The sequence below is a fragment of the Schistocerca nitens genome, chromosome 5 (genome assembly GCF_023898315.1).
Source record: "Schistocerca nitens isolate TAMUIC-IGC-003100 chromosome 5, iqSchNite1.1, whole genome shotgun sequence".
NCBI lineage: Eukaryota > Metazoa > Arthropoda > Insecta > Orthoptera > Acrididae > Schistocerca > Schistocerca nitens.
In genome coordinates, this window is record NC_064618.1 from 396029275 (window position 1) to 396159665 (window position 130391).

Sequence of the window (130391 nt, forward strand, 5' to 3'; positions counted from 1 at the left end):
AAAGATAGTCCTGATCATTCATCATAATAGTAATTACAGTTTTTTTTCACAAAGTCTCATTAGTAACAGAAATTGCACACAGAAGTAGTGGATTTCCATGCAGTCTTGAAGAAGTAGTGTTGTCCTTCCAACGGAAAGACAGTGCTGACTCTTGACATGCTGACAGGTAATGGGCCACAACAGAGCAAACCCACAGTGGAGTCAATCGAAGTTTTGAAGAATATCGTTTGGTAGGTCAGACTGCCACTGTAGCAGAAACTGCTGTCGTAAATATTTCGGTAAGAAAGCTAAGTGACCTTGATGTAATGCGTTGTGGTGCCCAGCTGGGCCAGCCGCCTGGAGAATAAGCCATTAGGTGGAGAAAAAAAAAGAGGCCATTAACCTCGCTTCTGACATTCCTTTGTAGAAAGCACCGCAAATACGACACGCTCATTACTTGGAAAGATACTTACATTTACACACCTGATTATTGACTACTGTCTTTCTAGATGAGATATTTTTTTTACAACTTATGAAATGTCACATGACTATTGAATGATATTTTTATGCTTTGCTTTTCATAGTTGCTTATTTCATTTGATATCTAGTTTCTAGCTGCACTGCAGCATTGTTTAAAATAAAATTTTGTAGATGTACTAATATAAATATTTTCTGTCTACAGATCGAGTAAATAATAATTTTTTTCAAAAAAAAATGAGGGAGCACAAAAAGACATTTCCCTTCACAGGAATTGCATAAATAATTTCTTTACGATTTGGTAACTTATCTGCTAGTGTAAGTTCTCGTGATGCATCACTCTAGTGTTAAGATGTGACATAGGTATTAGACATGGCCATTTTTAGTGTAATATTTTTTCTGCTTGAGCTATGTCATGTTTAGATATAAGCTGCTGTTTGCCAGGCATAGTGCTACTGAATTTTAATTTGTATTACTCTGCTAAGCCAGTTTACTACTGATTTATTTTTCTTGTTTGCTGCTCATTGCCTTATATTAGTTGTAATTTATGCTGCTTGCTTTGCCTTTTGTATTTTTTTGTCATTGATGTTTGTGTTAATTGTTTTGTGCTGCTGCATTGCCTCGTCCCTTAGTTTAGCATCTGAGTTCAGTAGGTTTAAGTTAGCTTAAGAGGGGGCAGACTACATAAGAAACTAACTATGATGAATTGGAAGAAATGCATTGAGAAGATATAAGAAAATGGTTTGGCCAAAAAAAAAAAAAAAAAAAGGTAGTGTACAGTGGAGAAAAACTATTTTGAAAGAGGATGTGAACAGAATACAGAAAGCCGGCTTAGATAGTACTTTTGGGAATAATGATGAACAAAGGGAGATCTCCATGCAAAATACTGCAGTAAAACAAACCCTGTCCTTTCCTTTTGTGTCATCCCTCTATATGTTTGTGTACCCTTGTGTATTTGTGTTTTTCCTATCTTTATGTGTTTAGCTGATGAGAGCTATGTTGTAGAATTTTCCTAATACTATGTTATTTACTTTGTAAAGATGTTGAGACATTATTTATTCTGTTTTGTTGCTCATATGTGAAGGTGATGTTTCAAAAGTTATTCTGATCTTTTATGTATTTACTTATGTCATAATTCCTGTAACACTGATGTATATGTTTATTTCTATTCTTTTGAAAAGCCCCTATTACTACAAATGTTATCTGTATTATTATGTTTTTAATGATGTGTTTTGTACCTTTGTAATTGTATTCTTATGTTATAAAATTGTAATTGACACCAGGTCATCAAATTAAGTAACTTGTAAGTTCCATTTCACTGCACACGTTTCTGTTGGTCATAGTATATGGACAATATGTGAGAATTAGGGACTGTTAGTGTTGCATGTGTGTTAATAATTCAGCAAGGGACTGGATAACAGCATTGCTGGTTCTAAGGACAATTAAAAAACTTTGTGAGTGCACAAGTGGTGGTTTATGGACTTGCTATATTGTCTGCAAGACTCTTCGATGGTGATTGTGCACCTGCACACTCGCAGCAGATGGCTGCTGGCCATCTCTACAAGGACTACAGTGGGTCTGCACCTTTGATGACCCACCAGTACCATTATTTCTACAAGGACTGCAGTGGGTCTGCACCTCTGGTGGCCCACCAATAACGTAATCTCTACCAGGACTGCAGTGGGTCTGCTCTGTGATGACCTACCAAACGATATTCTTCAAAACTTCGATTGACTCCGCTGTGGGTTTGCTCTGTTGTGGCCCATTACCTGTCAGCATGTCAAGAGTCAGCACTGTCTTTCCGTTGGAAGGACAACACTACTTCTTCAAGACTGCATGGAAATCCACTACTTCTGTGTGCAATTTCTGTTACTAATGAGACTTTGTGAAAAAAAACTGTAATTACTATTATGATGAATGATCAGGACTATCTTTATGGACTGTGAGAAAATTTTAGCTTTTGACCAACATTGTATCAATAAGTGTGTGCATTTGATTTCTTTGTTATTGTAATTACGATTATGAAAAATTTTAACAAATATGTATTGCCCAGTGCCCAAAACAATTTGTAAAATTGTGGGGAGCATGGGGGCTATGTAAGTAGGCTGTTTAGGTTTTTTTAATGGTAACGCCACGTCTGTATGAAAATCACTGGCTGTGCTGTGTGCAGTCTGTGGCTGCTTTGCATTGTTGTAATACTCGCCATTGTAGTGTTAGGCAACTGGCTGTGAACAGCGTGTAGCGTTGCGCAGTTGGAGGTGAGCCGCCAGCAGTGGTGGATGTGGGGAGAGAGATGGCGGAGTTTTGAAATTTGTCTTGAACTGCTATATATATTATGACTATTGAGGTAAATACATTGGTTGTTCTCTATCAAAATCTTTCATTTGCTAACTATGCCTATCAGTAGTTAGTGCCTTCAATAGTTTTAATCTTTTATTTAGCTGGCAGTAGTGGCACTCGCTGTATTGCAGTAGCTTGAGTAGCGAAGATTTTTGTGAGGTAAGTGATTTGTGAAAGGTATAGTTTAATGTTAGTCAGGGCCCATTCTTTTGTAGGGATTATTGAAAGTCAGATTGCATTGCGCTAACAAAATATTGTGTGTCAGTTTAAGGACAGTCCAGTATAATTGTTATAAGGGGACGTTTCAAAAGGGAAAGTAGCAGAGAAAACATTCAGTGATATAGAGAAGGATGTAATGTTTTACTGAATATTCGCGTGTTCGACATGCTTCCAAATAAAGAAACAGAAATGTGAACACAAAGAACAGCGCCCGATAAAGAAGAAAACACCACCACCTCAAACAAATTAAAATATGTGAAATTTAACAACCATTGCAATGAAAGCTGATGCAACGTTATTTGGCGTAAGACACCGAAGCTCATAAACGGAAAGGTACTGCCGGTAGTGAAATTTAACATTACTCGTAGGGAGGTAGCTGACGTTAAGGTATTCCACTCGCGTAGTGTTCAATTTACAGTTAGGTCCAGCGATAGTCTCGGCATTAAAAAATGAAAGAATATTCTAATCTATTTTTACGCTTCATAACATCAACAAATTTCAATTTCTCTACATTTACAGCTAGCTGTCCTTCACTGCATTTGACTGAAATCTCGTCAGTACTTGTCTTTGTCCTTGAGCAATATTATTCAGACAGGACTTGATAAAAGATCGTATCATATAGCGTAAGTCCGAAGATAGTTCACAACTGCTGTATCAGGCTTGCATGAAGCAAAAGCAACGTAACTTTTGTATCTGTTATTGATTGGCCATCCAGAACAGTATGTTACAGATTCCTTGTCTGTCTGTTGTCATGCTCGACGTGAAATTACTGTGTTTTAGCAGCCCTGGATGGGTTCATTATACCTTTTTTAGGAGTATGCGTGGACTGCTGTTTCAAAAGTAACGGTTTTTTTTCTCCAGTTCTTCAGCTGAGCTACAGCACCCAAGTAACTTCGACGTCGGCAAGAGTTCAACCTGATTGTTCCTACGTCCATTAATGGTATTCGACAGTCAAATATCATAAAAACTCTTAGTAAATTACTCTTCACAGGGATCTTTTAAAAATACGGACATCGTCTGTTGTGTAGTTCATATAAAACAATAGCACTATAATTCTGCGTGTTATGAACCCTGTTCGCGCTACTTGCATTTTGATTGATTTCGAAGGAAGGACGGGCCTCAAGGGATTGAATATCATTAGTAACGATTATAAACATTTATTAACACCGTCACAATTTTGTTACTTTACAGCTGGTTTAACTGAGAACATTATTAAGAAAATCTGTGTATGAATTTTAATCAGTTAGGGAAACTACTTTAAAACCCAAACAAATGTCTTGCTTTCTTTGCGCCCCTTCTTCTCATTTCTTCCAAAAGCACATACAGTGAGATGAAGTGATGATAAAAAAATCTGCAAACTCTTAAAATTTCGTAAGTTGAAAAAAAAATTTGTAAGCCTTAAAAAATTTGGCAAGTTAAAGAAAAATTTTGTAACGTTTTAAAATTTCAGAAATTAAACAGAAATTTTGCAACCTTTGAAATATCCGTCGACCTAATCAAATTAATTAATCATTTTCATTCTCAAAACACGTTGAGGCTGTGTCCCCCGAACAAAAAAATGAAAAATAAAATGAAATTTTAAAATTAATAGGTTAAGACCGTCCTGTATAGCCGTAGAAGATAAGACTGATTTTTATGAAATGGGTGGTGTGCTGGTGCACCGACAGATTGACACAGCACTGAATAGTTTGAGAGCACGTAAGTCAACAGGAATGGATACTGAAATTGGATAATCAAAAATTATGCGGTTTACAGAAACTACAGGGTTATTTGACTTAGCATCCAAACAGTTTGACGGGAGACTTACTGTAAGAATTCCCGAAAAATATGAGCATCAGATCAGAGGATCATGACGAGCGAATAAACATGAGACCTATTTGATCGACATAATTATCACACATCATGCACGTACATGTCATGAACGGATTTGTAGATCATTACAGCTGAAATTCTCTGTGACACGTAGAACGGCCACAGATAATGTAACGGTGTTCATGCTTAGTATAGTTAACTGCCCTGGTAGATTATATAAGAGGTATGAACTGGCTCAGATGTTGAGTGATCACTGGGAAATTTACACATAAACGCCACGTGCTCGTTTGAGAAAGTGTTATCAGCACTTGACGCTTTTTAAAGGGGCCTCATAGTGTGTGTCTTCTGGCCCGCTGATCGAATCGTGCAGTATGCAGATTTGTGGGGCATTCGGATTTTAAAAAAAATGGTTCAAATGGCTCTGAGCACTATGGGACTTAACATCTGTGGTCATTAGTCCCCTAGAACTTAGAACTACTTAAACCTAACTAACCTAAGGACATCACACACATCCATGCCCGAGGCAGGATTCGAACCTGCGACCGTAGCGATCACGCGGTTCCAGACTGAAGCGCCTAGAACCGCACGGCCACACCGGCTGGCATTCGGATTTCTCAGGGGTCCTATGTTTTACTGTACTGCCCAACAGAATGAAAGTCTCAATTATTCGAAACCTCCTAATTGTCTCCCATTGCGAAGCATAAGAATTTAGCTAAAAGGGGCGTACAACGTTCCTCTGTAATGGTGCGGAAGTGTGGCGCCGTGCAACATCACCCTCGTACTCGATAACGCTTCAGACAGCAACGTGTCGATATATGCGAAAGAAAGGTCAGAGCTCAAAAGTTCAAGTGACGAGTAAAGTTGATTAATAATGTCCCACTGGCATCAGGTTTCACAACAATTCTTCCCAACGCCGCCGCAGACGAGTCGCTTGGTGGGAAGACCCTCACACGCCATCTTACCATTTCAGCCGTTCTTTTGACGCCTCTGCGATGGACGTCATAACCGCGATGTCCTGCGTGGAAATCACGCGGTTTGCTTATCAATGGCTGAGTGAGTCATTCCAGCTACACCGCAGCTCAGAATCCAGAATCGACGCGAAAAGGCCTCAGGGTATGGCCTAAAGTGCGTCAGTGAAAGTACCCCTTTCCCTGGGACCTTGGTCCCCACACAGGCCGGCAACAACGGTTTGCAGTGCGATGAACAACAGGAAGAGGCTCTTGACAAACTTTGGTACTGCGGTCATCTCCCTGGCGCTTCAAGCCTTCCCTAAGGACATCGTGGGCTAGTAACTCCAATGAACGTGATCTCACGCTTCGGAGTGCAGTGTCACCAAAATTTTTGCTCTGGTGTAGAGGGCTGAACCACTACAGACCGTTCAAAATCATTGGACGAAATAGTGTTACATTGACACATGCGTGAATAAAACGCCGAAGGGTCCGCATAAAGCGCCTCAGCTCGACAATGACCTCGGTGACACCTCCTCCGACACAACTCACATTCATAGAGAATTTTTTAAAAACTGTGCTGCCTTTACAGAGGAAACCTTGAAAGTAGTGCCAGGCGCCTGCAGAAAGGCAACTGACACCAGAGGTGCATCAAGTGGCCGGCCAGTGTGGCCGAGCGGTTCTAGGCGCTTCAGTCTGGAACCGCGCGACCGCTACGGTAGCAGGTTCGAATCCTGCCTCGGGCATGGATGTGTGTGATGTCTTTAGGTTAGTTAGGTTTAAGTAGTTCTAAGTTATAGGGGACTGATGACCTCAGATTTTAAGTCCCATAGTGATTGGAGCCATTTGAACCATCTCATTCAGTCTCAATTCCGGATATTCCCCTTGATGTATAAAAATGTAGCATACTGCGCATCTACTAATTTATCTTTAAACATTTTGTGATGCTAGACGTCACGTTCCACATTAGGGAAACTTTCAGAGTCACTATCATAAGCACCACTTCATCTTCATTTTTGGGTTTACTTTGCCCCAATCTAAAGTAACCTCGTATTTTGCAAAAATGTGCACCATTTAACAAAAGTGTTAAATTTATTGTCTAAATTGTATTTCACACGATCGACAGTTTCTCACATTATTAGCTAATTCTTACAGAAGGCAAAATTACACTCACTGTAATTTTAGCTTAACTGATTTAAACTTCCGTGGCACAAGTTATTGGTGTAATAGCTGTTAAGAAATTTAAATGCTCAACACGAATTCCAGTGCTGCCACCACAGTATTACTTGATGGAGCTCATTACTTTCTAGAGCGTTCATCGCACTTTGTTAATGCGTACTGCCTTCTTTATTCCATGCCAAAGGTGATATTTCAACGGAAAAAATTTAAAATTTTCCGAATAGCGGACATAATTTATCCGCAAAAGGCCGAAGTAACCCCAACTTACGATATCGTATGTTTTCAGTACTGTTAATGCGTACTATTAATTGTGACTGAGCTATCTTGAAATTATCTCAAGATGAAACAATCTGTTCGGTGTTGGAAGGTACCAATACACACACACAGAAATAAAAACACGTACAATTTGGCACAATTTATGTCACCGAGTATCTCCAAAGGAAACGGCCATCTTACAAATTTGAGTAACAACAATAATGATCACTAGTAATTAACAACAATATTTCTTCAAAACATATATGATTTAAACATTAAATCAGATAACAATTCCTTTGTGAATGCAACATTTTCCGAAAGCTTCTGGAATTCCACACATGTTCCCATCTCAAACATATAATAGTTATTATATAGAGGGGATCACATTCTTCGATGGTCTTAAACACAGCCGCGCGGGATTAGCCGGGCGGTCTGAGGCGCTGCAATGATGGACTGTGCGGCTGGTCCGACGGAGGTTCGAGTCCTCCCTCGGGCATGGGTGTGTGTGTGTGTTTGTCCTTAGGATAATTTAGGTTAAGTAGTGTGTAAGCTTAGGGAATGATGACCTTAGCAGTTAAGTCCCATAAGATTTGACAAACATTTGAACATTTTATTTTCTTAAACACACATAAAGGACAGTCATAATAAATGTCTTAAAATAGAACAAGCATTTAAAATCTTTTACAGTCTAAAATACAGGAACACGTTACACAAAATTCCCATGGTAAGACAGTTGCACAATGTAATTTAATGTCCAAGTAACAGTGCTAGAACAGATCATAAATCAGAGTGTCCTTACCTGGATAAAAATTTAACTCCTAGGCTTTGTAGAGGGTGTAACGTCTCTTAGCAAAAGATATATTATGTAATAAAGAAAAAACATTGTGTGTCATGTTTTGTTCTTGTATAAAATTATGTACTGTTTTATTTTATTTATTTTAGATAATATCTGTGTCGGCGAGTACTGAAACCACCACAGACGATAAATATCAAACAAAGATGAGAATATGTGACTAGTATAAATAATACAGAACGAACATTAATTTCTCTGTCGTCTTCTTGGAGTTACGTGAGTAGGATAGCCTGTGACGGTATATTGTACGCTAGCGTAGCATTCTTTTGTCAAGACTGAGAGACGTACGCCATTACGTACTCATTGTAAAGGTGCGTAATAATTTAATCTATTTAAATGTTTTGAATAGAGTTACTTAGTGAAACCTTGAATTATGATTTGTAATAAGCTTTCCTGGTATATTATCCCATCCCTTTAAGACATTTTCAGTTATTTAAATATTATTCGTGGTGCAGAGCTGCGTTACGAACGAACGAGCCGCTGCCGCGGCGCATTCAAACTGCATTAAATGAAGTCTATCATACCGCAAATAAGCGGGAAGGTAACAGTGAAATAAAATTATTTCTTTCAGCTTTCGGACTTGCAGAGCAGAGCAGCAGATTTTATGATGCGTTTTGCAGGTTGACGCGGGCTGCTGATAATATATTACTAACAGTACAAAAAAGATAATTTACCTTCATAACATAAAAGAAATCTTGCTGTGCTTAGTTCTGGTCTGGCAAACCTTATATTAAAAACGTCTTTTTCTCCGATAATAGTCTCATGTTCTTGTGCTAGTCGTGGTACTTATTGGTGTTTTACTGTTAACAAAAATCCACTGCAAAATTTTGATGTTGAACAATCATTGCGAACTGTAACATCAGTATTCATAACTAAGTAATTTTCATTAACCTTTTCAATAACTATAAAGTAGGGAAGATATGTTGAACTTTATAGTGAGTTACAGTAACGAAAAAACGTTCCTTTAATAGAAAGCCAGATCCAGAAGAATAAGAACATAATATTTTTTTGTTGAAAATTAATGATCCCAAGAAAGTCACGGCACAGCATCACTAAAAGGTATTTCGGGGCTCTTTTCGTAGTAACATATTTCATTTAATATATGAGTTGTTACGCGAGTAATAGTAAAACAAAGCAAATAATATAAGAGCCAGCGAAAAGGGTCGAATAATTGGAGCGATTAAGTTAGTTAAAATGTGAAGCAATATTGGGAAGCAGAAGTGGTATGTGTGTTACATTCTGTTGCGCAGTTCAATGGTATGGTACCGTGACGCAAGAGGGTCGGCAGAGTGCCGAGTTAAGCAACACGAAGGAGAACGCTGTGTCACCGGCCAGCTCGCCACACGTCAGGGTGTCAACATCGAGGCCGGTAAGCGGGTCAGTTATGCCAGCCGAGCAATATCAGAATAGTCCACCGACCTACTGAGGAAAGTCGTATTTAAGGACATACAGCCAGCTCGTGATCATTGTCGGTCGCGAGGCGTTGGAGTGACGCAGAGCCTGTGTCACTTAGCTCCGCTCCCGGTTCGGAGTCGTATCTGTCAGCGCAGTCATTGGTTGCACTCGCCGTCGTAATGCAGGTCGTCTAGGAGGCACCAGAATTAGGCCGCAGCCGTAGCTACCGTCGGACTCCGTCAACAGGCAGCTGCCCATCATGGGAGTCATAGCTTGGGGTGCTTTGTGGAAATGCGCAGTCGCCATCGTCCTGGAACGCTGGCACCACAAATGCCATGACTGGGGCCAGAACCACGGACCCTGGCCCGCCGACCAGACAGCCGCGGCCGGGGATGGTCGCTGAGACAGGGTACTGACCTGCCTCGCAGCCACGCCCCCAAGCCGCCATCACAGCAGAGACCTGCGTCGCATGGCTCCAGCAGCCGCAGTACGATCTATGAAGGCAACGGTATATTAAAACCTCGTGATAGCGCAGTTGGTAGTACATCGATATATCGATATTTCTTCAAATAATACCGTTACATATTCACAATAATTCTCTATAGATATATCGATATCGAAATGGCAATATCAAGACCCGATATTTTTATTATATATTTTATATTTTTCGGAGTTTTAGGTAAATATTTGTTCTTTTGAAATTGTAGTAGAACATAATTTTACTTCCACTGTGTGAAGGAGTCTTGCTGCTTTTCGAGCTTTCATCATGCCCAGTCTCTCTCTTTGACCTGTGTGAAGCAAGTATAGATGGCACAAATAAAAAGTCCAATTGCACTGAGGGGGATGGCGGGGTGAATGGAATAACAAGATATCCGATGTGAAGAAATAGCACACCAGTTGCGTTAAAAAAAATTAACGCAATTAGTGCGCTGTTTCTTCACATCGACATTCTTCAAATACAGTTGCTGAAGCTGATGAACAAAGATCCAAATGATAAGACTGGTCTTTGCGGTGGACGGAACGTGTGAAGGAAATGCTGACTTAATCGGCGCCTGGTGCCACCAACTTAAACTGCAAAGTTTGAATTCACCACGCAATTTGAACTCTACGACTGCTAGTTCACTGGCATTTGCAGAAATGAAAAAAACCATGGAAGTCGACATGAAGAGTCCCAGACAAATGCTATACGTGTCAAAACCGAACGACGGACACGTAGTACATCTTTTATTGTACCACTTACAAGCAGTTACCATTGTTAACAAAGTGGTTATCGCCATACATAAACGTGCATCTTTTTCCTTCCAGTTCTTGCTCAAGCGGGATAACCAGGCTGCTAGTTTGTTGATGTACAGAATATCTAATAATAAAACAATGCTTAAACATACAGTTCTAAAAGTGGCAGTATATTTACAATATGCAGCCAATATTTTTTTGGCTGTTCCGTCGATATTTCTTCTGGCGTATATATCGATAACAATCTTCGATATATCGAGAGCCGATAATGATCCTCTTAAAGTATCGATACATTTGATTCCCGATAATTTTAAAAATATCAACAGTCCTACCTCGTGAGCACGACGGAAAACTAGCTTCGGGTGATACTGCGAACATATTCTACAAATTGTCAGTATCAATGAAATTCGCCAACAGCCGTGTAACTGCGATGTTATTTTATTTTGACTACCAGTTTCGGCATTCCGCTATGTCATCTTTAGGCCCCGTATGCATTTCTCAAAATAAACGATATTGTACAGTGTTATATATTCCTGAGTGCCTGAAGATGGCACAGTGGAATGCCGAAACTAATCTATATCTATATTCGAGTCCCGCTCCAGCTACTGCCGGGTCTGGGTGCTGACGAGTCCTCTCCATTTGGCTCGGTCCTCCCACCACTTTTCTTCCTCCACTTGCTGCCAGGTCACACCTCTCCTTTCAACAGACATTCTCACTCCCATTTTCCACCGTGTTCTTGGGCGCCCTCTAGGTCTTTTCCCATCCATCTTTAGTTCTTCCATAATTTTGGGGAGTCTGCCCATGCATCCTCTTAACATGCCCATACCATCTTAATCTCTTTCTTTCAATTTCTTCTCTCATACTTTTTTGTTTGAGGTCCTTTCTAATCTCTACATTCCTTACTCTGTCCATTCTTGTTTTCCCTTAACTGCTCTGAGAAATTTCATTTCCCCTGCTTGCAGTCTGCTCCAGTCCCTTTCTGTCATTGTCCATGTTTCTCCACCATAGGTGACAATAGGGATGTAATAATTCTTATACATAAGGAGTTTTGCTCTTTCTGAAACTTCATTATTCCAAATCAGATGTTTTATTGTTTGGTAGAAATTGCCTCCTTTCTGTAACCTCCTATTAATTTCGTTAGTTATTCTTCCATCCCTAGATATTTCACTCCCTAAATAAGTGAAACTTTCTACCACTTTGAGGGTTTCTCCATTCAAGGTAATATTTCCGTTGATTCCTTTCTCCCTTCCAAATACCATTACTTCACTCTTATCTTTATTTATTTTTAATCCATACCTTGTCATTATTTCCTTCCACACATCAAGCTGTAACTGTACATCTACCTCTTTATCACCCCATATTACCATATCATCTGCGAAAATCATCTTTTCGTCTTTTTCTTTTACTATATCTTTAACTGCCCTATTCAATCCCTCCATCACAACATTAAAAAGCGCATGAGATAGAATACTTCCTTGCTTAAGTCCTTGTCTTATTTCGAAGTATTCAGAGTTCCCCAATGGTGTTCTAATTCTAAAATTGTGGCCTCTGTACATTGTCTTTATAACATTAATGTATCCATCTTCTATATCTATCTTCTTCAGTTCGTCCCAGAGTCTTTCCCTGTCAACTGAGTCATATGCCTTTTCTATGTCTATAAAAACCATTATCACCCTTTTGTTATACTCCCATCTTTTTTCCATCAGTGACGGATAGAAAATATCACGTCGATCGTGCTCCTTCCTTTTCTAAACCCATGCTATTCTTCACTCAGCTCCTTTTCTATCTTTTCACTTATTCTATTTAGTAAAATTCTTTCAAAAATCTTGGCTGTATGACTCATGAGGGTTATTCCTCTGTAGTTTTTACAAAGTCTTTTATTGCCTTTCTTGAAGATGGGAACAATGTCTCCTGTTCTCCAGTCGTCAGGTATTTTACTATTTCTCCACACGCTCGATAGTACTCTATACAGCCACTGCATTCCCACTGGACCTGCTGCTCTTATCATGTCCACTGATACTTCATCAGGCCCTGGGGCTTTCCCCCCATTCATCTTCTTCACAGCTTTTTCCATTTCTTCCCGTGTAATTTGTCCTAATTCTGCTTCCCAACTTCTCTCAATTTCTTCATTATTTGTTGTTTCCTCATGTACCTGCTCCTCAGCGTTTAACAGCTTCTTAAAAAGTTCTTTCCAGAGATCTTTTATATTCCCTGGATCTTCAATAATGGTTCCGTCCTCTGTTTCCATCTTTACTGGTACTTCAGAAGCCTTTCTTTTATTTTTCATCATTTTATAGAACATTTTCTTATTGCTCTTCACATCTTCTTCAAGTTTTTTTGTAAACTCCTCCCATGCCTTTTTCTTTGCTGTTTCCACTATTTCTTTGCACTTCTTCTTTTCCTCTATATATCTTTTATGGTCTTCATCATTTTTAGTTTTCCTCCATTTTCTCCATGCTCCATTTTTTCTTCTAACTGCTTGGATTGTGGTATCATCCCACCAACTTGTCTGTCTTATTTTTTCCTTTCCAGATGTTCTGCCACATACTTTTTGTGCTGCTTCGACTAAAGTGTCTTTGAATAAACTCCATTCTTTTCCTACATCGCAGAAAACTTCTTTTGGAAATTTTTGTGTTATTAATTCTCTGTACTTCTCAGCACATTAACTCTCCTTCAATTTCCAATCCCGTATCCTCATCACTTTCTTCTGTTTTCTATTTTTCACACACTGATTCATTTTCCATTGTCCCACCAGTAATCTATGGTCTCCATCTGCACTCACACTTGGAATTACCTTCACATTTGTTACTTTCTCTCCCCATTCCCTATCTACTAGAATATAATCAATCACACTCTTCGTTCTTCCATCCCAACTGTATCTGGTGATAACATGACATTCTCTCTTCATAAACCAGCTGTTTGCTATTTTCATTCCATTCCTCTGGCACAAATCCAGGAGTTTTTCCCCTTCTTCATTTCTGCCTCCATATCCAAAACATCCCAATACTTGCTCAAATCCCTTTCTGTCTTTGCCTACCTGTGCATTAAAATCTCCCATCACTATATTAGCACTCTCTATATGGTTTTCTAACACATTTTCAAAGTCCATCTTCTCTTCTTCGCTACATCCCACTTGAGGTGCATAAATCTGGATTACTTTTAGTGTTTCTTTTTGGAATCTCAGGTTTAAGATTATGATCCTGTCTGGTATATATCTCACATTTTCAATACAGCTTTGTACATTCTTATTCGCCATCACTGCCACCCCATTTCTTCCATACCTGTTATTCCCACTCCAGTACAGTTTTCCTCCTCCTCTCAAATTCTTCTCACCTTTTCCCTTCCACTTTGTTTCGCTTAATCCCAATATATCCAACTTCCTCTCTGTTAGTACACCTGTCATTTCCTCCATTTTTCCATTGAGGGTTAATATATTAAGGGTGCCAATATTTAGGTTGTTTTTTAGTCCAGTTGGTTTCATCTTCTTGTACTGATGAATATCATCAGGTCTCCCCTCATTTGCACCAGTACTTGAAGAAGCAGTGGGGTCAAATCCTGAGTGGTTCGTTCCGAGGCTCGTCTGTGTTTTGAAAGCAATATATGAAGACTTTCCTACTGGCTTGCTAGGCCGAAACTAATAGTCAAAATAAAATAAAATAACATCTCAGTTAAAGGGCTGTTGGCGAATTTAATTGATATTGAAAATTACTTGGCCAGCTGATGTCAGCTGTCCATGATGGATCAACAGACATATACTACAAATGTTGTCACTGAGCTTCCGTCCAAGGTAACAATGTGCCGACCACGCAGGATCAACTTCACACGCGAATAGCTCCCCCTGTCCCACGAGATTCACTAACACTTTCATTCGCCGGACGTGACAAGATCATAAGCGGGTCAGTAGTTTCACACGTATCTTGACTCTGCTGCTGCAGAATGAGACGGCGACGTAAGAATTGTCGAGGGATATGGTCTAGGTATCCTTGGTTATCGATAGCGCAACGGCTCAATGCTATGCCCTATATAGAGCACATTTCCTGCCAAGTGAACTTTCTATCTGTACAGAATTTGTTGGTACAGTTTCATACATACTACGCAAACCACCATGCAGTTCGTGGCGAAGGGTTCCTTACTCCATTACTAACGATTCCCTTTCCTGTTCCACTCGAAAAGTGTGTGTATATGCTTAGGTGCGAGTCGTGATTTCTCTTATCTTCACTGTACTTACTCGATACGCACTTTCAGGGCAGTAGGATTACTCTGTCGCAAATAAAATTACTCTAAACTTTCCCAATAGTATTTCTCGCAAAGAACGTCTTCACGTCTCCAGGGATTTTAGTTTGAGTTCAAGGATCAGTTCCGTAACACTCGTTGTGTTGGTAGAAACTATTGGTAACAAATCTGGCAGTACGCATCTGAACTCCTTCGACGTCTTCTTTAGTTCGAACTAGCGGCTTTCAGAACACTCAAACAGTACTCAAACATGGCTCGCACTCGTGTTCTGTGCGCGGTCCGTTCATAGATGAGCTACACTTTCCTAGAATTCTCCCAATTTACCAAAGTCCACCATCGCCTTCCCTGCAACCGACGTTACATGCACGTAGCGTTCCATATCGCTTTGCAACGTGGCAGGTCCAGACGTTGCCAAAGTTGTTTCGAATACGCAGCAGAAGTTTCGCTGGGAGGTCCTTACAAATGCTCCATACAGTCCTGATCTCTCCTAAAGCTATTTCCATATTTTTGGATCCCTGAAGAAACACCTTCGTGGCCGTCGATTTGCTTCAGACGAACATGCGGATACCTGGGTACTACAGTCATGGCTTCGTAGGCGACTGCAAATATTTTTCCATGAATGCACTGAGTGTCACGTATCACAATGTAATAAATGTGTTAATAGTTATGACGATTACTTTTGAAATAATAAACAGTTTACTTACCATTTTCCCAACTGTCTCGTTTTCATTTTACTTCCATGTATATTCAGCGTATAACGGGTATCAGTACAGACATTTCTATGTTCAAATGGCTCTGAGCGCTATGGGACTTAACATCTGAGGTCATCAGTCCCCTAGAACTTAGAACTACTTAAATCTAACTAACCTAAGGACATCACACACATCCATGCCCGAGGCAGACTGAAGCGCCTAGAACCGCTCGGCCACACCGACCGGCACATTTCTATGTGTGGTACCTTAATCACATCAGTGTGCTGGTTGTTTTTCTCTGTGTTGAGCAGTCCTCCCACAGGCACGTCACAAACCTTTTTGGCCTGATGTTTTTTGCACGGTCGTACTGCACCGCTAAGTGGACTATGCCTGTCAGTGTACACTAACCGTTTTGCGACCACGTTTTCACACTCAAATACTCAACCTGCTGTCCCGGGAAAAGTAAGCATTAACGGCTTGCTCTTGCCTCATGCACTCGGAGGTACTAACCAATCTAAAAACATACGACTTCTAATGGCTAAAATTATTAGTTTACAAACGACGTAGACACCGATGTTATGTTGTTCACTACACCATCTTTAGTCACCAATAGAAATATCTCCACTTGTACATGTTACAGTCTACATATATTCGAGGGCGTGCTGAAAAGTAACACCTCAGAATATTTTATGTGAAAACTCTTAAAGCTTTTTAAATAAGACAAACGTTATTAACATTCTACATCTTTATTCTTCAAGTCTACATATTTGCAACCCTCTGTCATTAGAGGACTCCGAATTGTAGCGTCTAACATGGCGGTGTGTGTCGGTGCATGAGAAACAGCGTGCTGTAATCGAGTTTCGAAGAGTTCGTCCACACACGGAGGATACTCCCCTTCAGCAAGACACACATAACAGACAATTATAATAAAAGTCTTAAATTATAACAAGCAATTAAAACCTTTTACAGTCTAAAATACAGGAACACCTTACACAAAAGTTCCTTGGTAAGACAGCTGGGAAATGTCCAAGTAACGATGCTAGAACAGATCTTAAATCAGAGGACAAGACAATCCCAGACCACACACGAGTTGCGACATCTGCCACAATCCGACGCCTTTGGTTCACTGTCATCGATCATCCTCCATATAGCACAGACTTGGCCCCATCCAATTTTCATCTGTTTCCAAAACTTAAAGAACATCTTGGCAAATCTTCACTTTGATAGTGATGAAGGGTACAAGCTGAGATGCAGTTATGGCTCCGTCAACGAAGTCGAGCATTCTGTAGTGACTGTATCTATGTTGAGAAGTAAATATGTAGGCATGAAAGATAAAGATGTAGAATGTCAATGGCGTTTTTTTATTTAAAGCTGTAAATGTTTTGACATAAGAAAACTCGAAAAAGCTTCTTTTCACTACGCTCTTGTATGCTTTAGGGTGGTTCAGCTGCCTTTGGCGATGTCGTTTTGTGCAGCCCACAATGTATGCCTGACCTTCAAAAACCACGCATGAGAGTTTTATATTCTCTCACTCGCTACGCACTGTCTATTAGTCCTACAGAAAGAAACGAACAGGACTTTCTTGTAGCAAATTTGATGTAATATCTTTTCGCTGGATGCCACGGTTTTCGAGTTATTCAAGAAAAACATACAATGTGATCTTCAAACGTGCATCCACCCCAAACGTATCCCTCGTCAGTCAGGATTTCTAGTATGTTGTTCGTGGCACTCCCTCCTATCACGGTACAAAAATTTCTGACTGCACGAACTATTCCCATTATTCGACGCTTTCCGGTCTCTATTGATTGGGCTGTTACACCACCAGCACACTTCGTTAACATTCTTAATTTAAACGCGCCCGTGAGGGTCATGAAAGAAACGGGACATTTTTAAACGTTACGCTCAAAGTAATTAAGTTGACAAATCACCCCAACTAAACGGATACAAACAATTTGGAGTTAGAAGGCCTGACGAATACAACGATGCAATTGTTTGTTTCATGCTGTTAAAATTCACAAAATTGTTAGCCAAGATTTACAGAAACGTCAGTTTTACAATTTATTTCAATATTTAATCTCTGTTCACAGAAAATCTGCCAGTTACGTTGACGTACACAAAACTTTCGACGCTTTACTGAGGCTGTGACGGTAATACAAGAAAATATGACACGAGGATGAAGTCCATTCATTAGGTGGTGATTAATTATTAAAATAAATTTACAACAGTCTTCGAAAAAGCTACACAAATGAATGGTAACCTGCACATCGCTGTTGGCGCATAAACGTAAAATGCGGTGACAATAAGAATATAGAAATACCATGCTTTTTCGGTGGTAGGAATATAGCAGTGACGTCACCCTGTGTCCAGTTTTTGTCTCTCGGGGTATATGTGTTTTCTAATGGTGGAGTCTTAATAAATAGGAGTGCAACCACTTTCTTTTGATTGGATGAACTTTGTACGTGAACTATAGCAATAAACTTCCTGGCAGATTAATACTGTGTGCCGGACTGAGACTCGAACTCGCGACCTTTGCCTTTCCCGGGCATGTGCTCTACCAACTGAGCTACCCAAGCACGACTCACGATCCGTCCTCACAGCTACAGTTCTACCAGTAATTCGTCTCCTACTTTCCAAACTTCACAAAAGCTCTGCTGTGACCCTTGCAAAACTAGCACTCCTGGAAGAACGGATATTGCGAAGACATGGCTTAGCTACAGCCTAGGGAATGTTTCCAGAATGAAATTTTCACTCTGCAGGGGAGTGTGCGCTGATATGAAACTTCCTCGCAGATTAAAACCGTGTGCCGGACCGAGACTCGAACTCGGGACCTTTGCCTTTCGCGGGCAAGTGCTCTACCAACTGAGCTACCAAAGCATGACTCACGGTCCCTTCTCACAGCTTGAATTCTGGCAGTACCTCGTCTCCTAATTTCCAAACTTCACAGAAGTTCTCAGTTGCAGATTGAAAATTTCATTCTATAGCATCAAACATTTTAAACATAAGTCTTCCTCCTATGGAGCACAGTTGCAATTGTATACGACGCATTGTTGTCTTACATTCTCCACAATCTCAGTAAATATAGCTCATTAAAGACTATATGACCCTGACAGTTGTCGGCCGCTGTGGCCGAGCGGTTCTAGGCGCTTCAGTCCGGAACCGCGCTGCTGCTACGGTCGCAAGTTCGAATCCTGCCTCGGGCATGGTTGTGTGTGATGTTCTTAGGTTAGTTGGGTTTAAGTAGTTCTAAGTCTAGGGGATTGATGTTAAATCCCATAGTGCTTAGAGCCATTTGAACCCTGAAAGTTGGTCATTTAGCCTTGTCTATGCTATTTTACAACAGCCGGATCTAAGTCACGAGAAGCCTTACGCTCTTGCATGCTTCAGTAAGAGAAAAAAGAGTCGACGGCTAGGAAGCTACAGCTGTGGTAGCTTCGTCATACTCGTGGAACTCCAGCGGGAAGAAAGGAAGGTGGTAGACAGGGCTCGCGAGAAAAAACGGCCCTGTAACGAACTTGAGACGTCACACTGGTTGACTTATTCTCCACACTTCGCAAAAGTTCGGCTTCGTGCAGGGCACACAGGAGATCGATATGTAACTGAAAGAGTAACTATTAAGGAACTGGGAATACTAACAAGTACTTCCCAAAATATTTATTCCATAATGCTTCCCAGTATGTTCATTCATTAATGAAATTTATCATTAAAATAAGTTATCTCTTTCTTTTTCAAACCAACAACTCAGCTCATGAAATCAACGCCAGAAATAAGAATAACTTTCACAAAGATTTAAAGTCACTTGCTTTGGTTCAGAACGATGTCCACTATTCAGCAATACACATTTTCAATAACATGCCAGCAGCCATAAAATGTGTAACTAATAATAAAGTTCAACTGGAGAAGAGTCTAAAGGATTTATTGTTAGTCAACTCCTTCTACTCCACTACTGAATTTCTTAGGAGAAGAAATTGATGCGTGTACTCTATTAATAATATCACATAATGTGAATATTGTGTACGATCTGATTTCTGTAGAAATTTTGTGCAGTAAGGCGATCACTGTAAAGAAGTGCTGTAAAATGGTCTTTATTCGATGTATGGCTACAATAGCCTAAGAATTATCGTATCCACCTAAGTGTAATGAACATTATTTTTCTTTGTCTGATTCCTCATCCACAAGGGCAGTTTCATTTTGGATCTGTGGAAGGTACATTAGAGTATCTGTATTATTGTTCTCTGACATTTTCCACGTCCCAGAGGATCTGCTCAGTGTGGATCAATTGGAAAGAAAAGTACATCTAATCTAATCTAATGGTCGTGATTCTGTCGAAAGCTTGCTTGAATCTGAAAGCCCTTCTAAAATAGTTACTCGCTCCCAGCGGCAGACGGCTGCTGGTACTCGTAAGACAGTGTCACCTGCTGTGATGTACACACCATGTCGTGTATTTCTCGTGGGCCTCTGCCGGTAGAAAATGGTTCAAATGGCTCTGAGCACTGTGGGACTTAACTGCTGAGATCATCAGTCCCCTAGAACTTAGAACTACTTAAACCTAACTAACCTAAGGCCATCATACACATCCATGACCGAGGCAGGATTCGAACCTGCGACCGTAGCGGTCGCGCGGTTCCAGACTGTAGCGCCTACAACCGCTCAGCCATCCCGGCCAGCTCTGCCGGTAGAGCCTGTCTTAATATCGGCCCCCTGATTCGTAAAATATGCAACCAATAAATATAGACTCGTGCTCTTTCCGATGCTGGTCTCTAGGGGTACCACTGTCTCCGGTGAATACACGCCGTACCTCGCGACTATAAGATTTTCTTGTCCTTCAGTGTGTCACATTCTCATTGAACTTGTCGCGAAAATGCCACGGGGCAAATCGAGAGCAACCCCAGAGGCCGTTGACAGGTGATGCGCGGGGATAGTTCCAACACGAGGTCGACGGCCGTGCGTGGCGCGCGCGAAACCGGTCCGCAGCACGGCGCATGCGCGGCGGGAGGCCGTGTTGCGAGCGGCGCCGACGCCGAAGCCCCTCTGCGGATTGCCCGCCTACTGTTGCCGGCGTCGCTGCTTCGCCTCCTCCACTTCTTCCGCAGTGGAGCGTCAGAGTGCTCTGGAGATGGCGGCGCGACGAGCCCTAGCTCCCGGAATGTGGTCGCCACTGCTGGTGCTCCTCGTCGTGTTGGCCGCCGTGGCAGCCGCCGCCGCCGCCGCCGGCGAGAGGGTGCCCCGAGCCGCCTTCGGCACGGCTGTCGGGGCCACCAGGCTGCGCCAGAACCAGACACACACCACTCCCAGGCCAGGTACGCAAAACTAAACCGGCGTGCCGCAATGTCCGGGATTACAACTCAGCGGCCACGAGTCCAGCCACTCGCAATATTCACAGCTCTTCTACATGAGAAGGAGAGCGAAGTGTGTGTACTGTAACAGATACAAGGTGAACACCGTTAATAAGTGGCACGTACAGCCTAATACTATGTTTAATTGTGAAGGTACAGAATATTCGATAAAGAGCAGTATATTCCGATACGAACCTTGGAGATGCCTATTCAGTTCCAGTAGAAGAAGCTACAAGAGAGGCGTGCAGAACGGAGATCTCCGTCATTAAAATTCCGAGAGCTTACTTTCTGTGAAGGGTAATTGCTTCTCGCCTCACACTGTTTTTGTTTGTAAGGGTAAGCTTCCGTCGCCGTTGCCGTTGTCACAGTCAATATTCTTCAGGGTATGTGACCGCCACAGTTGGGTGCAAGACCGATAATCCATCAACGTTAATGAGTACATTTAACTTTCCGAGTAACGATAATATTATCTTGGAACTCTTCCATTTGGTCCGTGTTTGCACAGAAAAATAGTAATATCACAAACTGAGTCCGCCTTGATGCAAACACGGTGTAATTTGTTTATTTCTTTATTATCCCAAACTAGTTTCGGCGACAAATATCACCAATATCAGTGGTTTTTTTTATTCTTATGTATTGTATGCTACAGCATGTTTTAAGCTATTATTGGCGCTGTTTGTGACATATTTTCTGTGCTCCTTTTCTGTTGCCGTCTTTTATACTTAGCGAACATCATGTCATGTTCGTTGGATGGTGTGTGGCTGCTTTTTACACAGAAAAACAAAACTTTTGCACTTTGTTTCTCATCCATAACATCACATATGTCACAAACAGCGCCAATAATAGCTTAAAACATGCTGTAGCATACAATAAATAAGATTTAAAAAATCACTGATGATGGTGATATTTTTCGCCGAAACTAGTTTGGGATAATAAAGAAATAAACAAATAACACGGTGTTTGCATCAAGGCGGACTCAATTTGTGATATTACTATTCCGAGTAACGGATTAAGTTTTAAGTTAATTTAAAAAGAAAAAGGAAAAAAACTAACGGACTCTTTTAACTTCCGTTAACTCTCTCTGAGTTCGTTTAACGTCCGTTAGGTGTCTATTACTTACGACAAAAAATGATGCCACACCGCCCAGAAAAATTAAGTTCTACCCCTTTAAGATCACTTAGTTGTCTGCCTACGCCGGAGCCGGCCGTGGTGGCCGTGCGGTTCTAGGCGCTACAGTCCGGAACCGCGGGACTGCTACGGTCGCAGATTCGAATCCTGCCTCGGGCATGGATGTGTGTGGTGTCCTTAGGTTAGTTAGGTTTAAGTAGTTCTAAGTTCTAGGGGACTGATGACCCGGGACTGATGACCTAAGATGTTAAGTCCCATAGTGCTCAGAGCCATTTCAAACATTGAACCTACGCCGGAGTGCACACGACTGCTGTAAACAATCGAGTACGAGTGAGAATAACTAGGTGTTGGTTGTTAATTATTCTTTGTTTAGTGAGTTCGCGTTAAGTAGTACTCTTTGTTAGTGGATTGACTGTGGGAAACTAAATCACGGTATCTTATCCTAGAGCTCCACCTAATGAAAATCTGTGGCCGCATTTAGGTGATTACTTTAATTTTGTATCCAGATCGGGAGAACAAATACATTTATTTTTTAAACTGTGATTGCCTAAAAATCAACAATTAGGGCTCACACATCGGACCTTAACAGTTTGAAACAACACGTAACGAGAGCACGTGAAACGCGATATGTATTGTTTCAAGAAACAGTGATGGCAGGGTTCGGCTGAGGAAAGCCAAAAACAAAAATCAATCTTCGCATTCAGATACCGACAGCGGGGGGAGAGGAGCAGTAATTTGGTTAAAAGCACACGCCAGACAAGCGTTGGAGAGTCTTTTGACATTGCAGCAATTCGCAGCGGTGCGTCGCAAGCTAATGTTGACCTATGCATAGTATACTTTTTGTTACGAACATGATTCCTTTTCAAGTCGTCGAATCGAAGTCGTTTGAGAAGCTGATAAAAACTTTAAAACCTGTATACTCTCAAGTGCTGACGCCGAACGACTTCTTTCTATGGTGAAAAACATTTTGTCACCTAAGCGAGCCTCGCTCTCCGATGAAAACTTAAACATGTTGATGTTCATGAAGGAAAATATGCACCTTACGTCAGATACAATCCGATTCTCTTGTATTTTGATTCTCCTGTGATTTAACATTGATAGTTAAATAATTACAAAACTAAATGATTAACTTGGTTAATTTATCTTCGATATCCTACCTAAACATCCCCAACCAAAACATTTTATTTAAGGAACGGTAATATGTGTGATTCACTTGCTCATTTTACTTCACCGACAACATAAAGTTTACTATTACGAGTTAACGATTGACAAGTAACTTTAACTTCCGGTAAATCTCCTGCAAAGTACAGCTTCAACGTTTAACGAAATAAACTTTGTTAGTAACGAAGTGACGACTAGGGACATTAATTTTCTTATTAACGTTGCCAGCTATGGTGAACGTATTGTCAGTATCCGAAATTCTCCGACACTTTACCTACTGATGCAAATGGACTTCCTGAGGAAGACCATTTCAACAGTGGCCGGAACGTCGAAGAATTTTAAATAATAACAATGCGGTCTCATATCCTGAATAATTTTATTTATTTACTGGTACAAATGGACTTCCTGAGGAAGACCATTTCAACAATGGCTGGAACGTCGAAGAATTTTAAATAATAACAATGCGGTCTCATATCCTGAATAATTTTATTTACATTTTTGTTGTTGTCTTTAGTCCTAATATCGCTTTGATGCAGATCTCCACTCTATACTGCACTACCGTCTTCATTTCTGCTTTACTACTGCAAACTAAATGCCTTTGGACCACTTGAATTTACTCAAGCCGTGGTCTCCCTCTACAATTTATATCCCAGTATACTTCCGTCCACGACCAAATTGGTGATTTCTTGATGCTTTAGGACGTTTCTTACTACCCTATTCCTTCTTTTAGTCAAGCTGCGCCATGCCATAAATTTCTTTCCTCCGCAATTCGCTTCAGAATTTCCACAATTGTTATCCGATCGACTCAGCTAATCTTTAGCATTCTTCTGTGGTATCGCATTACAGAAGCTTCAATTGTCTTCTTGTGTGTACGATTTTATATTTGTTCACTTATGTCTAAGCCTACATTCCAGACAAATGGATTCAGAAAAACTTTCTAACATTTCAATCAATATTCTAGATTTCTTTTCTCAGAAAAATTTTTTGCTATTGCCACTCGGTATTTAATATCCTTTCGGTTTTGGCAATTATTTTTATGTCTGCCTCTTACTTTTAGTCTATTATTACCTAATCTAATTCTCTCAGGATCACCTGATTTAATTCGAGTACATTCCATTACCCTTGTTATTACTTTTGCTGATATTCATGTCGTAACCTCTTTTCAAGCCAGTATCAATTCCATTCAACAGCTGTTCCAAGTCCTTTGCTGGCTTTGAGAGGATTTCAGTGTCATCGGTAAACCTCAAGCTTGTTTATTCCCCTTGAACTTAAATTTCCTTTCCAAATTTTCCTCCCACACATATCTCGCGAAATTAACATTATCGTAAAATTATATGCCTTATCATAACATAATGAAATTTTATGCCGACAGGTAACTTTAGTCAAGGTGTCCTACCCAGCACTGATGTCCGTAATGCATCATAATCTTCTGAAGACATGGAAATATGTTTCTCTAAAAGTCAATGTATGTAGAAGGCCGAGATTTTTTGGTATGATTGTTATTGAAACAAATGTTTTTTTTTTTTTTTGGACCTGTGTATCTTTTTAACGGCACATGAAAATAGAAATACAGTATTGACATCCCAGCTCCACGAGCCGCCACGCAGGGTATATGGTATACCTGAAACCTTTCCCCCTTTCCGACTGTACGCAATAAGCAGTATTACAGGTACCCTCTGTATACTCCAGTTTCTCTCTGAGGCTAATCTCGGGGTCATTGGGGTGGATTTTAAGGTTTTTTTTTTTTTTAGAGTAAGTCTTTACGAGTTGCTCAGAACCTGCCGTGTAACGTATCTCAGTGCACTCTAGAATTTATACGACGTAATCGCGTTCTTAGAATAAAACCGTAACGTGCCGAGGAGCTCTCACTTTTATTTTCAGTCTCTCTTTCACTGATTAAAGTAGTTCAAGATCCTAGACCGACAAACAATACTCCAAAATTTTTCGAAGGAACTTTTTGTAAGTGGCGTCTATCGTGGGAGAACCACACTTGCTTTGCGTTTTCCCGATAAGTCTCATTCTGGCATGTCCCTGCACTTACCTTTCTACATTTTTGTGCTCCTTCAATCTTAAATATATCCGGACAGATACTCCAGGATACACGGTGATTATGACTCATTCTAGTTGCTGTACGGCGATTATTTAGCTCAACATTATCGTCTTTTAGTATATTTACTCGCCTTTCACTGTATTACCTCAAGTGGAAGTCAACTGCCTTTGCATGAAAATCTGGTCATCTGCAAACTCTTGCTGTATTTTCTACGCCAAAAGCTACATTCCTTTCTGCCGCTGTCTCGTCATTAAGAGCGAGTTCTATTTAGTAGTAAGCCTACATTCCAATCTCATACCTGTTTCCATAAGTATGTAGCTTGTCTTCCATGCTACACTGCGGAATTCTATCAAAGGATTTCAGAACAGGACAGTACCAACGTGAGCTCCGCTATCTGCAGCCTTCTTTTTCTCTTAAGGTTCAAATGGTTCAAATGGCTCTGAGCACTATGGGACTTAACATCCAGGATCATCAGTCCCCTAGACTTAGAACTACTTAAACGTAACTAACCTAAGGACATCACACACATCCATGCCCGAGGCAGGATTCGAACCTGCAACCGTATCAGCAGCGCGGTTCTGGACTAAAACGCCTACTACTGCTCGGGCACAGCGGCCGGCTTTCTCTTAAGGTGGTGATTGACCTACAAATTTGCGCGTAATGCAACCGCGGCGAAAATTACATTACGTCGCCGGGCGGCACGACGGCGTAAAACAATCGTTTCGAGCACTGTGGTCGCGGGTGCTCCGCATTTATGTGCAGTGAAGATGTCAGAAACGAAGTCGAATGTGGTTCTTTGATTCTACTGACTTACTCTTTAATTCACATGAAGACAAAAGTGAAACAATGTTCGGTCTTTAACATGTGCGAAAGGAGAGACGAAGCAGATGGTTTGCCGTTGATGAATATTCTGAAAAAACAAATGTTTACTGTACAGAAAAAAAAGTTATCACACGATCGATACTTGCCTAATCCATTTTACTTCGAATAGAGGTGTTGTTTGGCCTCCGAAAAAGGTCGTGGTACCCGAGCACGGAATATTTTGTTGCGATGTAACTCTCACAAACTGAGGTGGAATTTACTTTTTGCCATAAACTTGTTTACCACATTTTTGTTCTGAACAACCCTGTAACCAACAGCATTAAAACTTAATTCCTTTTCAAGACACCTACAACATTTTGATAAATAAGAGAACCTATGTACACTACCAATACAGAAAATTACTAATCGCATTGTTTACCACCTCCTATCGAAAAATCTTATTTAATAAGTGAAATACTGTGAATGTCCTTGTAATTTCTTTAGCATGTCATTTGTTTTTAATTGTATCTATTAATGTCTTCATGTACAATGCCGTCCGCACTGACCCTCCTCCCCTACTGCATCAGATGCTTCTTCGTTTATCAGTAACAGTGCGAAACCTATTCTGCACGTTCCATACTTATGTAAAATAGTCAAAATTCTGTCGATCTAGATTAGTCTAACCTGTATAATTTTTTACTCGAATCTCGACCTCTATCAACTCCCTTCCTCAGCGAGTAGTAAACTTTGCACACATCAAAAAAAGTTTCGCGTCACCTCGGTTCCCAGAACTCCTGAAGATAGAGGTTGTCTGTGGATATTGCATCACGGACACAGTCCCTTTGACTGTTCAGAGATGTCACTAAACCCGCCCAAAGATGTAAACAAACATGCATGAGCAGCGCCTATTAAACGAAGGGCGTCCGACAGCCCATCAGATCCAGTCATTGCACCAGGAGGGAGGTACACGGCTCGTGTTTTCTTTAGTTCAACCATGCCTAGACGGTCAATACCGCAGTTCGATCGCGTCCGCATTGTTACTTTGTGCCAGGAAGAGATCTCAACAAGGGAAGCGTCCAGTCTACTCGGAGTGAACCAAAGAGCTGTTGTTCGGACTTGAAGGAGATACAGCGAGACATGAACTGTTGATGACATGTCTCGCTGAAGCCGCCCAAGGGCTGCTACGGCAGTGGATGACCGCCACCTAAGGAATGGCTCGGAGGAACCCTGACAGCAACGCCACCATGTTGACTAATGCTTTTCGTGCAGCCACAGGACGTCGTGTTACGACTCAAACTCAATAGCCTGCATGATACACAACTTCACTCCCGACGTCCATGGTGAGGTCCATCTTAGCAACCACGACACCATGCAGCGCGGTACAGATGGGCCCAACAACATGCCGCATGGACAGCTCAGGATTGGCATCACGTTCTCTTCACCGATGAGTGTCGCATATGCCTTCAACCAGACAGCAAGCAACCCGGTCAGGCTGAACGCCTTAAACACATTGTCCAGAGATTGCAGCTAGGTGGAGGTTCCCTGATATTTTGGGGTGGCATTATGTGGGGCTGACGTACGCCGCTGGTGGTTACGGAAGGCGCCGTAACGGCTTTACGGTGCGTGAATCTCATCATCCGACCGATAGTACAAACATATCGGCAGCATATTGGCGAGGTATTCATCTTCATGGACGACAATTAACGTCCCTATCGTGCACATCTTGTGAATGACTTCCTTTAGGATAACGACATAGCTCGGCTAAAGTGGCCAGCATGTTCTCCAGATATGAACCGCTGAGGGATCTACGCCGAATCGTCGTTGAGGAGTGCGACAGTCTGGACCAACAGTGCCTTGATGAACTTGTGGATATTATGCAACGACAAACACAGGCATCCATCAATGCAAGACGACGTGCTACTGGGTATTAGAGATACCGGTGTGTGCAGCAGTCTGGACAACCACCTCTGAAGGTCTCACTGTATGGTGGTACAACATGCAATGTGTGGTTTTCATGAGCAATAAAAAGGGCGTAAATGATGTTTGTATTGATCTCTATTCCAATTTTCTGTACAAGTTCCGGAAGTCTCGGAACCGAGGTGTTGAAAAACTTTTTTTTTATATGTGTAGAATTCGTCTAGCGCAACTGCTCATACAATTAACAGTGTTGAACATTTACTCGTCTTAATATGGGAACAGAATACAGTTTCCCAATTAAGTTCGTTTACGTGCGAGGAGAAAGTACTAATTAATAACTAAACACGATTATACGTTTATCATTATATCGACAAGAAAGTCATTGGGTGCATGAAAAAAAATATTTCCTTGCTTTTTTACCCATGATTTCATATAGTATCATTCAGGGGATTCACACGATACCAGAGGCAGTACACTCGGACAGTGATCTGAACCCGAATCCTCTTCTCAGGGTACAATGAGAACCGAACTGATGTGATACGGCGAGAGAATTTTGTCTCCACGAACCTTATTTGTATCTGTAAAGCAGAGTAGCCACTTTATGTTTTGTGTCTCCGAAAACCCAAATACATACGTGAGAGATCTGAGATTACCGTTCGGTTATGTTAAGATTTTGTGGTATGTACATTTGAGACTCTTCTAATTTTGGTGTAAAACGCTCGTGAATGGGTCGAAGAAATACATCACCTTTAATAATATGATAATGTGAGTATGATAATGTGATTTTATTCTTTTTCAGTGCCGTAGAGAAACATTTGCACGAAGCTGTCTGCTAGTAACAAACTTAGTTACTAGTTTCCTTATTCAACAAGTGGACAGGACGCATCTTAGACAACATATCTATGTCGTTCTCATAAGTATCACATTTCATTAAGCGGTGCTGTCTCAAAAGTCACCTTCGCTGACCAGCAGCTGCGTGACTAACACAAAATTACAGTATTCTACGTGCCCATAAAGATAATGACCTTGAAGAAGTGAATACCGTATTGGACACAACGTTCGACGACGATAGTAAACTGTTAATATTTTTAGCCATTATAATCGTAAATAGAGTTCTTTTATAATAGCTGACAAACGACGACGCTCTTCCATCGTATGGCTCATATAAATGAATCTGTCAGTGATCAGTTATCCTTGTAGCATATTCACCTCTCGTTACATGTGTACGTGTGCGTGTGTGCGTGTGTGTGTGTGTGTGTGTGTGTGTGTGTGTGTGTGTGTGTGTGTTTTATTTAAATTTTGTTCTTGTTATAATGAGGAGGAAGAACGGCAAGGATAGTAAACATGCACAATACATTATCATGACACCGAAGAAAGGGTAGTTTAAGATATTAACGTTAGTTCAGTTAGCAAATGACAGGTGTAGCCGAGTGAGGTTTCCTTCCTGCTACATAAGACTTTCGAACGTAGACACTTATTACCAGTTTTTTGAGTAAAACAGTTGACAATAGATTAAAAAAGCCCGTCAGGTATCTATAATATTATTGGTGGATTACTGCAATACTTCTCAGATAAAAACCATCAAGAGATTAGTATTATACGTAAATATATGTTGGAGATGAAATACCTTCCGCTGCAGCAGAGACATACCATAAAAATCAAGATAACTGATCGACCACTTTGCGAAAACTATCAAAGAATAAAGTTTTGGAAACCTACTACAAGATACAGTTTACAATACTTGAAAGGGCAATCAGTAGAAGTGATGAAGTCATTTTGAAAGAAGAGCCATCAAGATTCATAAAGAGATTGGAGAAAATTACTGAAAAACGTAGTAAATAGATATTATTATCGATCCTCTAGCAAGAGATCGATTTTAGCAGCTCATTTCCGGTGGCTAACACCCAAACGTCCAGACGTCAGACACTCAGATCGGTACCAAACGTTGTATGTCGATAGAGCTTCAACCAAAACTTCGATTTAGTTCGAAATATGTGCTATCGTCCAGCAGAACCGTAAACGTTAATTAAAAGTAACACCAGAACTACGAAGCACAGAAAAATCATATCTGTGAGCAACTAATGAGTATGAATTCCGTGGATGAGTTGACAGAGCATTAGGTTGTCGTTCCAAGGATCCCGGGCTAATTCCTCTCTGATAACAATTTTTTTAACTGTTTACGAGTGAAACTATTACGTGGAAGAACATTTTTTTGACATGTAAAAAGACTTTTCGGGGTTTGTAGAAGAATTGTTCTTTTGGCAGTCTGCTTTCGTTTCGTTAATTGGCTGGTTCAAATGGCTCTGAGCACTATGGGACTCAACTGCTGTGGTTATCAGTCCCCTAGAACTTAGAACTACTTAAACCTAACTAACCTACGGACATCACACACATCCATGCCCGAGGCAGGATTCGAACCTGCGACCGCAGCAGTCCCACGGTTCCGGACTGCGCGCCTAGAACCGCGAGACCCGTTAATTGAAAGTAGCAAACCTAGAGAGTACATTTGTACAGAGAGGTGTGGTGTTCTGTCGAACTTGTGCGATAGAACAGACACCACTCGAGATGAAGCAGCTAGCGAATTTTTAGTTTCTCAGAATAAACATAAACAATGGGACAGTAGAATAAAAAAAATTCATCACGCTTGCGGAAGTATTAATAGTAACGGCAATAATAATAATAATAATAATAATAATAATAATAATAATTACTGACTGCAGATGGCAACGCCGCGTACATTAGATATGGGTGCTGCGGCTAGAGTCTCTTGTTTGTGCACATACAGAAAAATGGATCTGCAGTTGCTATCCAGTCTGCAAGATACAGGTACTGCTGTTGTGCGAGATGAGTCCGAAACGTTATTGACATTCTCGTCGAACTCTTGCATAGAGACTGTTGTGTACGTGCAACAACAGAAATAACTGAAGATGAGAGAAATCGTGCAGCATTCCTGCCGGACATCATTGATCAGTGGAATGCGTCGAACGTCACAGTAGAGGAAATATTAGATATCGACAAGCGCGCACAAGGTGGAGCGGAATCGTTAATTTATGACAAAGTGAATGGACTAGAGTGGACTTATACGTTATCATCACCAGAAGAGTCCTCAGGCGACGGAAATGATGAAATACCACAGAAGAGAAAACGGTAGTATTTTACTAAAGAAACGAGAAAATCAAACTGCTCAAATATTGGATTAATGTCAAAAAGCAGCCGAAGCCAACCCAAATATTTGCACATCGCACGATGTCTGCAATGAAAAATAGATTTCGCACTAGACGTCCTGCACGGTGTATGTTGTATGAAGTGGGAAAGTGAAGAGTTAATGTCTATGAAGGAGAAGTACAAGCATATTAAAATGTATATGATGGAGACCTACAAACACCGCCACCAGGAAGCGCTATGTGTTCACGAGGTAGACATCAAACTGTAGGCGAAAACAAAAGCGAGACCGTTAAATTTCCCCAAGATTTAACGCCATTGATAGTTGGGTCTTGCACTGCAAGCCTAAAAACGACACTGGTAGCCGTAAATTCAAATGTTTTGCTATAGTGAAAATGTACCACATCAGAAACGACATCCAGAAAATGATACAGGACTGGCAACATGCAGCTCGTGCACTCATGACAACCTACACAGACGCAGATATCTACAACGCCTACGAAACTGGTTTCTGCAAGGAGATGTCTGTGGGCCACACTCTTGAAACTAGAGGTTCTAAAGATATTGTAGGGGTTGTACAGTCCGTTCACGCGAATACCCCTACGTACACGGTTATTCAATTGCTTCCTCAGACGGGCAAACTTGCATCAAAGATGCTTGCTGTCCTTCAAGAGTCTCGTTCTTTGAGAACTCATGCACGTCATTCCGTGTTCACAACTTTAAACTTAACTGTCCACTCTCACTCCTCCAGAAAAATGACCAAAGAACTGTTCACCAATTTTGTGCAAGAAGCGATAGTGGAACAAATCAGTCGAGAGAAACTTTTGCTAATACTGGATTCTTACGGGCCCCACACAGACGCTAGAGTTCTTCGTGACCTGCACGTGCAAAATACCCTACCAGAAGACAAAGTCACAACTCACATAATTCAAGCAAACACAAGCTCCATTGGTCAACCCCTCGATCTTCATTTCTTCAGAATGTAAAAGCATATTATTCATAAAATATCCTATGCTGTTCGAGATTCGTTGAAAGAGATTAGTCTGCAACAACGGAGTAATCTTCTTAAGCTGCAGTCCCTCACGTACAAACAGTTGTGTTCTACACATTTCTATAATTCTCATCTTCACGGGTGGATAATGGCTAAACTCGTTGATGAGCCCCGACAATTCGGAACTTCGACAAAGTTCTGTTTCAGACACGAGCTTTCATTCTGCAATGCACAGGGTGGATGCGCAACTGTGGGATTCATCTAAAGTACTTCGTATACGAAAGTAATTTGCTTCACACACATCTACGTATGCAACCATTATTGTGAAGCCATTTGAGACATGGGACTTAGGAAGGACAGTATTTGGTGTGGACGGGGCCTTACTCAGTTACCGTTGGTTACTCATTTTTTTAAAAAAGAAATCACGTACACTTTATTTGGAACCAATTGCAAATGAGGTTGACAATAAGGAATAATTCTGAAATTTGACTGTTAAGACACAATGTCTAATAAAAATTTCTTAAAACAAATTGCATTCACAGCTGAAGGCCTTATTGACCAGATTTTCAAATTATTTGTTGGCTAAAGGCCTCAACAGTAATAACTCAAAAACAATTTAACAGCTGAAGGCCTGGATAGAAAATTCTTAAGAACAGTTAAACTTCTCCAAGAGATACTAAAATATTTTTAAAGAAAATTTTACTATTGAGAGACAATATCTAATTAAAAATTCTTGAGACAAATTGCATTCATGGCTGAAGGCCTTATGACCAGAAATTCAAACTCTTTGTCGGCTGAAGGAATCCAATAGTAATAACTGAAAATTAAAATATTTAAAAAAAAACAATTATCACAATCTAATCGAACCAAGAGAGAAGTGGGCCTCAGACAGTGCTCCAAGGATCGGCCTAGGAAAGTCACTCAACTTCGTAACCGATGAGACAGGCAGCCAAGAGTTGTATTCCTTAACCGGATGGCAACTCAAACTAGTGACTGTTTAAATGCAGACCAACACTCTTGCAAAATCTACATAACGTCTGGTAACCAACACAATGATGGAATAATCCAGACAAGGCAGAACCGGCGGACAGCACTGCGTCTTCAGAATCCAGTGTTTAGAACATCCAGAAGCAGAAGGAACCACTACGACCAATGTAGTCGAAAAGAACAAAATACCCGAACCACAACCAAGGAGGCTGTCGAGCTACACGCCTTACTTGACAGCAGCGACAAGGGGAGGAAAAGTACACTGCCGCGAAAATCTGTTAACCACCAGGGCAGGTAACTGGGGCGTTAGCGGCCACTAGGCAGAAAAATACCGCTGGTTGAACTTCATGAATAAACCCAAGGAATTCAATGATTAGTAATAAGAAGTGGAGGATGGCTAATTATTTTCTCCAACTCCAAACAGTCCACTTGTTGCTCTTTGTCTCAGCAATCCTGCGAGCAGCAATGCATGAACAAACGGCGTGATCTCAAAATAGTCGAGGTTTCACTACTGGGTTAATGTTCACTCAGCTCAACGTCCTGGGTCCGGTGGACATTGAGGTTGTGGCCCTCGTAACTACATCCCCTCGATCCGGCAATGCCTGCGTGCCGCCAGCGGTCCCGGCATGTCTACGCGCTGCGGGAACTCCCACCAGGTCCGTCCCAACCGAACTCCTGACACACCCGCCCCAGTAAACACTTGACGTCCTTCCAAAGATAGTACCACGGTACTAGATGTCGATAAACGCTGCTGCTGCCACTTACGGACAGACAATGCTAGCAAACGTAGTGGCGCCAGTGAACACAAGAAGAAAACGAGACGCCACTATCCCTATTACACGATGCCAACCTACCAACGGCACCAACACGAGCCGCAAATGGCTCACCATTGTCCGTGAATAACATTATTTTGTTTATTATTACTATTAGTAGTTTCATTATGTATATTTTTACTATTATTATTATTATTATGGTTACTATTAATACCTCCGCACGAGTGATGCAATCGTCTCTGTCTGTTACTCTAGGTTATTAGTCTTGACCTGACTGCAATTTAATTAAAAAGATTTACACCAGACACGTATCGGTTTTATTTACAAAGCTTCTTCCATGGTTACTCTGCAAATTTGATGTATACTTTTGTACTTTTTTGATTGTTTTATGTTAAAAACAGCGTTTTGTTTATGAAATTGGACTGGAAATTACTTATGGTGTTTATTTACATGTTCTGTTTCTTCCCTCCTTGCTAGCAGCAGTTGGTGTTGAAAGGCTTCGTTTCACATTTGCACTCGGCAGCTTTTACCCTTCTGCAGTATTTCCTGCGCTGCATTATTTACACTCCACTTTCTTAAATGTTTATTCCGCACTGCTACAGTGTTTGTGTGTGTTCGTTTGGTTTCGTTCACGTTGTGTTGCCGACCTGTGAAACTCCTGTGTGTATGTGTGTGTGTGTGTGTGTGTGTGTGTGTGTGTGTGTGTGTGTGTGATATTTTATGATTTAATGAAATTTTTTAAACTGTCTTGTATATAGGTAGAGACGTGAGAGGAGTGGGGGTGGGTTGATTTTTTTTTCTTTATTTTTTTTTTTTTTTTGGAGGGGGGGCTGGGGTGAAGTGCGGAGTTGGGCCTGGACGGTGATTATAGGCTATAACCTGGGATGAGATGGTAGTGGTTAATGGAGTCTGTGGTTATATACGTACATTTATTGTTATATTATTCGGTCAATCGGTTTAAAGAGTGTGTGGTTTGCCAAGTTGGTCTGATCATATGAGTTGTATCTTTTCTGTTATATATTTTTTTAATAAGATTGTTTTCTTGTAAGGTGAGGATATTATTTTGTTGTTGTTTATCCGTATGATTTCCATGCCTATGTCTCTGGCTGTAATATTATGTTGGTGTTGGTATAAGTGTTCTGCAAAAATTGAATGATTTGTCCAATACTTCCACGCTCTTACGCGTTCTTCGTATCTGGTGTTAAATGTACTCTTGGTTTGACCTATGTATCTTCCATCACATGTATTGCATTTCAGGTGGTACGAAGGTTGAATGAAAAGTAATGCCTCCACCTTCGTTAATTGGGTTTGGATGGGAATATTTTAATAAATCAAAAGCATAAATAACCCTTAACATGTGATCTTTAATTACCAATATTCACTTTTCACATAATCACCAGCGAGTTGGATACATTTTTGCCAACGATGAACAAGTTTTCTGAAGCCGTCACGGAAGAAGTCGACACTCTGTTTCCGCAACCACAGTCTCACAGGTCTCTCAGCGTCTTCAGCAGAAGCATAATGATGTCCTTGCAGATCGTCTTTCATTATCGGGAACAGATGGAAGTCATTCGGTGCTAAAGGTGGACTGTATGCAGGATGCCGTAAGGTGGTGAGATTCAGACTCTGAAGTTCTACTGTGCTGGCAAGTGAAGTGTGTGGTTTGCAAAGCAATAAAGTGACCCACACGTTCTTGTGAAATGCCGATTGTGCTTGCAATTTCTGTCTGAGTGATACCACGATCGTCCTGAATCAATCTGTCACCATTTTGCTTGTGAAATTCTGTGGTTGCTGTCACAGGACGTCCAAATGTTTGTCACGCAGGTGAGATGTTGCCGCCTCAACAGCTTTAAACTTACTCGCACAACGACACAGTACTCACTTCAACACAATTACCATAAACTGCTTTCATTCTCTGATGAATCTCCTTTGTAGTGACACCTTCTGCTGGCAAGAATTCAATGACTGCGCGTTGCTTAAATCGTAGTGACCGACCGTCTGAGCAGGGTTTCATACATTACACTGTAACACCACAACCGTTCAATGCTAAGGCTTTCCGCCAACTGGAGCTGTAGAGTAGAGCTACGGAACAAGCCAGTACCCGCTGCATATCAATGCTGCCAACTTTTGAAGAGTTACGAAGGTGGAGGCATTACTTATCAGTCGACACTCGTATATTCCTGATTTCTGATGCTGATCCTATTGGTTTTGGGAATCATTTCTGAATTGAGTTGTTGGTTTGGTGGGCTATTTTTATGCATAGATACAACCGCAAATACACACACAGAATACCTAATATTATCAAAAAAAAGACTGACCGATAGTGGCACAGGCTACCTAACAATCGTTCATACAATACATCCAAGCCTTATTAACTGAGAAATGTCCACCTGATGATCTTATGATGGAAGCATAATGCTCCGGACGGAAAGTATACCGTAAATTTTGTAACTGATTGCAGTAATTCGCATGTTGAATGATTTATTGCATTCACGAACGTTTCTCGTTGCTATCATTGAGCATACGCTTGTGAAATATTTTTTTCTCAACAGTTTCACGTTTTAAGGGTACTGATATTGAAAAAGACATACTTAAATGAGACTCTACATGATTCTTTGTAACTCGTGGAATTCGTGCCCTTTTCTACAGAGTTTCCAGCCAACAGGCACATAACTCACTTTGCATATATGCGAGGGCAAAAGTTTATACATTGACTGCATCTGTTAGACTTTCTTGAATCAATTCAGAACAAATTAACGGACATCGATGTTACCGACTACCCCTCTCCAAATTTCAGTAAATAACTTTGCTTATCTGGTTGCTATATTTTACAAAACCATCTCAGAGCTTACTACCTTATATTTGTGTCTACGCTGTGCTTTCTCCAGCTTCAGTACTGCTTCTAAAAAAAACGTTCGCAGGTAGTAAACTTTATAACACAGATTTACTCCTGATTTCGCAACGCACATTTTACCTTCACAGTTCTAATTACGCAAGTATAACGACAATCTACGAACCATCTGAAACTGTAAATCAGATGTTGCTGTCTTACCAGATCTTGACCATCCACTTTATTGCTCAACAGATAGCTACCGTCAGATAATACGAAAGGTCTCGCTCCTTTTTTTTTTTATTTTTGCACTGACTTAACACGCGACTTACCGCAAATTCGTGCAACGCATTCTTAATTTGCCGTCCCGTTATCGTCTACCGCTTCACTCAAGAGGAAATCAACCGAAAGTTTATTGCATCAACTAGGCAGTTTCCATACAGTCGTACATATCGATAGGACTTTCACTTCATTAGGAATTTCAATGAAGCAGTCGTTTTCTGACCGACATGACGTCGATATCTGACTGCGATAACGCTGACATTTGGTATATCTTTTACAATCTCATCTTGGTACCTCAGAATCTACGTTTCCCGAGCTGTACTGTGACGAAACTAAGTATCAGGCTGATACTGTTCATTATTTTTGAATACATTGTGGGAGTATGCAGTGAGCAGTGTTATCAAAAATATTTACTTTCAAAAACAGTATTGATCACAAATAACTGTTTTGATAGTAAATATTTGACACTATTCAGTTTATATTCCTAGTTTGGACTGTAGCAATGAATCACTCAGTAATTAGAGTCGACTTTGTACTTCTTTATTTTATCATTTTAATAACACAGATTTACTTATGCAGCATTACAGCTTGATAACGCAACTGCAGACTACTCTCTGCGTTCGCCATTCTCTAGATCACTTGTAGTGAGTCAAAGAGACACAGCTACAAGTATTATTTCAGTTTTGTAGGCATAATGTGCACCATATGACCTACGTTTAGCTACATTGGGTATTTAAACAGAGCCGCACAGTGCTCAGTTGAAAAGTCTGGACCATCGACAGGGAGGACGAAGAATTTTATTGCCGAATGCATTCAAGGTCCCACTTCGAAACACAGAACTACATTTCAGCCACTTTGTAATTTTATCTTTCTAGTGCACTGGCCTCTTATTGAAACAGTTTGAAAACTACATACCTCGTGTCATAACGAGGATATATATTGGAGTGTAATTAACTGATTTAATGCCTGGGAAAATTAAGTGCAAAATATTCCAAATTTTCCTACTTGGGAAAATGCGTAAGACTTTGAAGAGGCCTAAAAGTGAAATACTAGACAACGCTTTGTTGATGTGGTCTGAGCAGCAGAGAAGAAAAGGAGATCCGTTGTCTCGTCCAACCATAAGCGAAAAGACACTGTTTTTTCTATGCAAGTTAGATGGAGATAATAAAGATGAAAAGTTTACAACGAGTGCATGCTCGCTACATGGGTAGAAAAAACTATATGTGATTCGAAATGCAATTATTTTCAGCTTGAAACTGTCTGATGACGAAGCAGGTGCCAATGAATTTGTTCCGAAATTTGAAAACTCAGCTAAAGAACTTAAGCTGATCTGAACAAACGTATAACATTCACAAGCCTCTCTTGAATTACAAAATACTCTCTACAAGAATTCTTGCTTCTCAAAATGAGTCAGTAGTGTGTCTTTGCAGTAATGTAACAAGGTATGTACAGTTGTTAAACTTTCACTCACTGTAGCAAAATCCGACCGTACGATACAGGCGTATTTTATAGTACATTCACTACTGTACATTACATTTTAGTGTAAATTTTTTTAGTGTGTCGACGTTTTATTTTCGGTTTCACTTTTTTCCATGTGAAAATTAAAGTTTTACTGTACTGTATTTGCGATTTTACAGATCAATAAAACTGTTCCTCTGATAATCCTGCATTTATGCGTTCCTGTCATGACCGTGGTTCCAAAGGGAACGGATTAGGGAGGTTCTATTGGATCTTTAAAAACAGTGCATGGCTACTGCAATGAAGTAAGTATCTTAGGAATGCAGCTGGGCATATTTACTATTTAAGAATCGGCTAACCCAATGGAAGTTGTAAGACATTAGAGACCTCAAAATGTATGTTAGATCGAGAATACATAACTTTTATTGAACTTTATCAAGTGAATAATTGACAGTGAGTAATACAGAGCAAGGTTCTGAAAAATTGTAGCAAACTAAAATAAAATTAATCTAAAATCCGCGGGATTAGCATTTAATTGGAAGACGGCAGGAAGCAAAAATGAATAATTAGGGTAACTATCATGATCAAGATAAATGAGACAGATATTTCATATAGATAATAGAGCATTCATGATGTATAACCAAATGAGTTAAACGGGAGCTGCTCAGAAGATGGATTGCGTCACCGCCTGAGTGAAACGTATATTATTCAAGTACAGCGGGAGAATGCGCATCAGCATCAGACGAGAATCAGGAAGCGAAATTCTCACAACCTAAGTTCTCTCCTGAACACGTGTAACTTCCAAAGAGGTAATGCTGCTACGAATCTAACGAACGAATTTGTTGTTTTCTAGATAAAAACATGGGAAAGAGGTAGAAACTTCCCGTTCAAACCTTGCAAAAAGCATCCGGTTGTTAGTGTTTTCGAACATTCTCTCTCCATTGCTCAGCACCGTTCGCACTACCCCTCGTGGCGAAGGCGTTACTTTCGTTGGACAGTCTGTAATATTGCTGAGAAGCAGCGAACTCTCTCACACCACGGAAACGCCATAAGGAGGGTCTTCCTTGATGTGTGGATATGACGATGAAAAACGCCAGGTTTCACCCTGAAGCACCCTCAGGGCAAAACTGCGGGGACCGAAAGCATCGTGCCTGTGGCAAGCAGATTAGCGTCAGGGACTGTCCACAGTATACATTTCGGAAAACCGGACTGTTTCTTTGAAAACTGGCTCCCACCCAGGAGATTTCATTCTCTGCTTCTGAGATACCGTGTAAAGTCTTCTCCCGACAGTACTTGACTGCCAAGCCCTTAGAACCCAATCCCTTCTGGCGTGAAATCGAATGCTTCCCAGTCCCAGCAAAATGTACCAAGCTCACACTATATGTTATTACATAATCTTAACAGAGCTGCATCAAAATTACGAAGCGACGGGCGACAGTCATGAAACTTCCTGGCAGATTAAAACTGTGTGCAGGACCCAGATTCGAAGTCGGGACCTTTGCCTTTCGCGTGCAAGTGCTCTACCTCTCCTCACAGCTGCAATTCCGCCAGTACCTCGTCTCCTACCTTCCAAACTTCACAGAAGCTCTTCTACGAAACTTGCAGAACTAGCACTCCTGGAAAAAACGATATTGCGGGGACATGGCTTAGCCACAGCCTGGGTAATGTTTCGAGAATGAGATTTTAACTCTGCAGCGGAGTGTGCGCTGATATGAAACTTCCTGGCAGATTAAAACTTCTGTGAAGTTTGGAAGGTGGGAGACGATGTACTGGCGGAATTGATGATGTGAGGAGATGTCGTGAGTCGTGCTCAGGTAGCTCAGTTGGTAGAGCACTTGCCCGCAAAAGGCAAAGGCCCCGAGTTGAGTCTCGGTCCTGCACACAGTTTCAATCTGCCAGGAAGTTTCATATCAGCGCACACTCCACTGCAGAGTGAAAATCTCATTCTTGTGTGACAGACATGTTACAAACTTCATGTTTATTGTTCATTGAAACCTGCCCATCTCATAACATATTCATGATACCCCAAGTGGTATTAGTGTGACCTGTCGAATCATTTTATTTTCGGTGAGTTTGTAAAAAAAATAGATAAAGTTGTATGTTTCATTGTCAGCAAAGATATCAGGTCTATTTCCTTTATTTGCTTTGTCCACGAACATCAACATATTGCAGTAAACATCAATGCAATCGAAAACAGAATACAAGTCTATGTTGGCAGTTCTTTGAACTGAAGTTTTTGCGAACGAACTTTCTTCTTTTTCTTCTTTGGCGTGTTTGCCTTATGACAGGTTTCATCTGGAGGCCATCCACCGTGCCCTGTTCGGAGCATCTTACTTCATTTGTTTATATGTTCGTCGTCTTCTAACGTTATCTTTTCAATTCTCTTCTTACCTTTTCCTCTCGTTTCTTCTCCTGTTCCCTCTATAATTCTTTGCTGCAGACAATGTCCACGCGGTATACATCCCAGTCAAGATTTTTGCCTTTTTCTGAACACTTCTAATAATCTTTCTTTTTTTTCTTCTTTCATTACTTCTTCATTCTGAAGTCTGCCAGTCCACTTCACTTGAAGCATTCTTCTCCGTTGACACATATCAAAATTGACTCAATATGTTTCTTCTTTCTTTTTAACTGCCCATGATTCACTGCTGTATAACACAGCACTCTAAACATACCGTTTAGCAGATCTTTTCTTCAGCCCCATTGGAATTCTTCTACATGGTAGTAACTGCTTCACCTTTTCAAATGCTCTCTCTCATAAATCCTCCTTATTTCTATTGTACAGCTTCTGTTCCGTGTCAGACTTCCCAGATAAAGAAAGGATTTTCTTATTCTACCTTTTTTTCCCCGTCTAAGAATATTTGGGGCTTCATTCTTACTTATTCTCATCGGGTTTGTCTCTCCCATATTTATCTTTATCGCACACTACTGACCCCTTCTTGCAATACTTCTTAACATCCGCTGTAGATCTTCTGATTCAGCTTTGCTTGATCATCCAAATTTTTTTTTGCAGTTGTCATTCTTTCACCTCCAATTTCAATGCCTCTTGCGCCTTGACAGCATTACCTATCAGTTGTTCTCCACATATATGTTGAACAGCTTAGGTGACAGTGAGCATCCCTGTCAATAAATTTAAAAATTTCACTATACTTCTGTAGGGTGATTATTGCGATAAGGACAGGGCGATTAATTTATTTAGCTTCATTATCCGAACATATATTCGAGTTTCTAATAACTAAATTAATTATTTAAATAAAAACTTTTTAATACAACAAGTTTTTAAAACCTACTGCAAAGTATAAAATAAAGTCTCCTATCCCAGATAGGTTCCTAATTCCATACAGATAGTCCTGAAAATTTGTGCTTGTGGTTTTAATAGCTAAGCCAATACTTTTAAAATTGAAAACAAAAAATGTGGTGCGCATGCAATGGGTAATCGACGCATTAATATTTCACTTCAGCAACTAACAATTTTATTGCACTGAGAATGATATGAACTGTTCTGCGATTTTTCTCAATGACAGCTATTCTCTAGGCTCCGTACAATTATCTACTGCATGCGCCCACATTTTTCATTTTAAATTCTATAAGTATTTCCAAAGTTATTAAAAATTCACAAGCGCAAATTTTTCGCATTGTCTCCATGGGGCTAGAAATCTGTATGGGGCAAGGGAAAATTATTTTATACTTTTCAGTCTGTGTTAAAACGTGTTATATCAAAAAATTTTGTTATTCAAATTATAATTTTCTGCTTTTTGCCGTGTGTGTGTGTGTCATACATTTCAATCTATTTCAAATATTTTGATGGTTTTGCAACAGAGCCATGTTATAAATTTCTGGTTATTTAAATTTCTCCTCAACTGAATTAACCAATATGTTGCTACCGCGTACCTATACCTCACGGAAAGACCGTAGAAATAAAAATTAGCTCGATTTGAGCTTAAACAGAGGCTTACCAGTAGTTGTTCTTACCGCGAAGCATTTGTGACTGGCACAGGAAAAGGGGGAAATAGCAGTCGTACACAAAGTACCCTCCGCCACACACCAGACAAGAAAGGGAGTTAATAGTGAATTCTCATCAAGTTCTCAGCTACGCTGAAAGTTAAAAGTCTCTACCTCATCGAGAAACCAGAAAAACAAAGTGCCCTCCGAAAGACATCAGACACGAAAGCGAGTTAAAATTGTATCATCATCCAGTTCTGAGCTGTGCTGGAAAGTTAAAATCTTTATCTCAATGAGAAGTTAGTTGAAAATCAATTGAAAAATGTGTACCGGACAGACAGACAGACAAGAAAGCGATCTCATAAAAACGTTGTAAAACATAACAGAGAGTTAATATCGAGGCCTAATTAATCTTCATGTCTTTGCTGTGAAACTTCTCAGGCAGTTACACAAATAACCTGTGGTCATGGTCCGGACACAGTGGAGCTCATCCCACCTGTAGCCAATAAGAACCCGCGCAACGGCCACTGTCTACAGTGGAGATACTGTATGTCGCCAATGGATGCTCGCTGCTTGTCCGACGTGCATGCCTCCTGTGCGTTACGCTAGATAGGAATTCACTGTTGGACTTGGGGAGACTGGCTAGCCGTGTAAAATGATATTTTCTCAGCAGTACAGAGAAAAAGTGTTTGATTAAGGTTCAGTCACGAAACTTTTTTTTAATCTCTATTTTCAATGCATCATCTGATTCTAACGTATGTTATATCGCTGTCAACAATATGATGTCTGGCTCCTTTAGAGTTTTCCCTGCACTGAGGTATTCACTTACTTACATCGTTGCTGCTCCTACAAGTTTTCCCACATATTTTTTGGTATACAAGTCAATCAGGATTTTTATTTGTTCTTACCAACGTAAAAATTTCCCTTTTCAATTGTATAATATTTTTCCCCAACAAGTCCTTAAGCTTTCACATTACTTGATTCTCCGATTGTAATCGTCCTAATTAAATTTGTAAAATCCATTGGAATATGCACTTATTACCCTGTCGTTACAGAAAAACATACTGGTCCCGTTACTCTGTATTGTGTGTAAATTAAGTATAATTTTGCTATTGGTTTCGTTAGAATCTATTTTAGTACAAATTTTTTGGCAGAGCTTTACGTGAAGCAGCACCAAGTTCCAAAATCATATCTGAAACAGCAGACCTTGATGCTAAGAGTGGTCTTCCAAATTTTCCCCTTCTCTCGTCAGATGTGTTACAACAAATTTCGAAGTCAATATAGACTACATGATTAAATTTCCAATCCCACTTTAAAGACGACTTTCGCTGTTCGAAGAATAATGGCGGTTCCACTTGTTTAGTGATGTACCTTATTTGAGTAACGCCCATTATGCACACATCTCATGATAAATTATTGTATTTCTGTTGAACAAAAACCTATGGTAGATTCATGACCTCCCTATTCGTGACAAGCGCAAGAAGGCTAACAGTAGCCAGATATAACAGTTGTTTCATTAAAATGTTTAGTGTACGCTTGAGACTGTCAGCTACTAGATTGCCACTCGTTGGATCGCACCTGCAGGCGGACGTCATCTTCCCTGTTTGTAGGGAACGTCTGGCGTATCTGGACTAGTAGCTAAGTAATTTTTACTAATTTTCACTTTGAGAAGGCTTTCTCTCGCTATCTATTGTATAGCGAATAGATTGGTAAACAATCGAACTAAAATAATATCACAAATTTTTACTCATAAAGAACATGATGGATTACGAAAGAAAAAACAGCTACGATGTATTTTTCTGCAGTACGTATTGGAGAATAGATGAACAGCTGACCTGCAAGCACACAAGCTTTAATAGACTTCGTAAAATCGTTTGACTTTGCAAACAGAAATACATTTTGTAGAGTAATGAAAAATGACTTTAAACATATTAAATTAAGACAAATCAATTAATCCTACGTAAAGAATGGAAAATTATAATAAATTTGGGTAAAACAATCAATGAAGTACGACAAGGATGTCGAATATAACTTGCTCCTTACAATACAAACCATTGTATCCCACTCATAGTGGGAACAACAATAAGAATCGCTGGTTACTGTTATTTCTAACTACCGTTGATAGTTTCACCTTGCAGTCACGGTCAAGCCTTTCTGCGAGACGTGCAGGAAAAGTGTCAATGAGGTTGTGGAAGGCATCGGCAGGGATGTGGAGCCTTGGCGACTCCAGCAGCGTGATTGGTTCAAATGGTTCAAATGGCTCTGAGCACTATGGGACTTAACATATGAGGTCATCAGTCCCCTAGAACTTAGAACTTCTTAAACCTAACTAAGGACATCACACACATCCATGCCCAAGGCCAGGACCGTAGCAGCCGCGTGGTTCCGGACTGAAGCTCCTAGAACCGCTCGGCCACAGCGGCCGGCGCAGCGGCGTGACAAGCTGCGACACGTTTCTCGGTTGAGGATCCATAGCGCGAAAGCGCGACCGAGAAGGCCCCACAGATTCTCGATTCGGTTTAAATGCGGGGAGTTTGGTGGGCAGGAGTGCCCTTCGAACCACGCACGTAACTGAGTATTCTGCAAATCGTTTCTTTGTCCTGCTGGTACACGTGGCCAGAAGTGCTCTTCGATCCACGTATATAACTGAGGATTCTGCGAGTCCTTTCATTGTCCAGCAGGTACGTCATCGTACCGAGAAAAAACAAACTCCATGTAAGGGGTAGATGGTCCCTGGGAATAGATACGTACTTATGTTGATCCACTGAGCCTTCCAGAAAGAAGAGATCACCCAGGGAATGGCTTACGGCCTGGACCCTTCTGACTGTTGCAGGGTATTTGCTTTCAGACGTTTGACGCCATAGGGCCATCTGTCAGACTAAGCATTGAGGTGATTATACAATGAAGGCTTTCGCGACCGGATGGTACTGTTGTTGATAAATCTTCCGGGTTATATGGCCATGGCCCATGGAATACTTCTATTCCTAACGTTTAGTCCAATACTACGTTGGACATCCTCAGAATTATGGCTGGTCCTGTTGAGTCAGTCGGCAAGACTCAACAGGACCAGCCATACCTCTGAGTATGTCCAACGTAGTATTGGACTAAACGTTAGGAATAGAAGTATTCCATGGGCCACGGCCATATAACCCGGAAGATTGAGGTGATTCTTCTGAGAAGGACACCTGCCGCCACACAGTGGATATCCAGTTGCAGTAATAGCGTGCAAATTCCAGCCGTCTTCGCCGATGAACAGCACTTGGCATAGCTGTGTGAACCAAGCGCTTGCTGAGGAGACCCAGCAGCGGCAACGTCCGCTGAACGGCCGTTGTAAATGTCGTGTGACTAGGGCCTCCCGTGAGGTAGACCGTTCGCCGGGTGCAAGTCTTGCGATTTGACGCCACTTCTGCGACTTGGGCGTCGATGGGGATGAGATGATGATGATTAGGAGAACACAACACCCAGTCCCTGAGCGGAGAAAATCTCCGACCCGGCCGGGAATCGAACCCGGGACATGAGGATTGACATTCTGTCGAGCTAACCACTCATCTACAGGGGACGGACGAACGGTCGTTGAGGAAACGCTGCTGGTAGCCTTGTGTTTCAGCTGGGCAGTCAGTTGATCTACAGTTACACAACTGTCTGCCCGTGTACGAATCTACAGCCGTTGTTCATCCCTCTTATCTACGGGTCGTGGTGCACCACAGATGCCTCGGCGCCAGCTTTGGATTGCGCCATTTTGCCATGCATGGTATAGTTTAATCACGGCAGTATGCTAACAGTTTACGAGCTTAACAGTTTCGGAAATGCTTCCACCCGTGGCGTGAGAGCCAATGATCATGCCTTTTTGGACGTCAGATAAATCGCTTCGTTTCCACATTACGACAACGACTGCACTGTTTTCCTCGTCTCCCCAACAAGCCTTGTATACTCTTTATTCTCCACTGCTAGTAGTGCCGCGTGCAGTCTCTGAGTGTTTATTACACGTTGACGTCGAACATAGGTGATGGTCACATTAATGTGACTTGACCATTAGCCGGCCGCTGTGATCGAGCGGTTCTAGGCGCTTCAGTCCGGAACGCGCTGCTGCTACGGTCGCAGGTTCGAATCCTGCCTCGGGCATGGATGTGTATGCTGTTCTTAGGTTAGTTAGGTTTAAGTAGTTCTAAGTCTAGGGGACTCATGACCTCAGATGTTAAGTCCAATAGTGCTTAGAGCCATTTGAACCATTTGAACTGGACCATTTATACAAAAAAAAAGCATTAAATGTCAAAAGACAATTTTGTAAATACACTGGCGTCCAAAATTAAAGAACAAGCCGAAATTTTACAAATTTGCGATTATTTTGCCACAAAACAGTATAACCAGGTGATAGTAAAGAAGAAACAGTGTAAAGAATACAGAACGCAAACAACTGCAACACACATAACGGTAGAAAAAAATGTTTTTTGGTTTTTGCAATTTAACGTATTTACACACACATTTCGACAAGTGGTTAATGCGCTAACAATGAGATGTGACCACCTCTGGCACGAACACAGGCCTGACAAACGACGGGGCATGCTGTGAATGATGTCTTCAGTCTCATGTTAAGGCAAGAACGCCCATTCTTCCTACAGCGCTGCTCGCAAGTCTTTGAGAGTAGTTGGTGGGTGCTGACGTGATGCAACATGTGTCCCTAGTGCATCCCAGACGTGCTCTATAGGATTCAAATTGGAAGATCTGGCAGGCCACTCCATGCGTGCAATATCTTCCGTTTCCAAGAAAACATCAACCATGCGTGCTCCATGAGGTCGAGCATTATCGTCCAGAAATACGAAGTCTGGGCCCACAGCACCTCGCAACAATCGCAAATGAGGTCCCAATATCTCTTCGCGATAAGTGACAGAGTGACAGCAGTTGAACCTTGCCGTTTTAACCGTACAATTTCATGAAGAGGTGTTCGAGTGGTCAACATAATCACTGCCAACACCAACAGGGATCATCCTCGATATCAGTCTCTTTCCACAATGGTTGGGTCCCGAAATCGTGTTCCTTGTTTCGTCCAGATACGAATCCGTTGAGAATCACCGTCCAGGCCAAATCGGGACTCATCTATGAAAAGAACATTGGTCCACTGTTCCACCATCCATGGTAGGTTGACGGCTCCACTCTAGACGTTACCTTCTGTGAACATGCTTCAGAAGTACAAATATAGCAGTTCTACGACAATAAAAGCCACTCTGCCGAAGTCATCTGTGCACCGTTCGCCTCACTACAACACGTCCAGTGGACGCTGCGAGGTCAGATGCCAGTTGCCGTGCAGTACTAAGGTGGTACCGTCGTATCCTTAGAGCCTAACAGCGGTTCTTTCTTTTTGATGGTACACGTGGTCGACCCCGTCCTGGTATTCGAGATGCAGTTTGAATCTCTATAAACTGTCGCCACATCCTAAAAACAACAGAACGATTCACATTAAGTCATCGGGTCGGGTTTGCGACTGTCCTGCTTCCATTTTTCCCATGGCCCTCCACCGCAGAGAGCCTGTTAGGCGTCTTCTCTGTGACATACTGCACCGTCCGTGACTCTGTACACAGCGATTGTGGATGCGGGACAAACTATTCCGTTTAACAGGTGCCCTGAAATCATCTTTGGTGTGGTTATCTGTTGCCCAAAATGCCATCTTCCGTGCAGGACACGATGGTACGGATATCTGTTGACAGTTTATATGGTTACGTCGTGAATTAGACAGAAGACGAGGAAATAGTTGTTTGTTGCTTTAATTTTGAACACAAGTGTATTTGGCTTTATACGGATTATGCCTTAATATTGTAAGAACAAAAAGAATGACTACACTTCACCACTTACATCATCTATGTAAACAATACTACAAATCTCTAAACGAAAGACTAAAGTTATGGCTTTCTGGTGCAAGATCCGTCCAAATCAAAATCACTGTGGAAAACAGATATCGTCTTATTGTCTTATTGGGAGGTACATGTGAAATGTAGATTTTGAAATGTACGTGGCAGTACGCCAAATAAAAACTACGTTCAGATAAGAAATAAAAGCAAAATTTTATAATGCTGTCACTTCCAGAAATTATTTTCCAGGTAACTGCAATAAATGAACTGCCCAGTAGGATACTGGCTCTAAGGGTTCCACATAAACTTAATTATTTATACAGATAGCTCATCCGTCCCGGTAACTGAGAATCTCGACGATCTTTGCCTGTTACCCATATGCACTGACTACTGAGGGGTCAAAAGTCACAGGATACCTCGTAATAACGTGGTGAATCTTTTTTTTTTTCCGGCGTAGTGCAGCACTTGACATGGAATGAACTCAACAAGTCGTTGAAAGTCCCCTGAAGAAATATTCAGCAAAGTTCCCTCTATAGCCGTCCATAATTACGAAATTGTAGTCGGTGCAGGATGTTGTACACAAACTAACCTCTCGGTTATGCCCCATAAATGTTCGATGGATTATGTCAGGCGATGTAGGTGGCCAAATCATTCGCTCGAATTGTTCAGGGTGCTCTTCAAAAAAATCAACTTGTGGCCCGGTGACTTGACATCATTGTTTGTGAACATTAAGTCCACGAATGGCTGCAAATGGCCTCCAGGTAACCTAACATAACCATTTCCAGTCAACGGTCGGTTCAGTTGGAACAGAGGACCAAATCCATTCCGTGTAAACACAACCCACACCATTATGGAGCCACCGCCAGCTTACACAATGCCTTTCTGACAACTTCCGTCCATGGTTTCGTGGGGCCTCCACCACACTCTAACCATAACATCAGCTCTTACCAACTGAAATTGGAACTCATCTTACCAGGCCACGGTTTTCTAGTCGTCTAGGATCCAACTGATATTGTCACGAGCCCAGAAGAGGCGCTGCAGGCGATGTGTTTTTGGCGAAGATACTCGCGTCGGTCGCCTTCTGCCATGTTCCGTTAACGCAGATTTCGCCTCATCGTCCTAGCGGATACGGTCGTCGTACGTCCCACATTGATTTCTGCGGTTATTTCACACAGAATTGCCTGTCTGTTAGCACTGGCAATTCTACGCAAACGCCGCTGCTCTCGGTCGTTAAGCCGTTAAGCGCAGGCTGTCGACCACTGCGTTGTTACGTGGAGAGAGGTAATGCCTGAAGTACGGCATTCTCGGTACACTCTCGACACTGTGGAACTCTGAATACTGAATTCCGCAGCGATTTTCGAAACAGAATGTCCCATGCATCTAGCTCCAACTACCAATCCGCGTTCAAAGCCTGTTAATTCCCATCAAGCAGCCATAATCATATCGGAAACCATTTCACACGTCTAACCTGAGAACGCATGACAGCTCCACCAATGCACTGCCCTTTTATACTATGTGTACACAATACTATCGCCATCTACACATATCCACATCGCTATGTCATGAGTTGTCACCTTAGTGTACATACTGGCAAGAAATCAGACCCGAGAATTCCATGACTTTCAAAAATGTTTCAATTTTAAGTTTAAATTTTTGTGTAATTTCGCATTTTCTATTGTAATACCTGACAAAAGGGGGTGTTAACAAACGGACAGAATGACAGTCGCGTAACAAATGACCTACAGTGCTCCATGCATCTTTCCTCATTTTTACGAAATGCCTGCCTGACTTACGAATGGCCACACTCACAGGGGATCTTGTAAACCCCAGCCTTGCGATGCATCATCTTTGAAAGAACTTAAAAGTTCTGCTGTCTTCGGTGTAGAGCGAAAACTCACTTTAATTGACTTAGGGCAGGATCTTATTAAGGCTAGATAACATCGACATCCCAGCATGATCGACTGCATTAATAAAAACGTTTGCTCCCTGGTTTCCGTTCTTTGATGGCACACAGGTTAATATTTTTGCGTCACTCTTGACTTCAAACAAAGTATTCACCGCACAAAATAAAAGATTAAAAGTATGTTGTTAGTATATAAGTATTTGCCCATTTTGGACGTCAAAGATTGAAACCGTGATGTACTAGTAGATTGAGGAGGATATAGCAAATACAGTAGCCAGTTGTGATTTATTGTCTTGAAATTTATATGGACCGATAAACCACGTTTCAAGGCATTGAGGGCTCAATAGCAAATAGCGGTATTTACTGGATACTAATTCAGTGTCACGTCAGTCCTCCGCCAAAGGCGTAGCGATGTCGTAGACATAAGAAAATTGTGATTATCTTAATTGAAAAGACGTTAGAACACCATCTATTACTCACCATCGCTGTCAGACATAGTTCTTCTCGCATTACATAACCAATGATGCCATAATAGATGTCGCCGTAATCTCGTTTCGCCTCAAGTGGCTGCGCGATTAGAGGCGCCATGTCACGAACTGAGCGGCCCCTCCCGCCGGAGGTTCGAGTCCTCTTTCCGGCATGAGCGTGTGTGTGTGTGTTGTCCTTAGCGTATGTTAGTTTAAGTAGTATGTAAGTCTACAGACCGAAGACCTCAGCAGTTTAGTCTCTTAGGAATTCACACACATTTGAATCTCGTTTCATGTGACAACAAAATTTCGACTGACGTCTTTGCGTCTGTGAATCCCCTGTAATGTTGGCAACTATTTACACGTTGCTGAGAATGTTTTTTTAACCAGTTTGTAGTACAGCAAACACAAAACGTGCTTTTGAAAAACCATTATTTGAAACATATGTGCATTTACAGTATATATATCATATTGATCAATATTAGGATCACAAACGTATTATTTGAAGCAAAATTGGAATATTAATGATAACATGGATGCGAATGAAAACGTGAACAGAGTTGTCTTTTTCCATGACATGCGCCGCGTGTTAGGCTGTAGCCCGTCTCCACACGTTGTCTCCCTTATCCTCATACAGACCCGCTACCTACCAGTTAATGACCTAATTTTAAGTTAGGAAGTCCGCTTTGGTACTAAGATAAATTTTACTTCTTTGCTCTGTATTCAACCAAATTTTAGGGTTCGTTACCTCAATCGGTAAAAACGGAACCCTTATAGCATGAGTTTGTTGTTCGTCTGTCTGCCTGTCTATCTGTTAGGGACTCTTTTTCTCAGGAACGGGTGGACATATCAAGTTGAAATTTGTCACATAGTAAGGCCTACAGTCCCATTGCGCTATAAAAAATTAAGTTTCAACGTCAATGAAATCTAAAGATATGGCCACTTATACCACATATTTCCATACCTAAAAACTTCCTCATCAAAACCTATAGGGTGCCTCCCGTTGACATAGACTGATGCAATTTGGCCAGAAGCAAGGTTTTATAGCACAATTGAGGGAAAGAGTCCGAAAATTGTTAAGTAGTAATTATATCAACGAAAAACCTGTACTAAAATATCGAAATTCCACCGCCGACTTCAACTCTTTTGGGCTCGATGGAGAAAGAAACAGCTGAAATTAGTTTGGCGAAGAATTTAACAAACGAAGACAACGGTTTGAACATAGACAGGTCATGCAATCGGGCGCTTTAATTAATAAACTCACAGACATAGCTACAGTGCAGTTAATGATGACACATCGATATCCTATCACTGATCGGACGCGCATTCACAGATTCAAATTATGCATACCCTTTGCCGGCGATGAGCGTCTCTGACTCTTGTGTTTTAAAACGACAGAACAAGGCTGTAGCTTTGCTCTCAAGATAGCTGGAAGATACACTCCTGAAATGTTAGAAAAAGGGGAAATAAATTTCACGAGGCTTCCGAAAGTTAATGGGTGCACTAGATGAACCGTGTTTGTGGCAGTTAAAATCTAACACCCGTCACATAGCAAGCTTCTGAACGCTGTACAAATTATTTTGTCAGAGGGAACCTAAACACTTTAATGGCTGGGTAATCTCCTATTGAAGTTCTAAACGTGCACTTTGTAGCGATTGCGGTGCTGTACGAGCGCAACGACAAAAATGCGCGAGAAGTGAAAAGAGGCCGGTCCGCTTCCCTCACGTGCCGCTGATCGAAGCTCTATGTTTAGCACGCAATTTGCATCCAAATCGCGCGATGTGGCCAGTAACAGCCCTCTACGTGTTCCACAGCACTATAGCCGACCGTTTGGCGGGTGGAGAGTTACGAGCCGTGAATGAGAAGCGCTAGTCACATTTATAGAATAATTATCACGCCTTTTATTCCAGCTGCTGCCCTTCTCAAGACATGGATCAGGTCCTCCGTGTATTGGATGCGGTGTAATCAATGTGGCACGCAATTGCGTGGCGACCCGTTTTCGCGAAAGCTTTGGCAGTCGCGTGCTGACGTAAGGCGAGTGCGTGACCCAGTAACGACGCTTCGCCAGAGAGCTGCTGCCGTCGATAACGTATCTCGCTGGCTGTAGTGACGGTGGTGATGGAGACATCAACGGCCCCTATACAGTATGTCTTCAACACTACAGTTCCGGGAGTAATTTTCAACGGGCGTCATTTTAGTTATTTATTACAATTCGTTTTTATTTTATTCTACTGTAGAAGGCTCTTCTCCAGACGAATCAAATCTTAATACAGCAATGCGAGTTGAAAGTCAGCAGAAGTAAAACAAAAATAGTGAAGTGCAGAGGTGGGAAATCTTCACGGCAAAAAGCTGGCCCAACTTGTCACCTTTAGGTACCTCGAAAGTTAGATAACAGAGGATGGTAGCAGTACAATGGATGTTAAAGCTAGAATACACCAGGGGAAAGAATCACTTTTCCAGAAAGAACAGCAGTAACATCTAACAGTGTCCCCTTGACTATGAGGAAACGATTCTTAACGAGTTACATTTGGAGCATATCCTTGAGTAGGCCATAAACTTGTACACTGAGGAAGGAGGGAAAGAAAAGACAGATTTCGAGATGTGCTGGAGGAAAATATTAAAGGTACCATGGACTGACAGTCTCAAACGAAGAAGTGTTGACAAAAGCAGGACAAACGAGGACCCTATCTTAAATTGTCTCTGCTAGGAGGAACATCATGGTTAGAGATCTATTCTGGCATTAATTCGAGTTGACTTTTCTGCTCGAGAGATTGATGAAGCAAGGAAGGCAAAGGAGACGATCGAGATAGGCGTTCATGAATGAAACAAACTGGCTGATAAGAGTAGCGAGACATTAGCATCAGGATGGGAGGAAGTATGAGTGAGCCCACCAACTTTCGGGTGGAGGAGAAAAAGGAGAGCTACGACGGAAATGAAGGTTTGCTCCGGGGACACGGTTGTAATAGACTAAAAAGACTGACTAAAAAGACTGTCATCAAATGCCGAAAGACCCTCTACTGCGCTGTCAGCACATAATTCAAGTTTCACATCTTTGATCTCGTAAATAGTAGAAAGTATTACTTTTGTAAATGTATTAGGTTTTTATCTTCAACTAAACATCTTCCCCAAATTCTTGTAGATATCTTCAGTTTTCTGCAAACTAATCGATCATTATAACTGATATCTGTTCAAATATAAATATATGAAGATGATGGGAGTGATAATCGTCAAAGATTGATGCCTTTTCGCCAAACTGACGCGGCTGGATACCCCAGTGCTTTATATCACTTCAACTGGCCGAGTAGGATAACGAGATCAGATAAATATTTTCTTTGGTTTCATTTGGGCTTAGATTTGTAGTTAAAAGGCAGATATTCCTGTCTATCAGATAAACATCATTGAGCTAGCAACTAAGTAAGACTGACCACAAATATTAAAAATACGAGTATAATGTTTTAATTCTATCATTAACTGAATTTTCTGTCATCGCATTAGAGAAAACTAAATACTGTACAATTTTTCATTGTCTTTAACACAGTAAGGGTTGCATAATGCTGCAACAAAAGATTTTTATAAATTACTCAATGATATAAAATACCTGACAGATAACAAAGTAAAATTTGAAAACAAACTGAAAAAGTTTCTCCTTGACAACTTCTTCTATTCTACATAAGAATATTTATTTTTGTTGTGTAATGCGTAAAAGATGATCGGTAGAAATTACTAACTCATATCTTACATTTGTAGATATTAAAAAAAAACTATAAACGTTCAGCGTTAGCCATATTTAAACATTAAGTTCGATTCACATCATTACGATCTATTGTGCAAATGGTCCATGGAACGTAGCATTAACTGATTAACGTAAAGAACTTATCTTCCATCGAAAGTGAAACTCTTCCTCTTATGCACATTAAACGAAACCATTCAAGTAGTATTTTTGACGATTTATTAACTGCATTAGATAAAGAATCTCACAGAGAAAGTCACAGTATACTATGTGTACGGAAGCAGCGATGAAAGAAAGAATGGGATTCGCCGATTCATTTCTGATTACTGAAATGCCAGGCCATTACATTACTGAATATCTATGTGTATACCCAAAATACACTCCTGGAAATTGAAATAAGAACACCGTGAATTCATTGTCCCAGGAAGGGGAAACTTTATTGACACATTCCTGGGGTCAGATACATCACATGACCACACTGACAGAACCACAGGCACATAGACACAGGCAACAGAGCATGCACAATGTCGGCACTAGTACAGTGTATATCCACCTTTCGCAGCAATGCAGGCTGCTATTCTCCCATGGAGACGATCGTAGAGATTCTGCATGTAGTCCTGTGGAACGGCTTGCCATGCCATTTCCACCTGGCGCCTCAGTTGGACCAGCGTTCGTGCTGGACGTGCAGACCGCGTGAAACGACGCTTCATCCAGTCCCAAACATGCTCAATGGGGGACAGATCCGGAGATCTTGCTGGCCAGGGTAGTTGACTTACACCTTCTAGAGCACGTTGGGTGGCACGGGATACATGCGGACGTGCATTGTCCTGTTGGAACAGCAAGTTCCCTTGCCGGTCTAGGAATGGTAGAACGATGGGTTCGATGACGGTTTGGATGTACCGTGCACTGTTCAGTGTCCCCTCGACGATCACCAGTGGTGTACGACCAGTGTAGGAGATCGCTCCCCACACCATGATGCCGGGTGTTGGCCCTGTGTGCCTCGGTCGTATGCAGTCCTGATTGTGGCGCTCACCTGCACGGCGCCAAACACGCATACGACCATCATTGGCACCAAGGCAGAAGCGACTCTCATCGCTGAAGACGACACGTCTCCATTCGTCCCTCCATTCACGCCTGTCGCGACACCACTGGAGGCGGGCTGCACGATGTTGGGGCGTGAGCGGAAGACGGCCTAACGGTGTGCGGGACCGTAGCCCAGCTTCATGGAGACGGTTGCGAATGGTCCTCGCCGATACCCCAGGAGCAACAGTATCCCTAATTTGCTGGGAAGTGGCGGTGCGGTCCCCTACGGCACTGCGTAGGATCCTACGGTCTTGGCGTGCATCCGTGCGTCGCTGCGGTCCGGTCCCAGGTCGACGGGCACGTGCACCTTCCGCCGACCACTGGCGACAACATCGATGTACTGTGGAGACCTCACGCCCCACGTGTTGAGCAATTCGGCGGTACGTCCACCCGGCCTCCCGTATGCCCACTAGACGCCCTCACTCAAAGTCCGTCAACTGCACATACGGTTCACGTCCACGCTGTCGCGGCATGCTACCAGTGTTAAAGACTGCGATGGAGCTCCGTATGCCACGGCAAACTGGCTGACACTGACGGCGGCGGTGCACAAATGCTGCGCAGCTAGCGCCATTCGACGGCCAACACCGCGGTTCCTGGTGTGTCCGCTGTGCCGTGCGTGTGATCATTGCTTGTACAGCCCTCTCGCAGTGTCCGGAGCAAGTATGGTGGGTCTGACACACCGGTGTCAATGTGTTCTTTTTTCCATTTCCAGGAGTGTATATCATTTGGATGTCACGTCACAACAAAACATTACAAGGCGCAGCATTTGAATAATAAATCAGCAAAGAAATCCCCAAAGAAGGTATTTGCCTGCTCACCTTCATCTATTGTGTATAAACAAAGGAAACTGAAATTCACACGAGCGGTATTTCCTGAATCAGTGCTGAAACTTCGAGGGAAGTTTTGTTTTCCTCCAACGACGTCAAAATATTTGCACTTAGAATATGCTCTAGCATCCACAAACACACAGGCGTCAGCAGTGTAGAGCTTGCACTTGGCAATGTCAAGTCTGCGATTTAGCAGCATGACGGAATTTCTAGAAATTCGTGAGATTTGTATAACGAATTAGAAGTCTGCAACCCAAATACCAGAAGTGGACTGGTGCTACTGATCCTCTTGCAATCAGTCTGACAAGTTCCGGCCGATAAGTGCAGGGTGTGACATGATTCTTCACTAAATAATCACACGGCCAGTGACACGTCAGTTGTTATCGGTGTTTGTCATTTTGGTTAAACTTGAAAAACGTAATTTCCACATTGATTAATTATACGAGGGCGGTTCAGAAAGTAACCTCCGATTGGTCACAGTGCGGGTTGTGGGGGGAGTAGCGACGCCATATGTGCGTTCACGCACTCAACAGGTCAGTCGGCATCAAGCTGTGGTCGAGTGAACGTCGTACCTGCGCTAGTTTAGTTTTTGTTGCAGTTTGAAATGTGTGCTGCAATAGAAAACCCCGCCAAATGTGAAGTGCGTGCTGTCATAAGGTTTTTTACAGCCAAAGGATATTCTGCAGCAGCTATTCATCGTGAGCTTTGTGCCGTGTACGGACCAAGAGTTATGAGTGAAGGAGTTGTCCGTGAATGGGTACGCTTATTTAAAAGTGGACGAGAAAACGTTCATGATGAAGAGAGGAGTGGTAGACCATCATTGGTGACTGACGAATTCGTTCAGACAGTTTATGCAAAAGTTCGTGAAAATCGACGTTTCTCAATGTCGGAGTTGTCTACTGGTTTTCCACAGATTTCTAAGACTCTCTTGTACGAGATAGTGACAGCAAGATTGGGTTACCGTAAGTTCTGTGCACGATGGGTGCCCAAAATTCTTACCGACCACCACAAAACTCAAAGAATGGCCTCTGCATTAGACTTTCTGTCACGTTATGAGGACGAAGGAGAACCATTGTTAAACAGAATCGTGACCGGTGGCGAATCCTGGATTAAGTACGTGAACCCTGAGACAAAAGAACAATCAAAGATGTGGGCACATTCAAATTCGCCTACCAAACCAAGAAAAGCCTCGCAAGATTTTTCTGCCAGAAAACTGATGGCAACGGTGTTTTGGGATGCCAAAGGGGTGTTGTTGGTTGAATTCATGGAACGTGGTACGACCATTAATCAAGACGTGTACTGTGAAACAATAAAAAAGTTACGACGGGCTATACAGAACAAACGCCGTGGTATGCTGACTTCCGGTATCGTTTTTTTGCACGATAACGTCCGTCCTCACTCTGCTCGCAGAACAACGGCCCTTCTTGAGTCCTTCAAGTGGGACGTTATCAACCATCCACCTTACAGCCCAGACCTGGCGCCAAGTGATTATCACCTCTTCATGCATTTGAAGAAATGGCTCGGGTCACAGCGGTTTGATGACGACGAAGAGCTCAAAGATGCGGTCACAGGCTGGCTCCAGGCACAAGCGGGTGATTTTTATGCAGAAGGAATTTCAAAGCTTGTGAAGAGATACGATAAGTGCCTCAATCGCTATGGAGACTATGTAGAAAAATAGTGCAAAGATGTAGTTGTAAGATGTACATATTAAAATATTTTTATTTAACTTGGTGTATTTTTTTAAATCAACCGGAGGTTACTTTCTGAACGGCCCTCGTAAATCTGGCACTTAGCTTTTTGTAAGTTGGCTTTCTTGTCTTTTAGAGTATTTCATATGCAAGGAAATTTGGAACTTTCCAAAATATCAATAATTCGATGAATGACTAGGTACTGGGTAGTAAAATTTCAACTATTTTAGCTCCTGTATTTTCTTTTAACTCTCAGAGACTGGTTCACTGCAATCATTCAATTTTCACAGAATATAATTTCCATCTGTTCAAACTAGCTACAAAAAATTCCTATGGCTGCAAAAACATACCTGTCTTCTCATAGTCTCTTCCCTCCAAGCGAGGGAGATTAAATAGATCGTAATTGTGGGCAAAGAATCTAATCATAATATTGTTCATAACAAATATTAGTAAAACATTGTTGTAAATAACGTTATCAAATTTATATAGTTATGTTTCTTGTTACTTCAAGAATACGAGGGGCCTTCAGTAAGTAATGCAGCACTTTCTTTTTTTGAAAACTGGTTGGTTTTATTCGCCATACTATTCCCCACGAAACTCGATTTTTCAACATAATTTCCGTTTAATGCAACGGCCTTAAGCCACCTTGCTGTGAGGGCCTGTATCTCCGCATGTTACCACTCTACTAGTCGACATCGGAGCCAACGTCTTGATCTATCAAAAAACCACCCCGTCATCCACGTAGTACTTCCTGCGGAGTACATTCTTCATTGGGCCAAAAAGGTGGAAGTCGGAAGATGCAAGATTCGGGTTGTTCGGTGGATGAGGAAGAATGGTCTAGTGAAGTTTTCTGAGCCTCTCTTGGGTGCCTGCACTACCAACAGAGACGTCCAGTTCTCCAGCGAGATGTTTGATTGTGATTCGTCGATCACCTCGAATGAGAGTGTCCATGCGTTCCAACATTGAGGGAGTCACAGCTGTGCGCGACCGGCGCCGGTACGCGGCTTTGAACGACCTTGTTGCCTCACCAACGACTTACCGTGCTTGCTTTACTCAGTTAGACATTCTGCAAGCGTCTATGAATATATACGATGGTCTTGTTTTTCTCGAGATGGAATTCAATGACAGCTCTCTACTTTGAATGCACGTCCGTTACAGATGCCATTTTGAAGGTTACGTATAGCGGCGCCATCTGTCGGAATTTCATGAAACTATAAGTGCTGAAACGGAAATATTTCACGATGTCCTTCAGCGAATTATGCATATTTTTCAATCGAAATTGACCGAGAAAAAGAATGTGTTGTATTACTTATAGAACGCCATTCGTATCTACTCATAGTCAGTGAAAACAGCAGTTCACAAAGTATACCGTTTACATACCAATAACACTTTTATAAATGGAGTGATGAATATCCACCAGTATAGAAATGTTCCTAATGTGTAATAGGATTGGTTGTATCACAAGTTGTAGAATGACGGCTTGCTCCACGCCCTGATCCTGTTAAGTACGATAATTATTTTAGTGCCTAGTAAGGAAAGCAGAGAAAGACAGCAGAGCCTGAGGTGGTCATTTTGTGTTCCAGAGCCGAAGAGCAAGCCGTGCTCCAAGGACAGCGACTGCGAGACGATCCGCAACACGACGTGCCGCGTCGACAGCGACGGCCACCGCCGCTGCCTGTGCGTCGACAAGGCCCCGCCAGACAACGGCCGCTGCCCCAAGCCGCGATACTTTGGTAACGCCACGCCGCTAAGCTGCTGCTCAGCTAGTCTCTGGAACTGCGCTCCTAGATACGACAGCGAGCCAAAAACAGTTCACATTCCATTCTAAAATTTCGTTGTTGTGAAATTAGTATAATTCTGAATATCTTGCGGAGTTGATGAAATTTCAATTAGTGGCGCAGGGAATTCTTCCAGACTTATTAAAATATGCAACCATTAAACCACTTCATAATAAAGATGACAAGAGAGATATAAATAGTTATCGTTCGATTTCCTTACTGACATGTTTTTTCTTCCAAAATATCCAAAAAGGTAACGTACTCAAGAGCAGTCACACTCTTACGTGGAAACAATTTAATTAATTTATCAACGTTTGGACTCTAGAAAGGACGCTCGAATGAGAACGATATTTATGCTCAGCAAATAGTACCAAACTTAAATAATAATATATTGCCGGGAGGATTTATAATACATCGCCAGTAGGTATTTTTTATGTTATTTGCAAGCCGTTTGACTGCTTAGATCACGATAATCTCTTAGAAAAATTAAGTTGTGTGGCACTGATGGCTGTATGCACAGCTGATTTGAATCATGGCTTGACAAAGAGAGTTCAAAAGTAGTGATGAATGATTCAGACAATGTCAGAAAGATAGAAAATTTTAGTAGCTGAGGAAAAAAAAATCTGAAAAGGAGTCCCACAGGGTTCAATTTTGGGTCCAGTTCTATTTTTTATGTGGGTGAATGACCTTCCATTTAGCATTTAACAAGAAAAAGTGGTTCTTTTGCAGACACTACTAGTGTTATCATAAAGAGAAAGTAATAAATGAGTTGGTAAATTGTATTTTTGCAAATAAATATTAAGTGGTTCTCTAAACACGGACTCTCCTTAAATTTTGGAGAAACACCTAACATCAGTTCTCTACAACAAATAGTCACGCCAACAAATGATGTAGCACATGAGTGGGAGTCAGCAGTCAGTAAGTCGAGTATAATTCTCCAAATTTTTAGGTGTACATGTTGATGAAACTTGAACTGGAAGGAGTAAATTACTGAGCTTCTCCAACGATAAAGTTCTGGTACTTTTCCTCTTAGTACAATTGTTAATCTTGAAAACAAACTTATCAGCCTCCTGACATATTTTCCATACTTCCACTCAATAATGTCGTCCGAAATAATTTTCTTAGGTACCTCGTAGCTTAGAAAGACTGCAAAAAAGTGAGCAGTTTACAATAATATGTGGTTTTCAATCACAGACAACATCTAGATATCTATACAAGAAGCTAGGTATTTTAACTGCGCCTCCAGAATACGTACATTCGTTAGTGACATTCGGCACTAATAATCCACCACAGTTTGAGAAGAAAAGTGATGTACATACCTTCAGCACCAGAGAGAAAAATGACCTTCTGTTAAAGTTGTCAGTAGCTCAGAGAGGAGTATAACAAGCAGCAACAAAAATTTTTGATCATATGCTCAATAACAGAAAATAACGGAAAGATATGGAAGCAAAATTATTCCGTTGACGAATTTCTTCTTAAAAACTGGTAGACAGTAAAAATTAATAAAAAAATAAAATCAAAATAAAAAGTGTAGTTACGTGAGTAGAACTAAAAATAACAATTCTTCATTAATGTTAATACTAGTCATGTATTAGTATCCTGTAAAGTGACTCATTTCGATAAAAGAATCGTTCAAATGACCTATAAAATATCCAACTAACTAATTTAGCAAAACTCTTGGGTAAGTACGTCATTTTCCTGCTCAGTTTCTTTATTTGCATTTGGTCCAGCGGTCAATAACTTTGTGCACTGAATGTTCCAACATGCACAGCAGTGATACAAGGGAAAGCTTCTTTTGCTGAAAAGCGCTATAATAACGCGTGACGCGTGGATTTTAAATGTAATCACAGTATGGATAACTTCTGGCTCATTCTCTTGAAAAATGAGCACATGGCATCGATGGCCGGGAGGCCCCTATTCGGAGAAGTTCGGCCGCCAAGTGCAAGTCTTATTTCATTGAACGCCACACTGCGCGACTGGCGCGCCGGTGATGAGGATGAGGTGGCGATGGGGACAACACAACACCCAGTGCCCGAGCGGAGAAAATCTCCAACCCGTCCGGGAATCGAACCCAGGCCCGCTTGCATGGGAGACGAGCACGTTACCACCCAGCTAAGCAGGCTGACATATACACTAACAGAAATGGAATGATTGCATGATGATAACTTTGAATGGAAGCTACCAAAATGATGCTCTAGTATTTCCATGCCTGTCGAATCGGTGATTAAAATTTCAACCTTGTGCAATCTTATTTTCACAACAGAAAATAGCCGTCCCTACATATGAAGATTGATGTGAGTTAAAGACGACTACTGGGCACGTATAACGTTACAGAAACTTTGCAATCGAATCAGCACAACAGTGTGGAAGTTAGGTTGAGATCTGGAGTTGCTATGCTTCGCTTATCACTAACATCATATCACAGATAACAGTTTTCCAAAGGTATACACATTCCGCTTTTAACCTGCCCATGGTTGCCTTTTACCCGGGTAGGCAACTGCCGTACGTTACCTACCGAACTCTCAAGTCAAGCTACGCCCAACCCAAGCAGGCTAAAGGAATTTTGCTTTCCTGCACGTCTTCCCAGTGTGCTACGCTACGTAACAGTTTATTCTGTACGCTTTCATTGTAGTGTCTTGAGTAGGGTTCGGAATATGATGAAAAGTTTTTTTTTAAACCGGGGACTACAAGATAAAGCTCAATGAAATATATATTCATCTCGGGTCATTGTAAGCCAGAAAATCGTGGATTTAATTTGTGCTCTTTTTCCTTTTCGGCATATTTCGGGCTTATTTATTTATTTCGAAATGAATGGTTTCCTCAGCAACTTCGCCCTCTTTCAAGTACTACTTACTATTCTCAGTTCTTAGCAACATTACGCCACCTCTACTACATGTTTTCTGTAGTCAGCAGAACCATCTCTGAAAGTCCTTTGCACCTAAGAACGTGAAAATGCCTATTACACTGTACAGTCAACTGAAATGAAGTTTTGGAAGTCTAGTTTCTGTAATCTTACTGTGTTTCAGGCAAATATGACCCCAGTTGTACCAACTTCAGTTACTTTTTCCCGGATATGTGTTGCGGGTCGCTGTACTCATACTAAGTGGCCAAAATAGTTCATTCTAAATTTCCCAAATGAATTTTAGCAAACGCGAAGTTCGTTTTTCATTTTATATTAATCTAAAAGTACATATCTGAAAGAAGAAGCTTTTCTTTCATACTAAGCTTTCTGTTTCAACCCTTTTTTATCCTAAATTTAGAAAGCCTATAAATTGTTAGGTGGACTGTAGCATACATTTCCACACAGTTGTCAGTCACTAAGTCTGTGTCGTCTTTCAGAATATTTATCTCGTAACATACTCGAGGTTCCCGAATGAGTGTTTAGTAACTTTTTACAGAATTCGCATTTCGAAGCACCTACTGGTTTATTTGAAGCTGCTTCATAAACACACAAAAACTTTGCCCCTGCTGGACTTAGGCTCTGTTTCGTGACTGATATATAATACTCAATTCTTAATTTCTTCTCAACCATCTTTAAGTTTGGTTTTTTCATTTTGCTGCTCCCACACTCTGAAAATATAGAACACACACTAGAAGACAGCGAAAAAAGTAAAATATCCCCAGTGTACCCTCCCTCGTATGCCAGCCAACGTTGACCGCCCAGTCAGATCTATTATGACTTACAGGATTGCTCCCAGCTATCCACTTGAAATACACATGTTGAAAATGTTGGTACATAATTACAAATTACAAGAGGATAGAAATATAACAAACAATACAAAACTGAATATATAAAAGACAGACAGATTCCAAGCACATCGACCCTTGTCCAGTTTTATACAAGAATATATACTCTAATAATCCTGTCACACAAACAATAAACACTAAAAAAGAAAATATGAAAACATGCAGTACACTCTCACATGAACATATCGAAGAAGCAGTAATATTACTAGAACTAATAACAGAATACAACGATTTCCAGTTAAAAAATAGATTCTGTTTACAATCTGAAAGATTACCAATGTAATCACCATTATCTGGCCCCTTACGAAATACATTTATGAATCACATATGTGTTACATCTCACAAATTAGTCACAAGTTGGTACACTAGCCTCCATTTGGCTGCATATACACTCCTGGAAATGGAAAAAAGAACACATTGACACCGGTGTGTCAGACCCACCATACTTGCTCCGGACACTGCGAGAGGGCTGAACAAGCAATGATCACACGCACGGCACAGCGGACACACCAGGAACCGCAGTGTTGGCCGTCGAATGGCGCTAGCTGCGCAGCATTTGTGCACCGCCGCCGTCAGTGTCAGCCAGTTTGCCGTGGCAAACGGAGCTCCATCGCAGTCTTTAACACTGGTAGCATGCCGCGACAGCGTGGACGTGAACCGTATGTGCAGATGACGGACTTTGAGCGAGGGCGTATAGTGGGCATGCGGGAGGCCGGGTGGACGTACCGCCGAATTGCTCAACACGTGGGGCGTGAGGTCTCCACAGTACATCGATGTTGTCGCCAGTGGTCGGCGGAAGGTGCACGTGCCCGCCGACCTGGGACCGGACCGCAGCGACGCACGGATGCACGCCAAGACCGTAGGATCCTACGCAGTGCCGTAGGGGACCGCACCGCCACTTCCCAGCAAATTAGGGACACTGTTGCTCCTGGGGTATCGGCGAGGACCATTCGCAACCGTCTCCATGAAGCTGGGCTACGGTCCCGCACACCGTTAGGCCGTCTTCCGCTCACGCCCCAACATCGTGCAGCCCGCCTCCAGTGGTGTCGCGACAGGCGTGAATGGAGGGACGAATGGAGACGTGTCGTCTTCAGCGATGAGAGTCGCTTCTGCCTTGGTGCCAATGATGGTCGTATGCGTGTTTGGCGCCGTGCAGGTGAGCGCCACAATCAGGACTGCATACGACCGAGGCACACAGGGCCAACACCCGGCATCATGGTGTGGGGAGCGATCTCCTACACTGGCCGTACACCACTGGTGATCGTCGAGGGAACACTGAATAGTGCACGGTACATCCAAACCGTCATCGAACCCATCGTTCTACCATTCCTAGACCGGCAAGGGAACTTGCTGTTCCAACAGGACAATGCACGTCCGCATCTATCCCGTGCCACCCAACGTGCTCCAGAAGGTGTAAGTCAACTACCCTGGCCAGCAAGATCTCCGGATCTGTCCCCCATTGAGCACGTTTGAGACTGGATGAAGCGTCGTCTCACGCGGTCTGCACGTCCAGCACGAACGCTGGTCCAACTGAGGCGCCAGGTGGAAATGGCATGGCAAGCCGTTCCACAGGACTACATCCAGCATCTCTACGATCGTCTCCATGGGAGAATAGCAGCCTGCATTGCTGCGAAAGGTGGATATACACTGTACTAGTGCCGACATTGTGCATGCTCTGTTGCCTGTGTCTATGTGCCTGTGGTTCTGTCAGTGTGATCATGTGATGTATCTGACCCCAGGAATGTGTCAATAAAGTTTCCCCTTCCTGGGACAATGAATTCACGGTGTTCTTATTTCAATTTCCAGGAGTGTATATACTAGTACATGATATTCATTGCTTGATCACAACCGAGCGAGGTGGCGCAGTGGTTAGACACTGGACTCGCATTCGGGAGGACGACAGTTCAATCCCGCGTCCGGCCATCCTGATTTAGGTTTTCCGTGATTTCCCTAAATCGCTCCAGGCAAATGCCGGGATGGTTCCTTTCAAAGGGCACGGCCGACTTCCTTCCCCATACTTCCCTAATCCGATGAGACCGATGACCTCGCTGTCTGGTCTCCTTCCCCAAACCAACCAACCAACCAACCTTGATCATAAATCAGAAAGATACCTTATAAGAGTAAATTTACAAAGGAAAAAAGGCAAGAGAGAGAATTAAATTTCCTTGACATTATTATACTCAGGACAACCAAATCTTATTTGACATATACTGGAATCCTACAACTCATACAGTAATATACTGAACATCAAATCACCCAAACCCAAACAAGCTGAAGCCAGATACACGATACATGGACTAAAGACAGTCATACCAAACATAAACAAATCTAAAAAGGAAATGAATATCGACAAGCAATGCCATTGTTTGCAAAACCTCTTACACCTCTAATGAAATACCAATACGAGTATTTAGCTTTGTTTCTACCCCTTATTTTTTTGACGTATACGGTGTTTCAGACAATGTGTTCTCCATAACTTACAGAATAAGTGAAAGCAATTTCTATTTACCTAGGTAAATGTAAGAAAGGTTACTATTTTTGCAGAAATTTATTCCAGTCTGCTGTAGCATGCTGTAACATGACCTGGACCGGTCTTGTAATACTGATCTTTTTGCAAAATTAGTAACATAGATTATTTTGCAGTATTCCAAAGAGTTACAAAACGAGTTGCCATTTTTTTAATTTAACATTACGCTTTCCTATCATGTACATGATGATTTAAAAAAGTGTGTATAAATCAGTTTAAATCAAATTTGCAACAGTTTTAGTTAGGAATTTAGAAACATTCCAATACTTTTGGTTGTATGCAACATAATTGCTGCTTTTTATGAATTCACTTATGTTGGAGCGTTAGTTTAAAGGAAATATTCAAATTAATTCACATTTTCGTAAATGAGCCATTCAGTGCACCTTCTAAATTACCTGCGGAGTAGACGGAAAGTTGCTGGTGATATGGAGCGTCAAGCTTGCTCGATACGCTTTCTGTAAGTAGTCTGGGTTTTGGGTTAGAGGACAAACAGCTTTTTCAGATATCCCCACAAAAATAAATCTGTTGGGGTTAAATCGGACGAATTGAGGACCACGCGTCCTGACCATCTTCCCGGAATGATACAGCTCAGTTCTCCCACAACGTCACGAACAGACTGAGCTGCATGGCCGTCATGCTACATCGACATACGGCCGCTAACGTCTAAACTGATTTTGAAGGAGAGCAACTAGATTTCCGACAGTAAAATCTCGATATGCCTCGCCTGTCAGAGTACCTACGAAGTAGTGGGAAGCTATGATTTAATCTGCAAGGATTGCACATCACACATTAACGGGCCACCTGATTTGACGATCGACATTATGTTTTCTCATAGCATTTTCTGTGTCCCAGTAGTGGGCATCATGACGGTTCATTGCAACACAATTTGTGAACATGGATTCACCATAGGACATAATATTCTGTAAAGTGTCCAGAATGAAATTATTCAGTGTACATTTGCAGAAAGTAACTACCCAACTGAAGTCGTCCCCATATAGCTTCTGTGTCAGTTACAAGTGCTATGGGTATACTTGTTACCGTGTACAGTTCCTCACACATATGTAAGGCTTAGACTAGTGACTCCAGCAACTTCTCTTAAGTTGACGTCAGCACCTTGGTACATCGCAGGCAAAACAAACACTTCCGTGTCCTTACTTTCTACAAGTCTTTGTCTAGTACCGCCGTAACGTCCCAGACTACTTGTTCCTCGAAGTCTTTGTTTAGCATTTATTGAGCTTTCAACTATAATATCTCACAGTATAAGGCATGGCTGTTTCGTTGGCATCGCGTCTGTCGAGCATTAGCAACACGTCAACCTATTAGTTGGTTGCTTATGCCATATCCATGGCAGATCTAACCTCGTTTGTTTGTGTCTTCCGCACTGCCTTAGTCCAGGGGCCCACTAGAAGTGTAAATAGTTGTGAAAACACTCTTCACCTCTTAGCCATAAGTAACACTGATGAGAGTGGGAGCATCAAGACGAATACAGGGATTAGTGATCAAAAGGTCGTTGTAGCAAGGCTGAATACCACAACTTCCAAACCCACTGCAACTAAATTTCAAATACATGTGTTTAAAAGAGCAGATAAAAATTCGCTTGACGCCTTGCTTCCGAACTATGTAAGCGAAGACCAGATGTGGCTTAACTTCAGAGAAATAGTATCGACAGTAACTGAGAGATGTATACCAATTAAATTAATAAGAGACGGAGCTGGTCCCCCACGGCACATCAAATAGGTCAGAACACAATTTCAGCAGCATCAAAAAAGGGTGCAAGATTTAAAAGATAAAAAAAGTCCCCAAGATTGGCAGAGCTTTCAGAAGCCCGACATTTAGCGCAGATATCGGTGCGAGATGCCTATAACAGTATCCACAACGAGACTGTCTCGAAATCTGACATAAAATCCAAATAGATTCTGCTCGTATGTGAAGTATACCAGTGACAAGACACAATCAACACCTTCACTGCACGATAGCGTTGGTAACGTTAGTGATGACTGAGTCACCAAAGCGGAGTTACTAAATACGGCTTCCCGAAATTCCTTCACCAAAGAAGGCAAATATATTTTCCAGAAATGGAACTAATAACTGCAGCAAACGTGAATAACTTAGAAATAGATATTCACCATGCAGCGAAGTACCTTAAATCACTTAATAAAGGCAGGTTTTCCGATACAGACTGTATATCAACCAGATACGTTTCAGAGTATGTTCAGATAACAGCTCCATACTAAGAGATCATAAACCACTGCTCGCTCGTCGAAAGACTGGAAAGTTGCACTGGGTACAACAATACTCGAGAAATAATATACGCGTAGTTCGCTGAATTACAGACCCATAACACTAATGTTGACTTGCAGTCGAATTTTGGAACACATACTGTATTCGAACACTATGAATTACTTCCAAGAAAATGATCTATTGGCATATAGTTCACAGGGATTCAGAAATAATCGGTCTTATGCATCAGAACTAGATCTTTATTCTCCTCAAGTAACGACTGCTACGAGAGGAGATCTCAAATTGATTCCATATTTCTAGATTTCCAGAAGGCTTTTGGTACTATTCCTCACAAGTGGCTTCTAATCAAATTGCGTGCCTCTGGAGCATATCCTCAATTGAGCGACTGGATTCAGAAAGATCACAGTTCATAATAACTGACGGAAAGTTTTCGACTAAAACAAAAGGTGTTCCCCAATGAAGTTTTACAGGCCATCTGCTGTTTTTAATCTGTATTAACGGTTTAGGAGACGATCTAAGCAACCGTTCTCGATTGTTTGCAGTTGATACTGTCGTTTACCGTCTAGTAAAGTTATCAGAAGATCAAAACCAACTGCTAAATAATTTTGACAAAATATCTGAATGATGCAAAAAATGGCAATTGAACCTAAATAAGATGAAAATGTGAGATTATCCACATGATTACTAAAACGAATCTGTTAAATTTCGGTTACACGATAAATCACACAAATCTAAAGGCTGACAATTCAACTAAACGCGTAGATATAATAATTCCTAACCACTGAAATTATAACGACCACGTAGCTAATTTTGTGGGAAAGGCGAACCAAAGGATCTACATTATTGGCAGAGCACTTAGAAGGTGAAACAAATCGACTAAAGAGACTGCCTGCACTACTCTTGTCCGTCCTCTGCTAGAGTGTAGCTGTGCGATATGGGATCCTTACCAGAGAGAAGTGACGAAGGTCATCGAAGAAGTTCAAAGAAGGGCAGCTCATTTTGTACTATAGTGGATCAGGGAAGAGAGTGCTACGGATATAATGCGCGAGCTGGGGTGGCAATCATTACAACAAAGGCATTTTTCGTTGCGGCGAGATCTTTTCGCGAAATTTCTATCTCTGGCTTTCTCTCCCGAATGCGAAATTCTTCTGTTGATGCCCTCCTACATAGGGAGAAATGATAATCGTAATAAAATGAGAAAAAGATTGTAGCGTTCGTTTTTCCCGCGCGCTTTTCAAGAGTGGAACGGTCTAGTGAGAAAGTAGTTCGATGAACCCTCTGCCTGCACTTAGGGCTGAATTGCAGAGTAGTCACGTACTATAGGTAGACTTCGATGTAGATCTCTACACCATCGTAAGGTTACCGGTACATTCTACAATCTAAGCGAACATAACTTCAAACACTGCATCGATGAAGCCTGTCGCTCTGTAACACCAGCGACATTACCTCTCGTTCGCAAGTGAGGTAGTTGGTGCATTGAGTTGTGCATGCAGGAAAAAAGAGAATTAATCTGGAAACCTCACTTAAATGAACATTCTTCCATTATAATATACATCCGAACACAAACAGGTATGTCCATTATGTTGTATCTTGCCCTTAATGTTAGATCATTTTTAGCTCCAGAACTAAAATGAATGGAAATTTGATTTAAACTCATTTGTACACAGTTGGTTTAAATACATCAAGTACATGACAGAAAAAATAACGTTGTGTGTTTGCTATAACTTTCTGGAAAATAACTAAATAATCTATGTTAATTATTCCAGAGACAGAAAAACGTTTCTTAGTGTTACCTATCTAATTAGTATTCATCTCCCATACTACTTTTAAGTTACAGAGAAAAATATCTAATCTGAAACACCCTGCAGAAGTTATAATGATTCGAAGCATTATGTCCCAGTTTTGCAAAGTTTTTAACCAGTCAAGTTTATTTTATTTGTAAAACATCAGTTATGTTTATTCTAGCATTTTATAGACTAAATATGTTTTCTGCGTTTTGAATTTCATAGAATCAAAATAGTCTTGGTTATTAATGTTACGTTCTGTACGCATTGCTTACGGTGTTTATTGCACCTTTGTGCAAGTTTGGGAAGCATCTGGTTTTTACTCTCGTTAGAAGCAGAGGTCAGCTGTCGCCAAAACTTTGATGTTGTAGTGTCGGCAGACTTGCCAACACTACGCACACTAATTGAAAGAGGCGGCCAAGATGCACGCGCTAACTCACGAAGGATGGAGTGAGGTCTGAAACAGGATACGTAATGAATGTTATAAAGAAAAGTACGTAGCTCCTTGAATACTTAACTTTTAATCCCTCATTGTATACATCGTTCTTGATGAGCCATCTGAAGATGGTGGCGATACAAGTGAGACTCTTTAGATACATGCAATGTTACAAATGGCGCCTTGCTAGGTCGTAGCCATGTACTTAGCTGAAGGCTATTCTAACTGTCTCTCGGCAAATGAGAGAAAGGCTTCGTCGGTGTAGTCGCTAGCAACGTCGTCGTACAACTGGGGCGAGTGCTAGTACGTCTCTCGAGACCTGCCGTGTGGTGGCGCTCGGTCTGCGATCACTGCCAGTGGCGACACGCGGGTCCGACATGTACTAATGGACCGCGGTCGATTTAAGCTACCACCTAGCAAGTGTGGTGTCTGGCGGTGACACCACAGATGTCGTTTTCACATTCAGTTTTATAGGCTTTTTAGAAGCCTACTTATCCTTTAAATGCGATTTCTTCTGTAGCTATACTCGTTTTACAGTTAGTACTGTTCGCTGTCGTATTATTGTGTGTGTGTGTGTGTGTGTGTGTGTGTGTGTGTGTATGTATTGTGAGGTGAAACTAAGATACCAGTATGTGGATGGTTGGGGTTGTAGGATAGGTGAGTGGATGCATTTGACCTGTCACGGGAAAGGGGAAGAGGATGGAAGAATGTCGGTGAGGAAATATAGACTCATTTGTCTGTAATATTATACTGCAAATATCTTCTGTTAATTTAAAAATTATCTGGTTTGCCAGGCTCGTGTGATCGCTAGGAACGATTTGTTTCATATAAATATTTTATGATTATGGTAGTTTTGTTGTAGGGCAATGGAAATGTTTCCTATTTCGTACCCTTGCGATTTCCACGTCTGGGTGCCTTGCAGTAATTTTATGATTCTGTTGGTGTAAATATCTTACGAAATAAGAGTGATTTGTTCTTTAGTTCCATACACTTACATGGTATTTCTATCTGGCGTGAAATGTTCTTCTATTCACATGCTCATAAATTAAGGATAATTGCAGAATGTGGTGCCACACAACGTGGCACTACACAAAACTGGCGCTAATAGCACAGGCACAGATCTGTAAGTCCACAGTATTGGTGATCAGTTGAGAAAACCGTCCCGAAACACATGTGCTGCAAAACGCTACTGTTTCCTGCGCATGTACCCCGACATCAGTATGGGATATGATCACCATGCACAGTTACACAGGCCGCACAACGGGTTCGCATACTCCGGATCAGGTGGTCGAGCAGATGCTGGGGTATAGCCTCCCATTCTTGTACCAGTGCCTGTCGGAGCTCCTGAAGTGTCGTAGGTGTTTGAAGATGTGCAGCGATACGTCGACCGAGAGCATCCCAGACGTGCTCGATGGGGTTCAGGTCTGGAGAACAGGCAGGCCATTCCATTCGCTTGATATCTTCTGTTTCAAGGTACTCCTCCAGGATGGCAGCTCGGTGGGGCCGTGCGTTATCATGCATCAGGAGGAAGGTGGGACCCAGTGCACCCCTGAAAAAGCGGACATATTGGTGCAAAATGACGTCCCGATACAGCTGACCTCTGTCAAAGACATGCAAGGGTGTCCGAGCACCAATCATAATCCCATCCCACCCCATCAAACCACGACCTCCATACAGGTCCCTTTCAAGGACATTAAGCGGCTGGTATCTAGCCAGATGAAACCCCGGCGAGAATCACTGTTCAGACTATACCTGGACTCGTCCGTGAACATAACCGGGGACCACTGTTCCAATGACCATATACTGTGGTTCAAATGGCTCTGAGCACTATGGGACTTAACTTCTGAGGTCAGCAGTCCCCTAGAACTTAGAACTACTTAAACCTAACTAACCTAAAGACATCACACACATCCATGCCCGAGGCAGGATTCGAACCTGCGACCGTAGCGGTCGCGCGGTTCCAGACTGTAGCACCTAGAACCATGTACTGTGTTCTTGACACCAGGCTTTGCGGGCTCTCCTGTGACCAGGGGTCAGTGGAATGTACCTTTCAGGCCTCCGGGCGAATAAACCATGTCTGTTCAGTCGTCTGTAGACTGTCTCTCTGGAGCCAACTATTCCAGGGGCTGCGGTAAAGTCCCGAGCAAGGCTACCTGCAGTACTCCGTGGCCGTCTTCATGCGGTGTTGTACACTGTGGACGTCCCATACTGTAGCTCCTGGACACTTTTCCTGTCTGCTGGAATCGTTGCCATAACTGTAAGATCACACTTTGTGGCACACGGAGGGCCCGTGCTACGACCTGCTGTGTTTGACTAGCCTCCAGTCGCCCCCCCCATTGCGTCATCAATATGTGTTCTTTGAGCCATTTTCAACACATAGTCACCATTAGCACGTCTGGAAACGTCTGCACACTTACTCGCTGCACCGTACTTTGACATGCACCAACACACCTCTGCGTATGAGGACTACTGCCAGCGCCACCGTGCGACGACCGCAGGTCAAATGCAACGCATGGTCATACCCCGAGGTGATTTAAACCCGCAAACCGCCCACCAGAGCGTTGTTTCACCATGTATCAGCACTATCCTTAATTTATGAAATGAGTGTAGTTTGTACTGTACAGGTGACTTTTCGATGTATAGGAAAAGACACCCGCAGACATGTGGTACAAATAATTTGAGGACAAAATGTACGCTTCTTTTTTTTTGTTTGCATTACGATTTAGTCAATAACTAATATATATAATATATAAGTTGTTTGTTTAGAGTAACGGACTTTGGAAAACGACTGTGGTTGGAATAAGCAGTCAACTGCGTGGGCTGGAACAACTTGCCATTGGAGAAACTTTTTGGATCACGTCGGCAAGTGTGGTATATGTGCAGGGATAAGTACGCTGTATTCAATAGACGACACGCGCCAAGTTTTACTCCATGATACTACTGCACTTGGCCGTTATTGGAAACACGTGGCGACGTTAGCAGTAAAGGCGTACAGCGGTGACTGAAAAAGAACACATTGCACCGTCAGTGCTTCCAGATTAGTTGTGCAGACAGTTGTAAAGCTACCGTAGGTTACGTAGACTACCATAAGCAAGCGTAGACTACGGAACTTTTGGTAGTAGCTTCGATCAGTTAATTTCGTATCCGTGATACCTAAACGTTAGACGTGTTGCATTCCTCTCGGCCGCTACTTCATAACTATCGCTTTCGTTACGCATGCGACCAGTGTCACTAAATTCCCCTAAATACTGGAAGCTATGAACAGCCTACAAACCGAGTGTCGATATTTAAAGGGCCGGGTAAGCAACGGAACATTTTTGTTCTGCGTAGTTATCCCTCTGTCTGTTACTTAAGAATAAACAATATTTGTAGAAAAACTGAAATTGTCAGTGTTTAATTTATGTTTTATTCGAAAACTGTTGATCTGTAACGTGCAACAGAGCGATTTTATTGTAAAAATAAAGAAAACAATACAGTTTTATGACGTAGCGCTAGAAAGCGCAATTTCTTCAACAAAAATGTGAAAAAAATACCGCAAAACAAAAATATATCAAACATCGCTATAATAATTCGTGGAATTTATGTAAAACTTTTTTCCTGTTATTCAGAAAAAACTTCTGTATTTATCATAATAACAGGAAGCTCTTGCCTTTTATCATATGAAGAACGTTCTATTGAGTAAAAGGTAACAAGAATAATTTTTTTATGTTTGTGCGTGTAGACCATACTTGCATCAAAAGTAATTGTTTTGCTTACAGAAAAGCGCAGACGTTACCCGATCAACTAATTTTTATTACTTATAAAATACAGTTTATAGTCTGTAACCTATAAACAATAGACTAACACTGAATGATGTGTTCTATTTTTGTGCAAAACAAACAGCTAAACACAAAAAACAAAGGGAAGTCATCGGCTCCCCTTTTCTTCTCTTACGTCATTCCTTTTTCTGTCCCTACCAATTCTAGCAATGCTATCACTAATCTTACCATTTACTACGTTATTTATGTAGTGTACCAAAACCACCTAGAGCGCAACTCTAGTCGTGCAAGTGCTATCTGCCCCGATTATACATTGGCTCACGACAAGCCCACAGAAGCCCATTCACTCCCGTGTGCAATAATGTTGTGGTCCACCAGTAATTGTTCCATTCCAAAACATAGGAACTACGGTGTTTTTAAATTACGACCCTCATTCACTAGTAACTTTAAGTGCATTTTCCTACATGTTTCTTTGGCACGAGACAGTAGCATGAAATATTTCTCAATGTGATCACTTTTCGGACGAATAAGTTGTTTTATGTTCTTCTGACTTACGATTTGTGAACAACATGTAAGTAGAATGCCTCGATAAAATTTGTTTGTGTGAAAAATAGTACGTAAATTTTCGATTTCTTTCAGCATTATCAGTAAGTCATTTGATTTTCTGCACGCATTGAAACCTCTCCCTGTATATCTTTCATCACGTGTGTTGCATTTTAATTCACATGTGCCTGATAATAGAATATACTCGTAGTTTTTCCGTTTCCTTTAGGAAATATTTTTGAATTGAATTGTTAATTATTTATGATTGTATATCTTTGTGTACCAGCTTTTTTTACTTTTCCGTCTTTCTCTCGTACTTTTATCTGTGTGGGATTTCTGCCTTTGTGATGTTGATGATTCTCTGTTTCCTATTTGTTATTCCTTGATCTTAGTGTTCAGCTATGTTACTTGATTTTGTTTTTAGAAATGATTTATCCACATAGGTTGATGGGTCCATCTTGCCTGTTCTCTGGACGCTATCGTTGCTTATGGGCGGGTGCAAAAGCGTTGTTCTAAGCGCGCATCCAGAGACGTATTGATTTACCTATTCAAGATATCACTTGCTAGATTTAGTTAAGCTTGGTATCTTTTCATTCATCATCGTAAAGATGGCTCAGGAACGACAAACTTTGAAACTTCCCCTTAGAAAAATTTATGAATTACTGTGCTGGTAAACCTCTTACGTTATTTGATTTTCAAACAGCTGAGCAAAACTGAACGTACTCAGACATTTCTCTCTTTACTTATTCTGATCAACACTAAACTGACACACAATATTTTTAGCGCAACGCAATCTGACTTTCAATAATCCCTACAAAAGAATGACCGTGACTAACAATAACCTATACCTTTCAGGAATCACTTACATCACAAAAATCTTCGTTACTCGAACTACTGCAATACAGCGAGCGCCAATACTGCCAGCTAAATAAAAGATTCTAACTACTGAAGGCACTAACTACTGATAGGCATACTTAGCAAATGAAAGATTTTGATAGAGAACAAAAAATGTATTTACCTTAATAGTGTTCAAAAGTTATAGTATATATATATATATATATATATATATATATATATATATCAGTTCATGACATCCAGTCTTACAAATTTCGTTTTTCTGACGGACACATGTCCAGGTCGTCCGCTCTCAAAACTCCGCCATCTCTCTTCCCACATTCACCACTGCTGGCGGCTCACCTCCAACTGCGCAAAGCTACGCGCTGTTCACATCGAGCTGCCAAACACTACAATAGGAAATATTCCAACAATGCAAATCATACACAGACTGCACACAGCACAGTCAGTGATTTTCATACAGAGCGCTACGTGGTATTACCAACATAAAAAGCTAAACAACCTACTTACAACTGACACAAATTAGAATGATAAACATTTGAATCGCCTATGTGGTTTGCCTATGTGGTTTGCATAAACGGAGAAATCAAAAGTAAAGGAGCAACAATCAAACAAACTGAACATTAACACGAGAACGTCTTCGATGTGGCGCTGACCTACATTTGAGACTGCTGCCTCTTTTTGCAGGCCTGCGCTGGGCGTGTTCTGAGGACAGGGAGTGCCTGCCTTTCGGGGAGTGCACGACACCCAACACCACAGAGAGCAACAGTTCGACGGGCCGCGTGTGTCTCTGTAAGCCGGGACACCCCGAGACGGACGATGAAGAATGCAGCGGTGAGTATTCCCGCAGGCTGCTTACTGTGCGCTTAGCAAACAACTAAAAAGAACCATTCTCACCTGTCTGAATTTCAGCGTACAGGGTGTCTCGAACCTTTACGGTCAAAATTATACATTTGTCTAAGGTTCATATACTTAGCGCTTTGAGACGGGATCCTAATGCTCGAAACTAAATTCAGTGATGAACACAACTTACGAAGGGAAGTAACTTCTGATGGTGTGTCACTGCCAAGTAACACTCGATGAAACTTGGACCATACTGTAACGTGTATTCATTTTTGTGTAAAGTGCTGGTGGGTAAAGCTATTTCGTGATCGCGCACGAGTGGATAACGTATCTTAATGCCTTCACAAGCCCAGGGTGGTAAACAGACATTTTACATAGCTATTAATTTTGGCCCTGTAATACCGCTAATGTTAGGTGCGGATCGTCTCAAATTAACAAGAATGCGCAATTAACAAGAATGCCCAAATTGATATAAATGAGAGTTTGGGATTTTTTTCTAAAATGACAACACAACCTCTCCCTTTTTCAATCTACATTTAATTTATCACTGCTTTCAGGGTTCAAGTGATACATAACAAGCAAGTTCAATTACTTTTAACTCTCAATAAAATAATTAACAATTAGACATTTAATATGTGGTTATTAAACCTTTATCTGTATATATGAGAATGTTATAACTAGCAAAACAATTAAATCTTCATCAGTAAAATTTGCATCTACATTGTCATAGCTGTTCAATGGACTAAGTTGGGAGAGAATGAAATTTTATCTTTTAAACTAATCAAACTCTCATGTACTCAATAGAGGGTATGTTGGTATTCAACTATTGAAATTATATATTGAAAGCATATGCAGGTTGGAGTGAGCAGACTCTCGACTCAACATTTAATGTCGCCTAATGCACGTTGGTACATTACCAATCGGGAACTGTGGCGGCGTTGTCTCCATACTGGATCTGAAACGCTAATTCCCTACTCTGGCCTTGACTGAATCACTCAGTCTCAACTTTCCTGTGTTCATTAGAATGTTAAATTTTCTCTAGTCAAAATAACGGCTATTGCACACTCGCTAAGGGATGGAGCGACGTGCACAATGCTCTGCCAACGAATATTTCCGCAGGAATATGAACTACCACTTTACATCTGTCGCCACGATACGCGAAGCGTACCGTCTTCACTTCGCAGACGTAAAGGTCTCAACGTCTTCGCTATTTTTCCACACATACGTGTGCCTGCTGCAAGACAAGAGAGCTCTGTTCATTTAATTCTCAAAAATGCTTTTATATGACATGACTCTCCCCACCATGTCTCTTGTATGTCACACAGTATGGCTCCAGCTAACCGCTTCCACGTTATAGGTGAAATTTTATTTTTCTTGCCGGGTCGCTGCTAGCCATGTTAATGCTGTCTAGCCACTTACCCATGGTCTCGGCTGTGTTTATTTAAAAAGGTATTATAATGTTCTCGCCTTATTTCTTTCTGCACTGCAACTGGACCTTCTTTTGTAATTGTTAATTGTGGTTTCCCAATGCCATTAGCCACATTCAAAGTCCGCCTCCAAACTGCGTTCACTTTATCTCATTTATGCATCCCCCTGTCGTTATGCCGGCCGAAGTGGCCGTGCGGTTAAAGGCGCTGCAGTCTGGAACCGCAAGACCGCTACGGTCGCAGGTTCGAATCCTGCCTCGGGCATGGATGTTTGTGATGTCCTTAGGTTAGTTAGGTTTAACTAGTTCTAAGTTCTAGGGGACTAATGACCTCAGCAGTTGAGTCCCATAGTGCTCAGAGCCATTTGAACCATTTTGAACCCTGTCGTTATAAGGGTAGATACTGTTTTGTTATTCGGTACATAAGATTATTACAATCGCTTCCTGTTCATAATATAGAGTTATTTTTTGGGGATTTTATTCTGTATCGTAATTATGAAGCTCATGTAAGACCCGGAAAATGCGGATGCCTTGCAATACTGCTGGACTATACTGCTGCAGTATAGTACAAAATGTAACAGGAAGAAATAAGCAAGGAGACGAATAGGAATCACACATTTGCATTGACTTACTGTTCTGTCGTTTATTGGTAGAAAATTTAATACATTACGAATGGAACACACGCAAAAAAATGTTCCAATGGCTCTGAGCACTATGGGACTTAACTTCTGAGGTCATCGATCCTCTAGAACGTATAACTACTTAAACCTAACTAACCTAAGGACATCACACACATCCATGCCCGCGGCAGGATTCGAACCTGCGACCGTAGCGGTCGCGCGGTTCCACACTGTAGCGCCTAGATCAGCTCGGTCACCCCGGCCGGCGAACACACACAGCACTGGTGAAATATTCTACAATATTTATTATTTGTTGCACAAACTGGTTTTCGGCTGTTACGCAATTTTCACGTACGATGATAACTATGTGGTGCAGTGAAATTTTGTTGTAGCAAAGACTTTAAACTAGTGTATCTACAGAGTAGCTCTATTTACAGAGATGAAAAATGCTAATGCTAGAATTAGGAATAAAACAAGGGGGATTATTTCAATCTAAATGCGGTGTAACATTATTTGACAAAGATAAAATATGTGACACAGCAACTAGCGAACTGTAGACGTCCGCAGCTCGTGGTCGTGCGGTAGCGTTCTCGCTTCCCGCGCCCGGGTTCCCGGGTTCGATTCCCGGCGGGGTCAGGGATTTTCTCTGCCTCGTGATGACTAGGTGTTGTGTGATGTCCTTAGGTTAGTTAGGTTTAAGTAGTTCTAAGTTCTAGGGGACTGATGACCATAGATGTTAAGTCCCATAGTGCTCAGAGCCATTTGAACCATTTGAACTGTAGACAAATTACAACAGTTGTTCATAGTAGAAAATTATTTAACAATAAATTTCTGTGACATAGTCCAAAGATGTGCCTAAACAAAACAAACTTGTCTTCAATAGTTCCTAAATTACAAACAAATAAGAGATAATAGTGACGTTAAGCAGGTGAGTGAAGCAGCTGTGATTATACAATTTTTTAACGCAATGAGAGAAGTCATAGTAACTGAAATAAAGGAAAATGAGGCATGTGGCTAAGATGAGTAATTGATCTACATAGAATCTGCCACAATTACAAGTAATTTATATATTACACACTTTTCCAAAGCTGTAGTCCTGTCTTTATTATCAGGCAAAGATTACCAACATTAGTGTGCACATAAAATGTGGGGTCCTGCTCACTCGTCTCTTATAGTGTGCCTAAAGGATGCTGCTTTCCCGAGTAGCTATACAGCAATTCAAGCAAATCATATTAACAGTTTTTTATTACAATAAAGAAGATTGACAATACTTAACTTTGGCTTACAAGAACGTGTCGCAAGCGATTGGCGACATTCAAACAGTTAGAGTCGACTCAGGCAGCAGCATAGCCATTGTTTGACGCTGTTTGTTTCTCTGCATTTAATTCCATTTGGAAGTTGTCTTCACTCATGGGGACATATATTAGGAGATGTATCATTGAATAAATATTGTTATGTGTGTGTAAATATTGGTACGTGTGTGTCAGTCATATTCACACGTTTCTTCAAAGAGAATAATTACACTGAAGTCGCTGTGATTCATTCCCCTGGACATAACAAGAGGCGGTACCTGACTCTTAATAAGGTATGTGATCATCACGGGTGGCATTGGTATCTCTTGTAACACCCCAAGAAATCCGAAAACCCAAATAAGAATGTCATGATAATTTAAAGTAAGGAACAGTGTTATCCTGACAGGTACGACAACTTTGACAGTAATATAACACCTTAAAGTTTTGATGAACTCCAATTTCAATAATTACTGAGTATGTCATGATATAAAGCTAGAAAGAAAGAAAGGTTATTTTAATTAGCTATCAAACATCTTAGTAATAACTGCAAATCAGTACGACGAAAGTTATGTCCAAAGTAATATGTCGGTCAGAGATAATATTTATTGTGAAAGAGAGTTGTAAACGCGGCGAAAAGGAAATTCAATGCGTCTACAATGCTCGATCATGAAAAAGTCAGTCGCTTGCTAGCTTGCTTACCATCAAGTCCAGAGAGAGCACCGTTTGTTATAGTACTACAAACGGAACGCTACGAGATTGTTTCTTTTAAAAAAAAGTAATATTGTGTGATAGAGATGCGCGGACTTTGTTCTCAGTTAGTCTGGCTTGAGAAGTTGAACTGAAGTGATATTCTGATAGTGTACGACAAGTTAATGAACTTTAATTACTGGACACATTATTGTTGGACTCAACCTTCATCAAAGTGAACAGTTACAACGGAGAATGGACATAGTATCGAAGACTGCAATACCTGATTATCCTGGAGTAGGAAACATTAATAGGACCACACGAAGATAATATAAATACGCCGATTGTAAAAGTTGTCGTAATTGTCACGATAACCGAATTGAAAAGAATCGTAATTGATCTGATCCATCGCTGTGCGCGTGGTATGATGATTATAAATTAATTGCTAAGAAGGAACAATAAAATTGTTCGTCAGTAACGCAAATCTCACGTGTTTTCTCCATCCTTAATTGAACTGTGTGATAGTTGATGATCAAAATTAATTAACTGTGAACATTTCAGTTGAAAGAGTAACTTGATGAACATTGAGCTTTGAAAGGAGCGTTTTGCCAAAAAAATATCACGACGCACGAAAGCAAGATAGCATTATAGATTATCTCTGGATTTGCGTCGTGCCGTAGTGAACTATTCTGCCTAGCAACGTAACAACTACTGATACTGAACCACAAATGAATTTTTCCTCGCTTCAGTGGTGTGAAACGACGCCGGTGATGAATGATTCACTCAATACTGCAATAACTAACTAACCGGGCATAGCAAATCATCATAAAAGCATAACAGACGATTAAAACCAACAGTTCGCATCGCTGCTAAGACTGTGCGGACTCGCAAACGGACTTTCATACATTACGCGAGGAACAATTTTCTTTAGAGACTTTCAGGTGCTGTTCCACGTTATCCGACGGGGACAAACATCACTGCGCGTCGCGTCTCCATTCCACCGACCGAGCTGTAGTGGTAGCGGCTCAACATCAACAGCGACAACAAAAAGGGGAGAGGTTACGTCACACTCTGCAACGTGCTCATGCTGGCCACAAAGTTGATAAGGAGTACTTGTGGGAGGGTAGTCCATTCCTCCATCAACGTGATGGACGACTGCTGGATTATTGTTGGTGCACGTGGACGTATTGCAATACGCCTCCCCAACGCAATTAGGTACCCTTATGTGGCGATAGGTGGGAACACACAGTGCACACGGGAATGTTGTCGAACATAGTCGATTCGGCGGTCCAGGTGTTATTGTGTGGGGAGGTATCATGTTGCATGGGCGTACTGATTGGTTCAAATGGCTCTGAGCACTATGGGACTTAACATCTATGGTCATCAGTCCCCTAGAACTTAGAACTACTTAAACCTAACTAACCTAAGGACAGCACACAACACCCAGCCATCACGAGGCAGAGAAAATCCCTGACCCCGCCGGGAATCGAACCCGGGAACCCGGGCGTGGGAAGCGAGAACGCTACCGCACGACCACGAGATGCGGGCGGGGCGTACTGAACTCCAAGTCTTTGAACACGGTACGCTCACCGGTCATCTGTTCTCCTTCGACATTTGCGTCTTTTCAGGGGTGCGTTCGGCCCTTACTTCATTTTTGTTGTTGACTATGTGCGACCGCATCGAACTGTGCAGGTGGATGAGCTCTTGGAACGAGAGTATATTCACCGAATGGAATGGCCTACCCGCTCTCGCGACTTGTGGGTTGCGTTGGGGAGTACGTTGTAGTACGTCCACACGCGCCAGCGACCATCCAGTATCACGGGTGCAGGAGCGGACTCCCGATCACGAGAACACCTCAGGAACCTTGTGGCCAGCATGGTAGAACGTTGCGTGTGTTGCCATCCGTGGTGATCACGCGCCCTATTAGGATCCTTGTCCCATCTTTTGTAATGTCCAGGGGACCATCTTGACTCGCAGTGACTTCAATGCAATTATTTTCTTTGAATAAATGTGTCAGTTGTGTTCGTCTCATCGCAAATTTCCTTCAGTTACTTTCTGTACTATACTGTAACAGTTCTTTCTATGCATTGTACAAGTTTCATGGAGCCTTCTCATTTTGCAGTGACGCTTTCGTCCTTAATTTTTGTGCGTCAGTTTATTCAGATCTTTATTGATAAAAAGATCTTACAGTAATAGCGCAAAGTGACGGACACAATGTCTAACTTTCTGCTCCATATAGTACTGTGGGTTGTGCCATGACTATAGAAATTCATTTGAGTTTCTTTTCTAGCTTTACCCTTCAATGTTCTTATCATGTCGACAAGTGTTAATGGTCTTATTTGCGTCTTTTTCTTCTTCGATCGTTATCTCACATTCTAGATACTGAAGATGGAACACCTGTTCTATTACTTTCTTGATGACTATCTCAGTCCCTTCAGGACACTTCTGTAAAAATACCATTGTTTTCTTATTGATATCTTTAGATGGTAATTTAGTCTTGTACTGCTTAATCCATGTACCGCTATCTGTAATTTGTCTTCACTGTCTTGTACGATTACCTGGTCGTCGTGAAGAAGCATTCTACTTAGAAATTATACTACATGTTATTAAAAAGGTACTGGGTAAAAAAAAAACGGAAAAAGCGACTAAAGATTTGCAATGAAGCGATAGAACAAGCTAAACAAAAGTAAAATAAAGCACATAGGCTGTTGTTAGAGAAACAGACAATTAGTCACTAACTGCAAATATTCGTGATCAGCGTGAACATGTTACAGATGACTGTACTGTTTGCCAAGACATTGTCACGAATGTTGATGTGGTGACTACTTGTATGTTCCGAACCATAAGTAGTTAACATACCCGTTCCTCACATCTGCTGCTCATTCAAAACCTCATACCACGTGATTCATCTCCGGCCGTCGGTTCGTTATTTCGAAATAATTAAGGAATCTCCGCCTTCTACAGAATATGGAATACCATGTATATAGATTGGAAGATGTTATAGCCCTCAGGATTTTCAACTAAAACAGATATTGTTATGAATAAAATCTTAGCAATTATAGCCCCTAAGTAACACAATGAAAAATTCAGATTAAGAAAAAGCCGCATGTGCGGCCGCAGAACGACGCCTTGACCTGGCTGATAACCCGAGACTTCATCGAGATTCGCCGAAAAAATCTAAACTCGAAACCTCAGGCTACTGCCATTTGAAGTTTCACCAATAAGTAAAAATTTTAATATGTAGTTCTTTCCTTAGAGCTAGAGTTTTTCCAACTGTCTTTCATATTGCATTATGAGTCACCATCATGAAAAAAAAATATGCATTTCCTCGAGCACCTAATTCAGTTTTATTTATTTCGTCAATCATTACGCAAATAGTACTTGGAGACTTCATATGTCTTCACACGCTAAGACCAGTAAGCAACAAGAGAGCACATTGTCTGAAGAAAATACTGTGCGTGTTCCGGATTTCCGGCAGAGGCAGTTCTGCTGCGGTACGGACAGCAATGCGTCGCAACGTGTGGCTGAAATGGCGTGGCAATTGGAAACGTTCTTCAAAGTTGAAGGAGGCAGGACAGTGCGACTCTTGTGGGCAAAACGTCTAAATTGCACACAGATTCCTTGTGAAATTCTGGCGGTATATGGATAAAATGCAGTATCGTGACAAGTCGTGGTGAAATGCTGCCAGACTTGACCAAGACAGTACACAGATTGATGTTGTTGATCAGGAATTGCAGATCTCACAACATGCTATTTCGGTCTTCTCGCCGCGCGGGGTTACCGCGCTGTCCGAGGCGTCATGCCACAGTTTGCGTGGTTTCCCCCGTCGGAGGTTCGAGTCCTCCCTCGGACATGGATGTGTTTATTATTCTTAGCATAAGTTAGTTTAAGTAGTGTGTAAGCCTAGGGACCGATGACCTCAGCAGTTTGGTCCCATAGCTACTTATTACCACCACCACCGTTTCGATCGTTGTTCACAGAGACCCGGTGACTATGAAACTTAATTTATGACGTCCCTTCATATTTGGTACAACATAAACTGCGTTTGGTGCACTCTTATCCAGCTCCTGACGTAACACAAGCTTTCTAATTTACATAGACTGACATGCTATTGCGAATTGTAACGCCTGGATGGTACGACAACAAGATACGAAGCCAACCAGGTGTAGACTGAAAGCTTAACATAATAGCATGCTGCCTATCGCCCTTAGGCACTTGCTAGGTGTACGTGAACCCCGTCTCACCACCTTCCTCACATGAACGTGGAACCATTTTAGCTGAACATGGTTTCGTCCATTTCAACGTCAACTTGCAACGAAAATCAATTCAAACATACGCATTCAGGGAAGAAGTCGATATGAACTTCTGTGGTTTCCTGTTTATTCCGGAGGTTATTCTCGAATTATTTCTATAACGCCCATTTCACCCAGTATCGGGTATCTAGTAACCGAGACATGATAGCTTTAGCGACGAATTTTTAAAGGCGATGCGGTAGCACATCCAAGCATTGTTGTTTGTCGCCTCATCTGCTATTTTTGAGAATTGTTTCTGGTAGTTTTTATCTATTCCACTGGAGCGAGTTAACGTTAAGCTTAATATCGATACTGGTTATTTCGGCAAGAGTATACTGTAGTTTCACCGAGGTTTCTTTAACGCTTAGCCCAATAAAGGAAAGATATTTCTTGAATTTTGTTGCAGAATAAAACACAGTAAAACGTTATAATTTTGCGATGTCTACTCTGTATGCGTTTCCCAAGGAAAAGGTGAAAGCTTTCCACGCTATCTATTTACAATAGCGTCTACATTCTAAATATAAGTTCAAGTGCCTGACTAAATTACTGGACTCGTATCTATCGTGTTACTGTGTTTGCAGTATGATGTGTAAAAAAGTGCTATTTTCACCGTAAGGTAAGAAACGAAGCCTTTAATCAGAGATAACTTCTTCTGTATTGTCTTTTTTCTCAACGTCAGTTTAAGATATAAACGTAGAATTGCCTTTCTGCGATTCAGTTGTTTCTTGCATCCTTACACTATATCTTTAAGCCGAACGCACGTAACTGTGGATTACGTGCTTTGTTTTTTTCTTTTTTTTTTTACGCATAGAGAGAAAGGTTAGTGGCGTCTACCTTTCCAACATGGCTGTCTCGTGATGTAAGGCTGCACTTACTTACACGAAGATCCGGCTCAGGGTTTTCTTTAACATGACTATGCTACCCAAATAACAGGTCTTACGGTGGCGTGCTCGTATTTTACTGAAGCTAAAGGTCAAAGAACAAAAAATCCAGCACTAGCGCTGAAGTGTTGTGATATACGTACTCCTCTACAGATATCAATATTTCCTTTTCTATTTTATTTATTCTTCTCATCACCTTTAAAGGAATATTTTTGTAATTTGCATTTTTCTCAATCGTAACTATTAATCAACATTCGCGTTGATAGTCACTACCACAGAATGGTGGTAAAGGAAGCAGACTCCTACTAGAATTTTTCGTAATTGTTTGCAAGAATATTTTCCATCCAGATAACAACTTCAGTGCCTGCATCAGTCTTTGAGAGACATTTCGATTAAAGTGTATAGTACACAGTAAGTTTTCAGGAGTTGCAGCATTTTCGTCAATACATTTTTGATCTATTGCTTGTTTGATGGTGCGTTCACGTATGTGAGCGGAGGGGTATATGATCCAACGTTGAGTTTCATTTCACAGATCCACATTTCTTCAGTACATTTCTGTCACTGTGCTTACCTGTATATGGGCGTCTAACTTCCTTATCTTTGATCTCGGTGGGCATATGATGTTACCACAACGAACGATCTGTTAATTACGACAGCTATTGTTCTGTGTCGTTATTTCATGTTCCCTGCTAGAAATATTTTAAATACTTCATTGTTCTAACCCATTTCTTCTTTTTTTGCACAAGTCCGTGTATGTACATTGTCGACAATACACCATTTAAGGGCCGAGAGTTGTGACGTATTTCAAAATATTCACCCACCTCCTAAGAGCAAGCAAATCGATTAATTAGATTACGTTGGATACATCTTTCGTTCCATGAAGCCACTGATAGCAGATTCTTCTGGCTGTGGAATATGTCAAAAAACCGAAATAAATAATACATGTTTACGTATTAATTCGACAATGAATCTAGCAGGTCGAAAGTGTGTATAGGAGCTCGACATGAACACAGGATATCGCCTTTCGTAGGCACTGGCGCTATTCAGACACGTCTCACACTGCCTTTACTTATTGTATGTAGTTCCTGAATAGCAAAGAGGGTTGAAGTTTTGCCACCAAAAGACAAGGTCCCGGCTTCGAATCCTAATCTGGGACACAGCCTTAATCTGCTAGAAAATTTATCCCTGGATTTGGAGTACTTGGATTTGATGTCAGATCCCGATTGTTCTTCAATATACGAAACGAGTCAATAAATTAGAGCACATTTTCTGCTACTTAGTTATTTCCATTTTCAGCATTGGGCTTTTAGCGTGCTCCCACCTTGGTTTTTCGACATCTCTTCACAGGGCGATCAGGATCTCTTATTACGATAGGATAATGCCCAAGGGCAAGCCTCGGAATTCTGCTGTTTTCCATTCTAAAAATGTAGTCTTGCCAATTCATCTTGTTCCGGGAAATTCTGTCACTCAATAAAAATATATTTAATCACTGCCTTACCTCTTCATTGCGTTTTTTTTTCTCTTCTAAAGAGAATTTAGGTTGTTACCAATAACTAATCAATATCATTCTCATTGCCTCCATTAATCATTATTATTACTGTTACTATTACTATTATTATTATTGCTAATTATTATTTTTATTAACCATGTTATGTTTTTTTTTTTTTTGTATGTGTTGTTCCAGTCAGATGTAAGAGAGGGCCGTAGGGTACTAATTTGATAGGGCTACATAAGCAATAAATGATTAAATAAAATGAGTAAATTATTTCCTTTCACTGAACCGCCTGAATTTTTGTCACTAATCTGTTTCATTCACACACGACACGCTTCCATACAACGTTGGCATTGACATAGTCATAAAATTTCAGTTAAATCACTTCTCTCACCTTCAGTGTTGGTCGAATTGTTCCACACACATATCAAAATCGATGAAGCTTTTTCTTCCCTTCGTCGTCAATGTTAAAAGATAAATCTCAACCAAGATAAGTGAAACTTGAAACTTGTTCTATTGGTTGATCGCCAATTATCTCCTTAGCTCTAATCGGCTATTTTCCTTGCCTTGCGCCCGCATCTCGTGGTCGTGCGGTAGCGTTCTCGCTTCCCACGCCCGGGTTCCCGGGTTCGATTCCTGGCGGGGTCAGGGATTTTCTCTGCCTCGTGATGGCTGGGTGTTGTGTGCTGTCCTTAGGTTAGTTAGGTTTAAGTAGTTCTAAGTTCTAGGGGACTTATGACCACAGCAGTTGAGTCCCATAGTGCTCAGAGCCATTTCCTTGCCTTGGAGTACCTTTTGTTTTTGTGCTAGTTATCTGAAAATTATAACTTTTACAGATGATATTCGCCATATACAATATTTCAGAAAATTATCGTCATCGTCCAATAGTATGAACTGGTCATCTGCAAAAAGTATAGTATTTATGTACATATTGTTATTCAGTTACATTTCAAGGCGCAGATATTCGTTTCAGTTCCTAATAATTCTGTCCATGTGTATACTGAAGAGCGATGGAGAGAGGCTGCAATCTTAGCATACTATTTGATTAATTAGAATTTATTCTGTCAACTTATACCCCATCTAAATAACTTTTGTCTTTCCATACTTTCTTGGATAACTTGACTCACGTGTTTGGGGTATCTATTCTTTTTCATTGTGCTCCATAAATGATCCCTATCTACCATATCAAAAGAGTTTATGTATTTAACGGAGACGGTGTTTGTTTTTAAGCTAAATTTTCTTCTTCAATATGTGATGTAATCGCCATAGAGTTGTCAAATGCTTACTCACTAAAAAACATAAAATAGAAACTCCTCAGCAACTGTAACTGACCATCGTCAGAAGAAACAAATTTATTTTTTATTTCCTTATACTGCGTTATTCTGAAACGATGTTACAGACTGTCAGGGATGATGGCGGAGTGAAAATCCATTAATTTGAGGTGAGGGAATCTGGTCCGGAAACGACCGCGTCGAAAGTTCTAGGCGGAAATCTTTCTGACACAGTAGAAGATACAAGTATCAGTACTGTTACTGCTAAGATTCAAGGGTACTAACGGGGTTCTTGGAACACAGATGTGGTTCAAACTCTATGAAGTCCCACCTCACATTGGACTGAGGGTTCGTAAACTGCTGGTTCAGACGTTTCCCGAAAAATGGATAGGCAGAATGGTCCTGTTTCATGGCCAACACGTCCAACCGATCCTACCCAATTTCATTTCTCCTTGTGGGGTCACGTGATAACTCTTGTGTACGAGACGCTTGTCGAGACTGAAGAGGATCTCCTGGCAAGAAGATTCGCTGGCTGTGATTCTGTTCAAACGACATCAGCGGTATTAGAACAGGTACAACAGAACTTTGTTCGACGATTTCATGCCTGCATTGGCGATATGGGCGCCACTTTAAATAACTGTTGCAAATGTAGGAGCTTGTCAAACTGGTGCAGGCCAATGGAATCCATTATTACTGTGCCGTAGGCTTAGGATTTTCTGTTTCTCTGATATCAAGTTACGTGTGCCGTTACTAGAAGAAATTGTCTGACAAGGAGAGGTCGCCAGCAGTACAATCGACTTTTTTAAACTATCTACACGGTGATGTAGGTTAAGATCCCAGGTACCACACACTGCAGCCATTCAGCCGGATGGGGCCTCATTTGCGAGTTAAAAAAAAGTTGTGTCATGTAGTTTCGTGGTTTTGTGTAATCGATATGATAACCGCTTAAGCTGCAGAAGGTTGTCGGTTGGAATCTCGTCACATTCAGTTTTTTTATTCGTTTTTAAATCTTTATCGAAATTACTTCGACCATTGTTTTTGTTCAGTTGACTGATTTATACGTAATTATTTTAATTCCATTTCAATGTCACATAATTTTAATCATACTATCAACTTCTTTATTTGCTCTCAGTTTTCTTCCTGTCACTCTTTCTCCACTTGTAATCTTTTTCCATGTGTTTTAATTAATTTTATGTATTAATTTCGATTTAATTTCTTTTGTTTTATCACCCTGTTTTTTCTTCCACATTATGTCGCTTGTCGTTGTTGTTGTGGTCTTCAGTCCTGAGCTCTCCATGGTACTCTATCCTGTGCAAGCTTCTTCATCTCCCAGTACCTACCACAACCTACATCCTCCTGCATCTGCTTAGTGTATTCATCTCTTGGTCTCCCTCTACGATTTTTACCCTCCACGCTGCCCTCCAATATTAAACTGGTGATCCCTTGATGCCTCAGAACATGTCCTACCAACCGATCCCTTCTTCTAGTCAAGTTGTGCCACAAACTTCTCTTCTCCCCAATCCTATTCAATACTTCCTCATTAGTTTCGTGATCTACCCATCTAATCTTCAGCATTCTTCTGTAACACCAAATTTCGAAAGCTTCTATTCTCTTCTTGTCCAAACTATTTATTGTTCATGTTTCACTTCCATACATGGCTACACTCCATACAAATACTTTCAGAAACGACTTCCTGACACTTAAATCTATACTCGATGTTAACAAATTTCTCTTCTTCAGAAACTCTTTTCTTGCCATTGCCAGTCTATATTTTATATCCTCTCTACTTCGACCATCATCAGTTATTTTGCTTCCCAAATAGCAAAACTCCTTTACTACTTTAAGTGTCTCATTTCCTAATCTAATTCCCTCAGCATCACCCGATTTAATTCGACTACATTCCATTATACTTGTTTTGCTTTTGTTGATGTTCATCTTATATCCTCCTTTCAAGACACTATCCATTCCGTTCAACTGCTCTTCCAAGTCCTTTGCTGTCTCTGACAGAATTACAATGTCATCGCCGAACCTCAAAGTTTTTATTTCTTCTCCATGGATTTTAATACTTAATACAAATTTTTCTTTTGTTTCCTTCACTGCTTGCTCAATATACAGATTGAATAACATCGGGGAGAGGCTACAACCCTGTCTCACTCCCTTCCCAACCACTGCTTCCCTTTCATGCCCCTCGACTCTTACAACTGCCATCTGGTTTCTGTACAAATACCGCGCGACTGCTACGGTCGCAGGTTCGAATCCTGCCTCGGGCATGGATGTGTGTGATGTCCTTAGGTTAGTTAGGTTTAAGTAGTTCTAAGTTCTAGGGGACTGATGACCACAGCAGTTGAGTCCCATAGTGCTCAGAGTCATTTGAACCATTTTTTTCTGTACAAATTGTAAATAGCTTTTCGCTCCCTGTATTTTACCCCTGCCACCTTCAGAATTTAAAAGAGAGTATTCCAGTCAACATTGTCAAAAGCTTTCTCTAAGTCTACAAATGCTAGGAACGTAGGTTTGCCTTTCCTTAATCTAGCTTCTAAGATAAGTCGTAGGGTCAGTATTGCCTCACGTGTTGCGATATTTCTACGGAATCCAAACTGATCTTCCCCGAGGTCGGCTTCTACTAGTTTTTCCATTCGTCTGTAAAGAATTTGCGTTAGTATTTTGCAGCCGTGACTTATTAAACTGATAGTTCGGTAATTTGCACATCTGTCATCACCTGCTTTCTTTGGGAGTGGAATTATTGTATTCTTCTTGAAGTCTGAGGGTATTTCGCCTGTCTCATAAATCTTGCTCACCAGATGGTAGAGTTTTGTCAGGACTGGCTCTCCCAAGGCTGTGAGTAGTTCTAATGGAATGTTGTCTACTCCTGGAGCTTTGTTTCGACTAAGGTCTTTCAGTGCTCTGTCACACTCTTCACGCAGTATCATATCTCCCATTTCATCTTCATCTACATCCTCTTCCATTTCCATAATATTGTCTTCAAGTACATCGCCCTTGTATAAACCCTCTATATACTCCTTCCACTTTTCTGCTTTCCCTTCTTTGCTTAGAACTAGGTTTCCATCTGCGCTCTTTATATTCATACAAGTGGTTCTCTTCTCTCCAAAGGTCTCTTTAATTTTCCTGTAGGCAGTATCTATCTTACCCCTAGTGAGACAAGCCTCTACATCCTTACATTTGTCCTCTAGCCATCCCTGCTTAGCCATTTTGCACTTACTGTCGATCTCATTTTTGAGACGTTTGTATTCCTTTTTGCCTGCTTCATTTACTGCATTTTTATATTTTCTCCTTTCATCAATTAAATTCAATATTTCTTCTGTTACCCAAGGATTTCTACTAGTCCTCGTCTTTTTACCTACTTGATCCTCTGCTGCCTTCACCACTTCATCCCTCAAAGCTACCCATTCTTCCTCAACTGTATTTCTTTCCCCCATTCCTGTCAATTGTTCCCTTATACTCTCCCTGAAACACTGTACAACCTCTGGTTTAGTCAGTTTATCCAGGTCCCATCTCTTTAAATTCCCACCTTTTTGCAGTTTCTTCAGTTTTAATCTACAGTTCATAACCAATAGATTGTGGTCAGAGTCCACATCTGCCCCTGGAAATGTCTTACAATTTAAAACCTGGTTCCTAAATCTCTGTCTTACCATTATATAATCTATCTGAAACCTGTCAGTATCTCCAGGCTTCTTCCATGTATACAACCTTCTTTTATGATTCTTGAACCAAGTGTTAGCTATGATTAGGTTGTGCTCTGTGCAAAATTCTACCAGGTGGCTTCCTCTTTCGTTTCTTACCCCCAGTTCATATTCACCTACTACGTTTCCTTCTCTCCCTTTTCCTACTGACGAATTCCAGTCACCCATGACTATTAAATTTTCGTCTCCCTTCATTATCTGAATAATTTCTTTTATTTCATCATACATTTCTTCAATTTCTTCGTCATCTGCTGAGCTAGTAGGCATATAAACTTGTACTATTGTGGTAGGCGTGGGCTTCGTATCTATCTTGGCCACAATAATGCGTTCACTATGCTGTTTGTAGTAGCTTACCCGCATTCCTATTTTCGTATTCATTATTAAACCTACTCCTGCATTACCCCTATTTGTTTTTGTGTTTATAACCCTGTAGTCACCTGACCAGAAGTCTTGTTCCTCCTGCCACCGAACTTCACTAATTCCCACTATATCTAACTTCAACCTATCCATTTCCCTTTTTAAATTTTCTAACCTACCTGCCCGATTAAGGGATCTGACATTCCACGCTCCGATCCGTAGAACGCCAGTTTTCTTTCTCCTGATAACGACATCCTCTTGAGTAGTCCCCGCCCGGAGATCCGAATGGGGGACTATTTTACCTCCGGAATATTTTACCCAAGAGGATGACATCATCATTTAACCATACAGTAAAGCTGCATGTCCTCGGGAAAAATTACGGCTGTAGTTTTCCCTTGCTTTCAGCCGTTCGCAGTACCAGCACAGCAAGGCCGTTTTGGTTATTGTTACAAGGCCAGATCAGTCAATCATCCAGACTGTTGCCCCTGCAACTACTGAAAAGGCTGCTGCCCCTCTTCAGGAACCACACGTTTGTCTGGCCTCTCAACAGATACCCCTCCGTTGTGGTTGGACCTACGGTACGGCTATCTGTATCGCTGAGGCACGCAAGCCTCCCCACCAACGGCAAGGTCCATGGTTCATGGGAGGGGTTATTTCGCTTATTATAACCTATTTCTCATTTTGCTTGAATTTCGTTTTACTTGTAAACCCGTCTTTCATTCAAATTTGCATATGCGTTATTTTGTCCATAGTTCAGTAGGTATTTAGGTTATGTTTTAAATGTCTGTAGGACAATTACCATGCGAAACAAATTGCAGATCTCGTAACAAAAATACATTTTTCACATCATTGCACAAATTTAAATAAATTATTGCATCTTTTGTTTTTTAAATGGTAGATTGGAATTTTCAAATAATTGAATATTATTAGAAATTAATACAATTCACAAAAGTTCCGATTGGAAAAAGAATGTTATAAAGAAAAAATGAAATATATGAAGAAGTTCGTGCAGTGATTGAAATGATGTGACGATTGAATAGAAGAAAAAAATTACATTCAAATCAATTAATTGAATAAAAGTAATGATCGAAGTGATTTCGATAAAGATTTAAAAATAAAAAAGATTTTGCAACTGTGAAGATTCGAACTGAAGGCCTCATGAACATGAAGCTGTTATCGTAACCATTACACCACCCTACCATACCATACAGTTTACCTTTTTTCAATACTATTGAGTGGCACACAAAATCAGGAATGTTTCTTTAATCGGTTACTCACAGATGAGGGCCCACAAGGCTGAAAGGCTGCAGTGTGATATCTGGATTTTAACCTAAATCACCATATATATATAGCTTCAGAAAGTCGATCGCACCGCTGGGGACCTCCCCTAGTGAGGGTATTGGAAAATATTAATCCAGAATTTAGTATGTCTTGATAAAGGTTTGGAAGTTGGGGCCCATAGTTTGAGCGCTGTGCGAGGCTAAAGTGGAATTTGAGTAGATCTGCGATTATAACTTTCGACTCAGTCGTTTCCGGACTAGTTCCCTTACCTCAAATTGATACAGTTATCACCCTCTATCACCCCTGAAAGTTTGTAACATCATCACAGAATCACCCTCTACTTATCGTAATAATGCATTTAAGATGTAGAGAAATATACTATTGCAAAGAACTCGCTTTATGCCTGTATTCATTTGTGTACTCTGATTAGCTTTGGCCTTCCTTACGTTTGGCTAGACGCCCTACAGTTTAGTCTTAACCAATACCAATTATTATGTGACAAGTAGACTGCATGGTAGTATGTAAATAGTTGTACATCATATAAACTACCTCACTTTTACTGTAGTAACTACTAGCTATTACCTGAAGCTACACTTTCATATTAGTAGTTTTGATTCAATTTTCTCATTTTGAGAACACAGAAGGAGCGATCTGTTTTACTTGTTTAAAAAATTCAAAAGCCAAGATCGCATAAATATGTCTTTATTTAAAAACAACCGGTTTAGACAGACTCTGCTCTCACCTTCAGATCTTAAAAAATCTATTTGTTATGAAACACGTTCATTTTAAGTTGGACCTCACACCAAGTTGTCATGTAGATGAAGATCAGCACATTATAAAAAGTTTGTCATAAATAAAATATTTAATGCAAATGGCCATGTCCATATATACTGTATATTGCTCATTGACACGGCCATTTGCGCAAAGTGATTTATTGTTTTAAATATTTTAGCTGTGGCAAACCTTTTATAACGCGCTAGTTTTGTGTGCATGACAACTTGGCATGATGTCCAACTTAAAATGAAAACGTTTCATAACAAAAACACTTCTTTAAGACCCAAAGATGACAGCCAAAATATATTTATGTGATCTTGACTTTTGACTGTTTTTATCAGTAGTTTTATTATGGTGAGTGGTGTTACGTAAGCTGTTGCACATGCAGTAATGTCAGCTACCCTCACATGCCTGCCAGTTTGGGTAAGCATAGCTCGAGATGTGCGGCCCGCCCTCAGCCCTCCTAAGCTGTTCCAACACAGGATGTGCAACATGCACAGCTTCGCGGCTGAGCAGTGCATACAGAGAGGCATGGATAGGAGCACACATATATGTAACGTGCTATTGAAGTAGCTATAAATTATAAAATATGTGTATTTTGCAACAAACTTAATAATTTTTAACACGATTTACGTACTCTCATATCAAGAAAGATGTTCAGTTCCCTACTTCGCCCTCTTAGGGGTCGATTTTTTTTCCTTTTTTTCACTTAAGTAGCCTATGTTTTGTTCTTCCTCAGGGGCGAGTCTCCACGCCAAACTTCATCCAAAGCGGTTCAGCTCTTTAGCCGCGCCAATGTAACAGAGATACTTTTGCATTTATAATATTAGTATGAATAAAACTTTAAATTACATCTTTTTCTATGACCTGACTTTGAAGAAATTATGCATAGTTTTGGAGATTATTGTGTTCAAACAGACAGGTACGACGGTTTTGCAGATTTATTATTAACATAATCTAAAGTTAAAAATATGGGGGAGAAATACATAACATACAGAAAGAGGAACAAGAAACTGAAACTAACAATTGAAGTATCACTGCTAGAACTGCTAAAGTCGAGCAAAAATGAGTTTAAAATGCGGAGACGTGTTTGTTACACTACCCATAAAGATCATCTGTCTTTAAAACTCTGTATTTGCACCCAGTAGAAATTTGAAATTTAACTAGTGTAAAGACTGCAGAGGCACAAGCCATTGAAGAAAGAATATTGCGTATTTTTTCATTATGATGTAATATAATACGAGTGCAGAAGCTTATCCCCCCCCCCCCCCCCCCGTCACCATCATCTTCACCATCCAATATTTAAATCTGAAGGATTTCCTCAGGCAGCAGCTTGACAGTGTTCATAGAAGTAACTGAGTTCCACCTACTTGGTCTATCGTTAGGTCATGAACTTCAAACCCAATCGTCACATTCGTTCTGTGTGTGCAGAAAAACTGAAGCGAGGCTAGTTTGGTACCTTCAATGGCGTAAAGACACGTAGTTTTACAGACGACTACCATTCGTATGTATTCAGACAGGCACAATTCTACATTTTCACCAGTCATCGTGGTCACAAGTAGTGTATCTGACAACTTATCAATACTTCCTGGGTCTCGGATTTGAAGCCAGTCACTTCTTAGCCTTTGAGTAAAAATGATCAACAATGGCGGACGAGAAACTTCAAGCATGAGTATTCGTCTTCACTCTGCCAATGGTATCCGCTTATCCTTGCTCTGTCTATTCGATATGTAAAGTGAGATGAAAATCTAATAATCACTGGTGACTGAAAAATGTTGTAGGGGAAAGCGTAAAAGACAGAGTTTCTGGTATAGGCTTGGCAGTAGAAATGAGAGAGGAGAAAAGATAATTGGGTTCTGTAATAAATTTCAGCTAGTAATAGCGAATGTATTGTTAAAAGTCAAAAGAGGAGGAGGTATACTTCGAAAAGGCTGCGATACATCCGAATATTCCATCTGCTCTACGTCATAATTATACAGAAATTTCGAACATAGATATTGGATCGTAAGGTGTACGCAGCATCAAATATAGACTCATAGTAGAATTTATTAATGAGGAAGAGTAAGATGAAGCTTAAGAGAATCATTCAGAAGAATCAGTGTGTAAAGAAGTGGTATATGAAGTTTTAAGGAATTATGATGTATTTCCAAAGGTCGTATACACTGCTATAATAAATGCTACATTAGGCAGTTTCGTTGATGAATAATGGGTATCCCTAAAAAGGCCAGTCACATAAGATAGGCACACATGCACGAGCTCTGACAGGGTTCCGGCGCGTAAACCTCGACAAGTTTACAGCTTAGGGTGTATTGTGTTGTGTACTCTTTTGAGCAGTCATGCTTCTGTGTTTTGTACCAAAGCAACAAACCACAGAAAACTTCAGAACACATAAAAACGATTCTGTTGTGCTTCCTTTTTAATTTCACTCTTATCTGTTGAAAGAAATATACATAAATTGCTAAAAAATATTAGCAGCTTATTCCACCGTTCGAGACTTCAGACAAGCAAAAATTAAAAACGAATATAACCACACAAAAACTTAAGTAAATTTGCAGCTTTAACACTAACATGTTCATTGTTTTCAGAGTTCTTCATGGCCAGAACCCGTTAAATAATTAGCAGGTTTCGAGAATCTACTATCTGGTTAAACTGGAACGCTGTTCCCTATGTTAATAATTAACAGTTTAGCCCGTACCTAAATTCCCCCGCCATTATTTACACAGCGCCTGCGAGCTAGACTCGACCGGGTACCCCGTTGACAACGATCCCATTACACCCTAGCATAAAGAATTCAGAAGAGAAAATCAGATCACGCGTGCACTGCTCAGCATTCTTAGTTGTACACTCTTGGTCCATTTTAAGCATGCACTCCGATGCATGAGCCCAGTATAACGTCTGTGAGCTACACCTACGTGCTGCGTTGAGTCTTATGGACTCATTTACTTGTAACAAAACCTCTGCTAAGTTTCATTACAACATATCAAATGAGCAAGTTATCAAACTTTATCTTTAATTCGACGAATAGGGTTGGATTATCCTCTGATGGTATGCTCAGCGGAGAGAACTGTTTCCATTACAATAATCTGAACAGTGCGCGGACACAACGATTGTTGGTACATTAATGTTTGGTAATTAATGTACATTAATTTTTTTCCCTCACAATCATTACGAAGGATGTGTGTGGGAGAAAGTAATATGTTGCATGAGTCTTCCTGGAACGTACGCTGCCGGAACTTCTAACATTAAGGCTACGCTTGATGCACGAGTCCCCTCTTGTAGCGTTTGCCAATGTGATAAGCATCCTCGTAACGCCGTCGCGTTTACCAAACAAACCGTGACGAAACTCTCCGTGTTCTTCCGCTATTCTTCATCGCACGTATTAACCCTACAAACTGACAAATAATGCTTAACAATCGGTCAAAAAAAGATGGTGTGGCAGAAAGTAGATTGATCTGAATTTCCTTAGGATTTTTCCAATGAGTCACCGTGGCACCTGCATTTCCTATAATTACTTTTGCGCTATAGTTCGACTTTAGATCACTCCGGACTCAAATTTTTAGATATTATACATTTGTTACTGTTTCTGATGATTTACTGCCAATAGTGTAATCGAATAGTTATTAGCTTTACCCTCTATTTATACTCAGTATGTTATATTTATTTACTTTGAGGTTTAATCGTCAGTCCCTACACCTAGAATTCTTCCTCTGCAAGTGTTATTGCATTTCTCTACAATTTCTGGTGTTGCAGCTTACCTACAGATATCAACATTGTCGACAAACTACCTCCTGTACCTTCTGAGGTTATCCATTCTATCAGATACAATGTGAGTGGTAACGAGCCAACGACACTTCCTTGCCGTACTTCTAAAGTTTCTCTCACGTCTTACGATTTCGCCTGTTGAAACTTGTCCGCTAGGAAGTCCTGAATCCAACCGCAAATCTAATCCGATGCTAGGTATGCTCATACTTTGTGCACTAAATGTCAGTGTGAAACGGTGTCGAATGCCTTCCAGAAGTCAAGAAAAACGAGATCCATCTGGTCACCTTATCTACGGTCCCCGTAGTGTGGTATTAGAACATAGAGTATTCTTCTGCCTTCTACTGCCACGTTCCATCACTGCCTATAGCAGTACGATTGGAACATCCCTTTGATGTTAATCATTTACTATGAACGTCGTTTGCAGTAGTGTCGTTTCACTCAGATAGTCGGCTTCTGCACAGTCCATCCAAGGGACGGACGCCTTCGAAGTACTTTTATTTCATTCTTTTCACTGTGCAATGTATAAATTGAAAGTTCAAATGATAATTAAATCGGTAGTGTGTTTAACTATCGTTCTGTGTGCAGTTCAGAAAATTATTGTCATTTACGCGCAACCATATCATACAGGGTGTTTCGGGAGGAGTGGTAAATATTTTAGGAAGTGGTAGTATAGACGAATTGCGATAAAAAATCTCGTATAAAACGTGTCCAATTTTTACTGGGTACAGGGACACAGCGGAGTTCAATGCATTTTCGTTTAGTGTGTTGGTACACCGGTTGCTATTGTATTTATAGAATGTCAGCAGTAGAGTGTTGATGTTCGCGTTGTGAAGTTGTGCTTTAGTTTACACTGAAGTTTTCATGCTGCAGTATTTACACATACTGAGTATGCCGATATAGTATTTGTGTACGGCATACGATTTCCGAACCGCAGACTACGAGATTCAAAAGTGTTTACTTATGTACGTGGCTCTGGTACAGTGCCCATCAGTCATATCGCATCTGTACGTGTGAATGAATAGAGTGAATGAAGTAGCAGACATTATCCACTCGGTAGGACGTCGTCCTTCAACAAGCACAAGCCGAATTTGTGCACCTATCGGTGTTCTACATATAAGAGTATGGCGGACATTACGTATGCACGGATTCCATCAGTATCGTTTACAGCTCATTCAGCATCTTTCAGCGGGAGATGAAGTTATACGATTGGAATGTTGTCACTGGATACTTGAAAACTGGCAAAACAAAGCTGTCATGAAGTGTATAAGGAAACCAATGTGAAAATTAAATCCTCTAAATTCTTCACATTATTTAAACAGAACTTTGAAAAGACATTTCCAAAAGTATGCATGTCTGTATCAACATCTTACGAAGACAGGTGGATAACAACAGGTATTAAGAAGTCCTCTCAGACACTTAAATACCTCGGTTCCATGAAAAAGTGTCGCAATTATCCAGAATTCTTAAATTTCTATCATAGATTCAAAAAGATCTATAGGAAGATGCTGATTGCCGCAAAAAGGCCATTTAATGACAAAATAATATATAATGCAAAGGATAAAAGTAAAGCAGTCTTGTGTGTTATGAAAAAACGAAACGGGGAGAGGCAAATAAAAGTAGCATAACATACTGCTAATGGAAGGGGGATAAGGTAATAAATGATCTACAGCAATTAGCAAACTATGTAAACGAGCTTTTTTCAAGTATTGCAGAGAAGTTACAGCAAAAATTCCATAAAATAAATATAATACCTGTAAATAATGCTGCACTAAATTCAATGAAGTTACTTACAACTACAGATAATGAAGTCAATAAAACTGTTCAAAAACTAAAAAATAAAAAGTCAGTAGGCTTAGATGAAGTACCAATGTGTGTACTGAAACAACCCATAGAGATTATACAAGGCCCCTTAACAAATATAATAAATGAATCCATCACATCAGGGACATTCCCAGAGCAGTTAAAACAGGCAAGAGTTGTACCTTTGCTTAAGAAAGGTAATGCAGAAGACATAGAAATTTACCGGCTCATTTCCCTGCTGTCACCATTCTCAAAAGTAATGGAAGCAATTATGAAAGACAGATTAATGGATTACCTGAATAAATACAATATTTTAACGAATCACAGTATGGTTTACGAAGCTGTACTTGATGCTCTTGACAAAGATGAGTGTGTCACAGGCATATTTTTGGATCTTCCTAAGGCCTTTGATATAATCGACCACAAGATTCTATTAAATAAGTTAGAAGCTTAGGAATAAGAGGGATAGCTAATGACTGATTTCAATCATACCTAGTAGATAGGGTACAAAGAGTAGAGATAACATATACTTCAAATAGATCTAAACATTTAGTAAAACACTTACCAGAACCAAAATACATTAACATTGGGATAAAGGTAGGGGTAGCATATTAGGACCAATAGTATTCATCAATGACTTCCCCAGTAGTGTTACTGAAAGTGAAAAAATTCTCTTTGCTGATGACAGCAATATTATAGTCACTGAGAAAACATGAGAACTCCTTGCAGAGAAAGCAAATGAAACTCTCAAGGAAGTTTGCGATTGGTCAATAAGCAATAAAGTTACATTGAACATAAAGAAAACTAATGGCACGAATTTCAGTTTGAAGAGGAAAAATGATAATGTTAAATTAAATGTAGATGGTAGCTCTATAGACTGTGTAACAAACGCAAAATTTCTAGGAATGAATATTGATTCTCAGTTCAAGTGGTGTGAACACACAAAGGTACTTGCAAACAGAATACCATCAGCATGTTATCCCTTAGAATCCTATCATCAGTGTGTAATATTCAGTGTCTTTGGGGAACAAATGCACAAAATATGAACATAATTTTCAAACTCTAGAAAAGAGCCATAAGAATAAAAATCAAAAATAGTAGTAGAGCTCATTGCAAAGATCTGTTCAAAACACTGGGGATTTTAACTGCTCCGTGTGAATACATTTACCAGTCAATTGTACAAATCAAAAATAACATTGGTAATTACTGCACTGACAGCTCTGTCCATGACCATGGAACAAGAGCTAGACTCAACTTACATTTATTAATAAAAATTAACATAAAACTCAAAATAGCATTTTAAACCAAAGAATGAAACTGTACAATAAATTACCAAAAGAGATTAAAGAAATTGCAAAAAACACACATATTTAAAAAGGCAAATAAAAAGTAGCTGTTATGCAACACAATTATACATTGAAGGATAAAACAGAGTAGGGTTTTGGTAAAAAGAAGTTATACAAATAAACAATAATAACGATTACAAATCATTGAACATTCCACATAACACCTTCACACCATATTTTCTCCTTCTTTTTCCTTTCCTAGAAAAACTTACTCCCAAGCTATACATAGCACAATACTAATTCCTCTACCTCTTTCTGAGCTCAATATCTCACTCATTATAGAGGGATGCTGACTCAGTTTTTCAGGATAGCAAATGGGAAGTTGCGGTACAGAAAATGATCCAGAGATCGCCAGTGTGTGTGTATATTTGTGTGTGTAGTGAGTGAAGTGTTATGAAACAATGTGTGCATAGTGTGTGCAGTGACTGATAGTGAGATATGAGTGAACAGTGTAGCATTACATTGTTTAATAAGTTGTTTGTAAAAGATGTATTGTATATAAGGAATAAATCTAATGATTGTCTCTAATTAGACGTCTGAAAACGTATGTATATACGAATTAGCTTATTTTAAATTGGTCTAAACTGGTAAATACTTTGACATGTCCTATATTCTTGTAAAAAGAGATCTACCGATGAATAAAGCTACTACTACTACTACTACTACTACTACTCCACTACTACTAATAAAATCGCTAGATAGTGACATTTTCACTCTTCGCTGATGAAGCCACTTTCACTCGTGACGGTATCAATAACAGTCGTAATTCACATCAGTGGTCTGAAGAAAACCAACATGCCATTATGGAGACACGTTTTCAAGAACGCTTCTCTGTAAATCTGTGGTGCTATTTGATAGACAATCAGTTGATTGGACCTGTTGTGTTGCCTTATCTCCTTACAGGACACCGTTATTTACACTTTTTTGAAAATGATCTTCCAGAGTTATTGGAAGGGATTCCTTTGCCTGCAAGAATGCGTTTTGTTTATTCAGGACGATGCGGCTCCTGCGTGTTGTAGTCGTCATGTAACACATCATCCAAATGGGCACAATGCTTGGTCGCCAAGATCTCGGACATTCCTCCTTTGAATTTTTGCCTGTGGGGATGACTGAAAGACAAAGTCTACAAAGAAAAAGTAACCACAAGAGCCGATTTGATCGTTCGGATTATGAATAGTGCAGCCCTCATATAAGAACACAGAAGACGACCTCAGAAGTGCTACACGTGGTGTTATCAAGAGAAGTCGAAAATGCACTGAAATTTGCGGTGGAAATTTTGAAAATGAACGACCTCTTTTGCCTTTGCTTTAAGTTTGCTTGGGCTACATTCTAACAGCTGTATCTCCGTACTCAATAAAAATTGGACATATGTTATATGGCTCGTCTATACCACCACTTCCTAAAATATTTACTGTTCCTCCTGAAACACCCTGATTGCGCTTTATAAAACACGCGTGCACACACAGAAGCGTGAGTCTGCGTTCACGCGCTGCGCGCTCGTACGAATATCTAGCTGGAATGTATGACAGCACTTCTCACATTCATGCATCGTTCACTGGACAATTCACAGAGTATTGCGAATTATACATTTTATATTTTTCTGTCATAATAATTGTGAAAAGTGTGAGTTAGAACGTTAACTTTTACGGTTGATATTTCATGATTGTCAAATAAACAGTGACTATTGAAAATCTCAAATAATGTGACTGTCGAGGAAATTGCATTTATATCGAAACTGGGATGTGAGAGAAGTACTAAACAAAGCCGTGTTTATTCATACGAAAGCTCCACTTGCTAAATAAAAATAATGCAGTTGCCTTCGTAAATTGAGCAAATTATAATATTGTTGAAATATAGAAGCGTGGAGACGGTGCAGGAGAGAGGGAGGGGGAGTCTAGCAACACAGATTGCTATGTCCAGCAAGCCAGAATGTTTACGATGATCATTGATTTACAGTAACAAAAGTGTGATTCTAGGTTCAAACATCTCAGGGTTAAATGCTAAAGGCGTATCGTTCGATGAAAAGCGACTCAACAACTTATCTTGTGCTATCACTTCCTCTAGACACTATGGCACTCAAAAATATGCAGTAGTTTATCTGTAATTCGCCTGTGAATTTACTGATTATTATTCCATTCGAAACCAAAAATGGGAACCAACAATAAAGTCCTGTTACAATTGCCCACTTTAGTGTATAGCAGCTCTTTCACACCTGCCCTTACCACTCGGCCCCGATACCCTCCGTATACCGTACATTGACAAAATAATTTTATATACTGTCCTACCTAGATGGAGAAAAAGTGCTCATATTCAATTTAAGTCACTGAAAACGCACATTAGACGAACTGATAGGGCTACTCATATTCAGTCATTACAGCTGTAAAAGTAACGACTAAATTTTTAACATACTGTGTTCTCTCAAATCATCTACAATTTTACCAAGTATACGCTCCTCATAACTTTTGTTACAGATCGTAATTGTAAACAACGCACTTGCCTTGCCGTTACCGCTGTAGTAAGCGCTCAGGTGTTCCATAAGAAACATGCATTTGTTAGCAAATATTTTGTGCGATAGGTGATGTCAGCTGGATAACCGCTTCAAAATATTGTTGTCACTGTGTGAACTATCAGCATATACAGTGGTAGTAATGGGATGGTTGTGTTTGACGGTCAACAACGCAGGTAAGGCACGTGTCGCGCTGGACTGTGCATGTTCAGTACCGACTAGGCGTCAGTGCAGGCTGTTTACGAGTAGTGCACACTTCGTATTTGCATTCAGAGGCCGAGGTCGACGTGCAATGGAAAACCTAACAGAATTCCAAATAGGGCACATTGTATGGGCCCGATTAGCTGGAGCATCAGTAACCAAGACAGCCAGCTTATTTAGTTTCAAGAGTAACTGTTTCAACAATCACGACAGCCTACACAAAACATGGAAATACATCATCGAGTAAACGTAATAGTGGGCGCAAATCAAAACTAAATGACAGAGATCGTACGCTAACACGAATAGTGTCAAAACAACACAAAACTACGGCGGCTAAAGTGACTGCAGAGCTGAATAGCCATCTTCGAGACCCCGTATCTATCGACATTGTCCGCCGAGAATTCCATAAAGTGAATATTCATGGACGAGCTGCTATACCGAAACCATTAGTAATGACAACCAATGCAAAGAAGCGTAATACATTATGTCAGGTGCATAAGTCCGGAACGGTTGATCAGTAGAAACATGTCATATGCTCTCACTAGTCAAAGTTTTCCGTTATTTCCAATTTTAGTTATTCCAACATCGGGCCGGGTTTACGTCTGGAGAACGCCAAGAGAAGCCTACAATCCTGAGTGCTTGATTCCAACGGTTAAACATGGCTTTGGAAGTGTGATGGTGTGGGCAACCGTATCAGGGTATTCTCCTGGTCCCATCATTACTCTCAAAGACCGTGTTACAGCCAATGATTATGTGAACATTTTAGATGGTCAGCTGCACCCCATCATTCAAATGTTGTTCCCCAGCAATGACGCCATATTTCAGGACGATAATGCAACCATTCACACAACCAGGAAACTACAATCGTGCTGTGAGAAGTATACAACTGAACTGCACCGTCTTCCCTGGCCTGCACAGTCCCTGTACTTGAACACAATCGAACCTTGTGGGCGCTATTGGAGTGCATACTCCGGAGCAGATTCCCGCCTCCCACGTCACTTCATGAGTTAGAAGAGGTTCTGAACGAAGAGTGGCATAACATTTCACTGGCGACTATACAAGAATTATATGGCAGTATTCCAAGAAGAATCGCAGCTATATTACGGGCAAATGTGGGTGCAACCCCTTATTAATAAACCATTCCCAAGTAAGTATATGTGTTCACATTATTTTGCCTATCCCCTGTATATCCTACGGTCATAAGCCTTGGAACTAATTCATTACTTCTCAATAACCCTTCCAATTATATCAGATACGGTCTTAAATTTTTCAGTAACTAGTGATTCCGTAGAAACAAATAATTCAGGGAAGTAATGTATTTGATATAATGATGGACAATGGTAAAATCGATAAGTTCTCGATTGCAGCGTGTTCTCGAGAACCGATGCCAAACGTTCGAGTACCACTGACAAGAACAAAATCTTCCATTCTCCACTGTGGATCACCTCGTGCCGGCAGCACAAAACCAATATGAGAATTCCTATAACAGCTTTCATTTGTTTTACAAAACAGACCGTTTCACTGAAAGAGCAATTTAAGAAGCAGTTAATTCATGAACACTCAATATTAGCATGAATTAGCAATAACGTTTGGCACAAATTGAAGTAATTTAAAAAAAACGCATCATAACAAGAATATATTTCTAAAATAGATTCTAACAAAAATATTGAACTTGTTGTGATTTGAGTATATTTCAAAATTAAGTTCTCAGAAATCCGTTTACCTCTTCTGCAGTTGGTGCAGTCAATATAATTAATTCACGACAAATAAAAGTTACAGAAATTTCTTTCACTTATTTATTATGTTTATCCAGTCACATGTCACTTGCACAATGTTATTTGAAATGCGATCTTAATACAAAGCGAGAAGCAATCAAAAAGCTAATAAATTCACACACACGGCCACACTATTACAGACAATTTTTGCTGTTTAGCTGACAAGGAATATATATATATATATATATATATATATATATATATATATATATATATATATATATATATATATATATATATACTTCAGTCCAAAGATTTTTACACTCCTCGCTGCCCTCCAATACTAAACTGGTGATCCCTTGATGCCTCAGAACATGTCCTACCAAACGATCCCTTCTTCTAGTCAAGCTGTGCCGCAAATTCCTCTTCTCCCCAATTCTGTTCAGTACCTCCTCGTTAGTTACGTGATCTACCCATCTAATCTTCAGCAATCTTCTGTAGCACAATAATTCGAAAGCTTCTATTCTCTTCTTGTCTAAACTATTTATCGTCCATGTTTCACTTCCGTACATGGCTACACTCCATACAAATACTTTCAGAAAAGACGTCCTGTCACTTAAATCAATACTCGAAGTTAACAAATTTCTCCTCTTCAAAAACGCTCTTCGTGCCATTGCCAGTCTACATTTTATATCCTCTGTACTTCGACCACCATCAGTTATTTTGCTTCCCAACAGCAAAACTCATATGTCCCCCCCCCCCCTCTTACTTCTCTCCATCACCCTCCCTCCCCCCTGGGGAAGGCTTTGTACACATCTAACGTTATTCCGTGCGAAAGTGTGATAACGTTGCAAATTGTATAAATGAGTCAGGACGTGGATAAAACCCCAGTATTCACCTAGTCAGAGGTGGGAAACCGCCTAAAACCACATCCAGGCTGGTCGGCACCCCAGCCCTCGTCGTTTATTCGCTGAACGGATTTGATCTGGGACCGACGTGTCTCCTCGAATCCCGCAAACGACGTATTGACGCACGCGGCTCTCTTGGTGGATATCCATTTATTGCAGCATCGTTTCGAATACTGTTTGAGGCCCTCTGCTCTTGAGCCGAGGGTAGAAAACCAGAGCCTTCGCCGGATCTGTGACGAGATCAGCTGTAGATTCCTCGCCTTAGTGTAGACATTTGAGGTTGCAAAGCCTTAGATAGGTCAGGTGTGTACTACACACCGGAAACGGCCACCCAGGTGGCAGAGTACACGTGGAATCGACGTGGGAGATTTTAGGGTAAGACAAAAACTCTGAACCCCTAAATCAATGCGAAACGTAAGATATTAGTCGTTAACTGACAGAGTATTAACAGTGAAGTGTCAGAAGCCATTTTCTCTTAAGAAACCATCACCCTCAAATAATACTACGAACATAAAGTTTGTTGAAACCCAAAGCAGAAAGTAGGAAGATTTTTGACTGCTCATGGATTGTATATCGGAAAGCCAGCTTAGACTCCCCATGCGGAGGAGTGTTTGTAGCGAGAAACAGAAACGTTAGGCCCAAAAAGGTTTAAGTTGGATCCAAATGCTCACTAATAAGTTAGAGCATCCATGGTCGGTGGATTTATATTAATAATTGGTTGTTTCCAACGACTGCCAGATTCGGACACATCGGTCGCAGAGGACTCAAATATAGCTTAAACTTCCTTGAATTTACGGTAATAGTAGGTGGTGACTCTAATCTGACGAGCATCGACTGGTAGAGCTACGGACGTCGGTGATATGGACAAACAAGCTTGCGAAATACCACTGAATACATTGACAGCTGTTTCGAACAACTCGCACCTCCTAACTATAAACAGACCCGACATCCAGCGCAGTTCTGAACGAGACATTACAAACAGAAGAGTTTTGTGACCACGACCTTAAACATCTACATACGAGTAGATACTGCGCAAGCCACCGTACAATACGTGGAGGAGGGCACTCTGTGCCAATACTAGTCATTTCCTTTCCTGTTCCACTCGCAAGTGGAACGAGGGAGAAACGACTGTATGTATGGCTCCCTACGAGTCCTCGAGAGTGTCACCAATGTGAGAGGGATAAACGACAATAATGCTGTTACTGTAATGACAGTTACCAAAAGAAAACAAATGTTATCATGAAAACTAGGAAAGTATTTGTGTTTGGTCGAACTTGTAGTCACTGTCAACTTACTTAAAGGACGAACAGAGACCGTATTTAATTTCTCCAGCAAATGCAGAACAGTTGTGGTTAGAGCTGAAAGTCATCATAAACTGCGGTCTAGATAAACGAGTACGAAACAAATTATTAAAAGATGATAAACATCTGTATTGGTTTAATGGTACCACTCGGAGAATGTTTCAAAAAGAGTCTGCTATAGACTCGCTGCAAAACAGACTCCAGGGAAACTGGCTGAGGATAACGCTACCTAGAACATGCTTGAAGCCTACAATAATTTTCACAGGTGGACCCTGGTGAAAGGTTTATCAAATAGATCCTAGGAAGTTCAGACCATATTTAGTCAATGAACGGGTGCACCCATCTGTCTTGTGTTGGAAACAAGGCAACGGGCAGAAAAGCAGAAATTTATGCATTGGGATATCACCATACTAATATTTGACCGCCGTACAGACTCATAAATGAGAGATATCGATATTAGCTCCCAGCGTATAGAAAACCAGTTATCAATAGTAATACTAGTAAACTAAAACAGAAGAGATTTCTTGGTTCCCAAAGGTAGTGTTACAGGCCCTCTGCTGTTCCTTACCTATACAAACGATTTGGGAGACAATCTGAGCAGCCGTCTTAGTTTGTTTGAGACGATGATGTCGTCATTAGAAGATCAAAACAAGTTGAAAAACAAATTTAGAAAAAATATCTATATGGTCCGAAAATCGGCAATTGACCCCAAATAATGAAAAGTGTGAGGTCATCCACGTGAGTGCTAAAAGGAATCCGTTAAACTTCGGTTACACGGTATATCAATCAAATCCAGTGGCTTTAAATTCAACTAAATCTCAAGAATTACAATTACGAACAACTTAAATTGGAAAGAACACATATAAAATGTTGTGGGCAAGGCGAACCAAAGACTGCGTTTTATTAGCAGACCATTTAGAAGGTGCAACAGATCTACTAAAGAGACTGCCAACACTACGCTTGTCCGTCCTCTTTCGGGGTACTGCTGCACTGTGTGGGATCCGCATGAGATAGAATTGACGGAGAACATCGAGAAACTTCAGAGAAGGGCAGCTCGCTTTGTACAATCGAGAAATAGGTGAGAGAGCGGCACGAACACGATACAGAATTTGGGGTGGACATCACTAAAACAAAGGCCTTTCTCGTTGCGGCGGGATATCCTTGCAAAATTTCAATCACCAACTTTCTCCTCCAAATGCGAAAATATTTTGTTGACTCCGACTACAGAGGGAGAAACGATCATCATAACGAAGTAAGAGAAATCAGAGCTCACGCGGAAAGATATACGTGTTCGTTTTCTCCGCTCACTGTTCGAGAGCGGAATAATAGAGAATTTTTGTGAAGGTGGTTCGATCAACTCTCTGCCAGGCATTTAGAGTGATTTGCAGGGTATCCATGTAGATTTAGTATAGACCACATTTGCAAGGATATCGGACATGTCACGGAATTACATAAAACAAACACAAAATACATATTTAAACGTATGATTTGACAAAGCAAATAAGGCACCAGGCCCTGCAAAAATTCAAGTTTTATTTAACACTGTATAGGTTGCGAAATTAGTTCCTTTCCTAGATCGTATTCTTCAAGAGTATCTCACACGACTAGGAAAGAGGGCGGGTCATACCTGTTTACAAATACAAGATAAAACATTAAATGCACAGAACTACAGACCAGTCTCGCCGACGTACGTTTCTTGCATAATCATAGGGCATATTATGAGCTCAAACGTTGTGACCATCTTGCAGGGAAGCAAACTTCTCTAAACGTTTCTTGCTTTATTCACGGAGGAAGTGTTTCAGACACTAGATGTAGATGAACAAGTAGATCAACATCTACATCCATAAACCACTGTGAAGTCGTCTGGCAGAGGGTACTTCCAATTGTCACAGTTATTAGGGCTCCTTTCCATTCACGTATGCAAGAATGACAGTGTAAATGCCTTTGTGCACGCTGTAATAAATCTGGTCTTGTCATCACGACCCCTAGGGGGTTGTAGTAAATTCCTAGAGTCCTCATTTAACGCCTGCTCTTGGAACATTGTAAGTAGCCTTGCCGTGATAGTTCGCGTATGCTTCCAGTATATGCCGGATAAGTTTCTTCAGCATCTCTGTGACACTCTGCCACGGATCAAACAAATCTGTGACCATTCTTGCTGCCCTTTTCTATGTACCTTCAATTAGCCTTGTTAGTATTATTTGGTACGCGTCCCACACACTTGAGCGATATTCTAGGATGGGATTGAGAGTGATTTGTAATCAGTTTCCTTTGTAGATTAATTGGATTTACGTAGTATTACACCAATAAGCCGAAGTCTGTCACCTGCTTCACCTATGACTAATCCAATGTGATCATTACCTTTCATATCTCTACGAAGTGTTACACGAAGTATTTGTGCGAGTTGATTCCAATTATGTCTCGTTGACACTGTAGTCATACAATATTTTTTTCGTTCTGTGACTTTCTCAATATTTAAAGCAAGTCGACAATAGCTCTTATCAAAATTTTATGAAGATTCCATCTTCCTAGATTTACTGACCAATATACGGACATAACACACACTGAAGAGCCAAAGAAACTGGTACACTTGCCTAATATCGAGTAGCGTCTCCGCGAGCACGCAGAAGTGCCGCAGCACGATGTGGCATAGACTCAACTAATGTTTGAGGCAGTGCTGGACAGAATTGAAACCATGAATCCTGCAGGGCTGTCCATAAATCCGTAAGAGTACTAGCACGTTGCAATGTATCCCAGATAAGTTCAATAAAGTATATGTTTGGGGAGTTTGGTGGCCAGCGGAAGTGTTTTTAACTCAGAAGAATGCTCTTGGAGACGTGTGGGGTGTCATATTGTCCTGTTGGAATTGCCCAAGTCCGTCGGAATGCACAATGGACATGAACTGATGCAGATGATCAGACTGGATGCTTACGTACGTGTCACCTGTCGGAGTAGTATCTAGACGTATCAGGGGTCCCTTATTACTTCAACTGCACACACCTCACACCATTACAGAGTCTCCACCAGCTTGAACAGCCCCCGGTTGACATTCAGCGTCCATGGATTCATGAGGCTGTCTCCATAAACGCGCACGTCCATCCGCTCGATGCAATTTGAAACGAGACTCATCCGATCAGGCAACATGTTTCCAGTCATCAACAGCCCAATGGCCGTAAAGCTTTGTGTCGTGTAGTCATCAAGAGTACACGAGCCGGCCTTCGGCCATCCAGTTTTAGGTTTTCCGTGATTTCCCTAAATCGCTCCAGACAAATGCCGGGATGGTTCCTCTGAAAAAGTACGGCCTATTTCCTTCCTCATCCCTGCCACGATCCGAGTTGGTACTCCATCTCTAATGACCTAGATGTCGACGTGACTTTAAGCCCAACCATCCTTTCTTCCTTCCTTTTGAATGAGAATCGTTGGAAGAAAGAGAATGTAGTTCTCGCGAAACGCTCGTGAGTAAATTTAGACAACCCATATTCGAAGAATGTGTGACCATTAAGCAGCCACCACCGCATATCAGACTTAGGTACAAAGAGATTACGATTGTTGAGAATGTAGTGCTTGCAGTTCTCCCCTGACTATGTCTTCTGATACAAAAATTATTTTTTTCAATCAAGATAATATTAGTCTTATTACAATCATTCTTGGTGCATTACCACGTTATTTTATAAAATAAACCTGCATTTCAGCTGTGTTGTAGCGGCCACGCACACGGTCGAAATATCGGTTTGTTTTAGAAATTTTGTACTTCAAGTAATTTATAGGACGACGCGGCAGTGCACCCAGTAGAATTCTAATGAGACTGACATCGGCCACGGAACACCATGCATTTATAGAACTTTTACTGTTCGTCTCATCAATTAATTTTAACAAAATGTCTGTTTCTATTCTCCGCAAAAGACTTATGCTCTGATTTTGCAGCACTAGAGCCTATTTTCTTAGAGGCATAACGTTTTTTCTTATCTAAAGGAAAAAAATATAGTACACATTCTACTTGGGACACAAATATCAAATGCGATATAGCACGCCACTTAATTTCCCCAATGTTCGACCCTTGACAATTGGCGCTGCTGGCTACATTATTTGCCGCCATTAAAAATATACCAGACTGCAATCTAGATAGACTGCATCTAGATAGAGGTGGGAATGGGAGGGAGAGGGAAGGTGGGGTAGTCAAATATGTGATAAGAAGGGTAGGTAAAATCTTCCCAAAAAATATATTGCGTTTAAATCTCCTACGTATTAGATACCAATTTTGACTCTGTTTCTAATTGTAAAACTAACCTAGAAATACTTAGGGCAGCCACAAGACGTACCACATGCTCTCTGTACATACGATATCATCTCTGGTTCACAAAAATAAGTTATGTGTTGTGATACAATTTCATCTCAGTAAGCATGTGGTTTCACAATACACAGCAGCTAGTGTGTACTGGGCCTAACTAAAAAATAGCAAACAATTGCTGCTTCATCTAGAATCGATCACATTCATACCCTAATATCTATGAATCAACTATCACAAAAGAATGAAAACCCATACTATCTAAACGGCGAAGGGTTATAGTTTAAAATTTTTGTCACTAAATGCTTTTATCTATACTCTGCACATGTTTTGTTCAGCTAATGTTTATGGCCCTTGATTGTTACATGGACATTCTCTCCCAAAACATTGCAAAGGCATTCTCATGAATTTCTCGAAATTTCAGAATAATAGTAAAATCTCAGAACAATAGTCTGGGTTAATTCATTGTTTTTGCCACATTTCTCTCATATTTTTTTTAAAGATTAAGCAGCAGACTTCCAGATTTATTTACAGAGGACGACTGTAATAACGTATCAGGCTACTATTAGAAACACCATTTACTAGGGACGCTTCCATTCTTCCTCGTCAGCTTGCTAACTATCTTGTTTTTCAATGTCTGTTCTATTCATATTTGTTCTCGAAAGCTATGCATTCTGCCTATAACTAATTAGGCAGACCGTGTATGGCATACAAAAACTAACAACTGAAGCATTTTCAGTCACGAACTGAATTAACACCAGCCTAGAGGAGCACACAGACAACCGTAACGTAATGTTATAACCAAGTGGCGACTGTAATATAAAGCAGAAAACACCAAAATAAGAGGAAATGAGATAAAAAAATTAAGAATGCGAACTGCTGCGCGATTTATTTTGTACATATCACATACAATGCGAAAACCATATTTGTAAATAAAGCTGCTTATATCTTTGAAAACTGCGTAATTTTCATGGACAAGAACAATTAAGAATATCTTGAATATTTTTAAATGTACAGTAGTTGTATAGTAAAGCAGTCACACATTTCCAGTTAATATTGTTAGACAAAGACCTCGAGGCACGCACATTGCAGTCGGTTGTCAGCACAATTTTCTGTTATCGGTACAACTTTACGAGCAAACTAAGTGACATATTGTTGACTGTTATTTAAATTCAGAAAATTCTCATTTTCAAGTTTCAACATTTTCCTTAAAATGGTCTCAGCTTATGTCACTAAACCCACTGGCGTCTCAGTTGCATATTTCAAATTTGGTTTCCAATCACACAGTCTAATTCAGACTTACCATATTGATCAAAGGTTAATAGAGATACGTGCGTCTGTGAAAAGACATACCCACGAAACATACAACTACTAATACCGTCACAAAGAGCTATTTATATGTGTCATTGATCAGCACAACTATCATTATTTCTCGCAGTTTTACAGCCTTCCCTTCTAGGTGATGTTTGGATGCAGGAAAGAAAACACATGAGAAACGAAATGTATTAAGAGGAACAAATTTGTACTTCCAGTTTAGTCGAATATTCATTACTCAGTAATAAATATGTATCTCAGGGGAATTTAAGAAAATTATTAGTTATATTATGCTTTGTAAAATCACAAAATTATATTGGATTTTTTTTTATTTTTCTTGTTTTACGATAGTTACCTTTTAAAATACATTCAGTAATGAGTTAAAACAAACAATTATTACGGTAGTAAGCAGGTTAACTGAAAACGAGTGGTGTGATTCATGGTAGTGTTATGGTGCTGTGGGAACACTTAGAATTTGTCCCGGTGAGCGGACCTTCAGGTAAAGTCTGGCGCCGGCGAGCCAGCGCTGCGGCCGCAGCGACATCAAAAGGACTGGAGCAGAAGCGCCTGGAATCCTCCCCTCGCGTCGCCTTGTCGCTTCGAGACACTATGACCCCGCGGCTATATAAAGCCCACCCTGCTGTCGCAGTCATTCAGTGTGGATAGTTTCGTTCAGTGCATGCTACAGACGTGTTTAGTGTTCCGACTTTAGTGTCTAGTGGACTATTTTATATGACTATGTTTTATTCGTTTACTTTAGTCTCTTAGTGTATTGTGAATTAAGTTTGCAACAGATACATTTGTTACCAAAAAGGCGCGCTTGGAAATTGATGATACTGCAAGTCAGCCTCCAGCAATTATTGTGTTGTCAACTGCTTCGTTGTCTTCAGGCGAGAACAGTTCACAGCCGTAACCTGGACATTCAGGTAAGGGAAGATGATTTCAGAAGTCGTGGTTGATCAAATATACATGGCCAGAATATGAATCATCTACCGAAAAAGGTTTTTTCAAAACCTGCAAGGAGGCATATGCTAAAAATCTGTTACTATTTTCTTCAAAAAAGAAGATGCATTTACTTACATAGCGTTTTCTATCTGGAAAAAGGCTATGGAAAAATTCTATCTTCATGAAAATATGTTTACGCATAAAGAAGGTGTTCTGAAACTAAATTCTATCGCTAACCGAAGTGTGGCCTCCACATTGAATGAACAGTTACATGGTGTTATGAAGAAAGGCCGTTTAGCTCTTGAGACAATTTTTACTACCGTGCAAATTCTATGCCGACAAGGACTAGCAATTAGAGGGCACGAAGAAGTAAACTCAAATTTTTTTTCAGTTGTTGGAACTCCGAAAGAATGACGTACCTGAGTTTAAAGAATGGTTAGGGCGTTCGGAGTGTAAGTTGACGTCCCACGATATTCAAAACGAGATCATTGATCTACTAGGAAAGTCTGTGTTGAGGAAGGTATTGGCTTCAATCAAGAAGACTGAACATTTTTCTATTATGTTTGACGAAACAAGTGATTCATCGATTCACGAACAAGTGTCATTTTGTATTCGTGCTGTCGATGGTTCCTTAATCCTCAACGAAGAGTTTATTGGCTTATACCAGACACCCAACACTGAATCACAAACTCCGTTTAGTATTTAAAAAGAAGTTTTTGTTCATCTTCATTTGTCAATGCATAACTTTAGAGGACAGTGTTATGATGGTGCCTCGAGTATGAGAGGTAAGTTCAAAGTACTAAAAATGTTATTTTTGGATATGCAGCCAAAAGGACGTTATGTGCACTGCACTGCTCACAGTTTAGACTTGGCAGTTGTAGACAGTCTCCGCCGTCTTAAGTCTATGAGCGATATGATGGCTTTAGCCAAGGACTTAATAAACACCGTAAGGGAATCCAACAAAAGGATGGGACTTTTCAGAACAATACGCTGTGAGAGCGCCAACGACCAAGCTGGTTTACGACCCCTTTGACCAACTCGATGGACTATGCGAGCTTCTAGTATCTTGAGAATATTGAAAAACTTTGAAGAACTTCTAGAGTTTTTTGAAACATTTTCTGCAGTGGACAAAACAGAGTCAGGTTACAAATGTGCAGGCTACCTTGAGTCAAGGTTACGTCTTTATTGCCATGCAATGAACCCAGTAGAAGATGTCAATGAAAAAATTCAGTGCCCTCATCTGAGTGTTGCTGATCTGGAAAAAATATATTAGGGCTTGATTTGTATACTGAATGGAAGGCGTGATAATTTTTAAGACTTTTGGAAATTGTGTTTAAAAGAAAAACCTTCACAAGTTGATGATCCTTCGCTTCCTAAGTATATCAATGAAGTATGAAAACAATGAAGCCAGCTCACCACACACTTTCAAAGCCCCAAAAGAAAACTACAAAGCTATTTAAATTGAAGTTTGTGAAACGGTGCAATCTTGCATTACTGAGCGGTTTGCTTCAACTGGACTCACACAGGTCATTGCAGTTGAACAAGAGTGATGCTTTTAGTAAACAGAGGTGAAACAAATTTGGAAAAATCAGCTGAGTTTTTCAAAAATGACCTAGACATTGAGAGACTACGCTTACACTTGAATATGTTAGCCGATATCACTAATAAACAACAACTGGTGTTCAAAAAACATGCGTGACGTAAGAAAGTACATTACACAAGAGCCTGCAGTTGGAGAAATGTTATGTGTTGTAGTGAAGTGTATTAAGCTTCTCCAGGTAGTTCCAATCACGACAGCAACAGCAGAACGGTCATTTAGCGTCCTTAGTCATATCTTCGATCAACAATGAGACAGAAGCGATTGAACAATTTGGCTGTTCTTCATGCCCACCGAGATATTTTGGATGAATTGGATATCCGACCAGTCTTAAACGACTTCATATTCAGTAATCCAGTCACACGGTCGACATTTGCACCTTTCTAAAGACACTCTAGCCCTTATAATGACATTTAGAGCAATATTAAAAATCAGTTTCGAAATATTAGAACTAGTTTAGTACTGTATTACTATATTACTGTAGTACTGTATTAGTTATTTTCAAATACTTACCCGCTATTTACATAATTTTTGACTGAAAGCATTAGGTATGCTGTATTAATTTTATTAACTGTATTAAAGCATTAACTTTGAGATATTGTTTTTATTTAATGAACCCTGAGCCTTATTCAAAGTAAGCTATTTCACTTAATAATCAAAGTGCTAGTACTGTGCGACAGCAATATTTTATGTTTTAAACTTTTAATGATAGTTTAGGATTTATTTAAATATAATTTCAGTCTTTTCAGAGCTATATAGTCACTGCTGTGTAATAGTCTATAAGCATGATTATTATTGTAAATTAAATTACCTTTTCACGGAAATACCATGGGTGTTTATGTTTTGTTTCTATTCTCAAAGTCAAAAAATGTGTCAGGCTTGTCGAATATCCCAGAGTGTCGAGTTATCGAGAGTCCAGTTTTCAGGGTTCTAATGTTGGTCATATGACCCTAAAATGCTTAAAAAACTTTAAAACTCACTATTTTTCATTTAAAATTTAGAAAATTTTCCGTGGCAAACCCCCCCCCCCCCATTTTTTTTTTTTACAAGTCGGCACCCTTGCAGGGGAACCATCAGTCAGTGACCAATGTATTTACCTTAACTTCAATTCGTTATGACATGGGTTTCCTGTTACACAGGCTCTGGTCTGAGAGGTGGGTCGCTGCAGTTGGTAGCACTGGCGGGCGTTGCTGCATTCACCCTATCTGCCGCCTTCTAAATGGTAGCTCCGACGCCGCCCAGAGCCGCTAACATCTTCGTCGCATCCTCAGTACTGTACGGGACAGCGTCCCCGCTCCTGCCTCCTATGTGACTGAAGTACACACTGAAGCAACATCAATCTTCATACACCGTATCAATGATTACGTATAAAAAATTACATGGTGTCTAATGCTAGAGAGCGTATTCACGATTACCACCGGTTCAATATTATTTATTGCTTCAAAATATTCAATATTTATAAGATACAGTATTTTAGAATAATCGTTTGTAAACTTTATGGCATGAAGCTTTCAAGAAATCATACGTTTGTGGCTAAACAATATTGTGATAATGTTGTGAACTCATGACTCGCTTGGTTACTTTTATTGTATTAACGTTAAAATCTTATAAAAAAGGTAAAATTTCTCTGGGTCCTTTACCGGTTTTATTATGTTCAATTGCCTTGAACTGAATCTCCGAATTCTTTTCAGTCTGATTTCACATATTTACTCATATTCCAGAAATGGTTCATGCGGTGTATGAAGGCTTAAGGTTTGGAAACAGCTGTCCTAAATATATTTATTCATTGTCTTAGTAGTAGTTTTGATTAATAAATTTATTTATAAAATTTAAATCAGCTCAAGGCGTCTACGTGAAACGCCACTAATTTATTCATTGCAACCCTATTAGACGTCATTACATAGATTCTCAATGCTAATTTTAGTATTAATAGCATTGCCTACTGTATTACAACTTCCGTTCTAGGTTTTAATCGTCTCTCTTATGGATAATTCTGGGTTAAGTATGTTGTACTTGGAAAAGGGGGCACATTCGAAACATCGATTCCACTACACTTATTTTTAAAAAAATTCAATGTGCACTGTCCATTGCCAACGAAAATATGATCTCTGTTTCGGAATTAAATTCGCATGCATTGTGCGTGGATTATTTCTCTGTTTGTCTGTTCTCAGATTTACCTTATTTCAAACTTTAGAAGACTAGGCGAATATCTTCTGACATGCATAATACTATCACTCACCTAAAACAGATACGAAGTGATTATCATTCAGGATCTAAAAGAATTTCGTTTCGTGACATACATATGTCTTAAACCTAGTTTCTTTTAAATTTTATAGACGCAATGTGCCATACTGCACACAATAAGACCCAAAGAGCATTACCTCTTTTATATTCATAAAAGAAAATAATGTGTCTTTGCTAATTCAGTTTTTGTTGTTAGTGGATGCCAGTTCAGTTAGATTAGCCGATCTATCTTAAATATTTATGCTAATTTACATAACATGTTAACAACTCGAAGAATAGATAGAAATGAGTAGTTCTGTAATTTTTTGTTCTCCCTGACTGCAAAAAGAGACATACAGAGAAATATTTAGCAGTGATTCGGAGTTTCTTGCATTATTCATTGGACGCCAATGAAATGAAAGTAAGCGTAGATACATCGTCTGAAATAGCAGGCTACTCAGGCAGAAGTGTAAGCTGTTCAATCTTCCAACACTAACATTTTTTTCTGCTGTAAGCCACAGAATGCATACGTGGTTGGCACTTCGCAATGGAGACATCAAATTGGTGGAAACTGAAAACCATGGAAAAGTATTAAAGCGATCATGGTCATTTGACAAAGGGAAGCATAGCTCAACAGATCTGAATAACTAAGAAACAAGAACATGTAAGTATTACAACCATTTAGGAGTCGCTTATTTAAGACTTTCTGGGAATGATAATGGAACGAAACATTGCAGTATGCCCTTGTTTAAAGGTGAAATTCAGGAATCAAGTGTTCTTTCAACAATGCTGACAGATCTCCATACTTTGCCCTTTGTTGGCTGAAAATGGGTCACCTTTATATAACAATGCAGAGATTTGTCTAATGAACATAATCAGAGTAAGTGCATTAATGAACATAAAATATTCTATTTTTGAAAATAAAAACTGTGACAAAAGAGTTCACAAAATGCTCACAGTTCCTACATTGCACTTCAGCGCAACATTTGAAACACTACAGCCAAATTTTTTCATGCTAAAATCGTCGAACACAGAAACGAAATGATCTTTCGTGTACTACGTTTCATCTTCTTGTCATAACACTTCACGTCTACATGGAAAATAGCAATCTTCCCACAACATCATAACCATAGAAATTCCTGTAACAAATGAAATTGTAAAAAAAGTCTGAAGTACTGTACTTACCTATCTGAAGAGGATAAATGAGACATAATATCCTTTTTGCACCTCTGAAATATTTTGCTGTAACAGAAACTTCCCAAAAATTGCGAACTAGTTTTTTTAGTTGCATTTGTATTTCGAAATAAAAGAGTTTAAAAGAATGCCAGTTCGCTGCTGCAGTGTAAGTAACATTTACGAGCACATAATTAACATTTTTTGCATGGGTGCTAAATTATTCTCACAATCCCCTATAACTACAATAATGAATTGCATGTACGTTCAGTCCCAACGTGATATGAAATTTATTGTTGTGTTGTCCCGAAGATTGTTACTCATTTCTGTCAACACGTCAGAGATATCAAATACAGAACACTTCCTTGATGTTTTGCAACATTTTTCATTCATTCACTAATCTATTCTCGACTTTTAGGCAATCATCAGATAATACCTAATTGTCAGCAGAAAAAGTAACATGAATTACACAGAGATAGTTGGTGATATAGACGTTTCGACTTTAAATACTGTAAAATTGATTTTCAGCATATATGTCGTTCAAAAGAAGGTCTTACAATATAAAAATTATTTTAGTGTTGTACTTATCTAGTTCCATACGTATTTTCATAATTGAAACTTAATTTAGCAGATGGTTAGAAGGAGATACGACTATTCATTTAAATCTAATCTTACACTCTTCGCCAACTGCTTATTGATTTACAATATTTCTAGCGACGATACAACCTACTTTTCTTAACGGTTTGAAGAATGCCAAATTATACATTAGGTGGGTAGTTTGCCACTGGATGATACTTGGCAGGTGTTTACTGCGTCTCTAGTTTCCCTCATGTCCAGACAGCTCAATTGCTCTAGACAACTCAATCACCGCAATTTTGTTTGACTGACCCACAAATGACGTTCCACAGTGCTTGCAGATGATCTGGTTGACCTCACACTTTACGACAGCATCTTTATGGGTGAGTAACATTCTACATACTTTATCGCTATTATAAAATGCTAATGTGTATTTGCAAACATAATGATTACAACTATACACATTTTCTGTAAATTTTGTATAATTGTTATCAATCAGGACAGAGCGACTTCGGTGAGGTATTGTCTTTGGTCTTCTACAGTTCTATTTGAAAGCGTGATCGGTTAATGGATCAGATATGGCACACTACAACAGTGCAATTTTATAACTTAGCCGAAGACTGATTAGACAATAAATAAAAATGTTGCAGAACATCAAGAGAATGTTCATCATTTGTTGTGATTTACATGTTTGGTAATCACCAAAGAAGAATTCAGTAAATATCGAAGATTATTCTGAGCACTATTCTTGCTGATAAGATAATTATTCATGCATCCTGAACGTCTTTAACAAGATTTAATAATACATATTATCTCTTTACCGTATTTTTGCAGTACTTTTAACAGTTGGCTGTGAAAGAGAATATACTGGAGGACATAAATCGAGTTTCCTTATTTAGGAGGCCAGAGCTATTTGCTGGTGGCCTAGAGTAGTGTGACATTGGCAAACTATAAAGGATGAAACTATGTAACAGGTGTTTACAAGGAAAATAACGTAAACATAAAGAAAGGCAAACTCTTTGTTCCTATTGAAAATTTTATAATAGTTACGAAATACTTCATATTATTGAGAAATATTTTATTGTGACTACAATTAATCTTGTAGCGATATAGCTTTGAAACACTATATTTTTTTATATTAAACGAGTTTTTGCACACTTAATGTCGTCGTATCATATGACGGCTTATCAATGTCTCTTACCACATTTCAGAATTGAGCTGTTATCAAATTGCAGTTATCGTGAAGTAGATAAATCTTCAGATAACGTTTTACTTCTCTAAATTCCCTAAGGTCTGAGATCGCCATTTTCATGACAGCTTTTCGTGAACGCAAAATCAAACAGCATAGTCAACAAAGGGAGAGTTAAGTTTTTTAAAACAGCCACAAGTCGCACTTTGTATTTTTTGTTGACCGGTTTCACTCTTCAAACGAACAGCAGCAGCATCAGAATATGCACTGCAAAAGTACAAATTGAGATCAAATGAAAAATTTACATTGACGTATTCTGTTTCCAGTACGGTGACTTACGTTTAAAATTGGCTGACAGGATTCAAGATTGCCTTTAAAGTTGACTGACGGCTATAAAGATCAATCTGGCTGTACTATGTTTAAAGTACGTTTAAAGTGCAGTAGTAAATGATGACACTGACAGCATCAAAGACGAAATTGATTGTACAACAGTGCCTGTAATGTCCATGGTATAGTCTGTCCAAAGACAATTTACAACTATAGAAATTCTTTAATGCTGTCAGCCAACTTTAAACGTAAGTCACCCTACTGTAAGTAAAATGTGTATTTCAAGCTATGTCAATGTAATTTTTCGGTATTATCTCAATTTGTTTCTTTTACAGTGTATATTCTGATGATGGTCTCGTTCATTTGAAGAGCGAAACCAGTCAAAAAAAAATAGAAAGTACGACTTGTGGCTGCTTTCAAACACTTAGTTTTAACCGTAGCTCCCCCTGCTCTTGGTAAAAGGAAGAGTTCTTCACAAAGTGAAACCTAGCATGATCTTTGCGGTTACAACATGTAACACAATCCTTACTTTAACTAGTGGCAAGTGCTATTTGAGATAGTATGTTCAAAAATAGGTAGTTCGCTAAATAGCCTTATAATGGTACGCTGGAAGACTGTATATGCGTTTCTCGACGAGGTGGAGAGTGAGTCACTGTGTGTACTAAATTATGGTATGTAAATTGGAAGCAATCTGCAATGTATAACGAGCTAATTAGAATACAAAGTTGCGTTTGCCTTAACTGGCCTCTGCTGCCGTTGGACTATTTTTGCAAGCGTTTAGCAACACGCACTTTTCGTGAAATGCTTCTTTATTATTACATATCAGAGCTACATAATGTAAATGTTATATTTACCGTTCGTACTTTTACCTAAAATCTTTCTAGAGGCTATGTCTGAAAGCAAATGTACTTTGTAAATGGGCATCTCAAAGAGTTTGTAATAAATAAATACCACTGTCACGAAATGCGCTTTATTCTTGAATAATAACTTGTTTTGTCCGTCCCGTCCATTTTCTGCTCTCCACGATATAAGAACGAAACAGCTGCGCTGAGGCACGACGAGAATAGCCTGGTAACAACAGTGTTTATTTACTGAAAATTTCTACTTTTAGTAACATTTCAGGTAAGATCCTGATGATAAAACATCGTCATACTGCCGAAATGATGCACCCTTCCACAGAGTCGAATCAGTTGCTTGTCCTACAATTCTTAGGTTACACCCAGTGGCGACAAATACGAAAAGAAAATCTATTCACCGTAGATTACATATTAATCAAATGTATCAGTTGTGAAATACTGCCCAGTGTACGACTCACAATTATTTTCTATAGTCCACTATTCGAAGATTGTGTCATCGACTGCAGTTTCGGCTATATTCCTTATCTGTATGCAACAGATATTTTTAACGTGTATCTCACAATTATTTTCTCTAGTCCACTATTGGAAGATTGTGTCGTCGACTGCAGTTTGGCTATATTCCTTATCTGTATGCAACAGATATTTTTAACGTGTATCCTTCTGCTGAATTCGTGAAAAAATTACATCCTGCTGGTGTTGGGATAGCCAGTGAGTGGATTACAGATTACAGCTGTGAACTACGACACACACACATACACGTACACACACACGCACACACACACACACACACACACACACACACACATACATACATACATACATACACATACACATACACACACACAAACCTCAAAGGCACATATATATGTAAATAGAGTGTTGTGTTGGATGCTCGACTTAGGTTTTATTTTTCCAATTCCGAGATTATATTCACGAGAATATCGCCACGGAAAACTACGTTATCACTTAATATTTTCCTTTTTATTCTTACTCACAACGAAAACCCGCCACTGGTCGCGCTCTGACAGTCTAAACTTGGCAGGGTGAATGAAGGGTGAAAATAAAGGGATACCTATTTTGGCTTAGGTGCCAACACTCAATAGTCTCCGAGAAAATAACGGTAAATTTTGCGACACCACTTCATAAAATTCAGTATTGCGTTTTTCCCCTCTTTCCTCGTCACGGATGTATTGGCGTCAATATTTTCTTGAGGAATCATGAAATACGATGGGATTATTGACAAAAGAAGTAAGCACGTCAAATATTATTAGAAATAGCTACTATCACAGTTAACACCCAGTAACACTTTCCAGCAACTGCTACAAACAGTTTCCTTTGTCTCTAAGAAGACAGTGGCAATCTAAGTGCTCGAGTCCAACAAGACGTCATCCAATTAATAGAAAGGCCACAGAATGTATACGCAACAGTCACAAAATCTGTAATACTCACAAAAGCAACCTATCATCAGATTTTGGCACAAGTTTTGCGACCTTCCGTAAAAATGACGTTTCTCTACGTTACTGAAGCATTAGGTTGAACATAATGGTCCTTCCTGATACAGTGGGCTGTTTGTTGATGAAATCGGAATAGTGATGTGTTCATTAAAAGTAATTCCACGCCAGTGTGCCTTTATGTTAACCCTGCAACGTATACTTTTGTTGACAGGTGAAGAAGACATCTTCTGAATACAGAAGTGTCCTATTCTCATCGTATAGCAAAAAGCGATGCAATTACAATACACGTCTTGATCCGCAATCAGTATCGAGCTACCGAGAAAATGCTTCGATATGCGTAGTTTGGAGCGAAACCATTGCCAGATCGCGGGGTGTTTAGAACGATGACGTGGATATTTTCCTAATTCTATTCGCTCTAGAAAATGCGACTGTGGCACACTTGCCTTCGCACGTTGCTAGTGATACAGTGAATTCTTATGCTTTGGAAGTTTTTGTGATAGATATCACCGTAGGGAAAGCATTGGTTCTCGTGAAGATTTAAAGTTAAAATCAAAGAAAAAATGGGATACTACAATTTACGTTTTTATTTTTCAATTACTGTTCATTTCATAAGATTTAAGATGATAAAAACTGTTCTAATAAGACCTGAATGCTCATTTCTTTTGTAAATAATTCCATTGTGTTTCACGATGTTACAAAAGTATTGATTTCACATACAAAAGGAAAAAACAAAAGGAAAAAGAAACATAATATTGCATTTGAACACAGGGCTCAAAAATTCGAATCTATGCTCTTAGCCAATACGCTGCCAACCCATTTGATTACACACTACGCAAGCGGACCGATGTAGTGGTGTCGAAACTTTGAGCGTCATTGATGTTGGCGTCTGTGTGAAAATTCACCCAATGAAGTTTTGACTGCATCAGAGAACGGCCTACGGCTAGATCGGCACATATGTGCCTTCTTCTGTTGGTAGCTACTTTTGTTTTCGAAAACATATAGTTCATACGGTGGAACATTACCAAACTTTTTGTCAATACGAATAGTTCTATTAGTTTCGGCCAAAGAAGAACAATGATCGAAATTATACTCAATGATTAATATACCTCCGGAAAGCAGTAAAGAGATACGCAAAGAATATGACACAGAGATGTCACGACTAATTTAATTGACTGAAAGAATGAAAATAATTTGTTTCATGGATGAGAGGCGTCCAAAAGACAACTTTATTTTGAAAACAACATAATACTGGTACACTAATTGATTATTCCGTCACTTGAAGCATTCCTGTTTTCCTTTTTTGAAAGAAGGATATCAGGAAAAAAGGCTGCTATGGTGGAGGCCCTGAATCCAATTTGAGGATACACAGAATTAATATTTATTTACTTATAAAAAAATGAAACAATCCACCACTGGTAACAGCATAGACACACTGATTTTCAACTGCAGTATTATAGCCTTAAAATGTTCCAGCCTCACTGTCATTAAAAGTGAAAGTTAAGATACAGCCAAAAGCAGCTAAACAAATAACCTTACAACAAAAGCAAAAGTTTAATTTAAATTTGGTTACCAAAACCGTTGAAAAAATTGACAGAAATCAAACTTCAGTATGATGAAAATTTAACTTCAAGTATTTAGTTTTAACTTATTTAACAAGTTAGCTAAAACACTTAAACCTTCCGTCAAATTTACTGCTATCACCAAGACTTACTGGCAACATCGCAATTAAAGAATTTACAAACAATCAAAATGAGTTACAGGGATGGTGAACTTGGTAAGCCGCAAACAGCATAGGCCGTTTAGTTAACTCGGTCACCCGACCCGACGCGACGCCATGGGCAATACAAATAGATTAATAACAGCTTGATCTATTGCACAGGGAAATGATATTAGCACAAGGCAGCCTTGCTTTACCGCATAAGACAAGTAACTGACATTTGAACACAAGCTTTACAAACTGTTATGAACAGAGTGTCTATAAATAAATTCCACTGGTTAACTTATCCACACAAATATAATCACCAATATGTCTTTCAGACTCCCCCTTTATTGAACAGAGAACCCCTAACTTTAGACATGATTTGAAAATTGTAATTACTAAGCATAACAGAGAACCCCTAACTTTAGACATGATTGGAAAATTCTAATTACTAAACGTATACAAGATGAGCATTAATAAAACTGGAAATGGATCAAGAGAAATCCTATGAACTTGTGTCCGAAAATGCATCGTTGCCACGGTAGATGGCGCTAACGAATGACAGTTCCTTTGAAATTGTGCCATGTTCCTCATGTTTTGCAGTCTCTGTGATTGACACAGCGCACTATAAACAGCAGAAATATCCAGTAGTTATGTCGGAAACAAGCCGACATGGTGTCTGTGTACGGCCAAGCAGATGGAAACGGTCAAGCTGCAGCACCACTGTACCAAAACGAGTACCCTCACAGACACCAACCAACATTTGTCCTTTTTGGGCGTTTGTTGATCATGTCTTCACTCAAACGAACGTGCAGCGGCGGATTGTGCGTACATCAGATTTCGAGAACATGATTCTACAGGATACTGAGACTAGCCCCAGTACAAGCTCCAGACAAGTGGCCCCCCAACATAGTATCTGCCAAGGTACGATTATGTGTGTCCTGCATGACAACTGCTACTATCCCTATGGAGGCCACTTTGAACATGTGTTGTGACGTGGATGCGATGCAGCTCTGTGGTGTGTTCCGGGACGATTTGATGACGTTGCACGCACTCAATCCATTTCCGGACATATGTTTGTAGTATCTTTTATCCTCCATTTCCAGTCAGGAATCCAACCCCTGCAGTTTGTCAGTTTTATTAATGTTCACTCTGCACAAAATTACAAAGTGTGTTTTATATTTAGTACTGTATTCTCACGATAGAGCTCACTTCAAACAACCACTAGAAATAGTAATGTTAAAAAACAAACCGGAATCTTTATTTAATATCACAACCTTTTTTCCTTCTTGTAAGGAAAGGACTCGACTAACTTCATGGAGATCTCACAGCCAAAGGAGTATGTACCTTTTATACGTTATCAAAGGATCTTAACATGAATGACATTTCTATCCAATGAAATGACAGTTTCAGAAATTTTACTGGTCTCACACAGATATGATTTTATGTACACAGACTGAAACGGCGAATGAATATCTGTACGAAGGCCAGGATTCGAACCCAGGGCTCCTGCTTACTAGACAGGTGCATTAGCGATTAAGCCACTTTGGCACAGCGCTTCACACAACTGAACGGATTACCCTGGTATACCTCTCTCCGAAATTCTCGCTATCACCCCCGTCTACTTTACATTCCCCCTTACACACTAACAAAATTACCAAGGATCTCCATGTTCTGGAATAGCGCCTCACCGTCAGATGTAAATTGGGGATCCAGCCTGAAATCCAGGTTCAGGTATTTGTACAATTCTCTTCGTGGGTAGGGGAGAATTTAAAGTAGACTGGGGCGGCAGATAGAATTTGGACTGAGGAGGGAGTTGTGCCAGAGTAATTTGTGCAGTCGTGTGAACCACTGTGCCCAGGTGCCTTAGTGGCTAACACACCTGCCTGACAAGCAGGAGAGCCAGGTTCGATTCCTGGCCTTGGTACAAATTTTCATTCGTCGCTTCGGTCTGTGTACATAAGATTTCCACCAAATCTTTGATGTCTCCACAAATCGCAACACAATCAAAATATTCCAACCATACAAGCACAGCATTCAAATACACTGGTATCCAAAGTTAAAGCAACAAGGTTGTGTTTATTTTGCCACAAAGCAGTACACACAGGTCATAGGAAAGACCACTGTAAAGAAAACAGAATGTAAGAAATGGTTCAAATGGCTCTGAGCACTGTGGGACTTAACTTCTGGGGTCATCAGTCCCCAGAACGTAAACAACATGTATAACTTCTAACTCAATGGATTTGCACACACATTCTGACTACTGGTTAATGTGCTCAGTATGAGGTGTGACCATCTTTGGCAGCAATACAGGCATGACAACGACGTGGTATGCTGTGAATGATGTCATCAATCTCATGCTGAGGCGATAACGCCCGTTCCTCCTGCACAGCTGCTCGCAAGTTTGTAGAGTGGTTGGTGGAAGCTGACATGATCTGTAGGATTCAAATCGGGACAGCGAGGAGGCCCCCTCATGGATGCAATATCTTCCGTTTCCAAGAAAGTATCAACCACCCGTGCTCTATGAAGTCGAGCCTTATTGTCCATCAATCCAAAGTCTTAACCCACAGCACCTCGCAAAAACCGCACATGAGGTCCCAAGATCTCGTCACGATACCTGACAGCAGTTAAATCTTGCCTGTTCACCTGTATAATTTCGTGAAGGGGTGTTCGTGTGGTTAACGTAATCCCTGACGATACTACTAGGAATCCTCCTCTACATCGGTCTCTTTCCACAGTGTTTGGGTCCAGAAACCGAGTACCACGTTCCCTCCAGATGCGAATCCGTCGATAATGACTCTCCAGACGATATTTGGGCTCGTATGTGAAAAGAACATTGGCCCTCTGTTCGACCGCCCAGGTGGCATGCTGACGACTTCACTCTAGATGTTCCCTTCTGTGAAAACACCTCAGAGGTACACATACAGCAGGTCTCCGACTGTAAAGACCGCTCTGCCGAAGCCTTCTGTATACCGTTTGCCTCGATACAACACGTCCAGTTGATGCTACTGGGTCAGATGCCAGCTGCGGTGCAGTGATAAGGCGGTACCGTCGTACCCCTACGGCAAAATAACGATCCTCTGTTTCTGATGCCACAAGTGGTCGGCTATGTCCTGGTCTTCGGGATACAGTTTCGGTCTCTATAAACTGTCGCCATATCCGAGAAACAACAGACCTATTCACATTAAGTCATCGGGACACATCAGTCTGCGACTGTCCTGCTTCGATTCTTCACACCGCAGAGAGTCCTATAGGCGTCTTCTCTGTGCCATACTGCACCATCTGTGACTGTGTACACAGCACTGCGGATGAGGGACTACCCGGCAAACACTACCACATTTGTTCAAATGTATGTGAAATCTTATTGCTTACCTGCTAAGGTCATCAATCCCTAAGCTTACACAATACTTAACCTAAACTATCCTAAGGACAAACACACACACCCATGCCCGAGGGAGGACTCGAACCTCCGCCGGGACAAGCCGCACAGTCCATGACTGCAGCGCCCTGAGACCGCTCGGCTAATCCCGCTCGGCTACCACATTTGATAGGCACCCTGACGTCATCGTTGGCACGGTTGTTCGTTGACCGGAATGCCACCTTCCGTGCAGAACACGATCGTGTAGACATATTCTGACAGTCTTTACGATTATATCGTGAATTAGACACAGAACGGGGAAGTAGCTGTTTGTTGCTTTTGGACAGTAGTGTATCAACCGCGGCGAGGCAGAGCCATTTAACGAGCCCAGGCGACGCACTAGACCGGCAGCTCAACTACTGTCGGGCAAAATGATTTCAGCGCCATGAACACTGCCAAGCACGAACCTGCTTGGGGGCCAGATCTGCAGCAGCAAGGCAGCTCACCATTTAACTCGGTCTCCAGTCGGCAACAGCAGAGACACAGGAAGGCAGCAAGCACCGCATCTCCAGTATAAAGGCTACGGCGGGCGCAGGTGGGCACAAACAGCCCGCGAACAGCGACTGTGTCTGCTTCGTGACCTGTGCCGAACTCCATTTCCGCTACAAGGAAAACCTCGCGCCGTCACTGCTCTTCCGCTATGCCAACTCACCTCCTGCGGCCCGTTACGCCCTCTCTTTAAGCCGCAGCCAACCATCCCAGCGGTCCTCGCCAAACTTCAGCGCTCGGGCAGATGAAACCAAGGCGAGAGAAGAACATCGTAGGGTGTTGCAGATCATTTTTATTTTGTTTTATGTTTTTTGTAGCAAATTTGTTAAGTAATTAGTCATATTTTAACACCTGCACGTGACAAATATTGAGCTTTAGTCATTACGTGCAATAGATTCGAACCCGTTCGACACTAAAAATTTCAGAAAAAAGAGCTGGGTATTTTAATAAAACAAACCTATATCCGCGGATATCTTACCAGCGAGTAATTGTTGATGACGTGTTTGAATACGCTATATTACACTCCTGGAAATGGAAAAAAGAACACATTGACCCCGGTGTGTCAGACCCACCATACTTGCTCCGGACACTGCGAGAGGGCTGTACAAGCAATGATCACACGCACGGCACAGCGGACACACCAGGAACCGCGGTGTTGGCCGTCGAATGGCGCTAGCTGCGCAGCATTTGTGCACCGCCGCCGTCAGTGTCAGCCAGTTTGCCGTGGCATACGGAGCTCCATCACAGTCTTTAACA

General features: G+C 40.6%; 1 protein-coding gene across 1 annotated transcript; it reads left to right on the forward strand.

Moving 5' to 3' along the window:
- The first annotated feature begins 20676 nt into the window (after positions 1–20676).
- LOC126259494 (uncharacterized) lies at positions 20677–118597 on the forward strand. The gene is made up of 4 exons (XM_049956341.1): positions 20677–20911; positions 59551–59700; positions 76324–76470; positions 117370–118597. The coding sequence occupies exons 1-4, from the start codon at positions 20728–20730 to the stop codon at positions 117447–117449; spliced, it is 561 nt and encodes a 186-aa protein (XP_049812298.1). The 5' UTR covers positions 20677–20727; the 3' UTR covers positions 117450–118597.
- The last annotated feature ends 11794 nt before the right edge of the window (positions 118598–130391 follow it).

Coding starts and splice junctions, on each gene's coding strand:
- LOC126259494 (XM_049956341.1), top strand. CDS start 20,728: ATGGCGGCGCGACGAGCCCTAGCTCCCGGAATGTGGTCGCCACTGCTG. Junction 20,912..59,550: donor ACACACCACTCCCAGGCCAG/GTACGCAAAACT, acceptor TTTGTGTTCCAG/AGCCGAAGAGCAAGCCGTGC. Junction 59,701..76,323: donor CCCCAAGCCGCGATACTTTG/GTAACGCCACGC, acceptor CTCTTTTTGCAG/GCCTGCGCTGGGCGTGTTCT.